Source organism: Panicum hallii, chromosome 2 (genome assembly GCF_002211085.1).
Source record: "Panicum hallii strain FIL2 chromosome 2, PHallii_v3.1, whole genome shotgun sequence".
Lineage (NCBI taxonomy): Eukaryota > Viridiplantae > Streptophyta > Magnoliopsida > Poales > Poaceae > Panicum > Panicum hallii.
This window is the reverse complement of record NC_038043.1, coordinates 47,437,340-47,574,231: the sequence shown is the minus strand read 5'-3', so window position 1 is coordinate 47,574,231 and position 136,892 is coordinate 47,437,340. Positions and strand designations below refer to the sequence as shown.

Below are 136,892 nucleotides of genomic sequence, written 5' to 3'. Positions count from 1 at the left end.
TGTGCTCAAATTAATCAGTACATACCAAACCCCAAACAAAATCAATTTTTCTAAAGCAGCATTGGCACAGAAGAATTCAGTAAAACTATAATATCTTGAAAGACAGGTCAACTGGGAAACACCAAACAAAATTGTTTGACTGGCGTCAGAAGAGAAGAGAGGTTGAAATGAAACAATGAAACAAAAGCAAGCCCCCAATATGTGTGTGGATGTTAGCTTGAAGGTTTTCTGAAGTTGAAATAGAGACCCATCCAGAACCGGTGAGTGGAGCGACATGACGCGCATGGATTTCCTTACTTTGAACAGCATAGACAGATATTGCTTCGTGGAAACTCTTGTCGAACTACTGCTGCTCCGCGAGCAATTTGCCACACTATACAACTTAACAGTAAGCAAATGAGTAAATAGACAGACACTACTACTTACATGGTGATGCAACCTGTCCCACTGAGATTTCTTCCGCGCACCGAGCAATGGAGAGTGGAGTGGAGCAGAGGGAGAATAGGCACGAAGGGGCAGGACACTGGATGATTGCAGAGCGCACCGTATGCCGGCGAGATGAGACAGGCGGCGACTCGGACGAGATGGATTTGGGGGCCTAGGGTTAATTTTCTCTCTCTTTTGGAAAAAAGTCCAAACCAAAAGGGGAGTCGCTTAGTTATATTTATGGCCCGTTCGGTTATCCCGTTCCGGGCCATTCCAGGCCAGAAACAGTTCCACACTAGTACAAATTATTGAAGGAGTAGGAACAGTTCCGGACCATTCTCATGCAACCGAACGGGATCTTATAGGGGAGCGTTAGGGCTAAACCGGGGCGACCCTAAATTTTATTCAGGGTACGGTGGAGGGTAAGATTCCATTGACCCGACGCCATCGTATACCTCTCAACTAAGTCTTCCTCATGCGAATTGAATATGCGATCCTGCCTGCCTCGCGAACGGCCGCCGCTCGATCGCCGCCGCCCCGCAAGATTAACGCCGCCGCGTCAATCGACTTGCAGCCCAGCAGCATGCATATGCCGGCAGGACGTCGCCGTCGGCCGTGTCCAGGCCGTTGAAGTATTGGTTCTGGCGACTGGTGGAAGAACTGGCAGGAAGCCTGGTGTGAGGCTGACCGGCAGCTAGGGGAAGCTCGATCGAGTTGCTGCAGCACGCCAGCACATGTGCACGACCGGCCCGGATCGCACGACAGGAACGCACACGGGCAGGCCCACCCACTGCTCCGAGAGAGAGCCTTGTTCCTTGAGCTGGCTGTGCTTGCCGGCGATGCAGCTACACAACAAGCCACCGGGTTGGTCTTTCTGGTATTCGGTTTAGGAAGCCTTAGTGCGATGATAATGGAAACGTTCATGTGACATTGGCACACCGCTACATGGTACTCCCTCTACATGGTACTCCCTCTGTATCAAAATATTTGTCGCCGTTAATTGTTTCTTAAAATTTTGACCATTCATCTTATTTAAAAACTAGCAAGGTATCCCATGCAAATAACTTGAGCTAGCTAGTTTTTTATTTTATATGTTACTTTTTTACTTAAAAATAGATACAATTTGAATGATGTCATTATAGTTATTTATCTAGATGGTCTAAATCAATAAATTATCTATATCTTTTCTCATCTGTCATGTTCTTTTGAGTATTTTTTTGAAACACTATGTACGTGAATTCAGGAGAAACTGTAATATCTTATATACAAATATAGTTTTTCTATTATTTTCTTGCGCCTCATGTCTATATAGAATATATTTTGCAAGAATATGGTTTTTTTAATATTTGACTGGCCATATGCCTTTTTCCATAAGAGTTTGATCAATAGGCATACAAAATTATTCTCGCATTTTAGAGAAGATCTACATGAGTAATTCAATGTACAAAGTAATAATAACTAATCTGTTTTTTTCTTTACTCTCCAATCTCCAATACCTAAAGCCACATGCATGCTATACTTGTTTGTGGCCAACCCACTAATTTCTCCATGATCATCATCACTCTTTTGATATCTGACTTGCTTTAACTTTTTTACTTTCTATTCTTTTGATCATCATAGTTCTTCCTAATAAGTTACTGTTATTAAATTGTGCTTCTATCCATGATCCCTCGAATGCTTTCCATCGTGGTTATTATTACGCTATCTCATAGTCTTTTAGTTTATAATACGCGAACAAAAGATAGACAGCCTCATAAACTAAGTGTCTATTTAGTATGACTTTGAATCTTTCTAAAACAATTTTAGCTTTGGTTCAATGGTGAAGAAATTTTTTATGGAGCAAAATATTTAGAAAAATACCTTCTTAGTGGTAATGGTAATTCCATATACATTTTAGTGCTTGGGGAGGGAGGAGAAGGTAATCAAACTACTTTTTTCTCCTCCACTGTAGTGTAAGTTCTTTTGAGGCTTTACGTGGGCCTCTTGTGTGAAGTCATTTTACTTTTACCCGTTGAAAAAATTCTAGCAAATAGACCCTAACAATTATCAATAGTTAACCATTCAGAAAAGATGTACCAGTGGTGATAGTAGCATGAAAATAAATGGCTAGCATGAAAAATTATGGAACGTGTGTCCTTTATTTAAGTAATTCATTTTTCATTATTCTTTTATAATTCAGATTTATTATTTGTTCTTTACATGGACCTTTCATTTTTCTATTTCTCTCCGAATTCATATATAATACTACAGATTTTATATTATTTCCTTTCGAGTTAAACTGCATATTAATTGTATTCAACAAACTCTTTGGATTAATTTAAACCATTAATATTGTCCCCACTTTTTATTAGCTCTTAATAAAATACAACGGTTTAGGTTCTTCTCTTTTTTTAGATTCACGTGATAATACCTCTCGACGAACGTGGTGGCCTTTTTTAGGGTTAATTGGATATATATCATTACAATTATTACACTTTGAAGATATACCATTACTATTCATGATATATTAAGCATACCATTACAATTTCAAATTTCACAATATATACCATTACTTATCTCTCCGATGCGTTTATGAGAAAAATCCAGACCAAAATGTTCCTATCTTCTTCTTTCTCACACTGCTCTCTCCTTTCTCCCCTTCCTCCCTCACCAACTGAGCCTCAGGAGCTTGCTCGTGCACGGCCTCGCCTAGCTCGTTCATCCTCGATTGACCTTCTTTCCACCACCACATGAGCCATGACACATCGCTCATTGCTCGCCATCCTAGAAGATGATTGGTCCATCGGGTGCCTGTAGTGTGCTGCAGCTTCGGGGCAGCAATAATGAAGGCGCGCATGCTGACAACCACCATGATGATGGCCGCTGGATCTTGCTGTATCATGGAGCTTCCAAATTGGTTTACCCACGGAATTGGACAGCAAGAACAAAACAAACTGCTCAGACTCCAATCGAACAAAAATTGGTATGCAAGGCACGTGCGGGAGCTAGGCGGCTGTCGCGGAGGATGAGCCCGTTTCCGAGCGGCTCCACGCGAAGGAGCAGATGACCTTTTGAATTTCAAATTTCCTTATTTTCTTATTTTTGAATTCCAAATTTAACTAATTACTTATCGTATTTGACAAGGACTCTTTGCTCTTAATACTTTATTTCGAAATTATATATTATTAATCATATTTGGTATGGATTCTTTGAATTAATATAGACCGTTAGATCTTCATAAAATCCAATGGTGTAATTTCTTCACTTTTTTAGATTAACGTGGTAATTTCTACCTCCTCTCGGCGAACGTGGTGGCTTCTTTTAACACTCCATAATAATAATAGATTTATTGCGAACATACAAAAAGTTAAGTCATACTTAAAATAATATCTATAATAGTAAAATATATCACAAACAAAGTAGATGGTATTTACATAATTTTTTAAATAAGACGAACAGTCAAAGTTATAAAAAAATCAATGACGACAAATATTTTGATACGGAGGTATTTATTTTGATACGGAGGGAGTAAGTAATAAGCAAGGCTCTTGTTCCATTTATTATTTTCTTTTAAATGTTACACATTATTCAACAACAGAGAGAATTTCACGAAGTGATAGCTAGGGAATTGAAGACGGCAGATGTAAAATCAGAAGATTGAAAATTTAAAATTTGGAACCGCCTCATTCAGACTTCTAATCCTAGCTTGCCAAGAAACTCAACGATGTTGTTATCTGAGCTGCCACCTTCACTCACAGCTCTTTTAGCCTTCTCCTTCCATCCAGCAGCATTTCGCCGGTACTCCGTGCTCTTCTCGCCGTCCATCACCTCCCTGACGCACCTCTCCACCTCCTCCTTCCTGACCACGCCCTCCTCGTCGGGTCGCACCCGCACGCCCACCCGCCACAAATCCTCGATGTACTTGGCGTTCATGGGCTGGTCCGACCACTGCGGCATCGCCACCATCGGCACGCCGGCGCTCAGCGCCTCCGTCGTCGAGTTCCACCCGCAGTGCGTCACGAAGCACCCCACGGCCGGATGCGCGAGCACCTCAAGCTGGGGGCTCCACGTCACGATGAGGCCCCGCTCCTTCGCCCTGCCGGCGAAGCTCTCGGGGATCTTCGCGGTCTCGGACGCCCTGACCACCCACAGGAATGGCTTGCCGCAGTTGTACAGGCCCTCCGCCACCTCGGTCATCTGGAGCGCGCCGGGCGCTGAAACGCTGCCGAAGGAGGTGTACACGACGGAGCGCGGGGGCCTGCCGTCCAGCCAGGCCTTCGTCGTCGCCGTCAGCGGGGTGTAGAGGTGGAAGCCGTAGGACGTGTCGTCCGGCAAGCGGTTGTCGAGGTAGGCCGACGGCACGGTCGGGCCCACCGTCTTGGCTCTCCACGTGGACGCCATGTAATCCGATTCCTTGCAAAGATGACGACGATCTTGATCATCCAGGATACTACTATTAGCGAGTGGCTGATAGGGAATGCTAGCTAGGGTGACATACCTGTGGCTGCAGCTCGTGGAAGGAGTTGACGAGGACGTGGTCGGCCGTGTCCAGGCCGTCGAACTGGTTCACCAGCAGGTCCAGGTACGCGGGGTGGTCTCTGGTGGGCTCGGCCAGAAACGACGGCAGATCGCCCGGCCTGAGCCCGGCCGGCAGCCCGTGCAGCTCATCTGCTACTGTCTCCTCGTCGGCGAGCGGCGGCCGGATCCGTCCAGCGAAAGCGTGCGCGTACGCCACGTCCACCGCGCACGGCTGCGTGAAGAACGCCGCGGTAGCCGCGCCGCGGCGCCGCGCCACGCGCGGCGCCCACGGCAGGACCGCGTCGTACACTAGCACGCGCACGGGGCGGCCCTGCTCCGCCTCGGACCGGAGGAGCGCGTCCAGGGTCTCGGACCCGGCCGACTCCAGCCGGGACAGGTACGCGTCGACGCCGCCGGCCTCGCTGAAGCCGCTGCGGTCGCAGCCGTCCGAGATGGCGGCGATGCGGACGGCGTCGCCGGTGGCAGGCTGGCTCTGGCTGAGCGCGAACCGGGTCGTGGCGAGCGTGCACCGGACGCCGCGGCGCGCGGCGAGGCGCTTGCCGAACTGGAGGATCGGGTTGATGTGGCCCTGGCTCGGGTACGGGAGCAGGAGGACGTGGACGCTCTGCTCGGATCCGTCGGCCATGGTTGGTCGCTCGCTCAGTGCTCAGCTGTGTGCGTGCAGTAGCGCTGCCACAGTCCTGTCAGCTAGACTTTGTTGAGCGATCGAGTGACTGTGAACTGAGTGGAGTGCGCAATCTTTTATATCAGGTTTTCATGTAAGAAATCGATCGGAGCACGTGATTTTCTGAACTAATGGGGCTTGCCCGTCACGTAAATACTGCTTAGGCTGAGTAAGTATTCAACTGTGATAGCGGCATTATGTTGTCAAAAGATGCAGCTCCCAAATGTAAGTTGGCAACACCAACGTCAGCGGCAGGACTGACAAGCAGTGTGGCTAGTTAGTTGGGCCTTGTTTAGATTGCAAATTTTTACAACCGGTGATACCGTAGCGCTTTCGTTTGTATTTGACAAGTTTTATCTAATCATGGACTAACTAGGCTAGAAAGATTCGTCTCGTGATGTACAATTAAACTGTGCAATTAGTTATTTTTTTACATACATTTACTGCTCCATGCATGTGTCACAAAATTGATGTGATGGAGAGAGAGCGTAAAAAGTTGGAATTTGGAGGGAAACTAAACAGGGCTTGGTTACTAAAGTTCAGGTACAGCATGGACATGATGAAGTAAGGTATGACGTCACACGCAATTTTGCAATGCGTAGCGGTCAAGGAAGCAGCTAGCAAGCAAGATATAAGACGGCTCTCACCAGCTTCCATCGGCCGACCCGTCGTCGTCGTCGTCAGCGATGACATCTGGAGAAGGGAGGAATGATGCGGTGATACTAGTATACACAGGAGTACTACCGTCCAATCATCCAGTGGCTAGCTTGCTGGTTGCCGCGGGTCACTTGGCCGAACGACCTCGGGGCGCCGCCGCCGCCGCCGCCGCCGCTACCTGTGTTTTTTTATTGGCTAGTTCGATGTTACGGAATAAGGCCCATTGATACTGGCCTACTAATGCCGGCCCACCCAGGGCCCAGCAGGTAGCCGAGGCCCGAAACTGTCAGTAAAATCCCCGCCGCTGCACACGAGCCCCAAGAGCATGTACAGCCTATTGCTATAGCCGTCTCTTGAGGGGTTTTAAGGAGGTAAATGAATAAAATTTTAAAAGACAGACTTTTCGTTAAGAGACGGTCTCTTACACATCTTTTTAAGAGTAAGAGACAACACCCAGTCTCTAGTGTGTACAACCCTATAAATGCTTATCTCTTTAGAAGTCTCTGCTCTTAATTATTTATTAAAAAATAGCTTGTAGAGATCTTAGGCTGTACTTAATATCTCTTATTGAAAACCGTACCAAGAGTCTCGAGGCTGTACGTGCCCTAGGCCCCAAAACAAACCCTCTCAGCTTCTGCTCGCTCGTCGCGGAGGCGCCACATGGTCCACGGCCACTCCGGCAACGCATCTCGCGGACGGGGGTGTTCCGTGTTCGGAGGCGCATCTCACCGCTTGCGATTCCCCTCAGGCCTAGCTCCAATCCATCCCCGAGATTCACCTGCTTCATCGGGGTCGATCGGAGACAAGCTGCGGCGCGATGCAAGTGTCTGTGTTTACGATTCGGTTGCTTGCTGTTCTAGTTGTAGTTGCTCACGGAGCAGCTCCTCTAAGCTAACATGCATGCATATATTAGGGCTTTTATTATTTCCTCATTGTTTCGTTAGGACTTCTGTTCTTTCTAGCATGCATGTACGCGGTCGTGTGGCCAGTCAAATTGTACTACACTAACAGCCCAGATTGACGTTAGTGAACAATCTTGGTTTCCAATTGATCTTGGGGCGTTATGATCAATCTTGCAAGGAGGGCTAAGTTGCTCTACTAAGCTTTTGCATTTACTCTCTGCTTCAGGACTGCAAAGGACCTTAAGAATTAAGAGGGGGCTGAGAGAGGCGTGGCTAGGCAACGAAGAACTACAAATACAAGGAGCAAACTCCAGCCTTCAGGTGGGAGTGATGGCCCAAAACCAAAACGCTCATTTCCGAAAGGCACGAGCCGCAGCATCAGAAAAATGTGGAAATACGAGTAATTGCTTTTGAACTTGCTTCTTCTTCCTTTTCTGTGCACATGTTGCTCTAATGGAACACTAACAGTTTTGGTGTACCATATCTTATTAACTAGTTCAAGCGAGTCTGGCAGCGTTAGCTGATTTTCATAAGAAACAAAGTGCTATTGAGAAGGAACAATTTGGTGGTGGATTTCCCGACCGGGAAGTTCCAAAAGTTTCCTTTAAAGAGAAATCATTGGGTGAAGAAGTTGCACATGGCCAAGTGTTGGGATAACCACACTAACACAACAGTTAGTGGCAGCGGAAATCAGTCCAAGATGTCAATCTATTCACACAGGGCAACATATGCATCACACGTATTGTGAAGAAAATCACAGCAGCATCACATCAACCAAGAGACACCAAATTTAATGTGGAAAACCCCAAATTAGGGGAAAAACCAGGGGACCAAGCCAGCCAAATCTTCTTTCACTATATGCTTGTGGGATTACAAGAAGTTTCTCTCTAAATAGCACTAGAGGCTCACATACATCAAGATTTCACTATCTTGGACAGTAACAACAAGATTTGGGGCTGCAAGCTCGAGTATAGAAGGACCTCACCAATGAGTGGTGGAACAACAGATTGGAGGCACCAAGGACGTGGATCTGAACCTTCACAACCTTGAGGACGAATCCCTCTTGCTTCCTTGCAAGATCGCTTCTCCAATCACCTTCTTCCCTCTCTTCTCTTCTCCCTTTGGAGGCTCTGTTCCGAAATCTCGTAGCTCCCCCCTCTCTCTGTTTCCAAAGGCTTCTACCTTCTCTTGTATGGCAGCACACTAGATGCTAAATGCACCCAAGGTTGGTCCACACCTTAGGCTATATTTCCCTTACATGTGGGGCTGCTTCATGAGCATTTACTCTCCTCATTTGCCCACATCATGAGGAGGATTTCCCAACATATCTCCCCCTCTAACTCATGATGGGGCCACCATCATGCCCGCTACCTCGCTGCACACTTGCAACTTCTCCTTAGGCAGCACTTTCATCATCATATCCGCACCGTTCAGGTCGGTATGGATCTTCTCAAGTTGTAGCAACTTGGAACTCATCACTTCTCGAATCCAATGGTACCACACCTCAATGTGCTTGTCTAAGAATGCAAACTTGAATTCTTGGCAAGATTAATAGCACTTTGGTTGTCACAAAACAGATTATACTTCTCTTATTTATGTCCCAACTCTTGCAAGAAATTTTTCATCCACGATACTTCTTTGCAGGCTTCAGCTGCTGCTGTATACTCGGCCTCTGTTGTTGATAGAGAAATGCACTTTTGCAGCCTTGATTGCCATGACACTGCTCCCCCTGCAAATGTCACCAGATATCCCGATGTGGACTTTCTTGAGTCTCTTTCTCCAGCATAATCTGCATTTGTATAGCCCTGCAATACAGGATCACCATTTCCAAAGCATAAGCACAACTTGGAAGTACCTCTGAGATATCTAAGAATCCATTTTACTGTTGCCCAATGTGCTTCTCCTGGATTACTCATGAACCGGCTAACTACTCCAACTGCAGTTATCAAAATTTCTATGGTACTGAGGGAATTCGCTCAACATTTTATTAAGATGATCTCTCAAGATAAAGCAGTTTAAGCAGATAAATGGGGAGACAAATTAAGGATTTATTGCATGGCACTATGTGTAACTGGCCATCAGACATCACAGCTATGATGATCTATTTCTCCATATGTTTATGTACTGCTGCCATAATCACTTGAATCGGATCTTGCTGAGGAACTCCACGATGTTACTGTCCGAGCTGCCACCTTCACTCATGGCTCTTTTCGCCTTCTCGCTCAACCCTGCAGCATTCTTCCTGTATTCCTCGCTCCATTCTCCTTCCATCACCTGTCTCACGCACCTCTCCACCACCTCCTTCCTCACAACGCCTTCCGCGTCAGGTTGCAGCTTCACTCCGACTTGCCAAACATGCTCAATGTACTTGGCGTTCGTTGGCTGCACCGACCATTGTGGCATTGCCACCATCGGCACACCAATGCCTAGTGCTTCCATCGTCGAGTTTCACCCGCAGTGCGTCACGAAGCATCCAACCGCAGGGTGCGCGAGGACCTCCAACTGCGGGCTCCATGTCACGAGGAGGCCCCTCCCCTTTGTTGGACTTAAGCTTGTCGTGTGCGTGTGTATGTGTTGTGTGCGTCAAGTCTGTCTGTGTATGGCGTGTGCCGCCGAGTCGGACATGAGCTGCCGAGAAGCTGCGGCCATGGCGGAGTCCGAGCGAGTCGTGGCGCGTTCCAGAGGTTTGGGTCGAGCTCGTGCACGCAGGAACACTGCGGTGGGCTCGGTCGGTGTCAGTTGAGGATGTGGCGTGCGTGTCGCTGGCCGTTGGGCGTGGCCCCGTCGTCCGGGCGATTGGGTCGCTCGCCACGACGTCGTGCGAGCTTCACGGATCATGGTGAGGAAGCCGGGCGTGGAGGTGAGCTCTTGAGCGGTGTGAGCCGTTCCATTTTAGTGTCAATCAAGCCGAGATGCAGTCGATTACGTCGCCGCGGCGTTCGTCGCCCAAATCCACTGTTTATCTTCTTCCTCGCGTCGCCGAAATGAGGGTGTGTGAGAAGTGAGTTATCCTAGGCAGTTCTAATATTTGGTATCAGGGCTAGGGAAGGATTAAGATCGGCGACTCCCCGAAGGGCGAAATTGGAGACAGCTCCAAGGCCATCGTCGTCGCGGAGCGCGCCATCACCAGCTCCGGCGCCGTGCAGCTACCGCTGCTGACCAAGGCCAATTACCGCTGCCGCCATCTTGCGCGCGGTGCCGTCGGAGATGAAGACCGGGCTTGCTGTGAAGAAGTCGGCGAAGGAGGCGTGGGATGCGGTGAAGAAGATGCGGGCCGGCGACGACCGCATGAAGTCCGCGAGTGTGCAGCGCCTCATGAAGCACTTCGAGAACGTGGCGTTCCGCGACGGGGAGAGCGTCGGCGACTTCGCCATGCGCATCAACGGGCTCACCGGCAGCCTGCGCGAGCTCGGTGAGGAGATGGCGGACAGCCGCGTCGTGAAGAAGGTGCTGCGTGTCGTCCCCAAGAAGCTGAAGCAGGTCGCGGTGGCGATCGAGATGCTCGCCGACATCAACACAATGACCGTCGAGGAGCTCGTCGGCCGGCTGCAGGTGGCGAAGGACGCGGACGCTGAAGATCAAGAGGTGGCCAGTGCGGGCGACGCCGGGAAACTGTACCTCACTGAGGAGCAGTGGGAGGCGCGACGCCGCCGTCGCGTCGGCGAGGAGCGGGCGCGCCATGGCAACAGAAAGAAGGGAGATGGCCGTGGCGGCGGCCATGGCGAGGACGACGACGACACAAGCACATGTTCGGGGTCCAGCAGGAGGTCGGAGCGCCGCAACCGAGGGAGGTGCTTCAACTGCAACGAGCGGGGTCACATCGCCAAGTTCTGCCCTCGGGCGTGCGGCAAGGCGATGATGGCGGACGCCGGCGAGGAGCCAACGTTGCTGTGAGCTGCAGGGCCTACCACGTCAAGCTTAGGTCCCTTTGGTTGAGCCGTGGATTCCTGAGAATCTGATTTCAGCTGCCAGCTGCGGGAAATCAGCTGTGAGCTGCCAGCTGTGGGAAAGCTGAAAGCTGTTTGGCGAAACAGCTGTCAACTGTGGATTCTAGATACAAATGTCTGTTATGCCCCTATTATGTCCCTGAGTTGAGTATTAATGTTTATATGTACTTAAGTAGCAATATGCAAAACTATTATTTATTCTAGAACAAGTTTTATTTTAAAACTAGCCAATAAGCTTGTAGAGGGACTCCATAAATTTTACGTTGTATTTTTATGATTTGAATTTTAAACGAATTTACAGGTTGCAGCTATATACAACTCTATACAGTTTTTAATTACAACTAGGTCCCTGACTTTATGCACCGAGAACCCTGAAAAGATTTTGATCTTTGCAATGTGGTCCTTGAGCACAGCTGCGCGCCGGAGGGGCTTCAAATTCCGGCGATGGGAGGCTCGGCCGGCGGCGAGGGGTGGTGGGGGAGCACTAGGTCCGCGAGGGGAACTCATTTTGAGGGTCAACCGGAGGCGGGGCAGCCGAGGGCGGCGCGGCCGCGGACGGCTGGGGGCGGCGCAGGGGCGGGGCGGCCGGGGACGGGGGCGGCGCAGGGGCGGGGCGGGCCGGCCGCGGACAAAGGCAGGGCTGCCGCGGACGGGGGCGGGGCGGCGCAGGGGCGGGGCGGGCCGGCCGCGGACGGGGGCGGCGCAGGGGCGGGGCGGGCCGGCCGCGGACAAAGGCGGGGCGGCCGCGGACGGGGGCGGGGCGGCGGCGGACGGGGGCGGGGCGGGGCGGCGGCGGACGGGGGCGGCGCGGCTGGGGGAGGCGCAGCCGGGGGCGAGGCGGGGGTGGGGCGGCCGCGGACGGGGCGGGGGCGCCGCGGACGGGGCGGGGGCGCCGCGGCCGGGGGCGGCGCGGCCGGCGGGGAAAAGAAAACGCGAACCGGTACGCACATAACCGATGGCATTGCGGGTAATTTCATCCGAAACGCAGTGAAATCGGGGTATGGGGCGATTCTCTCCGTGAACTGGCAAAAGCGGCTGCGTTACCAAAATCGCTGCGCGTCGCGAAGCTGTTTGGTTCAGATTTTCGCGTTCTGGACGCGAATCAGACACAGAACGCCCAACCAAATAAAACTTGTTCTAGAATAAATAATAGTTTTGCATATTGCTACTTAAGTACATATAAATATTAATACTCAACTCAGGAACATAATAGAGGCATAACAGACATTTGTACGTAGAATCCATAGTTGACAGCTGTTTCGCCAAACAGCTTTTATCTTTTCCACGGCTGGCAGCTTACAGCTGATTTTCCACGGTGGCAGCTGAAATCGGATTCTCACTAATCCACGGCTCAACCAAAGGACCTGTAGGAACGCTGCGGTGGGCTCGATCGGTGTCAGTTGAGGAGGTGGCGTGCGTGTCGCTGGCCGTTGGGCGTGGCCGCGTTGTCCAGGCGATTGGGTCGCTCGCCACGACGTCGTGCGAGCTTCACGGATCATGGCGAGGAAGCCGGGCGTAGAGGTGAGCTCCTGGGCGCCTTGGCTTATATATAGCCCCAAACTCCTTGTACGGTGTGAGCCGTTCCATTTTAGTGTCAATCAAGCCGAGATACAGGTGATTACGTTGCCGCGGCGTTCGTCGCCCAAATCCACTGTTTATCTTCTTCCTTGTGTCGCCGTCGTGAGGGTGTGTGAAAACGAGTGTTCCTGGGCGGTTCCAACACCCTTCACCTTGTCAACGAAACCTCCAGGTATCTTGGAAGTCTCCGAGGCCCTGACAACCCACAGGAAATCCTTGCCACTGTTGTCGTCGAGCCCCTCCGCCACCGCGGCCATTTGGCCTGCTCTGGGCGCGGCGAGGCTGCCGAAGGAGACGTACATGACGGAGCGCGGAGGCCTCGCGTCGAGCCAGGCCTTGCTTTCCTCCGCCATCGGAGTGTGGAGGTGGAACCCGTAGGACACGTCGTCCGTCAGGCGGTTGTCGAGGTACCCCGACGGCACGGTTGGCCCGACCGTCTTGGCACCCCATCGCGACGCCATGTACTCAGCTTCCTGTCAAATTTCCGCACCTCATGCATCGGAGCTGCAAATCAAATAATGGCACAGATGGAGGGAGGGATCACTGGCATGGACTCGCATGGCTACCTTGATCTCCAGCTCGTAGAACGAGTTGACGAGGACGTGGTTTGCCACCTCAAACCCCTGGCACTGCTGCAGCCAGTGGCGGATCTAGGGGCCGGGCCCGGGCCCGGCCCACCCTAAGATTGGCGAGACAGCGAGCTGCGCTGCTACAACTGCTACGGAGGCACAGCGGCCGGCGGCAAGCGGAGGCTGAGGCCACATCATGTGTATGGAGATGGTCGCACACTCGCACTGTCGCACATGCGCGAGCGAGCTGCGCTGCTGCAATTGCGAAGGACGTGCGGTCCGGCGGTGCACCATAATCCATATCCCTTCGGCGGCGTTCAGAAATTGCGCTCAAAGCAATCGAGCACCTTCACAGCTTCACCGCAATTTGCTTATTTGCAAGCACCCAGCAGCAAGCTAACGGTAATTTGGCAATTTGCGTTGCAATTTGGTAGCTTGCATATCGGTAGCAAATTTGCTAAAACTTATGTCATTCAGTCAAATATGATTGCTGCGAAATTTTAAATCATGTCATTGCAATGCATAGTTGCTGTGAAACATGAAGAAATATGAAGGCGCTTGATTTTTTTCTCTCATCGGACCACCTAACTTCGAATTCTAGATTCGCCACTGGCTGAAGCATCAGGTCAAGGTAGACGCGGCAGCCGCCGTCGGGCTCCGTGTCAGGAAGTCCGCCGGCCCGAGCCCCGCTGGCAGGCCGGGCAGCTCCGGCAGCGCCTTACCCGGCGCCACCGGCAGGTCCACGGAGCCGCGCGAGGTACGCCTCCGCGTCGCCGGCCTCGTCGAAGCCGCCCCTGTCGCAGCCGTCGGAGTAGGTGGCGACGTGGACTGCGCCGGTCTGCGGCTTGCTCCTGGCCGAGGACGAACCGGGTCACGGCGAGGGTGCAGCGCACGCCGCGGTGCGCGGCGAGGCGCTTGCCGAGCTGGAGGAGCGGGTTGATGTGGCCCAGGATCGGGTAGGAAAGGAGGAGCACGTGGACGCTGCTGTTGTCCGAGCCCTCCATGGCCCACTGGCTGTCGGTAGCTCGAGGGATCTTGCTAATTGCGCGCGGGTATCACGGCTGCCTTTGCCTCTATTTATAGCTGGCTGTCAGTAGTAGTGAGGCGGTTAGCTCTAGCCTACTAGTAGCTGAAAACATTTACGATATTGCTTCCCTTATGCAATTTTTGGATGTCTAGTCACTTGCTAACTATTGAAACCTCCATTTTCTTCCTCCAATTGTGGGCTCATTTGTCACAATGAGCCCCCTCCATCTTTACCTTTTTTAATGAAATGTTTGAGAGCCTTGCCACTGTTGCACAATCTCTGTTCCTGGATGGCACACAGTCTATGGATGCATGCCTTTTGCTTTGGGCACGCCGAGACACAAGGTGAAAGCTAAACTGCTAAAACGAATGTGTCACAAGCTCACAACGGGCACATGCTTAGTATGCAGCATTTTGGGTACGTGCTTGCATTCATCAAGCTAAATGTTAATGTCCTCGATTGGAGCTGTTAGTGGGAAATTATCAGTTGGTTTGCTGTATAGATCATTGAGAACCTAGATTCTACTTCTCATTGCAGTGACTTAATAACATGTCGTCGATGTCACAAAAAAAATGATTGAAGAGTGAATGGTTCATTGTGATTAATGATAAGATTGTGACAAGTGGGCTCTCCGTAAGCAACGATGGGCAACTGATTGTGGGTCAAATGAAATGATGGCATCCTTTTGTTATGGATAGATAGATGGTAGATCGACCTCAATTTTTATCATAGTTTTTATGATTTCCATTTGCTTGATTGTTGATGTGTTTGCTTGCTCTTTATACTTTGATGGTGATCGACGATGTTGCTTCATGTTTTATATTCTCACCATTGTAAGATCGACTGTTTCATCAAATCCAATTAATGTAAGCTTGCATAGGAGAGTGGTTCCTTGTAATTCTTGAAGATAAGCATTTGTAAGCTGAGCAAACTGAAAGGATAATGCCGCCTGATTTTGAATGATAGTTTATTTCGCAATATAGGAGACACTGTCTTTCTTTTTACAATTTCGTAGGAGTGGCTCATAATTTTAGTGGTTTTTATTATTTTTCTCTTGAGTGGCCAACAACATTTCAAGTATAATTCGCATAGTTTCCAACAGTTTTATCAAATCAACAAGATAACTCACAACAAACTCATTAATTACCTAATATTATTGTACTCCCTCCATTCTAAAAAGAAAATGTAACTTTAGCTTCCCGAGAAGTTAAACATTTTTAAGTTTGACAAAATCTATAAAAAAAATTACTAACATTTATAGATATAGAGGCACTGGCACGTGCTCTATAGTTTCTGCATTGAATTCGGCAACCGCTGGAGAAATTTTTGGTTGGTAGGATGTGTGGATCACTGCTGATAAGTCGTTGTAGGCTGTGCATGTCGGCTCATGAAGTCGTGATAGATAGATCAATGATTCATGATAGTTAAGATCATGCCCCGTCCGGATTGATTAATTAGAACAACGACACTGTAGTAAATAAGTTCCTACGAGGATAAATTAGAGAAATTTTACTGTACTTGAAAATTTTAAGAGCCGTTGAAGGGTTCAGATCCAATGTTAAAAAGTAGAAGTAACATGTTACGAAAAACTAAAACGTGGACCGGAACTTATTATTTTGTGGGCCAAGAATCACTCATGAAAATAATGTTTTGTACTTTTCCTTCCACGTGCACATGCCTATTTTTTTCCCGTACCTTGATTCCTTTGGTATGAAATGTTTCATGTGTGGGTATACTTTCATTTTTGCTGTTTGGTTAATTTCATTGTTTTATTTTTGAGAACGACACTAACATTTTCTATCGCAGTCCTAAAGAACTCCACTTCCGCGATTATTCGTTGCCTGACGGTGTGTCAAGTGTGGTCCCTTCAGGTGTGAATAATCTTGCAAGCCATCATTCTAAATGTTACCTATTGACCACTGTCTGCAGAATATTATGTGTTGTCATTCGGGGTACTCATATTAATCACCTTGTTGCATCAGGATTCATGAAAACGAGTTACGAGATAAGATCCTTAGGCTATCCAACGCCACCACCACTTGTGCTTGAATGTAAGTTCTTTGGTTTTTATATTTCTGATGTCCCTTGTGCTCTTCTTTATAAGTAACTTCTGATCTTGGTTTGAAACCAGTCAATGGTGAGTTGCTTAATCAATTTGAAGACCGTTTTGGTGAATTGCGTGCTTGGAAAGGGTACCCTTTTGGTGCTCCACCCAATGATTATTTCGAGGATGTCTGGGAGCAACTTCAAAAGAAAGTTGTGACAAATATACCCCGTAGGGTTGTATCACTTGCTTCTTTCACCAGTGATTATTCGAGGTCCTTTGCTTGCACAGGGTTGCTTATAAAGTGGCATGGAAACAGAGCCACACGCACTGTTGTCTTGACTTCTGCCAATTTAGTTAGAAGTCATGATAATGAAGATGAAATCGATGGAAACTTGAGGGTTGGTGCTCCTATCACTCTTGATCTTTTGAGTTATATGATATGATGGTTAGCTGAGTTATCTTAATCACTGCAGATTGAGGTGTTTCTCCCACCAAATCAACGTTGCGATGGGACACTGGAATTGTGTAATTTACACTATAATATTGCTATTATCAGTGTCAAGAAAAGGTTTCAATGCTATTCGACCAGAAGATATTTTTAATAATGGGATGCATATGTCATCTAAAAAGGTAGTAGCTATAGGGCGTGACATCTAAAAAGTGAAACGTAGTAATAAGGGCATACTTAATTGTGAAGAGCTTCTCTGTTCCACTTGTAAAATTAAGAAGGTAGTGTGCTGAATTTGTCTTAGGTGCCGTTTGGATCCTTCATTTTAAGGGATTAAAATCTACTTAATAAAATAGATTATTTATCTTAAAATGTGGCATTCTACAACTTTTCAAAGTATATATATAATCTTATCTTAAATTTATAGGGTGGGAGATGGAAATTAATTCTACAGATCCTCAAGCTATGTTTCTAATGTACAACTTATAGCACACTTTTCAACTCGCTTCCTCATAGTAGAAGTGCAGTACATAAGTATCTTTCCCATATGGCCAACAGTAATATACAAATATATTCTATACAACTATATTAGTTTAATTAATTTATATCTAAATTATAATTATTAGAATGGAATTCAATTCCAAGGATCCAAACAGAACCTTACTGTTTCTTTACATAGCAGTCTGTATTAAATAATGCATTAGAACCTGAGTAATCTCTTTAGTCACAATTCATCCATTTCAGTAACTAGAAGTTTGCCAGTAACATTTGCCTTTTTTTGTATTAGGCTGGGATTGGTGGCCCTCTTATTGATTTTGATGGGACTTTTTGTTGGCATGAACCTTTACGATGGAAGCGATGTAACTCCTTTCCTTCCAAGGCACGAGATTGTCAATGCTTTAAAAGGAGCGGATAATTCCAGATTACCACCGGAAAGGTACTTTTTTTCTTGTTATGCCTCAGTTATAACTGGGTAGGTATTGCAGCCTGTAAACTTATGATTAAAAAATATGCTGGATGACAGCGGAGTTAATCCTGTGCGACTTGATTTCACTAGAGGGGGGACGATCGAGAAAAACAGGTACTATTTGTTCTATTTTCTCGTTGCCACTTGTTTGTGACTTAAAACATTTTATTCAACAACCAAACTACGCTGGATAAAATAAAATGTTTGGATGACAGGTGGTCAGTGCCTAAAGCATATTGGTGTCATGGTGAACTTGACGTGGATGTGTACAATGGCCCCCTGCGTGCTGGAAGGACTCTCCAACAGACAGCGGCGCGCTATTAGCACGTCGAGCTATATTAGTATATTATGGTGCACTTAATGTGCATAGATATGATGTACCTTAGCTTATTGGGAGGACTATCAATCGGTGAAGCTATTAACAGACCTGGTTCTGCTCATCTTGCTAGTACCAAGATTTTATCCCACTCTGTTATTTTTAGCAGTAGATATCACTACATGGTAGTTAAGAACTAAGAACTTTCCTCGATCCTAAGGTGAAAAGCACTATGGCCGTACAACCTTGTAAGCCTTCTTATGAAGAGAGGTTCCAAATTGAGCACCGTTGAAAGTGAAGTTTGCCCGACAAACTTGCTAGGCCAACGCGGGCCTTGTTTAGATTCCAAATTTTTTGCAACAGTACTACTGTAGCACTTTCGTTTGTATTTGATAAATTTTATCTAATCATGGACTAATTAGGCTCAAAAGTTATTTTTACTGCTCGACAATTAAACTGTGCAATTAGTTATTTTTTTTACATACATTTACTGCTTCATGCATATATCCCAAAATTGATGTGATGGAGAGAGAATGTAAAAAGTTGGAATTTGGAGGTGATGTAAACGGGGCCGCGGTTGCACCTGGAACGAACGTGCTTGCATGCGAGACGACTTGTCGAAGCAACCTCTCCTGAACGCTCGACGGGCCTGTCTGGTTGGGGCGGAAGGCCGAATGCAACCGGCCTGCAACCGTAGTCTTGGCACCGCCGTGACCGTTGTTTTCGACTGCTTGTAAGCATTCACCTTTATTTTTCTTTGAGAAACAATGTGAATGCTGATCACCTTGTTTTTCAGATAAGCATTCACCATGTTTCGACCTGGCAAATTTCAGTGGAGTGGCGCCCAGCATGGTAAAAACCGCAGGTAAGCACAGCTTTCGGACGAAATTAATCTGAACTGTCTTTATCATTGACAGTACAGTCGCATGATGCCGGATGCCTGGCGCTAGACTTGGGACTCGAACCGAAACAATGGAACGGGTTTTTTTTAAAAGAAATGATTGAGGGGTAAAAACAATTGAATAGTAAATCTGAAAAGTATATGGAGCTAGCTAGTTCTACGGTTCTACCATATTTTAATATATAATCACTCCAAAAAAGATGCCCACGTCATAATATGCATGTCAGTGCTGACAGCAACCTCATGCATCCGACGAAGCTTAAGTCATTGATGACGTGTGATCCGAAGAAAACTGCCGAGCGAAGTGGCGACTTGCACACCCTGTGCACAGGTAATTGAGAAATTGACAAACAAGTAGTGCGTCCCTGTGATCCTGTCGTTTTCTCCAACCGCACCTGCAGATCCGAGAGCCCCCATTCTTCGCCGATCTCAACAGAAACACTTGGCACTTGCGTGCGTTCGTTTCCTGGGGTCTAAAGTTTAGAGGGATCACATCGAAAAGAAATACTTGGGCACTTAGGCTTTGCTTCCCATCTGATCATGTCGCGGAAGGTCCAGGACGCCTATATATGGAGAGGGACCTGCACTCACGTACTTCCCAACAACATCGCCATCGCACTTCAGGATTCCAAGCTAACACGCTCATTACTCTAGCCATGGCGCCGCCGGCGAGCTCGGACCAAACAAGCATCAACATCCTCCTCGTCCCGTTCCCGGTCCAGGGCCACATCAACCCGCTGCTCCAGTTCGGCAAGCGGCTCGCCAGCCACGGCGGCGTCCGGTGCACCCTCGCGGCGACCCGCTTCGTCGCCAACTCCACCAGGCCAACCCCGAGCTCGGTGCACGTCGCCGTCTTCTCCGACGGCTGCGACGGCGGCGGGCCCGACGAGGTGGGGGGGATGGGCGCCCCCTACTACGAGCGGCTCGAGTCGGCCGGGTCCGAGACGCTGGACGCGCTCCTCGCTTCGGAGTCGGAGCGGGGCCGGCCGGTGCACGTGGTGGTGTACGACGCGTTCCTGCCGTGGGCGCGGCGCGTGGCGAGGCGGCGCGGCGCGGCGCCCGCGGCGTTCCTCACGCAGACGTGCGCCGTGGACATCCTGTACGCGCACGCGTGGGCCGGCCGCGTGCCGCCGCCGCCGCTGCTGCGGCCGGAGGACGTGCGGGGCTGCCTGGACGGGCTGTCGTGCCGGCTCGAGATGGGCGACCTGCCGACGTTCATGACCGACGCGAGCTACCCCCCGGCGTTCAGGGAACTGCTGGTGAACCAGTTCCTGGGGCTGGACGACGCCGACCACGTGCTCGTCAACTCGTTCCGCGACCTGGAACCACAGGAAGCAGACTACATGGCGTCCGCGTGGAGAGCCAAGATGGTGGGCCCGACCGTCCCGTCGGCGTTCCTCGACAACCGCCTCCCGGACGACGTGTCCTACGGCATCCACCTCCACACCCCGATGACAGCGGAATGCAAGGCGTGGCTCGACGGCCAGCTGGCACAGTCCGTTCTGTACGTCTCCTTCGGTAGCATGGCCTCCCTGGGTCCTGACCAGATGAGCGAGGTAGCCGAGGGCCTCTACAGTAGCGGCAAGCCCTTCCTGTGGGTGGTTCGGGCCACCGAGACCGCCAAGCTGCCCGAGGGCTTCGCCGATAAGGCCAAGGCCAGGGGGCTCATAGTGCCATGGTGCCCGCAGCTGGACGTTCTGGCGCACCCGTCCGTCGGCTGCTTCATGACGCACTGCGGCTGGAACTCGACGGTGGAGGCGCTCAGCGCGGGCGTGCCCTTGGTGGCGATGCCGAACTGGTCGGACCAGACGACGAACGCCAAGTACATCCAGGACGTGTGGCGCGTCGGCGTGCGGGTGCGGCCGGATGCCAAGGGAATGGTGAGGAGCGAGGAGGTGGAGCGGCGCGTGCGCGAGGTGATGGAAGGGGAAATGCGCGAGGAGTTTAGGGTGAGAGCTCTGGAGTGGAGTGAAAAGGCGAAGAAGTCCATGAGCGAAGGCGGGACCTCGGATGTCAACATCTCGGATTTCCTATCAAGTTTTGGACACAACACTACTCATGCAACTCACTCAAGCAAACTGATTGGGTGATGAACCGAAGCGCATTCATCATATGTTACTAGTATCATTTCCCTTTCTCGTTGGGATAGCGCTCCTGTGTATTCTCTTCTACAAATAGATAGGGAGGTATTCCACTATTGAGTACTCCAAATAATGGGTTTTGTGGGTATAAGATTACGCCCAAGTTTTGTGGATGAACAGTATAAGTTGTTGTTTGAAAGGGCACGTGTAGTACATGCAGTTCGCTGACCCGTACTCAACCGCGCCACACAAGCTCTATCTAATACCTATCGAAGCGGACAACCGCTGACCCGTACTCAACCTAATACCCCTCCCCAACCTCTTTACATAATACCTACCAAAACGGACCCCCGCTAATCCGCACTCAACCGCGCCACGCAAGCTTTACCTAATACCTGCCGAAGCGGACAACCGCTTACCTGCACTCAACCTAGTACCCCTCTCCAACCTCTCTACCTAATACCCACCGAAACGGACACCCGTCGACCCGCACTCAACCGCGCCACACCTCCTGATCACCATCCTTCTTCGGCTACCGTGGGACCGTCACTGTTCACGTGCTGTCCCTGTGCACACATGCGGGGATATACAAACGGATAAGAACGTTCCGTCTTTGTTCCGTGCGCCGGTTCGCGACATGGGAGCGCCGCGGATCGTCGTCGTTACCGGTGACAAGGCAAGCGTGTCGGCTTTCTCTGGCTGGGAGAAGGTAATCACTGCGCCGTCGAGTATCGATCCTAGCTAGTGGGGCTAGGCGCTAGGCAGTTACTGGCCTGGCGTGCGCGCGTCGTGGTCGGCTTTTTGGCCACGCAGGCGGTGCGCCCGTCGCCGTCGACGCGACCGGCGCTCTTGTCTGTGACCTAGGGCCTGTTTGGATCTACCCCTAGTAAAAGGGTAAATGGCAAAATTTTTGCTCAAATCACATCAAATGTTTGGACGCTAATTAGAAGTATTAAATATAGTTTAATTAAAAAACTAATTACATAGATGAGGACTAAATGACCAGACGAATCTATTAAGCCTAATTAATCCATAATTAGCAAAATTACGGTAGCATTTGCCCTTTTGCACTTTGGGGTGTTTGGATCCAAAAGTGCAAAAAAAGTGCAAAAGAGCAAAAATTTTGCACTTTCTTTTTCTGTTTCCGTTGGATCCAAACAGGCCCCTATAGCCGCCAGAACGGTGAAAGAAACGCTGGGCCACAGAGCAAAGCCGGCCGATCGGGACGGCGCCGCCGCCCGCGTCGCAGGCTTTGCGTGTGGTGCAGAGCGGCACTGCACGGCACGGCGCCCAGCCCGGCTGACTAATCGCCGCCGCAGGCCATTGATTGCAACGGGCTCCTTGTCCAATACCGCTCAAGCATTACATTACCCGCGATACAGCATTTATCAGTGAGCTCCGGCAACGATAATCAGGTGGAAATCGGTGAAAAATCGCCAAAACCGATCGGTAAAGAGACCTAAATTCCAAAAAATGAAATTCAACAATTTATCGTCGATAATCGATGCAAACTGAACGATTTATCGCTTCGCCTACTGAAAATATATTTTGGCAGTGGAAAAAAAATAAAGGTTTGATAGCATTTAATTTTTTAGGTTATGTATTATATTATATTAGATAAATTACACATACATGCACAATTTTGCATATAGAATTGACTAAGAAATAAACATGTTTACATATTTTGCCCATAAAATTACATAAAGCACATAAATTTGCACATATATACAAACCACGAAGTGCATAATTCATATAAACAAACGAGTGCATAGTCCATACAAACTTCATAGTTCACAGAAATAAAAGAGTGCATAGTTCATACAAACCTCGTAGTGCATAGAAACAAGAGTACATAGTCTATACAAGCCACGTACAAACTTAGCAAGCACATAGTCCATACACGAAGGTATTCGGCATATCAATTTAATCATTCTTCGGTCTCTTCGATTATCGACGCCACGATCAGCTCCCTCGCTCCCAGCTGCAGCATCATCGATAATTGCCGCATATATATTGATTATCGGCCTTAATTGTACGAAAATCGGCCTTAATCGCACAAGTTAGTGGATGGTAACGGGTAGTTAGATAAAAATATTTTTTCCTAAGCAAACAATTGTTGCTTTCAACATGTGACAACATTCTGGAATCAAGAGAAGGTCTAGTTTTTTATAAAAATAAGTTCTCTACTTTTTATAAAATTTTTTAAATTTTTGAATTTTTCATTGAAATCTAGCGAAATTTCAGTCGGTTTACGTTCTCAGCTAGCATCGGTAACGACAAATTTCACCGATAATCGCGATTATCGAGCGGTTTTGTATTCCTACTACCGCCACGCCACCGGTCCGTTACCACGGCGCTGCTGGTGGCCAGAGCACCAGCGCGAACGGGGCGTGCGCGTGTGCCGATAGAATCGGTACGACGCTGGCGTGGCGTATCTCTCATGGGCAACGGAGGAGCAAGCGACGCGCGCTGCCGTGCACCGGGGTCCAAGGTAAGGTCGCGCCACGTCGCCCGTCGGATAGGCAGCGGCACGCCGCGGGCGGCACGATCCGTACTCCGTTGCTACCCGGTTGGCAGTTGAGAGAGAGAGAGAGAGAGAGAGAGATTTTTCAAACTGCCGAGCGCCGAATTGAATCTGGTTGAATGCAAAGGTTGCGTGTGCGTACGTACGAGCTATCACGAGCGCCTCTAGGGCTCCGCGCTCGCCTACCACTTTGCCGAAAATGGCAACCCTAACCACTCAACCTCACCGGCCACCGCTTTCGCTTTTCTCTCTAGCGCCCTCCCCTCACCCTCCTCCACGGCTCCTCTCCACTTTCCCCTTTCACTTCTGCTTCACTTCGGTTGTCTCCATCGCTGGAGTAGCTACCTAGCAGCTCTTGCCGTGGTAGGGAGAGGCAGTGGCCGCAAGGATATACCATACACCAGAAGATAGTTGAGCCGTAGCCAGCTAATTAAGGTGCCTGCGGACGAAGCTGCCGGCGCCATGGGGAGGGACGGTTAGTTGGAGCTGAAACCGGTCGAGAACAAGATCTACGGCCGGCAAGTGACGGCCTTTGGGCAAGCGCCGCAACAGCCTGCTCAAGAAGGCGTCCGAGCTCTCCGTGCTCCGGGACGCCGAGCGAGGTCGCGCTCGTCATCATCATCGTGATCTTCTCCAACGGGCAACCACCGCAAGCTCTACGAGCTCTGCATTGGCCAGAGAGGTATGCGGCTACACGCACGCGTGCACGCCGCAGCACATGCTTGTGTTCGAGCTGGTAGTCGCACTGGCAGGATCTTTGGTCCAGATCCTCCCGGATCCGGCCTGGAGGAAACGCGGGGTTTGATCTGGTCATGTTTGATGCGTTTCAGATGGTTTCTGCGTAAAAAAGTGGTGGCTTGTGGGGGGTCAGATCTGGTGAATTTCCTGTGGGGTTCGTTATGGTTTTGCAATTTTCTCGCTTTACAGTCTTTGCCATGTACGTTTTCGAACCTGAACGGAGCATTAGGTCACCAGTTTGCACCTTGTTCAAATGATCCCAACAAAGAATCGGAATGGACCAACTGATAGCATTATAATTATATAAGATCAAGTAAGGGGGTGTTTGGTCCCTTAGAGCTTATTTTAAGCTCCGTCACATCAGATATTTGATATCAATTAGGAGTATTAAACATAGATTAATGATAAAATAAATACCATAACCCCTAGGTTTATTCGCGAGATGAATATATTAAATCTAATTAGCCCATGATTAGCTCATGTGATGCTACAGTAAACATATGCTAATCATGGATTAATTAGTCTTAATAGATTCGTCTGGTGAATAAGCTCTTAGCTTATGCAGTTAGTTTTATAATTAACTTATATTTAGTTTTTCTAATTGGTATTGAAATATTCGATGTGATAGGATTTAACATAAATCCCATGGAACCAAACACCCCCCCTAAGTCATCGCAAAAATGAACGACTTCAAAATATACACTTCCCTTTGTTGGAATCAGTTCTTCTTTCCTTTCTTTTTTTCTGCTGGGTATCTGAATCAGTTTATGATGATGAGTACTCTTCTTTTCTAACCTTGTCAGATGATACTAGTAGCAGTACTCTTCCATTTGGAACGTTTGTATTGGTATTTAATAAATTAACTTCATGAATAACCATTGTGGTTTTGTAGATTTGAATCATATCTTTTTTTTTGTAGCGAACATCTAATAATATTATTGGAGCCACTCCCGAATCAATTTATTATTACCTGCATAGTATGTGTCAGTGTCGTTTAATTTCTTTCTCTGTTCACATGCACGTATGAGTTATATATATCCTTGAGCTAATGATGCAAAAGAGTTAAGTTTACGTTCAGTTGTTGTCAAAGATTAAAAGCCGTGGATCCTTTCTTGGTGTACTTGTTAGTGTACTTATTTTCTTGGTGATCTTTATATTGAGTAATCTTATTTTTCGCTTAATGCAGACCAGTGGCAGTGACTACCTGAAACTGAAAGCTAGCTAGGGTGGAAAATCTGCAGCAACTCCAAGGCAAGTTTAGTTCTAAACATGAATTATTACCGTGATTATAGTACTTCTCACAAAATTCAGGGATATGCACAATGGAGAATTCTGTGAGAAGCGCCATAATCTGATTGTTTTAGAATGCATATCCGTGAAGATAGACATCAATTTAGAAAAATTCTATATTAATTATTCCACAAGTCTTTTAGTAAGTTATAAAGAAGTGAAAAGAAGTTAGCTTAACTAATATACAACAATTGGTAGCATGTACAACTGCTTACTGAAATTTTATTTTCAGTTACACAATTTTTTGCTCGGTAAAGATAGCCGGTGGTTGGCATCAAAAAGAGGAAAGGAGAGGAACCGAAAGCTTGGAAGCTTATTTCTGAGGGGAAGCTGGTCACATGGAAAGAGCTGCCTCCTCCTCCTCCTCCTCCTCCTCCTCCTCCTTCTCTTCTTCTTCTTCTTCTTCTTCTTCTTCTTCATATGGTACGTACATCTTTGTTCACACGCCTCATGCAACGAGACTGTTTAGGTTAGTTTACATGCAACCCAGACACCCAACCCAACCCTATTGTTTAATTTTGACCCAACTGAGGTGGCTTAGATATATCGCTTATTATTGTTATGCTGAAGTGATATTTTGTTCCTTCGTAGGTGAATTTACAGTATTCGGCTTGACACAAAAGGAACACAAACAACTAGTCGAATCAACAATACCGTTCCGTGGAAGTGTAGTGAGGATCATCCGAGTGTCTAAGGATGTTATTGAAATTGGGACAGCCTTTCTCGTGCTTAGAGGTGAAAAGAGAAGCTTGTTTCTCACCTGTGACCACAAATTTATGAAAAATAAAATGGGTGAGGTGATCAGGTTCTATTATGGGGATAGGGATTACCCAGTTGAAAAGATCCATTACCGAGATGGTGCACGTGATCTTCTGTTGTTTTCAGTTAAGGGTAATGTGCAAGAATACCCATGTGTAGAGTTCTCTACTGATGAAATAAAGCAACATGACAAGGTCGCACTATTTGGATATAGCACCCCAATCCTACCTGACAAGAATGGAATATTGGTCCAGCTACTGGTCAAGGAGCCGGGATTTTACGCAGGAAGAATTAGGTAAAGTATATACTACAATGAAAAACAGAAGCAATTTAGTTGTCATTTTATACTTACTCTACGTATGGTTCTTTCATGAATACATGTCTGTTTCTTTTGTTTTGTCATGCACAGTGCCGACGCATATATAAGGGAGGACATCCAAGAGTACTATGAGAAGATTATGCTTTGGTATCGCCGGAGGTTGGGGGGGGGGGGGCGCTTCTTTGTTTAGAGATGGTAAAGTTATTGGACTCCATCTAGCAACTTATGGTAGGAATATGAAGAATGGTGTTTCTGCTAGGACAATGTTGCATGTGCTGAGAGAATGGCTTGGAGTTGGAGAAGTAAGTTAGCCTATTCATTTTTTTCTAATTGTAGATCTAAGTGCCAATGCTGCAATACATTCTTGAAAACACATTATTTGTGTTGCAAAATGCGAAAAGATACATGCCAAAATGTGACCATTTGTGCTCTCTAGGCAAATGTGTACATGCATGGTCAAATGTTTAGATACTTTTTGTATGTGAAATGTTAGAAGTGCCTTTTAAGGTGCATAGTTTTTTATTCCAATTATCTAATACGATATTTTTTTCTATTTTAGTTAAACTTTCCTGGTTTCAAGTTTACAGGATAACCAGTCTACCATTAAGGATTTGCTTCAAATGATCTATGATAAAATAGAGTCGTCCTATGTGCCTAACGGTATGTTAACCTTCCATCATACCAATGTTCCTCCTATATTTATTGTCGCTGCGCGCAATATCCGATCATGCAATTTTTTTCACAGTTGAGCCATCAAACAAGAAGCTAAGAAAGAAGTGAAAGCAAACAAGAAAAGGGCTCAAATCAAGACGAAGAGACTTGATTGAAGGAGGCTTACTTGTCGTTCCGTCACAATGATCGAGCTAGCGGGAAGAAGATTAGGGCATATCATGATGTTTAATTGTTAGAAGACATGATGCTCAATTTAAGTTATTGCCTTTGCTGTTGTCACACTAAAACCTTTATTTACTATCCTCTATGCTAAGTTGAAATGTTGAAGTTCTCATTTAGGGTCATGTGGTTGATTATTCCATGCAACTCTTGCGCGTGGTACCATGGAATTGGAAATGAGAAATTAAATTGGAATTCGCCTCAAGCGTGAAAATCAGCTCATATTAGAGATAGTTGTGGAATAGACAGACATGATAGGATGTCTTGTCCTCTCTCTTCTTCAATATGGGCCGGGGTAGATCAAGGAGCTCAAAAAATGGGCTGAATTTAGAGCCGCTACTTGGACTCATGGAGTTTACTTGAACTGATTCAACGTCAGGAAATGGGCAAAGAACGTTTACTTTCCCAAGAACATCGCCATAGAAATTCTATCTGCTAGCGACAGTATGGACTGCACAGAAAAAAAAAAGCATTGCCATGATATGAACTCCGTTTGGTAGTTTATTTTTAGATGCAATGTGTGTCACTCGGTTTGTATGTTTTGAGATGCAATTGTATAAACCATTTGCAGTTACAAGATTAGGCCAATATGTCAGGAGTTCATGTGATGCAAATTTGCTACAGGACTGTGAGCCGAGTGATGTTTTTTTCATTTTCACACTGTATACATGTGGTGAGTAGTGATATTATCTAAGAAAAATGAAATCCAGTATGCAGTGCGTCTCAGGCGCCGCGGTCTCTCGGCCGTCATTGTCTGCACTGCAGGAGCTTCTACAGCCTAATCTGGTGTGTACTGCTTGTAGCTTGTCGTACGCCGTGGCCATCGTCACGGCACAGAAGAGACGTTTGCTACCTCGAGAACTCATTCGTGATGCCATATTCACTATACCAAATATACAGATCTGCATCTGCTACGCATCGCAAACCATCACAGTTCGTGCGACACAATTATGTGCCTGCACTGCACATGTGCTGCTCATCTGATCACTTGGAGTTGGAGGAGTACTTGCCCACGAACTCGGCGATGTTCCTGTCGGAGCTGCCGCCCTCCCTGCTCGCCGCCCGGGCCTTCTCCATCCACGCGGCCGCGTTGCGCCTGTACTCGCCGCTCCTCTCGCCGGCCATCACCTCCTCGATGCCCCCGGCCACCTCGGCCCTCCGCACGAGACCGTCGGCGGCGGCCGGCCGCACCCGCACGCCGACGCGCCACGCGGCCTCCACGTACCTGGCGTTCATGGGCTGGTCCGTCCACTGCGGCACGGCCACCATCGGCACGCCGGCCACCAGAGCCTCGGCCGTCGAGTTCCACCCGCAGTGGGTCAGGAAGCACCCCACGGCGCGGTGCGCCAGCACCTCCAGCTGTGGGCACCACGACACCACCAGCCCGCCGCGGCCGCGGGCCTCCTCCTCGTAGCCGGCGGGCAGCTTGTGGGCCTCCGACGCGCGGACCACCCAGAGGAACGGCCGCCCGGTGTCGAGGAGGCCGCGCGCGACCTCCCGCATCTCCGACGGGTCGAGGTCCGACAGGCTGCCGAAGGAGGCGTACACCACGGAGCGCGGCGGGTGCGCGTCCAGCCAGGCGACGCACGGCGCGGAGGTCAGCTCAAAGAGGTGGAGGCCGTACTTGGTGTCGGACGGGAGGCGGCCGTCGCCGAGGTAGGACGCCGGCACCGTCGGCCCTATCGTCTTGGCGCGCCACGCCGACGCCATGTACTCCGCCTCCTGCGAGAGGCCACGCGCAGCTAGCGTCAGTGCAAAATGCATAGTAACGTCGCCATGGGCCATGGCTGGCCCAGCCTCCCCCAATATATTTTTCTATTTTTTTTCCCAAGTTGCAAACACAAGAACAATCCAACAGCTCGAGCTGTCTCAGTTGACATTGACACGTCTATGAATGATGTCCAAAAACTCGGAATTCACAAGGATCATGACAAATTGAGACTAACGAATTGAAAGTTGATTCATGTTGCTCTGACGATAAGATGCAGGTTAAGTTGAGAGGAAAAACAAAGATTCGATCGAAACTGTGTACTGAAAGTTCGAGATGACGACTAGCACCACTACCAGTCTACTCCTACCACTGAAAGATGCATCTGAGAACGACGGTGTGTTTGGAATCTGGAAGCATCTACGACGGCAGCATGTATGATGTACGGCTGCGACGGGGACGAAGAGATGCATGCAGCTCACCTCGGGCTCCAGCTCGTGGAACGAGTTGACGAGCACGTCGTCGGCTTCCTCCAGGCCCTGGAACTGGCGCATCACCAGCTCGAAGTAGGCCGGGTACGGGCCGGGCCCGACCCTGAGGAACCACGGCAGGCCCTCCGGCTCGAGCGCCGGCAGCCCGGGCAGGCGGACCATCCCCTTATCCGCCGGCACGCCCACCCGGCGGCGCCACACGTGCCCGTAGGTGACGTTGACGGCGCACGGCTGCGTGAAGAAGGCGGCGGCGGCGGCGCCGTGGCGCCGGGCCGCGGCCCGCGCCCAGGGCAGGAACGCGTCGTGGACCACCGCCCGGACGGGGCGGCCGCCGGCGGCCTCGTCCCGGAGGAGCTCCGCCAGCGTCGCGGAGCCCGCGGCCTCGAGCCGGGCGAGGTAGGCGGTGACGTCGCCGCACTCGCCGAAGCCGCCGCGGTCGAAGCCGTCCGAGACGGCGGCGAGGCGGACGCCGCCCAGCGCGGCGGCGTCGGGCGCGCAGGTGGCGAGGATGAAGCGGGTGACCGCCAGCGTGGGGCGCAAACCGTGGAGCGCCAGGCGCTTACCGAACTGGAGCATCGGGTGGACGTGGCCCTGGCTCGGGTACGGCAGGAGGAGCACGTGGCTGCCGCCACCGCTGGCTTTCCGCTCGCCGTCGCCACCGGTGTTGGAACCCATGTCCGTGCCTTTGCTAGCTAGTCGCGTCTGCGAGGTGGACTGCCTGTGCGCTGCCGTGTCTGAAGAATGAACTGCCCCCACGGTCTAGCTACTAGATATGCGCTCGGCGTAGCAGTTGACAAGGACGGTGGCCCGTCTTGTACATATTTTCTATCGGAGAGCTCGTGCCTTTTGCTTCAGAAACGAATGGTGGCCCGGAGCACATTAGCGACCAATCGCGAAGGAGAGCACGCCAAGCGAGTGCACGCAGCACCACTCGGCAGTCGGCACCTCAACATTTTCCGTAAAATTAACGGAAATTGGGTTGAACACGGAACACCGATTCGAGAACTGTGTAAGAGCGCGTTGGGATCCACCCAACTAAAATTTAGCTAGCTAAAGCTAAGCTAAATTTTAACTAGGATATTTGGATCCTCTGGCTAATAGACCTCGTTAAAATTTAACTAGATTTAACTGTGTTGGAACAGTTAAACTTTAGCTGATCTTTTAGATAGACCGTTTGGATCTCTAACACCTAAATTTAGCCAGCTAAATTTAATTGTAGATCTAAATAGACCCTAAAAATCAAATTTGTTTGGAAGCCGAGATGTGCGTCGTGCAGCACGGGCGGCGCTTCCTTTTGCGGCGTCCGTCTGTCCGCTCGCCCACAGGCCACAACAAACAACGTGCACGCATCGGCCACGGCACGCCGGTGACGACGCATGCGCACGGCCGGCGATTGGTTGGCGGCGGCCGGCGGGCGTGGCACCGGCCTGCCCTATCCGGTCGCGGCGGCCGGACTCCAAGCGACACGGACGGTCGGTCGGTCGGCGTCGGACGATTCCCCGGCGATGGGGCTGTTTGGAGCGCCGCCTAACCCGCCACACCCTGCCTAACTTGTGGCGCTCAAAACGGTCGCCACACCTGCGGCGGAAAAAGTATAGCGCGCCGTGACGGGTTAGGCGAGACTCCAAACAGCCCCTCAGTTTCATCCTCGCCGGTTGCTTTCCGGGCGAGCAGCCCGGTTGTCGCACGCATGCAGCCTGCTAGTGGGCCGAGTGCTCAGTGTGATTGGTGACAAATGATCAAATAATCGGGCCTGGTGCCGCTTTGATTGGAAGTGGACAATACAGAAATGGCACCACCTTGATGGGCTTCATTCCTCGACTACGACAAGCTTGTCGCATCTGTTGATTTGTTACCTTTTTCCTTCTCTCTAGACCCAACAAACCGGTGCGAGGTGCGACAAAGGCATTTACAGCGCCCAACACACGGCTCAAGCCTTTAGCCTTGCCTCATTTTGTAATATTCTCTTCTTTCTTTTTGGGAGGGTAAAATTCTCCTTTCTTCACGGGAGAATGTTTCTGTAGTGAGTGAGTGCCTCTCAATCAAAAAAAAAAAATGTTCGAGCGCTTCTTCCTTGCCAGCCCAACCAACTTCCCGGTTCGGCTGGCAACCCGGATGGGCCGTGTGTTAGGCCCTTTCAATCTCGTGGACCGATTGGGCCGATCTTCCTTGGCGCGGTAAACTGGCCCGCACCGGCATCGACCATTCCGTTCACTCGCCAAGCGATCTCTGCTTCTGACCGCGGTCAAGGCGACGCAGCGAGGAAGCCGTGGCCCACCTGCCCCTCTTCTACCCCGACCCACCCCTCCCACATGGCCGGAGGGAGCCCCGCATCCGCCAAGTACCACCCATGACGACGCGCCTGCCAGCGACGTCGCTGCTCTCCCGAACCCTCCGCCGCCGCGCCACCTCGCGAATCCCCCCGAGACCCTTCGCGCCCCTCGGCCTCGAACCGTCCGCGGGAGCCCCCCGCTCCCAGTCGGCGCCGTCCTACTCGACCGCCTCGGGAGATCCGGGCCAGGAGCCACCGCCGGGCATGGACTCCCCGATCAAGGTGGTCTCGCACCTGGGGAACGGCGGAGGGGGATCGGGAGAGGGGGGAGGGGCGGCGATCGACGCGGGGAAGTCGGCGCGGAGGCCGCTCAGCCTGTGGCCCGGGATGTACCACTCGCCCGTGACCAACGCGCTGTGGGAGGCGCGCTCCAGCATCTTCGAGCGGATGATGGACGCGGGGAACGGCGCTGCCGCCGCCGCAGACGCGGGGGAGCAGAGCGCGCCGACGGAGCTGCTCGTCAAGACGCCCGCGCAGAGCCGGACCAGCATCGTGTACAAGTTCGCCACCGACGACATCCTCCGGGAGCAGTACCGGGACCCCTGGAACGAGGTGCGCATCGGAAAGCTGCTCGAGGACCTCGACGCCCTCGCCGGCACCATCGCCGTCAAGGTAATGCGATGTCCATTTCGATTTTATTTTCATCTATTATAGGTGTGGAGATCGGTGAGAGAGTAATCTCCTGCCGCTGCAACTATCCTGAGATTTAGTTGTTTTCCAATTTTCCATGGTGTACTTAAAAATTAAAGTTTCATTGTCTTTACTTCACAACGTTAGATGAATCGGATCCTACTCCCTGGCTCCAAATCTTAAAAATGTATATGGATATGTGCAATTCGCCAATTCCACAATTTCCCTGTAATTGCTATAATTTCTTTCTGAGATTGGTTGCATCGACATGGAAATGGTAGAATTATCTGTCTTAACTATGAAATTGAAGCTCGTTACAATTTATGGACAGAACAAGGACTGGCACCATGTTATAACTTATAACCTCGGTGACCTGCAGCTACAATTTTTGGACTCTATGATGTCTTGGTACTGGAATCTTGGTTCGATGGATGTGATTCTGGTGAACCTTGCAAACTGTTTTGTTACTAGCTAATGGCTACCAAAATTGTGAAATATGACTCCTGTGCCAGCAAAATATTTTTATTAGGAAGTTGTGGTAGTGAATCAGTGTTGCCAGTATGGTACTTGAAGCAGCAGATGATGTTCTGTTCACACGTTCCATTTCCATAGCTAGCTCACTGATGCCGATTAGTCAAGTGGTTAAGTTCCCTACTGCTATTTGTTTCGGACTTCTAGTTGATTGAATATGCTACGTGCTGATAGCTATGGGTGGAAGATGTAGAATTTTTTATTCCTTTTACTTTTTTTTGTTCATGCTTTTTGTAGCCTTTTTGACAAAACTTGATTGATGTGCAGCATTGTTCTGATGAAGATAGCACAACAAGACCCCTTTTGGTTGTGACTGCTTCTGTTGATAAAATGGAGCTAAAAAAGCCTATTCGTGTGGATACTGATTTAAAGATAGCTGGAGCTGTTACTTATGTTGGCCGCTCATCAATTGATATACAGATTGAAGTGACTCAGGTTGATCAAGGTATTATTGATTGAAATAATGATTCAGTAGATAGTCGATCTAGATGTTTATTGATTGGGTTGAACAATGATGTTTGATTGATTTTTATTTTCTATTTTTCTTTAACTGAATTATCTCAAACGTGAATATCTTGCAACAGATGGTGATAATCAGTCTGATCCAATTGCATTGACTGCTAACTTCACATTTGTTGCACGCGATTCTAAGACTGGAAAATCTGCTCCAGTGAACCGCCTTTCACCTGAAACTGAAAGAGAGAAGCAACTATTTAGTGAGAGAGAAGCACGTGATAAGATGAGAAAAAGGAAGAGAGAAGTACAGAAGGGAGGACTTGAAGATGGGATACATAAGCTACGTGCTGAGGCTGAGAGGCTGAATGCATTACTTGCAGAGGGTCGTGTTTTCTCTGATCTGCCTGCCTTAGCTGATAGAGATAGCATCTTGCTGAAGGATACCCGCCTGGAGAACTCTCTCGTCTGCCAGCCTCAGCAACGAAATTTGCATGGAAGGATATTCGGAGGTTTCTTGATGCACCGAGCTTTTGAGCTTGCCTTCTCAACTGCATATGCCTTTGTTGGACAGAGACCTTGTTTTCTTGAAGTTGATCATGTTGACTTCTTAAAACCAGTAAGTGTTATTCTTTTTGGGTAGTTCTCAGTTATTCAAATCTTTCTGGTGTCAACTGGGCAATCAGTTCTGTAGTTAACGAAGTACTTTTCCCTTTTGTCATATTTGACTAGTAATAACCTCATACTACATTCTACGTTGTCCTGCAAGAAAAAAATGTTGATGCTTCGCGTTGTCATATATGTAATCTATTCCATTTGAAAATTGACAATACATTTCAATGAATGATAGGTTTAATCATTTTGTTGTTCTTACACAGGTGGACGTAGGAGATTTTCTTCGATTCAAATCATGTGTCTTGTATACCCAGCTTGACAATCCAGAGCAGCCCCTGGTCAATGTTGAAGTTGTTGCTCATGTAACAAGGCCTGAGCTGCGGAAAAGTGAGGTAATCCCAGAATTCCACTCAACTTGCATTGAGTGATGCCAGACTATTTGGCTTCATCAGCTATACCTCAAATCCTTTTCCTTGCTTGGTTGCTGACAATGTTGTCCAACTAACAGATCTCCAACACATTTCACTTCACTTTCACGGTCTGTAGCGACTTGTTGAAAAAAGGGTTGAAGATTCGCAATGTTGTTCCCTCGACCGAAGAAGAGGCGCGTCGCATACTAGAGCGCATGGAGGCAGAGGGTTTATGTAACTAGTCCTTCTGCAGAGCCACCTGTTTCAGAAGTTTGTTAGTTGTTACTTGATAAGTTGATATCTCACTTGCCGTACCAGCTATCGGGGGATTTGGTGACGATTTGAGCAGCAGCTATCAGCAGATAAGTAGCATGCCGGCAATATAATGGCGTAGCTGTAGTCTGTAGCTCCAGGGCACCATTTGTGATTTTTGTTCTTTTTATAAACATTTGTGATTTTTTTTAAAGAGACCATACGTAGTGTATAATAACATACTCCTCGAGACTCAAAATGTTCTTTTGAGAAAGCACAACCTTCATGTTATTTATTTATTATTTGCCCTCGAAACGATACTAATGGCCGTTCCCATGCGTTTCTTTTTCCAACTGCCTTTTTCATGATCGTTTTGTCAAACGTTCTTGTCGGTAGAGCACTTTGTGGTTATTAATTGATTTTATGCATCTTGTGTGGTCAAATCAGCAAAGTGTCTTCATTTCAGCATGCAGTAAAGCTTAGCTGCTCAGAAAGTATGAAGAGAAAATTAAACAATGTGAAAAGACGCGAGAAGGGTTGAGGACTAATCATGTCAGAAGTGGGACCCTCAAAAGCAGATAAAACTTGTCCAATGCTTTTCAGCCAGCTGTACCAAGAGCTAGCAACTAGACAGTACTATCTACTTTTATCGTGAGACCGAGCTTTATCGTCAGTTCGTCAAAAGCTCTCATCCAACAGTAAAATTACCAGCATGCGGAATCATGTACAGTGCCACTTTCACCTTTGGTAGGCCATTGGCAGGGACGATGTTCATCATGCAGGACTTATAGGCTTCACTCTACATTTATCTTCTCCAGGTAGTACAAAATATTTAGTATGGTCCTACGCCTGAGCCTGCACTGATGTTCTTCTACACAGCGAGATGCAGATTCTTGCTCAGGCTGCTGGTGCTATCAACGCTGCATCCCAACGGCTAGGGCGATGAGCTCGAGCTCTCATCTGAGCTCGTGGATTGCACCGTGTTAAACCTCGGAGGAACAGGCGCGTTCTCCACCCTCTGCGACGAACCACCAGTCACCGCCCGCTCCCGCTCGTTCATCTTCCCGACGTCCTTGCAGACGTGATCGAGCGCAGCGAGGAAGTCGCGCACGACCATAAAGATCCTCAGCGGGTGGCCTTCCTCCTTGGCCGAGTCGCCGTGGAAGAACTCGGTCGTCTCCCTGACGAGGGCGAGGGCGCGGCCCTCCTGAGCCTGCACCGTGGTGATTTCAGCCTCGGCCTTCCGCAGGAACTCGCCGATGGAGGCGCGGAACCGCCTGCAGCTGTCTTCGGAGCTGAGGCGCTGGCTTAGATGCAGGACCTCGCTGATCTTGCTGACCCCGGAGGAGAGCTTGGCGACGCAGCTGGCCAGCGCGTCAGAGTCCATTGCTGCTGCCTTCTTGACGCTGTTGAGCTCACCGCCGAGGCTGGCCACGATTTTCAGGCCTACCTTCTTGCATTGCAGATCATCTGCAAGGACACTCACCTGATCGGTTGGTTGGCCAGTGGCTAGAATGTTGGCTCCTTCAGACTTGATGATTTCTTCGACCACAAAGTGCAGCAGCGTCGTCTTGCCATCAGCGCCCTTTACATCAGCTAGCTTGAGGAGTGCATCAAGTTTGAAGGCGTGTGCGTTCCCACGGTTTGTGCCTGTGTTCATGCGGTTACCAGTCTTCAGGACCGCGTCTAAGATCTTGTGGAACAATCTGCTGCCCCTTAGCTCTTCACATGCTGCCTGAAATGGCAATGAATATTAGTAATTTGTTCATGCTGATTTATCTCAAAATGAAACAGGGTAACGGGCTGAGTTTTCATCAGGCATCTCTTGTCATATGCAAATCAGATTTTGATTTTGGCGAGAAATTCCTAAGTAGATAATTTTGTCATCAAGATGTTCATTTACCCATCAGGACAAACCATACTACCATGGCTACATGGACACATGGTGTATGACAGCAGATGATCAGAAAGAGAGCCTTACATAAATGAAGAGCGGTACTAAAATTCAATTCAGAACCATTGTTATGGGTTTGCACTACTATTTCATTCAAAGCTGTAAATGGAACTTTGCAGGAAAAGATAGGGCATTATCCGTATCAGTACCTCAAGAGTCTTGAAGGAGGTCTTGAGGTAGTCAACCTCTGAATCAAAGTTAGTGATGTAGAGCATTGCTTCCACTCTCTTGAAAGCGAATGGTATCGCGAGCACTGCCTTGAGGAAGCTCTCGGCAGAGCCAAGCTTACACAGAGCATCCTCCCTAAATTCTTTCAGCTTCATCTCCTCCTCTCTGGTAGGCGCCATCTTCAGCAGCATCTCCAAGAGCTCAGTTCCAAGGCTCTCTGCCTGCCCTGCTTCCAACAATGGCAGTACAAGAAAATGCTCATGAAGCTGAATGATCAGAAAGAGTTATATTGACGCTTAGTGAGAAGTTTATGAGAACTCTCTCATGTCAGTGTGCTCACCATCCAAGAGAGCCTTGCACACTTCTTCCTTTGTCGCATTCAGCGCCCTTAGCATTATCGCGATGTTCTGCGATTTCTTCGGGTCAAGGACCTTGTTCTCCTGGCTGCACAAACTGGAATCTGGCCCCTTGACTCCACTCTTGGACGATCTCCTTGTTGAATTTGAGACGAACAATGTCTCGATCATCTCTTCGTTCACTCTATTTTCATACAAGGAGTCAGACACATTAACAGGTTACAGAGGTGAGTTGCCATGGAAGCAACGGTGTGCAAGCAATGCTAGTATGCAAGGACAACAAGGCCTCACCGGAAAGAGCTCGCCTTTAGCTGGTCCCACACCGTCGGCCTGCCAGAGCTCGCGCGCACCTTGTCCCAGTGCAACGGCTTCAGCTTCGGCAGAGCCACCGCGTCCGAGTCAGCGTCTTTCTCAGACGGCGCGCGCCCCGGAGACTCCTCCGGGTGAACTGCGCCCGCCGAGGCCCTGATCACCGTGGTCACCGGGCGCTCGGAGAGCCGCCGGGGCAGCCAGCCGCTGCCGTTGCCGGCCCGCGGCAGTGGCGGGGGCGGCGCCGGAGGAGCAGCTGCCGCTTGGGCGCCGCCGTTACCTTTCACCGGCGGCATTGGCGGCGGTGGCGGGGGAGGAGGCGGCGGCGGTGGCGGTGGAGCACCCTCTGGCGCCCGCTTGCCCCCTGTTGCCGAGTCAAGAACGGCTTTTGAACTTGACGGCAAGTTCATCCGTGTCTGCTGGAACTGCCTCGGCAGAGGCGGCATCGGCCTGAGCTCCGGCGAGCTGGTGCTGGAGGCGGTGGCCGTGGAGCCCCGGCCATGCTGGTCGGCGCCATCGTAGAGCACGGGGTTGGCCGGTGGGAGCGAGGAGGGCTTTGTGTACACCGCAGGCTCCTCCTTGGGAGAGGGACGGCGCCGGCGGCGGGCGAGGATGTACACGAGCGCGGCCGCGAGCACCGCCGCGGCGACGGCGGCGACGGCGACGACGACGGTGAGGAGGCGGTGGGAGGAGAGGAAGGACCGGAGCGGCGCGGAGTGGGAGACGGGCAGCGCGGCCAGGGACGAGATGTTGGCCGGCGCCGTCGGGTGCGGCGACGACGACGACGACGACGCGTCGCCCGCGCCGGCGTCGGCCGGGGTGGAGGCGGAGCCGACCTCCGGCGTCAGCACCGGCGCCGGGGGCGCCGCGGCGCCCGGCAAGAACGGGAAGAACGGCGCGGGCGGCGGCGGCGGCAGCGCGGGCGTGCTCTCCAGAGGGAACAGCGGCTCGTGCAGCGCCCTCCTGCTCAGGTAGTGGCGGTGACGCTGGTCGGCCGCGGACGAGGCGGGGAGGAAGAGGAGGAGGAGGTGCACGAGCAGCACCCGCGCCAGCATTGCCGTTGGCGTGCCCGGGAACGGCAACCCCCTGCCTCGGTGAGCTCCCCACGCGCTCGGATAGAAGTGAGCTGAGCTCTTGCTAGCTGCTGCTAAGCACTACTACGAGTGCTCTACTAGCTTGTGAGGTCTGAGGTGGGAGAGGGAAGGAGAGGGGTGAGCGCGCAGCGCGCTTGTGAACGCTGGCTGAGGCGACTGAACCGGACTGCTGTGACTGTGACTGCAGCGAGGGAAAGGAGGAGAGGGGGGCGGCGGGGCGTGGCATGGGAAGTGGTGCATGCCTGCCATGGAGTGGTCAGTGGTGTGTACTGGTGTGGTGTGATGGGAATGTGTGCTTTGGATTCTTGCCTCCTTTTTTTGTGGGTTGTGTGACATGGAAGGTGAGAAAATGATGGGCTGCACACACTGCATTGGCTCGGCTCCGCGCTGCTAGCCTGCTAGCCGGTGCCGCGCTTTCGAGCGGACGGACCTCGCCTGCAGTACCGCCCTTTCGAGCTGGCTCCCATGGAGGCCAGGGTGCCCGGTGTAGGGTAGCCAGTATGATACCCTGTTTGTTTTGATCACTGGACAAGCTTTGATTATTTTCTCCTCGGAATTATGTCATTTTAGGTTTAGAACAAATACGGTGTGAGAGAATTTTGAAATCCGATTTTTATAGCATAGACATATTGTTACAAGGTGCACAAGTGCTATAAAAAAAAGCCATGTCACTTAACAGCTAAACGCCGACCAAAAGATTAACCAACCTAACCTAGGAGACAGCCCAACGCGGTTAATCCGGCGAGATTACACAGCAGGTGTACCGACACTTGTCTAATGTCCGCAGAGCCGAGGAGGAGAGAGCACGGCGCCGGCACGGCCGCACGTCTGCAAGCGCAGGTGTCCCTCACCCGTCAGCGTCACCCTCCTCAGATTCCTCGTGCTCGATGCGCGCTGCTTCTGCCCTCTGCGGCTGCACGCGCGCGTAGTCGCGTACACACGAGGACGGGGTCATTAAGAAATAACAGCCGGCCAGGCAGCCCCCCGTGCTGAACTTGGCGGTCATGTCACAGAAAATCCCAAATGGGGATGTGATGGGAGGACAAGCAGGAAGCGATGACTACTGCTGGCCTGGGAGCAGCAGCTGCACAGAGAGGAGAGAGAGAGTTTGACCAACGTTCGGCTGCAGCACGGTGTGATGATTTCGGTGGGGGGTGCGTGCTGCAGCCAGGAAACACGCGGACATGCCGGGCGTGGCGACGCTTTGACTACACGGCCCGTTGTGCGCTGGGGCCCGTTTCCAAGCGCTTGAGAGCTACTCCTAGGAGCTTCTTCGATCTCTCGTATTTCCTCTGAAAAAGAGAAAAACTAGCAGGAGCGATTTTCTCTGCTTCTGAAAAGTGCAGGCGCAGCACACATTTGGACGGCTTGGTGGGAGGGAGTTTTCCTCATGCTTAATAAGGCATTATTAATTTTAGTGTCATAAATTCATAATGAGACCGTTTGTGTGATATATATCCATCTTAATAAATGCACACTCGCATTTCTAGCCAATGATATTATAGTTCCAAAACTGTCCAGGTTAAGTTTGTTTCGGTTAATGGATGATAAGTTTGTGCTATTGTCCGCCCAGGCTCCTTAAAATTTCTGGATTCGCCGCTGCCTTTATGGCTGAAAGATTGAAGAGGTTCATGGAGCATCAGGTGCTGAGCATCTGTCTCAAAAATACCCGAGATAGGTGTTTTTAAAAAAAACAAAAGATAGCTGCTGAGCATCTGTCTCGAAAATACCCGAGATTGTCTGACTGGAACTGATGAAAGCTATCCACACTAACTCAGGCACCTTCCAGAGCTCGTCCTACTCACCTTACTACCACCTTCCAGTGGAACTTTCTTCAGTGTCCATGATCCCTGCAGCATTCCAGTGCCGTAACAAATGTAGGATCACGGTACTGGACAATTCTTGAGAATTAAGCAGCCTCAGCGACTGCCAAGTGCTAGGCGCATCTGCGTGCCGGCGCCTGAAGGGTGAGCGAATGGCGGTGCTCCTCCTGCTCTGGTTGGCGGCTCTGCTCGCCTCCTCGTCTGCCTCCGCGCCGGGCTTCGACTACTTCGTGCTGGCGCTGCAGTGGCCGGGCACCGTCTGCCGGAGCAGCGCCGCCGGTGGCCCCTGCTGCTCATCCAACGCTTGCTGCCGGTCAGTAGTTTGACTTCCTCTTCACGAGTCAGTAGCTCACCTCTGAAATCCTCATCACTGAAATGTTGGTTGTTCTCTGCAACTCGATCGATCGGCAGTTCTGATCGGATCGGATGGTTCACAATTCGTAACTCTCCTTTTCTTGTTTTGTTTTACCACTGCAATCTCATTCCACCGTGGCCCATGTGTTCATCCACGTGTTGCTTGCTGTGACAGATGGGCTCTGGCCAAGTTATGCCCATGGGAACGGACCAACTTGCTGCAACAACCCAGATTTCGACATGGCAAAGGTCTGCTTGTGCTAAACTGAAGCAACGCCTCGCAGAACACGGCATCCATAACGCTGTAGCACTGTTGTGTCTCTGCCAGATCTCAAACCTGACGATGGAGTTTCAGAAGTACTGGCCCTCACTATACTGCAGCACGCCATCTCTCTGCTCCGGTGGCCATGGATCTCTGTGGGCGCATGAGGTAACGGACTGACCGGAAACCGGTCCTGTACTCCAGTTCTTGTGGCGTTTCAGGCTTGCAGCTATGTTCGTAGGCTCATGAGATCTCATCATCATCCTGTGATGCATGTCATGGCCGCATGGGTGTGCACGGCCGCCTACTTTGTTTCGGCAGTGGGGTAATATGCATCCAGCTTCTCAAAGAATCCACTTCATTTCCTCGTGCCATTCCGTATGGATATCATTTTTTTTTTCATTTCAGAAAAACACGGGACATGCTCGTACCCTGTGATCCAGGACGAGTACAGCTACTTCTCTACAACCCTGCACTTGTACTCCAGCTACAATGTCACAGTAAGCAACGCATACCATTTCCATGGGCATTCATGGCACTCTGCTTTGACTGATACGCAGAGTTTTGTTCACATCTTGCTTGGCACCCTTAGCTGATGAATAACGATGATGGCGTTTGCTGACTCTGCATTGTGCCTCAGGCTATGCTGGCAAGCAAGTTTAGCATAGGCGCAGATGATGGCAGCAGGTATCTGGTGGCGGACCTGGTTGCCACCGTCAGAAGCTCCTTTGGAGCGTCCCCTCTGTTGCTGTGCGAGGGAGGATCGTTGCAGGAACTCAGGTTGTGCTTCGACAAGGATCTGAAGGTCATTCATTCTCTGGCAAATCATGAATCTTACCTTTTTTTTTTTGCAACAATTTTTCACTAGCTGATTTCTTTCAGCCTCTTGACTGCATAAATGGAGGAACTGGCAATGAGTATGATATAATAGAACATGGCAGGTCTTGTGCGAGGTACATCAGCCTGCCTTCTTATAAACCTCATGGTAAGTGTAAAGTGTTCTTTGTGAAAGTTGAGAATCATTTGTCTTCAACACATTGTCTTTCTGTAAAACCGTAATAATCTTGCAATTTCAGGTGGTGACACCAGTGGAGCCACGAGAAGATTTTCCGCAAACATAATGCTGGCCTTCTTTGATGCATTCTAGTGTGCCCGATACCACGCGCCTTGCAATAGCTGATTTTGGTGTACGGTTTTAGCATCATGTGTAAAAGCATGGGGTGATATATACAAAGTCTATGCTGCATCATTCAACTACCACATATCTAAGTGCAATTTTCAACCTGAAACTCTAAAATATCATTTATTTTACTCCAAGTCTCCAAACCAGTGAATTCGGATTGCATGGGGTAGCTTATTTCACTGGCACCCAATAGCTCCATGCTTCAATTTTTATGCTATCTAGGAGTTTGTTGCATGGTTGTAACTTTTGGATTTTGACTTTTAGGGGATTAGGCTGCGTTTGGTTGGGCGTTTGGGGCCTGCGTTTGCGTTTTCAACGCACAATCCGAACCAAACGACCGCAAACGCACCTCAGCGTTTCCAAACGCAGCAGCTTCCGATAACGTGTCTAGCCACAGCCGGTCGGGGGCACGTTCGCGGCGTTGGCAGTGGCAAGATTGAAGAAATTACCCGCCTGCCATCGTTTACACAGGTACCGGTTCATTCTTTTCCTTTCATTCTCCTCTCGCTTCTCCCCATCCCGCACCATCGCGCTAGGGTTCTCCACGGCGGCCGCGCCCCTGCTCCCCCGGCGGCCGCGCCCCCGAAACCCCGGCGCCGCCGCCCGCGCCCCCGGCGGTCGCGCCCCCGGCCGGCTCCCGCGCCCCCGCGCCCCCGGCCGGCTCCCGCGCCCCCGGCCCCCCGCCGCCCGCGCCCCCCGACGCCCGCGCCGCCCGCGCCCCCGGCGCCCGACCCCCGAGCGGCCGCGCCCCCGCCCCCCGGCGCCCGCGGCCCCGACCGCCGACCGGCCGCGCCCCCGCCCCCCGACCCCCGGCGGCCCCCGACCCCCGGCGCCCTCGCCCTCGCTTGTTGGGAAGGTAATTCCTTGCTTGCTGTGCTCGAGTGGATTCAGTTTCCCTGGTGTCGTCGCCTATCAAGCATTGCTACCAAATGCACTCTTTTGTACCATAAGCGTACTTGTTACTTTGTTAGTACAGATGCAGATTTTCTTCCATAAGCATACTTGTTACTTCGTGAGTGTTTCCTCTAGGAGACTACCCACGAATAAGGATTAAGTGCTACGAATTATCACTGATACTGTTGTAACTGTTTGAAGTTAAATACCTTATGACCTTACCTGAGCGGTAGATGTGGGCCTAACATTGGATTCCAAATGCTCTTATTCAAAATATTATTTCAATGAAAATGGAAGTAGATAACACAGAACAGAACATTCATATATTTCTCTTGCCCATTTGGACTGACCTGATATTTCTGTCATGGCTATGTTAAATTATCAATTGCAGAGCCTAGCAAAGAAGAACGTTGTTTCACATCCTGAAGCGCCACGGAAACAAAGAAAGATAAGTTTTGCAGATGAAACTGGAGGAATGCTCTGCCATGTTAAGGTTTTTAAGGATGGACAAACCAATCTTCTTTCTGAATGCCAGAGTGATTTATAAACGTACTAAGAGTCTGTTGGCACCAAGAAATTTGATCGAGAAAAGCAAGCTTGCTGACAATAGAATCAAACAAGCCGCTTAGTTGAACCAAAACAACTGGAGAAAGCTTCCATTCACTGTAGAACACAAATATAGGAGCTAGTGCATGTTGAATGCACAGTCTGTAATTTGCTGTAAAGTGATTGATGGCATTGTTGTGGCAACTCAGGCATTGTATTATCCTTGTATGTTTAGATCAAGAGTCCATGTAAATCGGCGGTTATCAGAATTGTTTGTTGAGAAGACTACAACTAATCTGTAAACAAGAATTGACCCATGTAATTTGTAGTTTACTTTAATATGATAGATGTTCATGTTTTTCTCTAAATTTAAAAAATATTCACTTCTGTTTTGTGGATGTGTTAAAATCAGAAATTAGGAGGGTAGTGTTTATTTAACGCCTTGCTGACTTGCATTAGATTGGATACTGCTGGCTCCTGGTCCGTATTCTGAAATCGTTGAAGTTCTTGGTAAATGAAAATGATTAGCCCCACAAGACTTGCATTAGATTGCTATGTAGCTCACAACTCTTTTGAAATTAACAATGCATTTATTTATATATGTAATATAATTTCGTGAAAAACATGTCGCCAATGCAAAGTTTACATCATTACGCTCATTTTACATATATACAGCATATCAGGGGCATTACGGACATTTTACAGCAATTCACAGTTTCACAGCAGATTGAACCAAACGGCGTTCAGCTTTTTCACAGCAGCTTTCTCACAGCAGCTTTTCCACAGCAGCTTTTTCACAGCTCACAGCCGAACCAAACGCACCCTTAACCGAACAAGCTTTAAAAGAGTGAACAAATGGATCTATAAAATAACCCGAGTTTTCTTCGAAGTTCAATAGTCATGCCTCCCATCATATCACTTGGCCGGTTATACCTACTGTACGAGCTTAATCAGGCGTCACTCACCAATCAGCATCCCCATGCATAATTAAGAGCTTTTTTCTGATCCTACCGGTGGCATCATGGAACAATGATTGATAACGTAACTCTGCAAGCCAAGATCGAACGTGCAAGTGGCCGCCAAAGTGATGTAAGCAAAAGCAACCTCCCACTTTGTTCATTGGTGCAAATAAACCATTGTCAACTAAAAGTTTCGGATCCTTGCTGTCCAAAATGGAATCCGATGATTGTACAACCTTGTAGGTATGGTCCTCTCTCGAAACCGGAGCAAGAATCCAAATTGAGCACATTAGAAGCGTAAATTGGGGCCAAACGTACCTAGGTCGACGTGTTTGCTGCTCCGGTAACATGCATGCTCCCATCGAAGTCTTCTCTCTGAAATGGAGAAAAAGTCCAAATCGATCACCATTGGAGGCTTACTAAGTCAGATCTGCAAGACAGCAACAGCTAGGTCGATGCGACTGGTCCGGAAACGTTTATATAGGCAACACAACCATGGACAGCTCGCCGGTAGAATGCAAGATGGAAGCGACGGCGCTGAGCTTGGCGAGGTCCGTGCTGCACGGCATCCTGAGCAGCGCCCGAGCGGCCGTCTTCGACGAGGTCGCGCGCCTCATCGGGGTCCCGAACGAGGTGGACTTCGTCCGCAGCGAGCTGGAGATGATGCAGGCCTTCCTCGGCGTGGTCTACGCCCACCCCGACGCCGCCGGGCGCACCGAGACCGTCAGGACGTGGGTGAAGCAGGTGCGCGACCTCGCATACGACGTCGAGGACTGCCTCCTCGACTTCGCGCTCTACGCGGCCAGGGCCTCCTCGTCGCGCGCCGGCTCGCTGCTCCCGGGCGCCATCGCCGAGCGCCACCGGATCGCGGAACGGATACGGGACCTCAAGGCCCGCGTCGAGCAGCTGAACCAGCGCAACCTGCGGTACCGCATCGTCGTGGACAGCCCCGCGGCCGGTGCGGCGGCGGAGCAGGCGGCGTCCTCGCTCCCCGAGCACGACGCGAACTCGGCCGAGCTCGCGTTCCAGGAGTCCGACATCATCGGCCGGCTGGATGAGAAGGCTAAGCTGACCGAGCTGATCTCCGGGGCGGAGCCAGGCGAAGCAGCAGGAAGACGCCGCCGTATGCCACTGAGGGGGCTGGTGCCAAGCTTCTGGTTTAACCACGTCGTGGAATTTTTCTGCGTGCCAACCATAGGCGGGCCAACAGGCGAGGCGGCGGTAATCCCCACTTCGCCCCGACGACCCGCCGGCACGCTGCGCGTGGTATCGGTGTGGGGGATGGGCGGCATGGGGAAGTCGTCGCTGGTGTGGGCGGTGCACAACGACCCGGTGCTCCTCGACGAGTTCGACTGCGGCGCGTGGGTCACCGTGCCGCACCCGCTGGACAACCCCGAGGTGTTCCGGCGGCGGCTGAGGAAGGAGCTCGGCGTGGCGCGCAACCAGGACCTCGGGCAGTACCTGCGGGAGAAGCGGTATCGGGTCATAGTGGACGACGTGCACACCAACGAGGAGTGGGATGCTATTTGCCAGGTTTTCCAGTTCAGGAACAGCAAGGGAAGCCGAATCATCGTGACGACGCGGCGGGAGGACGTCGCCCGGCACTGCACCAAGCATGTCTACGAGCTGAAGCCACTGGGGGATGCCGAGTCCATGGATCTTCTCTGCCAGAAGGTGCACCTTCTTTCCTTTTCAAAGACTGAATTTTACTCGGTGTGTCTATATTTTTCCTTTCGAAATTCAGGCGTAGACGGCCGCAAGCACACTTACCACTAAGAAATAGGTACACGAAAAACCGTACCAGAGCCACTCCAACATAGTCCCTAAATCACAGTCCCTTCAAATGCTAAATAGGTTTGACTTATCTTTTAGAGGTTTCCAGTCCTGCACCCTCTATTCGTAGAGAGCTCCCTATTATAAGTTAGAATTAAGGACTATTACTGGATTGAAGCAAATTTGGAGATCTCCCAAAAAAGTATTTTTCTACAATTACATAATACAACTCAGACACTCATAAATAGAGGTGTAAACGATACGAATAATATCCGTTCGTATTCGAGTTCAAATTCGTTTAGTGGGGTTAATATCCATCCGTATCCGAATCTAGATATTCAATATTTGACACTATATTCGGATCCGAAAATGAAATTAGATTTTCACGACATCAATATCTATTTATAACTTATCCGATATATTTGACACTGTCTGTACCTAATCCGAATCCGATATTATAGGACACTCACCCCTGTGAACGCGTCTCGCTATCGACGGGAACGTCGCCTACCATTAAAAATACAAAACCGTTAAATCCTATAATATTCGCTCCCACGGGGAGTCGAATCCAGACCTGAGGTGCTACTAAAGCTTGGTAACCACTAGGCTCCTGAGAGCATATCTGCCGGAGTACATCTTTTTTTCTTAACTCTCTAAATTTGAGTTAGGGTACTATTTAGAAAGAGTCTGCTGGAGTTGCTATTGAGAAAAACGGAGAAGCTTTTGCAAATGGCGAGAGTGCTCGGGAAATTTGGAGAGAAACGGATGGAAAAATTGGAGAAACTTTTTTACATAAAACATTGGGAAACTCTTGAAAAATATATTTGTGAAAAAGATTTGAGATTTGGAAGTTTTAGTAATGAAGAGGCGTTTTTTATTAAAATAACGGTGAAATGACAGCGGCACAGGCGCACAGCACCTTGCATCTATCGGAGCCAAAGCTCCCTGTCTGGCTAGTTTCCTTCCTCCCTTCTACGCCGAATCTCCATTTTTTTTTTCTCATGCACTCGACTGCGACGTCCGCGCTCGTGGCCGATCGAAGCCGACGAGCGGCGTTGGAAGGCAGAAGGGAGGGCGGGGCGCCAAATGGGAGCGGCGTTGGAAGGCGCGTGCCTTTGCATAGCACTCCCACCAACTTCCCCGATCTCCACTCCCATGCACGCGTAGTGTTCGACGAAAGGTGTCACTTTGAAATGTCAGACGCCACCACCATCCTATTACTCGATGAAGCAGTAATTTAAGTCCTTCGAGGCTTTCCTTTTTGGATAGCGTCTACCTACATGTATGGCATGCTTGTGCTGCTGGGCAAGGGCAAATGCAGATAGGTGGAAGATACTACAAATATTGGGACGTATTTGCATGATGGTTTGCCACATAGCGTGTGCCTTTAGCTTTATGTCCTGCAGTTTAATGAACAGATTACTAGAAACACGCCAGTATGTGCTCGCAACACAAGTGATTGATTTTTCAGCTACTCTTTTTATTCAGAAAGTATGCTGTATGACCTTTTCTTTTCTTAAGCACTAGTAGAAAGCTGCAGAAACATTCCCATTGAGCTTATGGCGTCAAATTATGGTTGGTTGCCAAGAATAGGACATAAAGTAGGTCGTAGTTCTTTTTTTTTTGCTGGGGCTTATAGTACTCAAGAATCAATTACCACTTCTTGCTCTTTTTGTCAGTACTCAGTAATATCGGTTCTATTTTCCCAGGATACTCATTTATTTGTTATATTTCCACCATTAGGTCTACAAAACAACCGAGTACACTTTACCAGAGGACATGGCAGAGCAAGCCAAACATATCTTGAGGAGATGTCGTGGGCTTCCACTTGCCATATCTACAATAGGTGGTCTCCTCGCCAACAGGCCTAAAACAAGCATAGAATGGAGGAATCTGCACGAACACCTTGGAGCAGAGCTGGAGTCTGACCTCCGCAACATCCCCAAGGTGATTGTCTCAAGTTATGATGGCTTGCCGTATGACCTGAAGTCCATCTTCTTGTACCTCAGTATCTTCCCTGAGAACCATGAGATCAGACGCACCCGCCTGCTCAGGCGGTGGATGGCAGAAGGCTACATAGCAAAGAAACGTGACATGCCAGTGGAGGATGTAGCAGCGCGTTCCTATACCAAGCTCATCAACAGAAGCATGATTCAACCTTCTAAGGTCAGCCCTGGAGAAACTGATCGCTGCCGGATTCACAGCATGGTGTTGCAGATCATCCTGTCCAGGTTCATTGAGGAGAACCAACTATTCCTCGTCGAGGAGCACTCCAATGAGGCTCGACAAAGTAAGATACGCCACCTGGTGGTATCCAGATGGAAGAGTAGGGATGAGAAGCTGCAGAACATAAACATGTCATATATCCGATCATTGACAATCTTCGGGGAGTACCCTTCATCTCTCATCTCTCCAAAAATGCGACTGTTGAGAGTGCTGGACCTGGAGGACACTGTCAATATGAAGAATGATGACCTCAAGCACATAGGGGAGCTACAGCACCTAAGGTATCTGAGCCTGAGAGGAACAGATATTTCTAAACTTCCTTCTTCCTTGCAGAACCTTCGTTACCTAGAGACATTAGATATCCAAGACACAAGGGTGAGACAACTCCCAAGCAGCATTGTCAAACTTGAGGACCTTCGATATCTTGTTGCTGGCGTCAACTTCACAAAAGATTTGCTGCAGAAGATGAGGGATTCAAGGGCAGAAAATCATGAAGCCCGTCTTTTTGGAGATATAGAAGCCTATCTAGGCTGCAACCGTGGTGAATGCTGTGAGGTTTCCAACGTGGACCATCTCTGTGTAAGAGTTCCTGAAGGAATTGAGAAATTAAAGAACTTGCATATGTTGGGGGCGGTCAATGTTGCCAGGGTAAATGGTGTGTCAGGAAGGTTCAAGAAGCTGATGAATTTGACAACTCTGCGACGATTGGGGGTCACGGGGCTCACCGAGGAAGAAGGCCAGGATCTGTGCAAGTCAATAGGAGGGCTTAGTCAATTGCAACGGCTTGAATTGCGCTGTGTCTCAATTAGATTTCCTGCCAGAATGGATGAACCAGAAATACCAAGACATCTAACTTCAATGAGGCTTTGTGGTAAACTCATTGGGATGCCTGAATGGATCAGTTCACTCAACAATCTAGCGACGGTGAAGCTTCTGGGGACACGACTGAATCAGGAGGACATCATGCGCCTTCAGAATTTGCGCAACCTAGCTTTCCTAGGCCTGTGGGAAGACTCCTACATAGAGGAGTCGTTGCGTTTCTCTGCTAGTACTTTCACAAAGCTAAAAGTCCTTGACATTGATGGGCTAGAGAACATTAGAACAATGACAATCCGGGAAGGAGCGATGCCTCAGCTTGAGCTACTTTGGCTGAACAAGTGTCATTCACTTCATGACAACAGTTTTGGCGTGTCTGGAGTGCAATACCTGCAGAGCCTAAAGGAGCTTCTTCTTAAGAATTGCGGCGAGAAACAGAATCTGATTGACATATTGCAAGAACAAGTCAACAGGCATACCAGACGTCCTAAATTCCTCATTGGCAAGTCGAGGGTTGTTTTATGAATGCGTACCTGCAATAACATGTATTTTCTGTTCATTAGCGTATTAACACATGAGACTGTATCCATACAGAATTGTCTTTCACTTACCGTCAGTTATTGAATGGAATTGTACTTCAGACAAATAATAACACCATAATATTAGTTGCAAATACTGAAGCGGTTCATGTAGTTGCCGTTCACATGGATTGATGGATACTCTGTCACTTAGCAAAAACAAAAGTGATTCCTAGTTTCCTACATAGGGTACATTGCAGCAGCATCTCATAAATGTAGCTATGGAAGTATGGGTTCCAGTCTTCACTTAACACCAGGCTTCCGACCCCTTTCTTCCCTCATCCTGGCCACAGCTTCATTCATAGCCTCGTCAATTTCCTCTTCCTGCTGACAATCATTTTAGCGTGCACACCACTAAGATCTGGACCCTCTTCGGTTCTGCTGGCGCCCCTGGTGGAGGATCTAGAATTCGAGAATCTACAACTCTACAAGTAGCACTGCGGCAGAAGCACGGCATTGCTCTATAACAGCAAATAAGATGAGTAGATGCCCTATATAATATAACAGGATTATGTTATAATGCATCTAAGACTGTTGGAGTTGTAACTAACAGAAAACGCACTCAGAAGAAATATTGCTTTCTTTCTTCTAAGGGCGTGTTTTTCGTATTCTTCAAGGGGCCATTAAAAGGGTACACGAACGGACCTGAATTTTCACCTCATTTTTCTTCAAAGTTCAGTAGTCATGCCTGCTAACCCATGGAGACGCCACATCATGTTTCTTGAAGCAGTAATTTCGCTGCAAGTGTGGAAACAACCTCTGCCTTTGCTGGTACCAAATGTTGTGATGTAGAAGCAGCAAATCCGAGAGGACTATCATCGTCTGTCCTCATCAGCCAGTCATCTCTTCGGCAGAAGAAGGACACGACGCTCGTCGCCGCCGACCGTCCTGCGTGCCCATGCCGGCGTCAACGCAGGGGGCTGCGCGCGTCGTCCGCCCGCGTCTGGAACGCCTCCACCACCATCTCCTCTGATACCCATCCGCGCGCGCGACACCCTGCACCGGACGGCCGCGGCCGTCGCTCCGGCGGCGGCCTCATCGAAGAGCGCATCCAGCCCATACTTCCAAGCTCCATTGCGGTCGCCGTCGCAGAGCTCGAGCATCCGGCGCCACGCAACTGCGTGCACGGGTGGCACCTGATTCATCGGGACGCCCGCTGGAGCGGCGTCCCCCTCGCCGGCCGCCATCTAGACTGCCCACAGAAATTCCAAATACGGGCACCATATCAATATTTTGCATTAAGACCCCTGATTTGGATCGCGATCCAAATTAGGGTGTTTTGCGTAAAATACCGGACTGATATTTTACACAAAGACCCTTAATTTTACATAAAGACCCCTGATTATTTACAAATAAGCCCATTCCCTCCTTCAGATGGGCAGCAGCTCCTTTCTTCCTCCCCTCTCTTCGGCGATCCGCCGCCGCCCTCTCCCCCTGGCTCCCTGCAAGTGCAAGGCCCGATCAATTCATCCCCTCCCCATCCTCAAGCCCTATCTTCAGCTCTTCACTCACCCGGCCCCGCGCCGAAGGGCTGAAGCTCGCACTGTCACGCATTCACCTCATCCGAGCCGAGGTGCGCGTACGCCGCGCCGCGCCGGCCCGCCCTGCTGGGATGGGACGAGGGCTCCTGATACGTCCTGTTGGTGACTTCCGGTAGCGGAGGGTCGTGCCTTGGCGAATTTGGTTCGCTACTATGTGTAGGCCAAACGGGCAACTACGTGCTGCTGCTGCTGCCTGCCTGCCGCGTGCGTCGCGCATGGAAACGACGAAACGCCGGCCGCGCAGCCGCTGGCAGCTCGCTCGCCCGAACGCAAGAGCCATCGCGCAGGCACCAAGATTGCAGAGCGGCGAATGCTAGGGAGGCGGCGCTCGCGTCATCGCCGGTCGCCGCGGCACGCCTACGCCTCCTCGCCTGAATCACTGCCCGCGGCCTCGAGCGGTCCATGCCAGTTCCATTTCGCGCCCCCCCCCCCCCCCACCCCTCTCCGCTACCGCTTTCGGTCTCCCCTTTTGCTCCACTCCATTGCAATGGTACGCAACTAATTTCCTCACAAATATTTTGGCCCCAATCAAATTTCAGTAATAAGGTAGTGTTTCGATTTATTGGTTACCATTTCTCCTTTATTCATAGGATTGCCAATTGAGGTTTTAATTTTGCAAATTGCAACAGAAGGGCAAAGAAGGAACTCAGGAAAAGATTTGAGGACCACGAAATTAGTCACAGATACATAAGCTAGTTTGCATTTATCTGAATTGTTGATTTTCTGAACCGAACCCCCAATTCTCAGTTGTGGGGGGCACCAAAGTCTTATCTCTGAGCTGACTATCCAAGAGATGGAGAGAGTCAGTTTTTCCTCTCTCTTTTTTTGAAAGTGAAGGAGACAGACAGCTTTGTTGACTTGTTGATGTTTCTTCTCTCAACTTTCGACGAAAATGGATGACCAATATGTCTTATAAAGATTTGATCGTGTATACTTTTTCATGAAAAGGTTGGGTAATATACTAATATGTATTGCAGAGATGACTACTTGATTTGATCATGTATACATCTTCAAAGAAAAAGATAAATGAAACATTTGTAGGTTAGTTTAGATACCTAATGGCAAAACTATCATTAGTCTCTTGTCAGTTCAGTTGAAGACTCAGAGAGCCAATGAGGAAAGCATTATCATTGAAATCTCTCATACTCGATCTTACTTGAATGTGTGGATTGTATATTGCTTTGTTTCTTCTAAGAGCGCGTTTTCTCAATCTTCGCAGAAGCAGAATCGCATTAAAAGAGTACTGAAACGGACCTAAGAAATTTCATCTCATTTTAATTCCAAGTTCAGTAGTCGTACCTACCAGCACCCGCGGTGGCCAGTTACACCTGCCGTACGTCGTGCGTTACAACACCATCTTGCAGCAATCATCAGTCTACATGTAGTTAAGAACTACTCCTAAGAACTTTCCTCGATCCTAAGATGGAGAGCTCCGAGTCATGAAGGCCGTACAACCTTGTTAGTCTTCTTTCTTTCTTTAAATGAAGGACAATTCCAAATTGAGCACCGTTGAAAGCGAAATTTGCCAGACAAACTTGCAATGTCAACGCGGTTACAACTGGAACGTGCATGCATGCGAGACAATTCGTCGAAGTTACATAGGCGAAGCATCCCCTACTGAACGCTTAATCCATTGAAGCAAACCATTGGCAACTTGAGAGGCAACTTGAGAGAGAGAGAGAGGTGGAAGAGAGATGGAGGCGACGGCCGTGAGCTTGGCGAGGTCCGTGCTGGACGGCGTCCTGAAAAGCGCCGGCACCGCCGTCGCCGACGAGGTGGCGCGCCTGGCCGGCGTGCCCAAGGAGGTGGAGTTCATCCGCAACGAGCTGGAGATGATGCGGTCCTTCCTCAAGGTGGCCTCGGCCCATCCCGAGGCCGCCGTGCGCAACGACACCGTGAGGACGTGGGTGAAGCAGGTGCGCGACCTCGCGTACGACGTTGAGGACTGCCTCCTCGACTTTGCGCTCTACGCGGACAGGGCCTCGTCGTCGCGGGCCGGCTACTGGCTCGCCCCGGGCGCCGTCGCCGCACGCCGCCGCATCGCGGCTCGGATCCGGGACCTCAAGGCCCGCGTCGAGGAGCTGAACCAGCGCAACCTGCGTTATCACGTCGTGGTGGGCAGCCCCGCTGCGCCCCGCGGCGGCGAGGAGCAGCCGCCCGTGCTCCCGGACCACGACGCGCAGTCGGCCGAGCTCGCGTTCCAGGCTTCGGCGGACGTCGTCGGCCGGGGCCGCGAGAAGGCGCAGCTGACAGAGCTCATCTCCGGCAGCAACGGCGCGGTGGTCGTGGTGTCGGTGTGGGGGATGGGCGGCATGGGGAAGTCGTCGCTGGTGCGCATGGTGCACAACGACCCGGTGCTCCTCGACGAGTTCGACTGCGGCGCGTGGATCACCGTGCCGCACCCGCTCGACGGCGCCGAGGTGTTCCGGCGGCGGCTGAGGAAGGAGCTCGGCCTGGCGCGCGACCAGAGCGTCCCGGAGTACCTCCAGGAGAAGCGGTACCTGGTCATCGTCGACGACCTCCATAGCCAGGAGGAATGGGAAAATATCTGCCAGGTCTTTCACCATCAGTTGGAAAACCGCAAGGGCAGCCGCATCATCGTGACGACGCGGAGGGAGGACGTCGCCCGGCACTGCGCGGGGCATGTGGCGGGGTGGGATGGGCATGTCTACGAGCTCAAGCCATTGCGGGATGGCGAGTCCATGGATCTCCTCTGCCAGAAGGTGCGTCGCCGCTCAACCTTCTCTTCCTCTTCTAGTCAACAGTCAAATTAGGCTTGTTACAGCAGAATGCCTGCCCAAGCCATTTGTGATACTAAATTACTAATAGATTAGGTAATTCTTGAGTTTCTCGCCAAGAATGAATTATGTGACAAGAATTTAATGATGCTAAACAACAAAAATAACTTATCAACCAACATGAAAATTTTAAACTTACCTTGTGTATTGAAGTTTGGCTACGAAGCAAGATGCAATGTCTTGGTAGCTTTGTGTAGTCGTCATAGAATGACAGTACATGTGCGTACAATGTGCGTACAAAGGGTTTGATCAAATGCGAATACATACCCTTTGACACACATAAGTATATTTCTTGTGAAAAACACATCCATGATTCTAGATACTCCATTCAATTAAAATTTCTTACAATTTCATCAATGATTTTATCAAAATTTTCAATCTTTGACTGTGGAACATCATATTTATGGATTTGAGTTGAAAAGTACTTTCATGACCTCGTAAATTTTTAAGTATCGTGATTATGTTTATCCCAATAAAAATTAGTAATCAACAGGATCAATGTCGAGCACAAGGAAATGTTTGACTGTGGACGAAATGTCCGTTTTGACCATGTTCTTCCATAGTTTCGTGCTGGCTGCATCGGCGCATCCCCTTCGCCTGCCCCTCTCCTCCCTCCGCAGTCCCACACCTCCACCATCCGCGCGTGCTGCGATGTCACATATATGGCCTGTGGCAGCAAGAGTGTGGGGGAGGAGAGTGAGAAGGGATGGAGAATGCGTAGAACACATATAGGCGGCTGCGTCGCCGTGATGTTCGCATGTATGTCCTGAGATGAGAGAGAAGACGGCGGCGGCGGCGGTGGCGCTGGTGGTCAAGTGAAGGCGATCCGAGAAGCCTTTGGAAGGGGCGGAAGGGAGGGCGCGAATCGTTGGAAGCAGTATGCTATCGCTTGCAAAAACCTCCTTGAGCAGTCGAGCTCCACTACCTTTCCCGTGACTGCACGTCTCAAACGCCCTCACCATGTTCGACGAAATGGGTAACTTGGAAATTCCAGATGTCACTAGCGTCCCACATGAAGCATTGAAGCACCAATTTCATATTTCCTTTGAAACTTTCTTTTGCTGATAGAATGTAGCTGCGCACACTTGTGCTGCCAGGTAAGGGCAACACAGATAAGTGGAACAGTATTAGAAAACTGAGATGAATTCGCATCATAGTTTGCCACATAGATTGTGCCTTTCGCAACTCTAGTTTAAATGTTTAATAAGTAAGGAATGATCAGGTCCTTACGACCTTACCAATCCCAGTTTTTAATCGGGGCATGCATCAGACCATCCATTTATCAGAGTCACCACCATGATGCTACGTTTCTCATTAACCATTCAATTTTTTTGAGGACAATCATTGACCTGTTCCATCATATGTAGGTCTACAAGACAACTGATTATGTTTGTCCGACGGACATGGAGGATCAAGCCAGGCGTATCTTGAGGAGATGTCATGGGCTTCCACTTGCCATATCTACAATCGGAGGTCTCCTAGCCAACAGGCCAAAAACAAGCATAGAATGGAGGAACCTGCATGAACACCTTGGAGCAGAGCTGGAATCTGACCTCCGCAATATCAGAAAAGTGATCGTTTCAAGTTATGATGGCTTGCCTTATCACTTGAAATCGATTTTCCTGTACCTCAGTATCTTCCCTGAGAACCATGAGATCAGACGCACTCGCTTACTTAGGCGGTGGATGGCAGAAGGCCACATAGCAAAGAACCGTGACATGCCCGTGGAGGACGTAGGAGAGCGTTTCTACAGTGAGCTCATTAACAGAAGCATGATCCAACCTTCCAAGGCCAACCCTGGAGTTAGAGCTGATCGCTGCCGGGTTCATAGCATTTTGCTGCAGATCATACTGTCCAAATCCATTGAGGAGAACCAACTACTCCTCATCGAGAAGCAATCCAATGGTGTTCCACAAAGTAAGATACGCCACCTGGTGGTATCCAGATGGAAGAGGAAAGATGAGAAGCTGCAAAACATAAATCCATCATACATTCGATCTTTGACAATCTTTGGGGAATGCCCTGCATCTCTCATCTCTCCAAAAATGCGGCTGTTGCGAGTGTTGGACCTGGAGGACACAAGCAATCTGAAAAATGATGACCTCGCACACATAGGGGAGTTACATCACCTAAGGTATCTCTGCCTTCGAGGAACAGACATTTCCAAACTTCCATATTCCTTGCAGAACCTTCGATATCTGGAGACATTAGACATCGAGGATACACATGTGAGAGAACTTCCTAGTGGCGTTGCCAAACTTGAGAAGCTGCATTATCTTCTTTCTGGCGTCAGCTTCACGAAAGATTTGCTGCAGAAGATGGGGGAGTCAGGCAAGGTCAGCTATAAAACAAGCCTTTCCGGGAACATAGGAGCCTGTCTATGCTGCAACAGAAGTGAGTGCTGCAAGGTTTTCAACGTGGACCAATTCAGTGTAAGAGTTCCTGAAGGTATCGAGAAGTTAAAGAACTTGCACATGTTGGGGTTGATCAATGTTGGCAGAGGCAATGGTGTGGCAGGGAGGCTCAAGAATTTGACGAACTTGACGAATTTGCGAAGGTTAGGGGTCACAGGGCTTTCCGAGAAAGAAGGGCAGGAGCTGTGTGAATCAATAGGTGAGCTCAAACGATTGCAACGCCTTGAAGTGCGCTCTGATTCACTTAAATTTCTTACCAGAATGGATCAAGAAGCACCAAATCCGCCCAGAATGCTAAGGCGTTTAGTTTCACTGAGGCTGTGTGGTGATCTCAGCAATATGCCTAAGTGGATCAGTTCACTTAATGATCTAGCTAAGGTGAAGCTGCTGGGGACACGACTGAAGCAGGGAGACATTGAACACCTTCAGAACTTGCGTAATCTGGCTTTGTTAGGTCTGTGGGAGAACTCCTACATGGACAAGTTGTTACATTTCTGCTCCGGTACATTCCCAAAACTCAAGTTCCTTGACATTGACGGGCTAAAGGAGATTGAAACAGTGACAATTGTGAAAGGTGCAATGCCTGAGCTTGAACAACTTTGGGTTAACAAGTGCCCATCACTTCATGACGACAGCTCTGGCTTGTCCGGAGTGCCACACCTTCTGAAGCTGAATGAACTTCTTCTGAAGAATTGTGGTGAGAAAGAGAAGCTGATTAACACATTGCAAGGACAAGTCAATAGGCACATCAGACGTCCCAAATTCCTCATTGGCAAGTCGATTGCACCAACCAGTCCGACGAAGGGTACAATCACAACAATAGAACAGTGAAGATGAAGGTTGGAGGTCCTTGGAGGATTGTTTTATGAAATAGGTGTATTAATTTGCATAATATGTCCAATGCAGGGTACGTAGCTTCCTTCTCCGGTACGGTTGAATTTGTCAAATGTAGCTGTATCCATACGATATTGTCAACCTTCCATCTAATCATTGAATAGGACTGTACTTGAGATGATATTTCAGTAGCAGCACCCCATACAAGATTCAATTATTGAACTGCATCCATACAGTTGAGCTTACATGAAAAAAAAAAGTATGAACGACAGCAGCGAAGCTGGAACTCACATAGTTACACTGCAGCAGCATTTTTTTTTCTTTTTTGATCAACTGTACACATAAACTGAAGAATTCCATTATTCGGTAAGTTAGAACTCTCCAATCAAAGTGCTACTTGTAATTCTCTTCACTTATCAACGGGCTTCCCTTTCTCCCTCAACTTGGCCACAGCTTCCTTCATGGCCTCCTTCCTCCTCTTGCTGGCAAGCACTTTAGCCTGCACGCCGCTAACGTTCGGGTCTTTCTTCTCCTCCGTCGGCGCCGGCGGCGAAGGCCGTCTCTTTGAAGCCGCAGAAGCAATGTCAGGTCCCAGCATTGCACCAGCACCAGCAGCAATCAAGCCGCATACGAGTGCCCTGTAACAGCAATACATCGAAGTTGTAAGAAGAGGGGAAAAAAACGAACACGTTCAGAAGAGAAAACGAACTGAATATACTTCTCTGACCTCCTGGTGTCGCATTTGGCTCCCAAAGAAAGATTGCTGCTGTTCTTCAGAGCAGGGGATTTTGGAGCAACCTTCAGGATGGAGGTTGTGCTTTGTGCTGTTGAAAGGGGAGGCATGGTATGCGCCATTACTGCTGCCTTGTCGCCGAACAGCATCTATGGAGTGTGCTGTGTGCTATGGCCATTAGCAGTAGCGTTGCAATTGCAACCAAGAGAGGAGATAGAAATGGCCCCCACACCATGTGCCATGTCAAGTTCCGATTGGCTGCAAAGCTTGAGACTGGATAAGGCGCTACGAACATATACCCTCAGGCAGCATATGCCAAGGAGCTGTCTCTTTCTTCGTTTTAGGGTTTTAGCTGAATCCCCAATATTTTGGTCGATTCGTACACGTGGGCAGTAATAACGAATGTTCCATTTTGGCTGTGGCACTCAGTTGCTCGATACTACTAGTACGTACTCCTTGAACGGTAAGTTCGAATAGAGACAGTTAAGATTGTAAAGAAATCATTCCTTCTGTACTTCTTTTTTTTTAAAAAAAAAACTCATTCCTTTCTAAAGAAAAAAAAAATACCCTCTACAAAGAAGACGTGGGCCGATCTTGTGGTTCAGACTCTGGACCCTTTTCTCTCAAACTAGGCCCATTAGGCCCAACTAAAACTGTAATCGCACGTGCCGACGTGCCCACCTCACAACTCCCTCGTCGTCCCTCCCGTGATCAAGTCCCGCCGCCGGTAATCTCCTCCCGCGGGTACGTGTATGAGATTGGGGTTTTGCCTCAAGCTTTCGATTTACATCATCGCTTCTACAGCTTTGCTATCCAAACAGATCGTGCACCGTTCCTCAAGACGGCCGAGGGCGCCGTAGATTTGGAAGGGTGCGGTACGGTGCAGCCGTGCAAGATCGGATATGGCCGCCGCCTGGAGAGACAGGAAGAAACGCATGAAGAAGCCAACCAAGATTCAGGAGAAGCGCCCTAACCCAGGTGTTGTTTTTCCTTTTGGTGAAAAAAACCATTGAGGTTCGGCGTTGTGGTGTTCGAGAAGCGAGCAGATGGGGAGAGGGCGATCGACGAGCTCAATGGACATGAGGCCGGCGGCTGTAAGCTTCGGGTGGACTGGGCTTATCCCTCTTGCGTGTAGCCGGAGATCAAACTTCGTGTACTGGGAAAGTTGAATAATAATCACCATGAAGATATAACTTGAGCACGAAATCCAGCTATTCAAAATCGCACGATAGCCGTATGACATGAGGCTGATAGGCATCCTGTTTCTAGAGGTACTCATATTATTATTCTTCTCACCGGTGTTTATTATAGAATCAAACTCTAAAGTAAATAATGATTTCTTGTCCGTCAATCGGAATTCTACTTCAAATTGGACAATCAATACCTTGCACCATCACAACACGGCCTGTACACGGAGTGGAAGAGCATAAAGTTGGTGGTGTTACGTAGGTGGTTGGCGATTTTGCTGAATCATATTTAGCATTACAATGCAATAATATATCCATTAGTTTTCAACCGTAGCAATGTACGGATATATTTGCTACTAGAATAAAGAACCGACATAAAATCGGAAAACATTCCCTTGGAAGAAAATTCAGCTCCTCCGTTCGAAACCTAAGAATAGACAAGCTATGCATTTTTCAGAAAAAAGTGCAAATAGCCCTAGAAGCAACTGCAAATACATACCGAAAAAAAAGGCCTAGTTATCAGCCACAAGATAGTTCCACGCATTAGTTTTCGTTGGTTTTCTTGCTTTCCTGAACTGATTTTAATCATACTGATTTGAATACTAGACATGCATATCTCCAAATCTGTAGCCATGTACCACCTAGACTGAGAAGAGAGAAACTTCACTTCAATTTGTTTTCGAGAATGAAATCAGCACCATGCTACAAATATTTATCCGAGTGTAATTCTACTATGTGACAAAAGATCTAGCTTGTCAATTGTCATCTTGCGCTTTACACAAGACGGGCAGACCGCAGACCCAGTCCACTCGAAGTTTATGGCCCGCAGGCCCAGAAGTTCGGCTAAAAGTTAGAATTTGGCCTGTTTCCGGGATCTTATTTTTTAAGGTTACTGTTTCCGGGACCTTTTGGAGATTTCCTGTTAGTTCCTTGCTCGTTGTATTTACGATATCACCAGGCGCCGCCACCCGCCGCCCACTTGTTTCTATTCTTTCTACTTACATGCAAAAACTATAGATACAGTGCTGGCTAATGCATGCGTTGCAACATTCACAGTCCGTTTGTTTGATAAGTAGAGCACTAAAGTTTGGCACACGAAAGGTTGATATGCGGAAAACTTAAATCGATTGGTGAAGACGGGCAATTGGGAAGGTCGGCAGATCCATGAAAAGCGAAACAACTGGTTCGATAGAAGAACGATGCACCTTTCTTCGCAGGTCGCTTCTTCGGCCTTGTTTTTGTAGAATTTGGACTGTCATGGCGGGGGCCATCCTAACCTATCCAGCCCTCCCCTGCTCTCGCGGCCGTAACAAAACAGGAGAGAGCGAACTGGGCGACAGGGTCAGCGGCGCTAGGCGAGATGAGCAGGGGGGTCGAGGAGAAATCAGAGGCAACCACGGATGGAATCCCTAAATCCCTAATGCTCAAGGAACAAATATCTAGGAAACTATTCGAGTTCTAATTCGCATCTGATTCTTCTTTTTTCGCGGAGGGCCGCCGATAAAGGACGAGAAGACCTTGGGCCGCCAGAACGCTTGGATACAATACAGTCCGGCCCACGGAACCTAGCACAGCAATACAGGCCGAGCCCAGTTTTTGAACTTGGCAGCTGGCAACTTCAACGGTTCAGACAAGCCGCCATCGCTAACGAGCTTGTGGGCTTGTGGAACTCCAGCTCGTTGCTTGCGTGATTGTGTTGCATAAAATGTGTGCGGAAGTGAAAATTTCAGAATCTGCAGGTGCTCACCCGAAGTTAAACCTAAGGAAGCTTCCACTTTTCGTTAAGACCAAGTACAATAACGTGCATAGTTGGACTGTACAAAGTGTCACAGTAAATTTGTGATTAGTTCGAAAAGCGAGGTTAAGCTAACAATTGGCTCTTAGCAGTCTGCAGTACGAATTCCAATAAACTTAATACTAAGGGTGTGTTCGTTTCCTGGGCCTAAAGTTTAAAGAGGTCACATCAAAGAGAATCTTATCATTTAGAAGTATTAAATAAAGTCTAATTACAAAACTAATTGCAGAACCCCAGGGCTAATTCGCGAGACGAATCTAATGAGGTATATTAGTCCATGATTAGCGGATGATTACTGTATCATCACTGTGGCAAATTATGGATTAATTAGGCTCATTAAATTTGTCTCGCGAATTAGCACCCAGCTGTGCAAAAAGTTTTATAAACAGATTTTATTTAATACTTCTAAATAGCAAGATTCTCTTTGATGTGATGGGTCTAAAGTTTAGAGGGTAGGAAACGAACAGACCCTAAGCGAATGAGAGAAGATAGATGAACCAAATATTAATAAAGTAGTTCATAAATATAGTTGATTATTAGATTACCTTAAGATAATACAATAATAAGTGTCCAGAATCTCATCACGCCAAAAACACAATGGACATCTTGTATCTATCTGACTACCTCTATCCCTCTTCGACTGATATTTCTTGCCTCGTTTGTGCACTTGTACTCATACCCCAGATACACTCCCCTATGCAAAAGTCTGGTGTTGTCAGATGAGGAGGTCTGCTCATAAAAATGCAGGGCTTAGAAGTTTCCGACATCTTCTTGATTATATGCATTTTGGACCAACTTCTTTGTTTTATGCATTCTGGTCCTTTAACAGACTCCGATAGTCCGATTTGTAAGCAATAAACAAGGGATAGCAAGGAAATGACTCTACTTACTGTTTCTTTTAACAAAAAAAATATAATAAGCAACAATCTCTAAAGAACAAACTCAGAAGTTGCTCCCATCTAACAGCGTTATGAGACACCAACATGTTCACAGGGCAAACACCAGTCGCTTTACATAAGGGACACTTAATATGACTCGCGCTAACTACTTCCTGCAAAATTTTCACTGGGAGAAGAAACAACGTCAAATGAGCTACTGATCAGCATGAAAAAGTTTGATCTTCGGTTACACACAAGAAGGGTAAACCCAGTCAACTCTCAGTTTGTGTCCCAGAGCCTCATAGCCATTGAGCTCGCCGATGGCCCTCTCCCCGTCCTCGCGTTTCTTGAACACCACATAGCCGAAGCTCATGCGGTTTTCAGTTCTGCAGCCGCACATGTCACCGGGGAATCTGGGAACGTCCCACATCAGCAGCGGCCCGAACGGGCCGAAGAGATCCTCGAGGTCCCACAACCTGAAGCCCGGCGGCAGGTTGCTCACGCGTATGAAATGCCGCAGGAACTTGCGAGGGTCCCTGGAGGTAATCCTGTGCTCTCCAGGAGGGCGTTCTCCTCTGCAGGTGTAACTGAAGTATCGCCCGAAGATGTCTCCGGGGACTTTGGGCAGGCCATGATGCTAAACCGACTCATGCCCTTCCATACCACCTCTGTTGTCAGCAAGAACACCAGCCGAACTCTGTGTTAGATTTCGTCCCAATCAAGGTGGCCAGCCATCTTAAAATAAAAGAAAACAAACTACCATGTGCGTACTCCAAATTACTAGGTGAAGGGAAACATCGTCAGAACAATCGAAAGGTTTTGCAACTCTGTGCATCGAGTAATTTTTCTGGGGTTTTTTCTCATCTTTCAAATTTTGTTCACTGGAATTGTTAGGTTTTGCATACTCAGCAGCTAGCTTTTTTATGGTTTTGTGTTTGCTTATCTATCAAATCTCTCTCCGCTGGAATTGACTTCTGCAGGGTTCACAGCACAAAAGGCGCACTGACAATTCCAGGGCTCACAAAATTAATTGATATGGTTTGGGTTTACTCCAAATACGCATACATAAACTAAACCAAAACTAAGAATAAACTAGGTTAAAAAAATTAAACATGCAGAAGCTAGCTTGCAAAAATTAAAGACATGCATGCTGTTGACAGCATGAATATGTTAGTTGCAATGTTCAGTACTGCACGTCCCTTTCATAAATACTGAAGCAGGGCGCGTGGAAGAGCTAGATAGAGTGCTGGACATTGATATGCAGAAAGCCAAAATCAAGTGCTGAAGATAGACGATGAAAAATCAAGCAAACTGTTTGTCAAGCTCGTACGCACCTTTTGCCGCAGGCCGCTTCTTCGAACCATTGTTTCTCGTTCTCCTCGCTTTCTTAGACTTCCACTTGCCCAAGAAGCCTCTTGCCTTCCGTCCCCCGACCAGGGCCATCGGCACAAGGGGAGGTTCGCAAGGAGGCCGGTGGTGAGAAGCGCACGAGGGAAGATCGGAGGTGAAGGGGCGGCGGCACCTAGGGATATTTCCCGGCGGCGGCGCTGGCGGGGACGTCGACGGGAACGGGAGAGACTCCTGTTTCACGAAGCGTTGCGAGATATATGGCCGGCCTGTCATGGGCTTTTTACTCTGGGCCTGGCCTGGCCCGAGCGACACACAAAACTTGCTGAAGTCACAGTAATTAAAAAAAAGTGCGGAAGTGAATTTATCAGGAATCTGCAGGTGCTCGCCCGAAGTTAAAACTGAAAATTCAAGGAAGGTTCTAAGAAAAACACAACGGCTTCGACTTTGACGGGCCCGGCACGGTCAATCCCCCAGCCACCCGGCGTCCGGCGTCGACGCGGGCCCATCCGACCAGCGTCACAGCCCGTCCTCCCCGCATCGCGTCACGATCCGCGCCGCCTCAAAGTCAAGCAGTACCAGCCGTCCGATCGCACTGGACCCTCCTGTACACGGGCCCACCTCCGGCGAGACCGACCAGACCGCTCCCACCTTCTCCGCCTCGTCGTCCCCCCTCCGATAACCACCACCTCCTCCCATTCCTTCCTCGCCCGCCCCCACCATGGCCCTCGCGCGCGGCACCCTTCCGCTCCCCAAACCCTAGGGCGCGGCACGCACCCCCTCCTCGCCGGCGCGGGCGCGGGCGGCATGGCGCCGCAGGCCGCGGGGTCGGCCCCGGCGGTGGCGGCGCTCGGGTTCCTCCTCCCGACCTGCTGGGAGATCGAGGTCACCTGCGCCGCCGCGATGATCCTCGTCGCGCTCTACGCCGCCTACGAGCTCCTCAGCCCGCGCCCCTCGCAGGCGGGGGGCGACGCCGCCGACGGGCTCCTCGTGGGGGAGCTCGACGCCGCCGACAAGGTAGCGGCTCCGCTTCTGTTTGGGTTTTCGGGGGATTTGGGCGACGTGGTGCTGGTGATCACGGGTACTGACGTTGTGCTCGTTTGATTGGCTGCGTGTGGATTGGATTGGGGGCAGTTCAAGGGAGGCTCGAGCGGCCCCTCTGCGTACGTGGTGAAGGTAATCGTGATCAGCACTCTCTCTCATTTTTTTTTTGAGCTGTGCTGCTGGCAGTTTCGTCTGGACGGATTCCTGACTTGGATTGGATGTGCCTGTTCAGCTCGAGCTGTTGGCCGCGAAGAATTTGATGGCGGCCAACTTAAATGGGACGTCTGACCCGTATGCATTGATCACATGTGGCGCAGAGAAGCGATTCAGGTGATCACATTGATCCAGTGATTCCAATAGTTTGGTGTATACCATTTCTTTTACGCTCTCGATTTTAGAACCTGTTTACAGGGTAGTTTGATCTGTTTCAAGTTCTCATCAACTGTATATAGCTTTAGACGGATTTCTCATTTCTAGCTTAATTCTCAAACTACAAAAATGTGGCAAGCTGCACTTCGTTTATCCTAAGCCACATTCTATCTTCCCTTTGAGAGAACATGAAGTGCAATCTGGACCTTTGCTCAAGAAAACCATGTTTTGGGCAAAAGTGTTAAACTGGCTGTGATGGTTTTCTTTGTTGGATTTAAGCTTGGAACAGTGGGGGAAATTCATTGCCTTTGTAGGGCCGTACACTAGTGCATCCGAATTAGCTAAGCTAGGTTCAAGGGGTAGCGTTATGTATGAAACATTCTTCCCTAATATTTGTATGAGGTTATGGGTGGTTTGAGACGGTTTCCGCAAAATGGCACATGTGGGGTTCATTAGAGATTGTAAAGTACAAAAGCAATCTGAATTTGAATCTTGGAGTACCAAGCATAGGCAGTAAAATAGAGGAAACAAGGGCTGACATCCCCCAGGATTAGAGGAAACAAGGGCTGACATCCCCCAGGATTGTGATAACTGCTAAAATTGGTGAGAGCTGTGGAGAATTAGATGATAATGGTAGGCTAATGTGTAAATAATTGACATGCATGCTATCCTGAAACGGTGCTGTGGGAAAAGCAATGGTGGAAGGTAGACCAGAAACACAATTTCAAATGACGATCGTTTGAATATAACATAAACTTAGTCTATTTGATAAACTCACAGATTTGTGTGATGTAGCTCATGTTCAAGTAGTTTAATTGTCTTTTTTCACACCTTACAGCTCCATGGTTCCTGGTTCAAGAAACCCAATGTGGGGAGAAGAATTCAACTTTTTTGTTGATAGCCTTCCTGTAAAGGTTATTCCGAGCTCCTTATCTCCTAATTAGTTTGGTCTCTTTTAAAAGATGTTGTGTTTGTTATTGGTACAGGAAAATGTGGCAAATTATCGAGTCATATTACTATTGTACCATTCTTATGTTAAAAGAATCTCTGGCTGCAATGTTCTACAGCAGTATTGTCACATATATCTTATGGGTTTTAACTTTCCATTTTGCTTCTCACCCTGACACAAATTGTTGCAATTCACAAGTTATATAGTCTAATCCGAAGATGATTTTCCATTGCCTTTATGCATTTGATACCCTTGCTAAATTGATCATTGGATGCAGGAAGATCTGTACATTTCATTTCCCTTGTTCTGATGTATTTGTTCTCTACAATTCCATAGATAAACGTCACAATATATGACTGGGACATTGTATGGAAAAGCACTATCCTTGGTTCTGTTACTGTTCCAGTTGAGTCTGAGGGGCCGAGTGGACCAGTTTGGTACACACTTGACAGCACATCAGGCCAGGTGAATGATTTCTGCAGATATGCTTGGTTTCTGATGTTAAATTTAATTTTCAGTTATCTTACTGTACTATTTTCTGTATTGTCAGGTGTGTCTTCATATTAAGGCAATCAAGGTTCATGAGAGTTCCTCCAGGTTAAAATCTCACTCTGTTTCTTTAACCATTAAAGCATTGGCTTTCCTGCGTCCTTATCTTATTAGCTGTTCACACAGAAATCATGCATTTTATTCTGTTCTTTGTTAAAATAGCAGGTTTTAACAGCTTTGGCATACGTTTTGGCCATTTTTCTTCATTATTTTGCTTTGGTTTTCTGAACAACATTAGTGAAAAATAGGGCATTGTGTTCAGTTCAACATGCTAAATATGCTTCCTGCACTGCTGTACCTTACGTGGCTCAAATTCATTTGTTTTTTCTAGTCTTAGGATAAAATAAATATATGAGGCGTCAATTTCTCTGATGATTCAAGCGCTTTTCCACTTTAGGGCTCTAAATAACTCAGCTGAGGCTGGTGCTCGTAGAAGGATATCCTTGGATAAGCAGGGTCCCACTGTAGTTCATCAAAAGCCAGGTCCTTTGCAGACAATTTTTGAACTACCTCCAGATGAGGTTGGTAACTGCTACAACTTTTTGCTCAAATTCATTTGTGGATCTAATACCAATGGTTCCAACTTGCAACAGTTGTTTCCTTGTCTTACTCCTTTCAGGTTGTTGACCACAGCTATTCATGTGCACTTGAAAGGTCATTCCTGTATCACGGTCGCATGTATGTCTCTTCATGGCACATTTGCTTTCATTCAAACGTCTTCTCTAAGCAGATTAAGGTTAGCTCGCATGGGAGTTCTCAATTTCCATCCTTTGATTAATTCTTTTTAGTATAGATTCTTTGTGTAGACCTCACTTTACTTCCGTTTCTTGTTTTTACAATAAATTATTCAAGTTTTTAATACTCCATTGATTTTAATAACATATTCCATCTAAACAGTCACTGTGGCGATCATGACAAATTCTGATAATGTTTGTAATTTCTAACTTTCTACTGAAGAGCAGACGTCGCTAGAACCTACCTTTTGTTTGTCAAATTAAATCTAAAACTTGTGTGCCAGCTGTCAGTCAACAGCAAATAGTAGCAGAGGAAATAGGGAAACACTAACTTGGCCAGTTTCGTTGATGTATGTTCAAGTGATATCCCTTTACACTTTTGTTATTCAATGTGATGCAGTTAAAGATTATGTGACCTTGTCCCTCTTGATTGAGCTGTGTGCCAATGGGTCACTGAAAATTGCACATAAATACTAAATGGTTATTTCTCTTCCAATGTTTCTGTCATTCATGAAGTAAATGGATTTTACTGTATGTGTTAACTATCTTTTTGAGAAACTAATGCTTGCAACTTAGAAATATCTTCTGCTGAATCCCAGCTTTCTGGCAAATACTCTCAAATTTTCCACACAAGCTGCCATACACAAGTTCTCTTTCTAATTTTGATTTACAAAGCTACTAAAGTACTAATCCTAATCGAAGACACTTTTTTTATGTTTACACTCTTAAGACATGTGGATTGGTGTTTTTCCCATTGGATAGTGCTTGCAACAAGGTCATTTCTCATGGCTAGTAACATGTCTGAAATTCTCTAGAAATTTGCACAAACAAATTCTGCTGAATTTCAGCTTTACTTTCCGTACAAGCTATCATGCACCAGTTCTTTTCCTGATTTTGATCAATGAAGCTACTAATCCTGGTTATTCTTAAGCCATGCGGATTGATGTTTTCCCATTGGATTGATTCTGTGACCTTAGGGAAGTTGTGCTTTTTTTTTCCTTCTTAATAAAATCAATTCATATCTAACCATTTGTTTGTGCATACATTTGTTTTATTTATCTGTGTGACTAAAAACATCTTTTTCCCATATATGAAGGTTGTTATTCCTTTGAGAGATATCGATGAGGTAATTCTTATTTTCTGTTCTGTTATGTGTACATAATTTCCATTCTACACACTTAAGGATCTGCTTCTTTTATTGCAAATACTGCAGATCAGAAGAAGTCAGCATGCCGTTATTAATCCAGCTATCACAATATTTCTTCGAATGGGTGCTGGAGGATTTGGTGTTCCTCCATTAGGATGTCCAGATGGTAATATCTTCTTAACACTTATGTAATTCTTAAATCAATGGAACCTTGCATGTCATCTTTTTGTGCGGACTCAAAACCCATTCACTCTCTTCATGGAAAACAGCAGGAGAGGACCCTAATAAAACAATAATACAATTGCAAAAGGTCAACAACACTATAAAAATAAATTTACTCTGCAGGACCAAATTAAACTCTCAAAACAGTCAAGGAAACATAATTTCTCTAATCTGGTTGAGAAGGAACGACAGGAATTTTATGTATGGCCTTCTTTTAGCAGACACGTATCAAAGCCCTTTCTCTTATTATAGAATACTGAGTAAGCTGACAAACCCATCTCATGGCACTATCAAATCATGCTTGATCACTAAAGCATAAAAGTCATACAGTTTATGTAGTCTGCCAAAAGGACTGCTAACGGTAATCCGATAAGACAGGGTTGTGGTTGTTACATAACAGTTCCTCTTATACAATTTTTTTTGTAGGAAGAGTCAGGTACAAATTTGCATCGTTTTGGAACAGAAATCATACATTTAGAGCATTACAGCGAGCTGTGAAGAACTTCAAAATGATGATAGAGGCTGAGAAACAGGTACTGAACTTGCATATGTGTGCAATACACTCTAGAGCTTTGCTTGTATGTTATAGGGTGTATTTGCATATCTGCAGCCTTACTGTCAGTGCACTAGTTTTGAAGGGATGTTTTTCTCATGTTGCTGTTCGGGATAGTTAGGAGTTTACACAAATTTGATATCCATAATCATTCTTCAGATTTGATAACCTTTTTTTACTTTTGGGTTCTAGGAACGTGCTCAGTCTGCCCTACGTGCACACAGTAGCTCAAGAAAAAACAGCAAGAAGGAGATCAATGTTCCAGAAGATTGCGCTGCATTAACAGGGCAATTACAACCTTTTGTCAAAGAAGAAGTTCTAGTCCCTGTATTCAATGTAATAATGGCTAACAGTATCTTAGCTTCATGATTATTTTTTGGATGATGTTGCATTATGATTGCTAACTAATCTGTATCTGTTTATGATTTCAGGGAACCTTTCCATGTACCGCGGAACAGTTTTTTAGTATTCTTTTAAGTGATGACTCGAGTTACATAACAGAATACCGAACAGATCGGAAAGATAAAGATATAAATGTAAGTATCCAGCATAATGCCAGCTTTTTGCACATTCAGTACATTCTGTGTGACCAACTTATTCCCAGTTCATTGATTGTTGCGCATAAGAGAAATTCAACAAAGTTGTTGGATAGAAATTGGTAGATGGTCATAATACTGAATGCCGTAGGGTAATGCAAATTGGTCCATCGTTACATCAAAAAAAAAATGCAAACTGGTCCATCCAAAGCAGCATATGTACTGTTTATCCTCCATGCACATTTTTATTGTGGGCAATGTTCAACTTGTTATGCTAATGTATGGTAAACATGCGGTAGAATTGAAGACTTGAATCTAATAGCTGGATAGCAGAGAACCAGTTATGTTGTTATCAGCAAGCTGAATGGTTTTTGTTTTCTTTTACTCAATACATTCTACCTTAAAATGTTGCCTTTTGCAGCTGGGGCAATGGCACATTGCAGATGAGTATGATGGTCAGGTGAGAGAACTTAATTGTAAATCAATATGCCATAGTCCAATGTGCCCTCCTTATTCAGCGATGACAGAGTGGCAGCATATGGTTCTTTCAGCTGACAAAATGGATCTGGTATGTTTCTAAACAACTGAAAGTTCCAATATGGCAGATAATATGTCACATTACTGTAACTCCATCAAGTAATTTCTTGCTGTTATTTATAGGTGTTTGAAACTGTACAGCAAGTACATGATGTTCCATTTGGTTCATTCTTTGAGGTATTAATAGAAAATATTGTATACAGTACTTCCTGCCCTCTTTTTCATTCTTGTAAATCTGAGAATATTTTACAGCGCAACAATAGCTGTCATGCTAGAATTTAGGTAACTGCTGTTCTACCTTTCAGGTACATTGTAGGTGGTCTGTGAAATCTATCAGTTCTGACTCGTGCAGCCTTAACATAAGTGCTGGTTCGTGATTTCTTCATATCCTTTTATGTGTTCTTTTATTTCTTTATACTGTGATGGCTATGCTCTTCTCTACTTAAGCTGCAGATTAATTTAGTGATTTTATTAATGCAATAGGCATGCTTCATTTTCAGGTGCACATTTCAAGAAATGGTGCATAATGCAATCTAAAATAAAGAGTGGTGCTGTGGATGAGGTATGCACTTAACAATTCTTTTTCCTTTTTTGATCTGTTGGTAGGATTTAAATCAAATTGGCTACAACCTCTATATGCTCGTGAATGTTGGTGGCCAAATTACATTTCCTTAACATTTAACAATCTAAGACTAATTCCTGGGTTCAAATACATTATAATTAGACATGATCACATACAGATTTGATTGTCTAAATAGATTGATCTATCTTATAAAAGCTCCAGTGCACTTGTTGTTCACTTGAAATTCATGAACAGCTTCGTTGGTGACTGGGATTGTCTACTAGGACAGCTTGAGCAAGCATGTTTATCCTGGAAATATACCAGGCTACGGAAAATCATACATCATGTCGCCCACATAATTCTTTCACATGGAATAAAAAAACCTCAATGAATTCTGCAGCCCTTGTTGAGCATAGCGTAGGTAATTGGCTGCCAAATTATGTACTACCTCCGTCCCAAAATACAATTCTTTTTGGCTTTTCTAGATACATATATTTTGCTATGCACCTAGATGTACACTATAGCTAAGATACATAGCAAAAACTATGCATCTAATAAAACCAAAACGAATTGTAATGGGACGGAGGGAGTAGCTTTTACTGGCTTAAGTTGCAGCACATGAGTATACGATATAATGTTGCTGCTGCTGAAGTATTGCAGATGAGAATGCAGAATATGAGTTTCCGGAATACTCTACTTTAGTTTCTGCATGCTATAACTTCCAGAAACTACATAACACTTAATTCTCGGAGTTGTTCATTTTGTTTTGAAATCTTGCAGTTGAAGAAGGAAGTCAAGGAAATGTTAGAGTTCGCACAAGCTTATATGCTCAAAGTTCGGTCTCCTAACCAAGAGAACAGTGATCTTACCCAACAAGACAACATGGTACCGGACGTAGCGCCTGGTAGCCAATAACCTATTTCAGCTTGTGTCTCCTGATGTAGGATCACTGAATCATAACCGCTATCGCGTGACACAATGAATTATGATGTTATACACAGAAGGGAAGGTGGACTTGTAACTGGTCCACATCTAACATGACAAGCTGCCTTTCAAAAGAATGTGTAGATCGTGTAAAGTTCTTTTCCTGTCATTTCTCCATGCATTCTGGCATTTTGGCTGATGTATATGGGTAAACGTGAAATATAGTGCTGGTTGTGGGCATGCCAGTTTGTGTTGTTGAAGATAAACAAAGAAAGAAACAATAGAGAAATATGTGCCCGAAAATCGTCAGGAGCTTGTGCAGTGTACATTTCTGTAGTTACAAAAGGCTTATGTTGTGCAATAAAAGTTCCATGTCCCGAAAATAACTTCAGCCATTTCATAAGAATTTGTTGTAAGAAGCATCCGATTTCAGATGACAATTTCTGTCTAGTTTGATCAATGTGCAAGTTTCTGAAGATATGTGAGTGCTGCATGTATTCCACTTTATATATGCCTTGGTGTCAAGCCGTCAACTAGCATGCACGTTTTTTTTAAAAAAAAGGTCCATCCATATTTCCCCCTTTTTTTTCTCTCCTCTCCTATATGTAAAATGCAGTCTAGCTTTGTGGTACGTCAAATATTTCTATCTTTAATCATCAATCTAAAGAAATACGTATAGTTTAACAACACGCAAATTATATATTGTGATAGATTTTATTATGTTGAACTATACAACTTTTCAAAAATTAATGGTTAAAAAATAGAAATGGCTTAGGATAAAACTAGAAGAACTATTGTGGAACGGAATGAAAATGATGCCGCTCGGCGCACTCGCGGCTTGGAAACGGACCGAAATGCTTACGCCAACACTCCCCACCTCGCGGGGCATTTTCGGAAACCTCAATACCCACGGCTAGGGTTTCTCTCTACCCGTATAAATAGACTCTCCCTCTCCGCGCGCCGCCGCCACGGCAACCCCCGACGCTCCGCCGCCGCGACCACCAGTCCTCGAGGAAAGATGGTGAGCTCGCTACCTTCGTTCCCATTTCTATTCAGCTAGGCGGTCCACTAGCTTTTCATCGCCTCGTGCGATGCGACAAGGATGCCTCCTTTCTGACGTAGGAGTGGCTCAAATCCTGCCTCGTCCGATTGATCAGTTACTTGTATGTGAGGGATTTGTTTCTGGGCATTGTATCGTTAGGTAATTGTGTGTTGGGGGAATGAATTTGGAATGTGGCCGAATTGTACAATGGTGGATTAAATTGGGCGAGTCTCGTGTCGACCTGTTTGTTTCGGTCGGCGAGAGATGCTAAACTATCTTGGGTGTAGTTGTGTGCCATTTCTATGCAAGCAATCATAGTTGCTCAGGAACTACGGAGGTTGTTGAGACTGAATATCTTTTCATGTTGGGTAGACGTAGTTTCAGTTTAAGGTAAGTTAGGATGCAGCTAACTTACGGCCAGCCGTAATATTAGACGTTCGTAAGGCCGCTCCCTCATTTTTACTCTCCGTCATCCAGCGGATGTGCATGCATAAGAGAGGGCAAGGAGAGAAGGAAAAAGGATGAATAACATAAGCGCCACATGCATGCATATACGAGGGGAGAAAAAGAATGGATAGCCGTATGCATGTACATAATTTCAAAATAAAAAGACCGTAGTTTCAAAATCGAGCATCGAAATCAAAATCCGATTACACAGTTGTGTTTGTTTCAATAAGAGCTTCAAAATAAGATCTCACACCACTATTTTTGAATGATATATTTTTTGTGAGAGAAAATACTTTTTAGTGTATTCTAATTTGTTTACGATGTTTGCAAAAATTGCTTATGACTTTATAGAATGTTGCTTCACACATCTGAGGTCAGTTAAATGGATATTGGTGTTCATGTTGTGAAAATAGATTGTTTGGTGTGATTAGTGGATGAAGGTAAACAACTTTGTTGGGTAGGTGAATGTTTATTGCATGATCAATAATAGTAAACTTTAGCAGATCAGTTGAGCATTTTAACTAATTTATTTTGGTATTTTTCCATTATACATAAAGCAATTTATGTGTCTTTGAAAAATATTGTCGAAACATGTGGGGTCTTGTTTTGAAGGTCTCTTCGAAAGAGATAAAATTGTGCAATCGGAATTTCAATTTGATGGATGGTTTAAGAACTACGACCTTTTTAAGATTCAAAATTTAGACTGCCCGTGCAATAGCTCGAGCGTACGGACAGCTGGAATAAAGTTAATACCTTTGGTAGATGGCTTGTCATGGTTGTATGATAACTGCTAGTTAGGACGCTGATACTGGAGCAAAGCAGTATACAATTATACATGGAGTTGGTTAACTAAAAACTCGAACCAAAATTTCTTAATCTTACTGGTGAGTAAACTTCAGTTTTGCTTGGCAAAGTAGAATTTCGAACGAACTGTTGTTCTGAACTTCGTGCCACATAGACGCAGTACTAGATAAACACATTGAATTCTCCAACACTTAGTGGACCAGATGTAATTTAATTATGTTTATGATTTGAATAAACTGTGATGAGCATGGAAAATCACCTGTAGCGAAAAACAAGAAGTTGTTAGTAGATTGAGTATTTGTGCAAACTTCTCTTAAGTATAAAGGTATCACAATTATTTCAGCTTGTTTCCATACTCTGTGTTCATTACAACTGTGAAATCATGTTTCTGCATTGAGATGCAGTCAGATTTGAATGTATTTTCAATCTTTCAGTATGCTAGTGCTGCATTTATTCTTTAGGACTGTACGCACTATATCAGATGTTAGCTTGTTCTCAGTTGCGCTTAGTTACTTACACTCTGCTGTCTAAATGGTTACTATTGTGTGCCATCCCCATCCTCTGATCATACTACTACTTGTTGCTGCAGCCGAAGCAGATCCATGAGATCAAGGACTTCCTCCTTACTGCTAGAAGGAAGGATGCTCGCTCTGTGAAAATCAAGAGGAGCAAAGATGTTGTGAAGTTCAAGGTGCGGTGCTCCAAGTACTTGTACACCCTCTGTGTCTTCGACGCGGAGAAGGCAAACAAGTTGAAGCAATCCCTCCCCCCAGGTTAGCACAGCATTATTCATGCAACCTCTCTTTGATTGACCATGTTGGGGTGTCTCCCGCAGATGATTGCTCTTACCTTCCACAAAATTGTCTCATCAGGTGGCTTTGTAAATTGACTGTCTTAATTGCATCTTTCCGTGGAGTCCCTTTTGTCCCAATGGTCATGATGTTTATTTCAGAGATTATTATCGATCGTTGTTAACATCAAACTATATCCTCATCTATTAATCTTGTCAATGAATCCTTTTCCTTGGTACATTTGAGTAGTTTAATCAGTGACGGGCGACTATAGATATGAGACCTAAGGGATATGATTATACACCTTGAACGCAAAGCTTGATTCCCATTCCGTGGTGAATTTGAGTGTTCCTTTTTTTTCATGTCTAGATGCGACAATTGTACTTCCAAAGGTTACAATCTGTCCTGTATCGGGATTTTATCAATAATACTTAACTTGCGGGTGTATTGGCTAATGGGATCTGGAATGTACCTTTGTTTTGGAGAACATGAAGGCAAAAATATTCTGCTATGCTATTAAGGTTGTTCTCTATGCAAGTAAATTCGGCAATTGATGCATCCGTTATTCTGCAGGTTTGAGTGTCCAAGAAGTCTGAAGACTCAAGCAAGAGAGAGAGATGGTGTAGCGGGAAGCTTTTCCTTGCCATCATCAGAAGTCTTCTGAATTATCTTGAGAAACTTTTGACCTGTGAACAATGTAGACTTCGCCATGGATTAATGTTATCGCCAGTTTTGTGTGCGGGGAGACCAATCCCGTCCCGGTCAGATGACCGTATTTCTACTGATTTCTCTCATCCGTGACACGTTTATCTGTTAAGGTATAACCGAGCTGATCCAAAATCGTGAATTCGCCCAAGCACCCCCCACCCCTCTTCCGCGTAGATTCCCTCTCGGTCTGGTGCGTCCTGTTGGATGTATTTTCCATGCGTCAGCTCTACATGGATATCTGAAGGAATCTGGTGGTTCCATGTCGCCGAAATTTCATCGTGCACAAGAAGATCGCTCGCGTTCGCATTACTGGCGCAGGGGATGCATTGCACTTGCACCGCCATAGAACAGCTGTTTTTTAAACAAAACTACAGGGGCTTCTTCGTGAACCATGCCAGCAAGGTGAACCCAGCTAGCAGATAACGCGACTCAGCCTGGATCGCCGGCTCCGGGCCCGTACCCGGCCGCGGCGGCATTGAAGCCTCGCGTGCGCAGCAGCCGGCCCGGAGGTGCGGTGCGCTGCTCCCGGTCGCGTGCGCCGACGCCGGCAGCCGACCAGCACAGCACTGAGCAGTGATCACTCCATGTGCTCGAAGCCGACGGCTCGACGCCACCGGACGGGTGGCCCAGGGGCGCTCGGCCATTCCGGCCAGGTTCAAACTTCGGAGTCCAATGCTGGGCCAGACGCAGCAGCACCAATTGCAAGCACGCATACGCATTGCTCAGTCGTCGGCTGTCCACGTTCAGACATGGTGGAGAGGAACGCCGAGAGATGCTTGCTTTGCTTCGAGAGTTGCTCCTTTCGGTAGCTGTTCAGTGAGCGTCACCGTACCGTGCGTTTTTTGCCCCACTGGTCACTGGCCGTTAGCAGTGCAGAGCCATAACTCCAGGCCATGACCTGTTGACAGGCGCCACCGTGGAGGTGGAGCTTGGACTGGTCCTCGTGCCTTCGTACCAGCGCCAGTGCTACTGCTACCACAGTAGCACGACGTGTCTATCTGGCCAGAAGCTTTGGACCACGCAGCAATCAGCAATGCTGATACTCTGGGACCCAATAGTTCCTGCCGAGATCAGGAACAGGTCGAGGAAAAAAAAAGTCCACGCCCCACATTGGAGAAACGGGAATTGGAATGCGACTGTTTTGACCGTAACACCCATCCGGTGTGCCAGCGTAAGGAATTCATAAGCAGAGTTCTTCAACCTTAACCTAGTACTCTACAGTCCTACAAACGGAATGTTTAAACACTAGAACACTTTTGTATCTTAATGCTGGTTCAAACGGTTCGTCCAGCTGAGCAGGGCATCTCATCTGGAGCAAGATGGAATCTGCCGCCTTGCCTAGAGTGCAAGCGAGTGCGGACAAACACCACGCTGTTGCAACTGGTGGCGATACGGTGGCGGCGGGCATGGGCGGAGCAGAAAGGCGACCGTTTTCTATCCAGAACCGCACGGCCTCCCACCGGGCCGTACGGGTTAGTTTACTCTGTTCGCGGCCGGTTCATCCAGAGCTATAGCTCCAACCACTGGTCCGGCACTGGCGCCTCGCGTAAACAAGACCGTCGTCTAGCCGTTGTTTTGCTTGGGCTCAGGCGCTCCCCTTCTCCCCTCGGCCTTGGTTCGTTCGTCTTCTGCTCTTGAGATTTGCCGGTAAGTGCTCGGTAACAGGGCCCGGATCGCGTCTTGTTCCTTGTACCGTCACGTCACGTGGATCCTGCTGATGCGTTGTTGTTGCGTCTCCTTGGCGCTTGGTCATCCTACGTCGCATGATTCTACGAGGAGCAAGCACACCGTTGCCGTTGCTGGCTGCTGCTGCAGGCCGGCGGTCCCATATTATCCGGTCATCTGGCGTGGCGCTTTCGCCGGAGCGCGCGCGCACGAGCGACTGAGCGAGCCCCACGCGCTCCACGGCCACGCGCTTGTGGAAGCAGCGGCAGCGCCCCCAGGGTCCACCAGCCGAAACGCAAAGGCCTGCACCGTCTCCGTCCGGCGCCGGGCCTCGCGATCTCCACGGCGAGCGTCGTGGCCGGCCCGCAGTCGCGCCGCTCTGCACCGACGCCGGGCGGGCGGCCAGGCCAAGGCAACCCCATTGATGATGATACAGGAAGTCGGCAGGGGACCGAGGAGACGTCCAGGTCCATGCGTTTGTAGGCGTTGCGCACGGACGGCCCAAAGGCGTATCCTCACCAACCGCACGACCGTGTAAGTGGGCCACGGTCCGGGGCAGCTCGGGCGCGTGCAGGAGTTGAGCTCTTCTCCCCCGGTATACGCCGAGCGCCCGACCCAGGGAGTTCGAGACAGGAGCACATGCCTACGACGACTTTGGTGCCAGAAACGTTGATCGTTCTGCAAATCGTATGGAACGGAAGTTCCGAGTGAAACCCGCTAGCACCCTCACGAAACACAAAGTCTCTTTGGCAAGCGTTCGTACCATGTCTCCGGGGTGCCTCTGAACGCTCTTCTTTCCCCCCCTCCTCCGGCATGGTAGCGGGAACGGGAAGAGAGCAAGTGGCGATGGACCACCAAGCAGGTACGAGTACCGCGCGCCGCCACTTGGCTGCCCGGGAGCAGCCTAACGAACTCACTCGGTCACTCCCCCGGAGAGGCCGGAGCACATGGCGCCACCGTTGCGGCACGAGCTAGCAGCAGCGGTTGGTAAAGAAGAATGGCAGGCCGGGCCGGCTCCAGCGCACGATGGCGGCAGGTGGACACGCAGAATAGTAGTAGTAGAATACTGTCGCGTGTCGACTACCAGTAGCCGTACCGACCGATCACTACGTATAATCCACCGGCTGGCGCGGCATTACGCGGGGGGGGGGGGGGGGGGTGGTTACGGGGTGCCAATCACTCGCCGGCTCCGCTCCCCTCGCCATCATTTTCGTTATCGCCGCCGCTAATCATTCCAACCATGCTGTGCTGCCAGGACCTTCACGCCCGTAACGCAACGAGGGGGGGGGGGGATTTGGATTCGGCGGAGCGAGCGCGAGTTTGGCGTGAAACTCGCACCACATTTGTGCAAAGTTCACAAGGCAGGCTCGATCTCTTTCTCGAGCGGATAACAAAGGTGTTGGGTGAATAAAGAATGGAGGCTCTCGCCGTCTCCCCCCAGCTTGTCTGTCCCTGGCTCCCGCCCGAGGAAAGCAACGGCTCACCGCAACAGTTACCACCACCCACCCACCCCACCACACCACGACGGGTGACTGCCCTGCTGTTCCGCGCCGCAGCGAAGTGGACGACGCGCCCGCTGGCTGCCCGCCTTGCGTGTGTCAGCTCGCTACGGTTACTACTGCTAGCTGGCCCCCCACTCCCTCCTCGCCGCTCTCTCTCTCTGCAATCTCTCCACTCCATCCCAGCCAAGAAGAGAGAGAGAGAGAGAGAGAGAGAGATTCGTCTCGCTCTGGTTCTCTCGAGCGAGCGAGCAGGCGCGGCCAACGCCGCGGTCCAGGGCCGGAGCCAGCCAAAGGCAACGAGAGGAGGGGGAGTGGCGCCTGGCGGAGACCGGAGGTCCGGAGCGGGAGGAGAATCCTTGACTTGTTGTTCTCTCGGATGTGACGCGGGGGCAGCCGCGCCCCTTCCCTCCCTCCTCTGACCCGGCCTGCGGCGTCGCGCCCTGCCCGCGCTCCAACTCCTGCAAGGCTACAAGTGCTGCTGCGCTTTCCGGTTCGTGGTTCGTCAGCGAGGGCGGAGCTGCGCACCGAGGGTGCCGCGAGTGGTGCTGGCGGAAGGACTCCGCCCCGGCGTATCGGGTTCCTCCGGCCTCTCCTCTTCCGTGCGCCCACAGCAAGCCGGACGAAGAGAGCGGAGGAGTGACCGCTAGGCGCCCGGAGTTCCGCCGAGAGGTTCGCTTCCTCCGATTCCTCCTGCTGCTAGTCAGTGCTTTCCGTCTCATCCCCCCGTGTTCAGAGATTTCTCCCTCCCCTTTCCTGTTAGAGCGCTTGCCGCGATAGGGACCGAATTCGCTTTGCTTTTGCCTTTGCCTTTGCACTTGCCATGGCTTGCCGCTTCCTCCGACCAGGAGAAACATTTGTTCAGGACACCCATGGGGGATTGGTCACTTGGTTGGCGGCTGAACTGAGGCGGACGGTTGATTGCGAAGTGTCTGCTCCTTGTTACCCCCCTGCTAATCGCTTTGCTTCGAATTTGGCGGTTGTTTAAGGTTGCCGGAATTGATAGGGCAACCAGCAGTGGTAGTACTTTGCGCAAGATTTGGTTGGTGATGTTCTTCCACTTTCTCACTGCTCTCTTTTTTTTTCAAGATTTTCTTGTCCTGAGAAAAGCTGGTTTGCAAACGACAGGACCACCGCCGCCCACATTGAATTTGATGCCATGATTGTTAAGTAGTATCTCTTGGTGTTTGTTGAGTATGTTTCGGTTCGGACCCAATTCAATTCCTTACAAGCAAAGACACATATTCCCCAGACGTACTCCCTCCATAACTTGCATTCCTAGCAGCGTCATTTTTTGCATTTTCACCTATGCGCGCGTTTCAGGACGATTCTGGGAACTTCGGCTATTTCCATTGGATTGGTTTGCTCAATTTTCTTCCTAGCATGCTTTCTGAAACTAATGTTTGCCGCCGTGCATTTCTTGCTCGATTTTCTTCTTCGTACCCTTTTTGAAATTATTGGTTGCCGCTGTGCATTCTTAAGATTCCATCCCGTACTTGCATTGCCTTGTGATTCTTGGTATGAGTAAATGCAATCCTCAGTGCCTTGTGAGCCAGGTTTCTGCACACTACACCCACGAAAAAGTTGCAACCTTTAGTGCATTCAGGGGTGTTGGGTTTCACTTTTGTTAGGAATAGCCAGACTGCCTGCCAGATTTAGTTCCAATTTTTCATGCCTTTATTTTGATAATTCCTTTGTGGGATTGAGCAGAGTAATGCGCTTAAGGAGTTACAGCAATGGCTTCATTGGTACCTGGTGTCCTTGTGAAGCTCCTGCAGCATATGAACACCGATGTTAAAGTCGCCGGCGAGCATCGGTCCTCGCTCCTTCAGGTTGTCAGCATTGTTCCTGCACTCGCCGGGAGTGATCTTTTTACCAACCAAGGGTTCTACCTCAAGGTGTCAGATTCATCCCATGCGACCTATGTTTCCCTTCCAGAGGAGCAGCATGATCTTATCTTGAGCGACAAGATTCAGCTGGGCCAGTTCATCCATGTGGACCGCCTAGAGGCAGCCACTCCAGTTCCCATCCTTAGAGGAGTCCGGCCAGTTCCTGGTCGCCATGCTTGTGTTGGCACACCCGAGGATCTTGTGGTAACCAGCTCCTCGAGTTTTCATGGCAGCAAGAAGACGCAACCAACAAATGGATTGAAGGATGCCAGCAGCTTGTCTCTAGAAAAGGAAACGAGCAAATTGGAGAAAATAAATGCTTCACGCAAGCCTACTGGGGCGGAAAATAAGAAGCCGATGCTCACCAAATCAAACTCTTCACTGTCAAAACAAGCTTTGAATGGGATTGGTGGTAGTAAGAAGGAATCAGTTAAATCAAAGGTGAAACCAACTATTACTAGGTCAACACCTTCATCTCCAACCAGTGTCTATTCTCTGCCTGCATCCTTCGACAGATTCTCTGATGATCTGAAACAGAGAAACAAAGTAAAAGGAGCTGAAAAAGCATCATCTTCTAGGCTTTCCTTGTTAGAAAAGGCTGCTTCTGTTTTGAAGGTTACTACTGCTGGGAGGAAGTCCTCTGCCAGTAATCCGATCAGTAGCTCTGTGTTGAGTATTAGATCAGGGCCAAAGGCCTTAAGAAGAAGCTGGGAAGGAAACGTGGATATTAAAGGAAAAGGCAATTCAGAATCAAGGACACTGAAACCTGACAGGAAGTCTGATAACAAGATCCCTGTGGTATGTAATATATTGACTCTCCGTCGGTTATATAGATAACCGCACCCTATGCATTTAACTTATGTTATTAGTGATCAGTGATATCCACTACATCTCTTGAGGCTGGTTCAACTTTTGGAATTTCCAGTGTCAATAAATAATGGAACCTGTATCTCATCATATCTGTTTATTAGTGTCTCGTCTATGACATCGTGCGTAGTAAGGAAATGTGACGTCATTCTTCTTCTTTTCCCCATTTGCATGAACCACTTATTTTCCTCAAAAAGTTAAAGAAGATAATATGTATGTTTTTAATATGCAGACTCCTAGACAAAAATCACCAGTGGATGAGAAGGTGTCACACAAAGATGACAGTTTGATTCAGAAAGCTGGTAGGAAGAGCACCGCAAGTGCTCCTTCAGACGATGCCGACAAAACAGCTAAGAAGCATACTCCTACTGTAAAGAGAACTTCTGGGGTTTTGGGCAACTCAAATGTTACAAATTTAGTCAAGATTCCTCCCAACAGCAAAAAGCTAACAGATGCAAGCACTTCGTGGACATCACTCCCTCCATCTCTTGCCAAACTAGGAAAGGTATGGCAAAAGTTCATTGACACAATTGGTTTGGTTTTAAACTTTTGCTTGCACAATAGTTTGAAAGATCAAGCATTGGTGGACATTTTAATTTTAAGTTGGCCTACCATGTCGTATGTGACAGGAGCTTCTGAGGTACAGGGAATCAGCACAGATGGCTGCTGTTGAAGCCATGCAAGAAGCTTCAGCTGCGGAGAGCTTGCTCAGATGTTTGAGGTACTTTTTTCTTCTGGACACAAGCCCTGCAATCATGTCAAGTTTTGTATGTTTTCTAGGTACATTTTTTTATTGGTAGGCTGCGACATACCGTTTGATATATTCCCCATGACTCTGCTATTCAATCCGTTCCTTTATCCCTTTCTTGTACCTAATGCTTGCGTTCTTTTAGAAATGCAATTTTATTCTGTACTTAATTTGGGCACAACATTCGTAGCTTATTATAGAGGCATGTTTTGACATTTAGATGGAATTACATGGTTGATGATCTGTCTATTAAAATATAATAGTAGAGAATCTTGTGATTTGATTGGGAAATCTGGCATATTTTGCTAGCTTCTATCCAATTATGCAAAGATATGGCACCTAGTGGTGTCAGCGTACTCTGCCTTCAGTTAATTCAAACTAGAAAATTTGTCGGTATGAATCAACCTTCTACTGAATTTCCAAGCTGGACTTGCACTTCTGTGCTCTCCAGCTACATCTTTGTAGTTCAAATGCTGCATCTTCTGCTATTCCAGTATTCTGGAAATCCTTTCATAGGAATGAGTCAACTAAGCATCAAGGGCAAAGTCTTACGAAAGCCTTCAAGGGTTTCACATGCATCTGGCCGTAGACAGCCTTGATTGCCTGTTCCCGTGCTGACGAACATGCTAGATACAGGACAGGTGATCCGGCGCCAGGACAGGTGGTATCAGCTGTGCCTTTAGCAAAGCCTGCTGTTCATGGTCACATGGTTGGTTTCTGCTTGCGCCTCACTGGGGCAAGATCATGAATAGCCCGCTGGTCTCATGGTCCAAATGTCTGAGTTCAAGCTGTCCAGCATGTTGCAATAATGCTATCAACCAGCTCGGTTGCTCCCTTTTGGAGCTTGAGACCCATGCTGATGTGGTCCCTGCTTTCCCATCTTCCTTTTCTGATCAGAGGGTAGGTGTTAGCTGTGAATGTTTTTACAGATGGATGATTAACTGAACTCACATAAGTTAATCTAGACTTTGGCATTCTGAGTTACTAGTGTCTGCCAATCTGGGCTTGCTAGTAAGTACAAGTTGCAGAAGGTACAACATCAGAGAACGAAAAAGTATTATGGTATACAGGTTTGCATACAGTCGTGGCCTTGGCGCGTGCTGCGTGTTAGTTTTTGCTTGTTGGCTTCAACGTGGTCCAGGACATGGATCGACATGTTTGCGAACTGTCTCCGGGAACCATGCTATTGCACTGTATAATGGTGCTTACAGATTTTGCACTGGACAAACAGGAAGTTTCTCCTGCTGTACTTGGAGGAACTCCATGCTGCTGTCTTCTACTAAAAGCACCTGTTTATTTACATTGCTAGCTCCACACGTTAATCATGTGCTCGCTAGTGTTGAATTCTCTGTACAATGTCTAGATTTCAACTTGATGCTGAACTCGTGTTACAGAAATATGTCGGGAAGTTTACACCAAGAGCTGTAGCACTGTGCCATTTTTAGCTGTATTTTTTTTCATGTAGTTTTGGTTCTATAGTTACTGACCTTGTCTGCCTTGTGTCTGCTGGAGCAGTTCGTACGCCGAGGTGAGCTCCACGGCGGAGGAACAGAACCCTCAGCCGTCCGTGGAGCAGTTTCTCACCCTCCACGCCGCGCTTTCGCGGGCAACAATGATCACCGACACCCTCACCAAGCCTACCACTTCTGCTGCCTCGCCGGACCTCTCGGCGGCCAGTGACGCCGGAACGGTGGCCTCGGCCACCGACGAGGAGGCCGCGGCAGTCGCGGCCGAGCGGCGGAGGCGAGCAACATCATGGGTGAGCGCCGCTCTGGCCACTGACCTGTCCGCCTTCGGTCTGTACAACCTCAAACCGGCCCCCGCCACGGTCTCGTCGCCGCTGGCCGTGGTGGTCGTCGACGAGTCATCGAAGCCGGCTGCGGCCGCGGCCACGCCTACGAAGTCGTCGCCGTCGCCTAAGTCGCGGATGTCCCCAGCGAAGGGGAAGGCAAGGACGGGCCCTGGCGCTACGGCGGCCTCAGCTGCGCTGACGACGACGCCCGCGCCGCCGGAGTGGGAGAGGGGAGGAGGCGCGGAGGAGAGGGGCGAGCTGGCGCGGCGGCTCGGGGAGGAGTCGAGGGGCTGGTTCCTCGGCTTCGTGGAGCGGTTCCTCGACGCGGACGTGGCGGCGGCCGCGCCATGGGACCGCGAGCGCGCGGCCAGGATGCTCCCGCAGCTGAAGCGCGTCAACGACTGGCTCGGCGAGATCGGGAAGCGCAGCGAGGCTCCTACCCCGCCGCAGCCGGACGCGGACGGTGAGGCGACAGCCGCAAGCAGCGCCCCCGTCGCCGCGAACGGCGGCTGCGGCGTGCCCGAGGAGACGATCGAGCGGCTAAGGAAGAAGATCTACGAGTATCTCCTCACCAACGTCGACTCCGCCGCCGCAATGCTCGGCGGCGGCGGCGGGCCGACCGCGCCGGCGAACGGGAAGAAGGGCTGACGCGTGGACGGGAGGCCCTAATTGGGCCGTTAGTAGTGTGAAATTTGATTGGGCCAGAAGAATGGGCTTGGCTAGCTAATGTAGGCTTCCTTTTGTTTTTTTACTGGGCTTTTTACAGAGAGAAAAGAAAAAGGTGATGAAAAATTGACTTGTATTTATCACTGATGTCGACTGGGTGACTCTGAATTAATTATATTGCTCGATTGGATGGGTTTCTTCTGATCTTTCGAGGCTGGAAAGTGATTCCTTGCCTGAAGAATATGGGTTGTTCGTGATTCGCCCTCCACCCAATCCACCTTTTCGGAGAAGTAATACTAAACCTCTTTGACCTTCGGAGTAACCGAGGGAAATCTCTTCGTTCTGTCACGTGCTGATCTGTATGACGGTAGTCACCGTGGCAGGGCATTTGTAATTTTTTTCATTACCAAAGAAAAACACCAACAAATCTGTGTGCAAGCCTGTACGGTACGGGGCCATACGGGAGCACGGAGCATCCTGAAGACAAAAAGACCGAGTCCACCAGAGCTTTGCGCATAGAAAATTCGAAGCGAATCGCCACAAATTCCCCGTCTAAAAAGTGGTGGCACGCGCCGGCCGTGCACCGCGCCCTTGGAGAACACGCGGCTCCGTCCAACTGTCCCAGCCGAGGAACGATCACGGGCGCCTGACGTCGGCCCCACGCCACGCACCGCTTCGCGCCCCGTCGGCCGCCGTCGATGAGCCCACGGACCGTCCGGATCGAAGCGGGCCCGGCGCGGGCGAGCCAGCGCCATCACAGCCGGCCAAACCCTCTGCCTCCTTTCCCACTCGTCCCCTCCTCCCCTCGCGGTGCCGTCCTGCCCACCCCTCCCCTCTCCCCTGTCTCTCTCCTCGCTCCCCACGCCACGCATCGCCTCGTCTCCTCGGAAGCCGGCAGCGCCCCGCGAGCACGGGAAGGGAGGGAGGAAGCGGAGGGAGCGGGGATGAGGATGCTGTCGAAGGCGTGCTCGATCGTGGCCTCCTCCCTCCCGCGCTGCTCCTCCTCCTCCGCCGCCCCCACGGTCGCCCCTCTCTCTCTATCCCTCTTCCTTTGTCGCGGTGGCCCTCGGCGGGGGTTTGGATCTGGGGTCGGGATTTCCGAGGGCGCGCGTTGCCGCGGACTGCAACTGCCTCGGTTCCAGCCAACGGAACTCGTCTGTTTCGCACGCCGGCCCCTGGCTTCCCGCGTAATCGCGGAATGCGCCCAGTCGTTTATCGTTTCTGTAGTTGTTCCCTTTGAGGCTTTGCTCTAGCTAATTTTTGTGTGAATTTGCGCGGTATGGAGGTGGGATTAGTGTTTAGACGCCGTAACTTCGCTGCGTCTGTAGTTCTCTGCGAGTTCTTAGCTGTGAGAAATTTTGGTCTGCTTCTGTTGTTTTGCAGATGAGGGGCCAGCCGTCCTTGCTGCCGAGCGTGCGGAAGCAATGGCTCGGGAAGCCGCTGCTGTACGGGATCGGCTCCCTGTTGGTCATGCCCCTGAGGACGTTGCACGGAGTAGGGCGTGTGTTTGGCGCAGGGAGGTTCCTCTGCAACATGACCAGCGTCTCATCATCCCTGCAAATCGAGCTTGTAAGTGCTCCTAGCTAACCAATGAGTTGTTATTTCAGACTTAATGTTGCTGATGTTTGTATAACACCTGTCAATGTAAGTGCCTTGTTGCTGTAATGATATAGGAGTGATCTGTAGGACAGAATTCAGCAGTCAAAAAAGTAATTTCAAGGAGGGACTTTAAAAACTAGTTGTGATGTGTTCCTTAGAATTGGATGGAATTACTTTGTAAAAATAAACACAAGGTCATAAGACCAATTTTATTAGGAAAGAGCTCTTATTCTCTCTTATTATTTTTCCATTCCATCATTTATTCCTTTACTCATGCTTGGCTTTTCATCTTTCCTCTACCTAACTACGATGATATGGACTAGGCACCTTAGACTGTATCTTTATGACCGACATTGTCAAATATCAAGCACAAATTGATGGGCCACATAATGTGCATATCATTTGTTCATAGCTTCTTCCACACAGATTGGCTACCCTTCATAAGATGGAAGCATAAAGAAATTGCAGGCATTGTTAAAAATAGGAAAAACTGTAAAAGAACCAGAAACAATTCATTTTCCAAAAGGCTTTTGATCATCAGTTTTTAGCACAAACTTGTTGCTCTTTACATATTGCTCTTCCTACTACGTGCTGCCTGTAGATTTCTTGTCATTCAATCATATTACTGAGCATCCCTAAGTATTCATCACCAACTATTGTTGTCTCTGTGCAGGTACCATGCCTTCGAGATAACTATGCATATATCCTGCATGATGTTGATACTGGAACAGTTGGAGTGGTCGACCCTTCTGAGGCTATGCCTATTATAAACGCATTGGAAAAGAGAAATCAGAACTTGACCTACATACTGAACACCCATCATCACTATGACCATACTGGTGGAAACTTGGAACTGAAGGCAAAGTATGGTGCAAAGGTATAGATTTGGGCTCTTTCCGTTCTTCTTTTCTTTTCTTCCATTGTTTAGCAACTCTGAGACAGTGCATGACACAATCAAAATGTATTGTTAAGAGCTGAACTGAATTCTATAGGTCTATACTCAAGGATGAGCTTACAATGAACATTTTATATTGCCATCCATTATACTTATCAGCAATGTATCTGTCATATTCTAGCTGATTATTCAAGAAAAAAAATTCAAGCTGATTGATAATTTTCAAGGTAGTTGAAATTTAAAATCCAGCAGATAATAATAGTTGTTCCTCAAGTAGTCAAATACATAATGTGAAGTGTTGATAGACATGTCATCTGCTTTCATCTTCTAACAATTTTACAATCATAATCATTTTCCTTAGGTTATTGGTTCTGAAAAGGACAGGGATAGAATTCCTGGCATTGACATCACTCTTAAGGAGGGTGACACATGGATGTTTGCTGGTCATCAAGTTCTTGTACTGGAAACTCCTGGGCATACATCAGGTCTTTCATTAGAATTTTCTTCTAACTCATTCATGTTCGCGCTTATGTTCAATTAGAATGTTTTAAGTGCAACTCCTGCAACGTACCCAAAGGCTTCTCATCACGTCAACAACAACAACAAAGTCTTTTAGTCTAAACCCTAAAGCTTAAGGGGGAGACTCATATAGGCCACCAGCAAAAAATGAAAAAAAAGGAAACATGAGAAGCTTCTTATTACATGGGAGATATATTTTACACTAACATTAGGAGAACAATGTGGTTCTGTTCGTGGAAGCTGAGGGATCCCCCCCCCCCCCCCTCCCCCCTCCTTTCTGCATTACGAGTGCACTGAAAGTTTCTCATTACATTGCACACTTTACTTACCACATCCGTGTAACTGTTTCTCCCTTTTTTCCCTAGCACTTATTTTAAAATATACATATTGTGCTAAACATTGCTGCTATGTTAAAATATGTAAGTTGTGGCAGACAGGCAGTGCCTGTTCCAAGACATGTTCGTAGCAATTGAGGCTCGTTTGTATTTCTTAGGAAAAGCAAACAGCGTGCCCTGAAAGTTTCTCATTACATTGCCCACTTACTTACCACATCTTATGTTTATTTATTTATTTTTTTTGCAAAAGAAGTTACTAATGCAATTTCTTTCACTTTGTTGACTTTTCATGTATTTCTATCAGGTCATGTGTGCTATTATTTTGCTGGTTCTGGAGCCATATTTACAGGTGACACTTTGTTCAGTCTATCATGTGGAAAGCTTTTTGAAGGGACTCCACAGCAGGTTTGTTTTTACTGGCCTGCAAATGCTTCCATATTCATGTTTATTGTAATAAGATTCTTAAAATTCGGTTATGTGTGGTTCATGTTTTCTACTGGACTTTGTAAGAAGCTAGATCTTTTCTAATTGCGATCAATATGCATATTGTTGGAGCTTCTTATTTTTTCAGTATGATTTAAAATATGCCTAAACTGCTATTGGAACCTATAAACAACGAGCAAGTAAAATACATTATATGAACCTGAAAGGTTAAGAAGGGTTTATGAACTTGAATCACCGAGTCCTTCGCACTTTATGTTCAGTATTCTACTTATGTTTATTTGAACATCAAATGGGGACGGTTGTAATCAAATCTAACTTCTGGCATGTTGGACTTCAATCATTTAATATGAATTTATAAGGTTGTGAACTCTTGCTAGTTTTGTTGATCATGAATGGTTCATGCATTTTCCTTTTGCATAGATTTATGTGACCATTTTCATGCATTTTCCTTTTGCATAGATTTATGTGACCATTTTATCTTATTTTCAGATGTATTCCTCGCTTCAGAAAATTATAGCTCTGCCTGATGAGACGAAAGTATACTGTGGACATGAATATACTTTGGTCAGTAATTTTTCATTTCAGGTCAAGAAATTTTCTGTATTGACAACCCATTATTTAATGCTTAATGTTCCTCTCTGCAGAGTAATTCAAAATTTGCCCTGAGTGTAGAACCAGGAAATAAAGAATTACAGGAATACGCTGCAAATGTAGCTGAGTTGCGCAATAAGAATATACCTACGGTAATATGGCTTATTCCGAGTCTTCATTTGATAAGCTAATGCTTCTTAAACATGATGTTATACATTTATTGCTTCGGTTACTTTAGAAGTACTTGATTCCATCTTTCTTGTGTACATTTCTGAATGCAAGATGCTTACAATTTTCCACTGGTGGGATTACTGAACATACTTAAGTGGACCGTATTTCCACCTCTTCCCTGACTTTAATCCAAATTCCATGTTTACCAGGTGCCAACAACAATTGGGATAGAAAAGCAGTGCAATCCTTTCCTGCGGACCGCCAATCCAGAAATTAAGAGAACTCTGTCCATTCCAGATCATTTCGAGGAAGACCGTGTGCTTGAAGTTGTGCGTCGAGCAAAAGATAACTTCTGACTAACAAAAGGAAATTCTCGTGACATGACCATCTTGTTAAAGTTCGGACAAAGAAACCCCCGAGACACAAGAAATGTAGGAAAGAAAGGTATATAAGTTTGGGCTAGATTTTGAAATGGTTCGGCAAAATTGTGTCGAGTGTATGTAGCTTTGGCAGTGCTTTTCTATAGCAGCCAGTGATTTTTTTGTCTACTACAAATGAACATGTTCTGCTATCATCTACTCTGTAAAAAAATGTGAGTTAGCTGTTCGATAGTTAATCTCAGTTCTTGCAGTTCAATACGTTATTTACTTTGCTGTATTTGTTGTCTTGAACTCTTGATGGTCTGTTTGACAATGGTGAATACTCGTTGAATGTACTGATGCTGTGGCATTGCATGAATCCAATGTGTTTTTGAAGCCACATGAATCCGGGACCAACATTTCATTGCTTGGTAATGTACTTCTAGGCTGCTTTATACGAAAGGTACATGCAATGTGTCCTTTGCTTGATGGCATGAATGGCAAGCTTGGATTTTACGTCACATTTTGATAAAAAGTGGTGATCAATCATCAACCATTGTCGATGTGATGCGTCGCCAAAAGAGGAAGCGTAACACGAAGTGTCATGATCCTGGCAAAGTGGCAATCTGAACGGCTTTTAGGTGTTTCCGTCACGCTGAACTCTTGGCCCGTAGTATGAAAGCTTTTCGCCGACGACCAAATTGTCTAATTGACAGTTCATCACCGAACCAGGCAAAAGTTGCACCAGCTTAGCTCTTGTTTTCGCTGAAAGCATGAGGCAGATTACTCTTTGGTTGTCGAAAGAAAGCTTGCTTCCATAGAGCCGTTCGGTGAAGCACAAGTCCAGACTCCAGACGGGTTCGAGCCTGACGTACTCCAGTCTCCAGGCATGCTCCAGTTTTTTCACAGTGGCAAATAAAATTAATTTCAGGAAAAAACAAAATCAGCTGAAAAAGGTTATGAACGAAAACCCCTTGTGCCCCTCCCCATTTCGCCTTGCCCCCCACCTCCGTCCCACTCCCACCCCACCCGCGATGGCGACCGCCGAGGCCGGCCAGACCCCGCGCAAGCCCGCCTGCGCCGTTACCTTCGGCCGCTCCACCCTCCTCGGCTGCCAACTCGCCGCTGCGCTCGCCGCCTCGGGCCGCTGGTCGGCCGTCGCCGTCCTCGACCCCTCCCCTTCCCCTCCCCCACCGCCGGCCTCCCCCCTCGTCCGCCACCACGCCGTCGACCTCTCCGACCCCGCGCGTCTCGCCTCCGCGCTAGCCGGCGCCGCGGCCGTCTTCCATGTGGACGCGACGACGGCAGCCGCCCCCGGGAGCGACGGGTCCTTCCTCTCCCTCCACCGCCTCGCCGCCGAGGGCACGAGGCGGCTCCTCGCGGCCTGCCGCGCGGCCGGCGTCGGCAGGGTGGTGTACACCGGCTCGGCCGACGAGGTGGCCGCCGGCGCCCGGGATGTGGTCAATGCCGACGAGGACTCATTGTCCTACCCTGACAAGGTGTGCTGACTCGCGACATTGCATTTCCTCGGCGTGATCCGATCGGTTTTGGGATCCTTGGTTTTGGAGGAGGTGTCGTGGAGTGATGGGTGCTTGGTTTTTTGCGTGTGCCCGCAGTTTGGGAACGCGGTGAGCGAGCTGAGGGCGCAGGTGGAGATAATGGTGCTGGGTGCGGACGGGTTGGATGGGATGCGGACGTGCGTGCTGCGCCCAAGCAATCTGTTCGGGCCTGGCGATTCGAGCCTGGTGAGGTTTGTTGCTGGATATGCAAGGTCTCCCTTGGGCAAGGTATTCCAAACTGAAAACTACTGGTTTATGTTCTACCTGTCTCCATAATTCAGATTTTGGCACCTCTATTTCGTTGTGGAAGAACTACATATAATTGAAATCGATTAAGATTCTGTTTTGCGTGTTAGCATGGTTAGTGAACTGAGTGGAGCTAAACTACATGGATGCAGTACGTGTTATTTATAGCATGGAGTTTTATGTGCCATAAATGGTAATTTGTTGAATATAAATAGAGCTTTGCTGTAGAAACCTATAAGTTTTCCATTCCAATATGTGATCAAGAATTATGTTACAATTCGTATTGCATTTCTGTGGTTACAAGAGTATGCTAGAAAGCATGTACAGAGTTGGTACTGGTTGGTGGTAATTTTTCTAGAATTCCTCTGTTTTGTTGATCAGTAGTGATTCCAGATCATGAATTCTTAGTTGCCATTTGAATTAATGGATCTGCTAGACTTAACATTACTCTCCCAGTTGGTTCTTGCTAACATCTCTTAGTAAATGGGTCACATAAGCAGATGACATCGGTAGCTGTAATCTTTTGCAGTTGTACTGGACCTAGAGCAGCCTTGGTTTCTGTTTGGGATATGCAATATGGATTTCTATTTATTTTTGCTTTTCAATTATTAGGATCCTTTTAGCTGATGCAGTTGCTTCCACTGCATCTTCTGGAGAGAAAATTGCATATTTGCCGCTTCCACAACTCCAATCTGGGATTTGCTATTATAAAAACATGATCTGCAAACTTTCCCCAAGCCTCATTGATCTATGAAATACTGGCTTTCTTATGCAGTTCCTTTCAGTTTGTAATAGGTGGTGGCGGTAACATGTCTGACTTTACCTATGTGGAAAATGTGGCCCATGCCAATATTTGTGCTGAGCAAGCCTTGTGTTCAAATGCAGCTTCTGTTGCTGGGAAGGTACATTTTTACAGATAAAGGGATATGTTTCCGCAATATTAGTTTTACAGCTAATTCTATGCGCCGAACTTTTACAGCCTTTTTTTGTTACCAATGATGAACCTATGGAAACATGGGAGTTTATGAACTGCATAATGGAAGCTATGGGTTGTCAGAGGTATTTCTCCCTCCCTCTTGGTCCCTCTTTACTCTTTGAAGTCAAGTCGTGAAGTTAACATGTGCTATGGTTTCTCATCCATTTAGGCCCAGGATTAATCTTCCTGCCAAGATGTTATTGTTTGCGGCCTTGTTCTCCAATATGATTCATCACAGGCTTGGTTTTCAAATGTTCTCAACTCCTCTTCTGCATCCAGATACAATATACTTCTTGTCACGCACAAGAATTTTTAACACTTCAAAAGCTAGAAAATTACTTGGGTACTACCCAATTGTATCGTTGGAGGTGAGCTTGTTTTCTTACCATGCTGTATTGCAATTACATACGTTCCCTTTGATCATTTGTGGTACTCCCCATCTGTATTGCTTGATATATTTCTCATAACAGGCACATGAGGCCTCTACAAAGACATTTTGTTTCCTACAATGCAGATGTTGATAACTAATACATTCTAATGTTTAACATGTATCAGGATGGAATTATGAGAACTGTGGGGTCATTTTCAGAATTATCAGATAATTTGGGTTTCTCAAGGAAGCAACGCTCCTGTGGATCATCGAAGGCAGATAAGCTGCTAGGAAGTGGAACAGGTGACACAATCCCTCTTTAGAAAAAAAAATCTCATATTTTTCTGCTTTCCACCAAATTGAATGAACAAGACCCTTGGATACCATTTTTTTATGCAGTTGTATAGAACTCTTTTCATTGTTCGTTACATAGCGATCACTCCATTGTGATTTATATATATCTTCTTTCCCTGTTGACATGTAACTTTTCTACTGCAGCTGCTGATATTCTTCTTTGGAGGGATGAAAAGAGAACCTTTTCATTTGTGACAGTATTGTTCCTGCTTTTCTACTGGTTCCTGCTTTCAGACAGAACTTTTATCTCATCGGCTGCCAAATTTCTTCTAGTGACGTCCCTTGCTCTTTTCACCCATGGTGTGCTACCTTCACAAGTGTACGTATTTTGGTTGTTCAGCTATCTTTTGAGTAGACTAATCTGATGTGGGTGTTCCCTACTTCACTCAGAAGAATTATGCAGTGTATTATGGTTGAGTACTGAAGTTGAACTCCTATTGCAGCTTTGGTGTTACAGTTGAGAAGTTTACCTCTGATCATTTTGAATTGTCACACTCAGCGTTGAGGAATTCGCTTATGTGCCTGGCTTCTGCATGGAATGGGAGCATTCATAAACTGAGGGTTCTAGCAGAAGGCGAAGACTGGAGTACCCTTTTAAAGGTTGGTGTTCAGCTTTATTGAGAATTGTCTCCTGGAAGCTTTATTTCATTAGAATACCCAATTTGATGTGTCATTTTACATTAGGTACTACCTATTAAGTTTGGGCTCCTTGAGCCCACATTTGGTGTTTGAATTTGATTTACTTTGGTGTTTGCTATCAGTGGTCTACATCAAGCATATTCATAAACTGTCTTTTATTTTTTTGACAGTTATGGGATTAGGTTGAGTTATTTTAAAAAAAATTAATATATGCAAACTTTTACATTCCAGATGTTTCTGCAGTTTTTTTTTTTGTCTAAAAGTGATGTATGTGCAGTCATGTTAAGTGATCTAAGGGCTTGGTTAGATGGATATATTTTTGGCTTCTGTTGAGCCAGAAGTGATATATCTGGGGTAAACTGCCTTCATGTATCTAAAATACACTGTTTCTTTCATCATGTTTGGTTAATGTTTGTAAGCTTTGTAAGCTACTCAGTCTAGTTATTGTTAGAAGCAATCATTTATTCCATCTCAGTCAGTTAAGAACTCACCCTTTTTGAATAATCCTTCTTGACTAGTGGTGTTTAGAAGGATCCACAAAATAGCGACAGGTTTCCTCGACCAAAGGATAGGCTTTATTGAAGAAATTCACTATAAATCAATAATGAATCCATAAATGCCAGGGAAAATGTAGCTATTGGTGTAAGAATGGTATTGCGACCAAAAAAAAATGTGTTATAAATGATTGACCAATAGTTTCTTCTGTGTTGCAGGTATTTGCATTTTTGTACAGTATCAAGCTGTTGTTGAACATTCAATTCAGAGTGCTGATGGGTCTTGGTAAGGGATTATCTTTTGCCACTACTAAGTTGTGCTCAACTTACATTTACTGCAGTAGGACAAATTTATCATCTGACTATTCTCCTGTATGCAGTATTGGCATCCTTGTTCATCGTCTTCATAGTCTACGAACAATGTGAGGAAGAAATTGACAGCTTGGTGTCAAATGCTTCTGTCAAAATCAAGTGGCTAATGGACAGAGTAGTCGATCGTTTGCCGGCTTCTTTGAAGGCATATATATCCTAGAGGAGGCATCCATGACCATGACCTAGTTATGCTTTGTTGCTAGAACACATTTCACATACTCTTTGAAGGTGTTGTTGCCATTGTGTTTGTCTGTAAAAATGCCTTAGTTCTTTTGTGCTAACATGTCCTGTACAATTTACCCGAATTTGCTTACTGCTGTGTTAGAATTTGTGATTTTACATGCAGCAATATGATATGCAAAGTTTATGGGTGGTGCAAACGTCGTTCCATTTGTTATGAGATTTCACAATGTTGACTAGCTGCTGTGTTTTTCAAAAAAAGACTAGCTGCTGTGTTTTATGCTCACGCATGGTGTACTCGTACCACACGATCCACATTCATGTATTCCGTACTGAACAAGTTTGGGCTTTCAGGTGGGGCGGGATCGTGTTGCAAAGATTGGGCGTGTGTAGATAGTGCAACCAAGTCTTGGTCTAGCTTCCTCTCACGTCGCCTGTATCGTTCACCTTCCTTCCTCTCCCAATAGCGTTGCCACGTTGAGCCTTGCTCCACAACGTGCCACAGAGATGATATGTTTCGATGGCAATCAAAAAGTAATGGTTGAGAAAAAACTGCTACTCCTATTTCCGATCCGTTGCCATAGTAAAGCAAAATAGGAACCGTGTGTACCACACACAAATTTGAATATTATAGAATGATATAATCTATCATCAGTCTCTATCAACACGCACTAAAGTGGTGTAAAAAACCAACAATCACACAACTCACGGTTGTATGAACCGTACAACGTGTATGCTGATTAAGGTTGCCACCATTTTCAGCGTGCTAGAAAGGTATCAAACAGATGTGCATCGCATCCAAATTAACAGATAGCCGACAGATATATGCATGCAGCCATAAGTTGCAACAATGAGAGCATAGAGGATTCGAAATATTATCGTCCAACAACGACTCATCAAAAGTATCAATCCATGATCCAACCATGCGAGGCAAGCCCTCTTTATTTGGAGAGAAAATTATTTCCAAATTTTATACTTCAAAATACAACGGCGTCGTGCATCACCCGTTTCTTCTCTTTCTCCATCCATTAAACAACAAAGGGCATACATAGATTTCCTTATAAGCGATGGTCCACCACAAATGCTAGTCTTAGGGATAGATTCTGCAAACATGAGTCGCTCTAAATAAATTCCGCATGGACGAGTCATATACGATATGTGCATATAAATAACCAGTCACGCAAGGTAGATCAAGTAGATAATGCGTCACGCCGATAGACAGCATGCAGATATGCAATTAATGAGATAAGTAGAGTCATGCGAGATAGATACATGTAGATATAAATCCTACGAGATAGATATATGCTAATGTATCTCTAAAGGATAGATATATGTGGATATATATACGATCCTCGAGATAGATAACACATATACAGAAATGTAAATACAACAGACAGACGCAATATCCATATGGCTATACACAGGACACACAAGTGCACGAGATATTTTCCATTCAAAAAAGTGCACGAGACATTTACAAATACCTAGTCACCTGTAGAGCACACATGCACCTGTACCCAGACCCAGGTGTGGCGCGGGAAACCTGGTCCGACTGGAACACAGACGCGACCCGATCCATAAGTACGACCCAATCACCCGACCCGCCGTCCATAGCCCTGAGGCCGCTCTCGCTCGCCTGCCTGAAAACTGAACCCAAAATTCCCCATCCGCTCCTAGGGTTCACGCGATCTCCGCCTCCCCGCCGCGCCTGCGATGTCGTCGGAGCCGCCGCCCGCGGAGTCCCCGGAGGCGCCCGCCTCCGCATCCCCTCCGAAGGACGCCGTCGCCAGCGGGGGCGCGGCTGCCGCTGGGGTCCCGGAGACGAACACGCTCTGGGTGGGCAACCTGCCCTCCCATGTGAGCGAGGGCGACTTGATGGCGCTGTTCGCCCCGCACGGCGCGCTCGATTGCGCCCTCGCCCGAGCCGGCTCCCGCAGCTACGCGTTCGTCCTCTTCCGCACCCCCGCCGAGGCTCGCGCAGCCGTCGAGGCCACCCGGGGCGAAAAGGTCAAGGGCGCCGCCATGCGCACCGAGTTCGCGCGGCCGGTAATTTCTCTCGTGCTTTGCCCCACGCTGGGATCTGCTCCCTCCCACCCTAGTTTTCCCCTCGTTGCTTTGCTGCGATTTGTGTTTCCGCGACGTGATTTCTGGGCTAGCTAGGAAAGGTCTGCCTAATTAATGTGTGATGGTAGAGATTGATCTGTAACCTGGAGCTGCTGGTATACAGCAGGCAGTGTTGGTCGAGGATACTGGCCGTATGTTATGTTAATCTATTTGCAGTCAGGCTGATTATAATTTCTTATGCAGTATTCGTTCTCTGTATGATGATTTAAGCACGAATGCAGGATGATGCATAGTCAGCATGACAGCATCTAACTTGCTTTGAAGATTTAGTGCATAGCCTGTATGACATGGTTAATGTTAGGTTAGACTCAGGATTTTCGTTGCTATTTCGTGATAATACAGGACTGGATGAGGGTCATATGTTTCCATTGTTTTGCTGGAACTGGTAAGGATACCAGGCCTTATGGATTTTGTTTGTTGATTTGGTTTTTACAGGCCAGAGCTGTTAGGAATCTGTGGGTTGGTGGCATTAGCCTGTCGGTTTCAAAGGAGGAGCTAGAGGAGGAGTTCCAAAAGTTTGGAAAAGTTGAAGGTGTTGCATTCTCCCATGACCAGACTTCTGCGTACGTCGATTTCGAGAAACTCGAAGATGCAATTTCTGCTCACAGGTCTTTGAATGGAAGAACTTTAGGTGGCAAAGAATTGTGTGTCGATTTCCAGAGGTCCAAGGGAAGAGCGGTGTGTATCCATTATTTACTGGATGTGTGTTTCCTCTATTGAAAGTTTATGGCAGGATTTTCTCATGACAACCTGTTTTTACTGATTTGTATAGGAATGGTCAGAAGCGAGCAGCTTCAATGGTAGAGTATCAGGGCCGTCAGGTGACAAGAGAGGCACTGCCCCTCTAAAGGTATGCTCTGTTTAGATTTATATAGTTGCTCTCATCTCTTTTGTGCTGGTTGTTTTTCTCCCTTATCTGCTGTTGCTCATTATCATGGTCTGTTTGTCTTCCAGGGCTCTGCTGGAACACGGGCGCGAGAAGCACAACCTACCAATATTCTCTGGGTTGGTTTTCCTGGTTCATATAAAGTTATTGATGAGGAGGCGCTCAAGCAAGCTATGACAGCATTTGGTGTGGTTACAAAGATAAAAATTTTCCAGTCAAGGCAGTATGCTTTTGTTGAGTTTGCAAGCGTTGTGGAAGCTTATAATGCTAAGACGAATCTAGATGGCCATCTTTTCGATGATCCCAGGATTCAGATTCTTTTCTCGAACAGTGAGCTTGCACCAAATAAATTAGATAACCCAACATCGGTTTCTGGATTTCCTAGATCAGAAATGTATTCGAGTGATGGTCATCATGGTCTTGGCAGTGGTACTTTGCAAGGGTATGATCAACCAAGAGGAGGAAGATCAAGACATTTTGATTATGGTGGTTTACCTACTCCAGGTGGAATCCTTCCACCACCTGAACCATTTGATCCAAGAGAAGCAAAAAGAATGAGGCTTGATGCCGGTGTTGACTCTTATGATGTAAGGGCAGGCAGCACAAGTCTTTATTCTGCTGGGTTCCGCAATCGTGACAGCTCTGTGCATGCCGAGGGGAGTTCAAGTCCTGCTATTCGAGTCCGTGGCACGGTGCATCGAACATCATACCTTGAGCATTTTTGGCGTGGCAGTATCGCCAAAGGTGGATCTCCTGTTTGCCGTGCTCGTTGTTTGCCTATAACAAAGGGCAGTGATATACCTCTGTAAGTCCAAGCATCACTGTACAAATGCTATTGTTTTATCGAGTTGGTTGTGCATGTTGTTGATCTTAGTTTGCTATTTTTTAATTTTGCAGACCGGACGTTATTAATTGTTCAGCTAGGACGGGATTGGATATGCTGGCGAAGCACTATGCGGATGCTACTGGATTTGATGTTGTCTTTTTCTTACCAGATAGTGAAGATGACTTTGTTTCTTATACTGAGTTCTTGCGCTACCTGGGCTCGAAAAGCCGAGCAGGGGTTGTAAAGGTTGATGCAGGGACTACTTTATTTTTGGTACCGCCATCAGATTTCTTGACAAATGTGTTGCAAGTTGACGGACCAGAGCGCCTTTATGGTGTAGTATTGCATATTCCACAAATGTCTGCTGCTGCTGCTCTCAGGCCACAAATGACTGGGCCAGAACTACAACCTTACTATGATGAAAGGGAAACTCTGCCTACTTCACAAAGAAAGTACAGTATCATTTCTCCCAGTGACAATGGCCATCCTGATGCTGATTATCGTGGATCTTTACGTGAGGAGTCAATGCATCATTTGGGGCACATATCTGGAAGGCCTCGGATGGATGAAGGCCAATCAGTTCAGCCAGCTCTTGCAGGTTTTTTGACAAATCAAACAGCTGCAACACATGTTCAACCTTCAGTCAAGCCTGATATTATGGCTACCCTTGCAAAGCTTATGCCAAGTGTGCAGTCATCACCTCTGGTAAGTGGTCAGATGCCTATGAACTCCACAGACAGACTATCACAGATGCATGATCCATCTATGCTTTCTAAAGTATGGAATCCTGAAAATCAATCTTCAGCTTCAAATTTATCCTTTGGGCAGATTGCTAATCTTCAGCAGCCAGGGCAGCAGTTTAGCAGGCAAGCTTCAGCTGCTCATTTGACAAACTATGGGAGCATGATGGGTGCTCCGGAGCACTCAACACAGCATACTGCTTACAACCCTGAAGTTGCTTTGAACCTACCACCACCACCACCACCACCAATTCCTGCACCAACACACAGTTCTTCTACATTACCATCTCAAGGTGGACACAGTTTGCCCACACAGACAAACCAGCAGCTTTATCAGCCAGAGCAGTATTATGTGCCACAAAGCAACTATGGTCCATTAGCTACGGGTAGCCATTCTAACCTTCAAGCCAGCAATGCTAACAACCCTGCCCCTCCCCTTCCACAAGTAAACCCTGGTCCTCCAGCAAATAATCAGATGGGAAATTTGCCCCAGCTCCAGCCCTCTTCTCATGGACAACAACATTTTGCTCCTGGTACTGCACAAGCTCCAGATGAGGCAGATAAAAGTAAGAAGTACCAGGCGACCCTCCAGTTGGCTCAAAACCTACTGCTTCAGATACAGCGTCAATCTGGAAATCAGTCATGAGACCTAATTATTGCTTCAGGTAAGTCCACCACTCCATCTGATATTTTTGGTTGTTATATATCCTGTCTGCTAATGTGCAAGGTTCAGCTAATCAGTGTTTACTTAATCTTAATCCCAACAAGTGCCATGCATTTGTTAAGTTAAAAATACGAAATTATGCAAAATGGTTATTTTTAGACAATATAGCAGAACTATTACCAGAAAATGACCATTGCTTGGCATCGAAAGATGATGTTAAGTTGGCTTATTAGGCACAAGGCACATCAAACACACTGAAACGTGACACAAGGGTTTATATCACTTCTGATTAGCAACGTTTAGTTGCAATTACAGACAGTTAAATCTTGTTAAGTTAAACAATTTTTGCACACTTGCTTTTAATAGTATTTGCTTGCACACTTATTTTTTTTTGAGGATGCTTGCATAAATGTTGATATCTTCATAATCTTTTTTGTGAGTGTTTTAGCATTACAGTAAACCCAGTATGACAGAGGCATGCTAAAACACTGCATAGCTTACTTGAGGCAATATTAGATCTTTAGAATTGGTAAATGTATGGACATCTTTAATGTAATGGCTTTGTGATATCTATACTTGAGAAGCTTGGGGGTACATTGAAACAAAACAACACGAAAAGCATTCTTCAACAGCTTGGCACGCCGTTTTTTGGTTCTCATGCTTCGGTGGAAATACACATTTCTCATGCCACGATGAGAAACCATAAACCATACAACCGCACTTACATCGCCCTCTGCTAGCCCTGCTGTCGTTTGCGGGACTCTGTATAGCACACATTTACCATGTAGGATCGACCATCTGACCTGGGCTAACCCTGAGACAATCAATATACTGAACAGCGTGCCTGATCGTACAACAATGTGCTTTCCAGATCACCTGCTTAGGCCTTGTAGAATATTTCATCCACTTTCCGAGCCTATCTTTTATTCTGTTAAGGCATCGAGTTTCTTGATTCACTGAAACTGCAAAGTGAACAACCAGTGACTGCGACCTTGATCTCGACTGAACTTTCTTGTTGCTTCGAAACATAGCGTTGTGTGGTATGATCCATTTACCTAAGTTGAAAAGCTACCCATAGGTATCATCAATCCATTTAACTGCGTTCTTTGATTCTCTAATCGTGTGCATCATACCAACGTTTTTGGTTGGCTAGTGAAGGTGAAAAAAAGGCAACTGCAGCCCCAACCTACAGCTTAGGACTAAGGGCGCCTTGTTAGTGCAACCGTCATCGTTAGCGACTATTGCGGTGTCACGTTTTAAGTTTTAACCTTCTGAGAACCAGTTCCGTTCCTGTTCAAGCTACTGTATAAACAAGCTGATTTAGCACCCAGGTGGATCTGGGTGCTGCACCCAACGAAAGTTCAAAATTCTATGGTAACTAGCGGCCATATGCAACAAAATCAACGGTGTCCGTTTTCTTATTCTACTCAAGTAGTCAGGTTCAGGATTAACTGGCCATGTCATGTCTAAGCTCTTCCATATTGCGCCCTGGCTCGTTATTCGCTCGTTCCGGGGATATCCGTCTGTGCGCCGTCCGGTCCAGGTGCGTTCGTTCTACTACTGCGTTCCTCATCGGTAGAACTATCTGCGGCGCGTGTCATATTGTTGCGAGGATCTGACCCACGAAATCATAAAAAATCGTTTGTGCGCAGAGCTTGCCGGTTAAACAATTCGGTTCGTGTGGCGCACGCTCTTTCGACCCCCTTGCTGCTCCCTCGCCCCTCGGTCTCGCTGGGCACAGTCTCTTTTGTTCTGCACTCCACTTCCGCTAATCGTACGGCCGAACGCCCGAACCTCTCCGTTTGCTGGGTAATTCCCGAATAACGAAGACACGACTTTCTTTTCTCGGACGTTTGGGGAGTAAATCGGTAAAACAATGCCAGCGAAGCTGTTGTCGATGATTCGCTTTCGTCTTTTTTTTTTTTTGGAACGAATTGCTTTCGTCCTCTTTTATCGCTGAAGCTTGGATCCCAGTCGTGCTCCCGCTACTGTCTCTTGCGGTCGAATGTCAAGCTGGGCTGAATCATACGGCTCTAGACCGTGCTGTGGCAACTGCAGCTGCAGCGCTTGCTTGACCCAACTGTTTAGGCTTTAGCTCTAACCTCTGTCCATGCAAATGAATGTTGCATACGCTTATGCTTCAGCCGGTTTTCTTAAGCTTGCGACTTAAAAATGGCTTACAAGTTGCACGCACTTGTGGCATTTTTTATGATGCGTATCCTGCAATCGAGTACATTCGTGATTAACAAATATACTATACCCTGAATAATCGTTTCTCTTTATCCATCAGCAACTCAGATTCTTCAGCATTATATGTCTGACAGCAACGTACGTTTGTGTGTAGGTACCCTCAAAAGTCAAATCTCAGTTCGGATTGTCTCAGACAAACAGGGGAAAAAAAAAAGGAAAGAAAGTCAGAAAGATAATCCCAACTCGTTATGCTTCATCTCCTCTCCTGCAGCGCGCACAAGGGAAGCGGCCCATGGTGTCAGTGGCTACTCGTCACCCTCCCGATATGGATGTACTAGTTGATACCCACCTACCGGACAGCGACAGAATAAGCGTAGTTATCCCCAGTTCCGCTTTTCTTTTGAAGACGGGCTTTACCAGAAACGTTCTCTCTTTCTCCTTTTTATTTTCATGTACTGTTTTGATATGGAGATTTCAGCCTGGGCTTTCTAGCCCTATGTTTGCATGGCCTTTTGTGTGGCCTGGTGGTATTTTGTATACTTCTTTCGAAACCATATATTATGTCGTGTCATGCTACACTACTGTGCTGTGTATTTTTTTTTTTTGCTGTTTCTTGATCACGACGGAAGAAAGACTTGTTCATAGTTGAACCATCCAAGGCACACTCGCATCGCTCCGAGGGTTGAGTTGAGAACTTGGATCTCAAACTGTCACAAGGTCAGAAGGTCTGCATGGACAGAGGGGCGGGACAGTGCACCCTTTTTCCTTTTCCCCTTTCTCCTCAACTCAACTATGGGTCTCTTTGGATCTACCCCAAATGGCAAAAGGGTAAATGGTAAAATTTTTGCTCCTGTCACATCAGATGTTTGGACGCTAATTAGAAGTATTAAATGTAGTTTAATTAAAAAACTAATTACATAGATGAGGACTAAATGACGAGATGAATCTATTAAGCCTAATTAATCCATAATTAGCAAAATTACGGTAGCATTTGCTCTTTTGCACTTTGGAGTGTTTGGATCCAAAAGTGCAAAAAAAATGCAAAAGAGTAAAGGTTTTACACTTTCTCTTTCTCTTTCCCATTCATCCGAACAGGCCCTATGAGTGTCTCTTGTTCCGTTATAGGAAGTTTTTCCTCCTCGGATTACATGCAACAGGAAGATTGCTGGCAGCAGAGAATCATTTTAATGCATCCCAAGTGGAAAAATTGCTGAAATTGGCACGCATGTTGTATGACTGACTGCCACAAAACTGATGTTGCCATATATAAAAGTATGAAAGAGAGACAGCCAGCCATACTAGCCTTCGAGTTGCTAATCTTGAACTGTATGCAAAATGAAGAATAAATTGATGAACTTTTATGAGGGAAGATTTTGAAGATCAGGGCCTGATAGCAGCTACATTTACTTGGTTTCCTTTTATCTTTTTTCCCCTAAAGTTAAAGAAGAAATTAAATTGACCTGAACAAATTCTTGTTTTCTTGTTCAGCCCATGCTGTGGTCTCCCATATTCTGTTTGTTTACACAATTACACTATTTCCTTGAACCTCTTGATAACTAACATTGTTTCCTCCACTGCTGATTGAAACGAACCATTCTGTGTGTTGTGTTTTTCAAGTCGTTCTATACTTGAATATCAACCACCTATCCTTGACAGTATCCATTGACGCCCCTTCAAAAAAACATTATCCATCGACAATCGTATTATTACCGCCATGAAGACAACTACGACGTACGACCCGATAAGGGCACCTAAAATGGACCTGTTGCTCGTTATTATCACGCTCGTTATTTTTATTACCACAAGCTCTCCATTGGACTTAACATTAAAGGTCTTCCATGTGTGTCCACCACATTTGTTGCTTGAGCCATATTAGACTATTATTATCATTATGATTGCAATTGCGATCAAACTTAAATAAGAAATAACCATCGGATCAATATGCAAGCAAACTATACATGAGTGCCGAAAGGAGTAGCGAGCCATACTTCTACGGGAGAAGAAAGACCCGTGGGAGGATAAGGCACCAAGGGGCAAAATTGTCATTTACTATAGCTGTCCAATTAAATCAACTAAAATAGTGCTAACGGTGTCTTTGAGCAAATGCACCCAGTTTAACCGTGTTCTTGAGCATAGATGTAAATTTTTAGTGGTCTCCAGCAAAGTTGCCTAAGATCTACGCGCTGGGTTCCCAGAACACGAAGCCGAGCATAAGCGAGAGGAAACGATGGGAGGATTCGGGAGGGAAGGGCTCTGGTCTCGTTTGCCTGAGATTTGAGCTTTGCTTACCTCTAGCTAGTTGATCTGCTCGACTGCTCCCCTGACTGTCAGTTTATCCCTTCGGCTTCAGTATTTTTCGCGTGAGGTAGATGGGCATGGAATGCAACAAGCAAAGAACTAAACTCTACACATGAAAGGAGAGTTTATATCCTGTTTTCTTCTAAGAAAAAGGATAAAATGGGAAAGATTTGGGTCATTTGTCTCGTGTGAATGAGGATACTCCCGTTTTTTTCTTTTTGCTCAAAGAAAAGAGAATATGCCAATACAATTGTAAAAACCGGAGGCAACAGCTTAAAATTTGAGTATTGAGAGCCATTGGATTAATATCTACGAATATAGGCGCCAAAATATATTTTTTTACTTTCCTAGGGTTAGTGCTAATTTTGTGCAATTGGGCTTGTTATCGCACAGTTATACTCATTTTTTCTAAGTAAATCATATTGTGTGTTGATTCTACTATGATTTGTGTCATTATTTGTGTAGGATGGATTCTAATTCGTCCTACAGGCTTGCTGTTCGTGTAAGTGCTTATGTTAAAATTACTGATGACAGCAGTCGCGAGTATTGTGAGGCTCTTAACATTGCTAAGATCTTAGAAAGGGATATGTCAAATTGGAATGATTTGCTAACTGAACTTGCTACAGACATTAACTTAGGCTCTTACCACAGGTTGCGTGTCACCTATTGGGACAAAATGAGTCGTAACTATGATGAAATTACATCTGATCAGAAATTGTTGCATGCAATTGACATGTATTGGGAGATAAGAAGGCTCTCATTGCAAGTGTGTGTTATCAAAAAGAATGATTCTGAATTCATGCATGATGTTGGGCGGCAACAGAGCATGCCTTATATTTTGCAGGGAGGCACTGATGCTCCAGCCAAACAAATTAATGCTCAGACTCCTCTTAAAACTGCATCACCCATTTCCGAGCCACACATCTCCAAGCCACAAAATCAGAATAGTACTTCAATGGCCTGGATGGATGATGATATAGAGTACGTTGGTTTGGATGATGAGGATCCCTTCAAAAATTTGCTTTCTGATTCTGAATGTGATGGTGATGTGGAGTGTGTTGGCTTGGAGGATGATTTAGTTGTGGATGATGCATGGGGTTGTGAGATAATTATCCATGCGACTGACTTAGAGAACCCAACAATAGCAGTTGGCATTAATTCTGGGGATGGTGATACTTTTAAGAAGGCTATTAGACAATATGCAATAAAAGGTGAATATAAAATTGCAGCTGCCTATTCTGAGTCGACAAGATATCGAGGCTATTACAAAGCTGAACGGTGCAAGTGGAAGATACATGCTTCCCGGGTGCAGGGTGGAAGTACATGGAACGTACCGAGGAACTAATTTTGTACTATTTTTTAATATTAAGTACTGATTTTGTACTGTTCAAGGTTGTGTTCATTTATACTGATATTTGATGCAGATAAAGAAGATACCATTTGAACACACTTGTCACAGCACTGGAAAAGTGGAGAAGAATAGCATGGCAACCAACCATTGAATCAGGGATAGGGTTCTTAATTGGCTTGCAAAGGATCTATAATTGGAGCTGCAACATTGAAGAAAAGACTAGAAGAAGAGTATCACTTGCAGCTATCATATTATGTAGTATGGGATGGTAGAAATATGGCTTTGGAACAACTCAAAGGCAAGTGGGATGATAGTTTTGAGCATGCTTTTAGTTTCAAGGCTGAGATGAAGACAACCAATCCAGGCAGTTTGGTGGACATCGAATATGAGCAAGTTGGGAAGAAGATGAGATTTACAAGAATGTTTGTTAGCCTGAAATCTTGTGTTGATGGTTTTCTGAATGGGTGCAGGCCTTTTCTTGGTGTAGATTCTACTCATTTGACTGGAAAATGAAAAGGTCAACTTGCATCTGTAACAACTATTGATGGGCACAATTGGATGTTTTCTGGGTGTTATGGTGTGTTTGGATCAAAGACAACTGAAAATTGGTCTTGATTTTTTAGTAGCCTTAATCAAGCTATTTGATCACCTCTAGGCCTAGTGATCTCAATAGATGCAGGCAAAAGAATTAATTCAGCTAATACTTAAGTCTTCAAAAATAGGGTGGAACATAGAGAGTGCATGAGGCATTTAGTTGCAAATTTCCAAAAGCGATTTCAAGGTGAGTTCTTCGAGAAGCATTTATGGCCAGCATGTAGAGCTTTCCAAATATATAGGTTTGAAGAGCACTATGATCTGATGTATGAAGCCTGTCCTGAAACTATGAAATGGATACATGAAAATCACAAGCACTTTTGGACAATACATTTGTTCTCTGAAGCAAGCAAATGTGACTATGTAACAAATAATATAGCTGAAACATTCAACAGCTGGATTAGGCATGAAAAATCCCTGCCCGTAATTGATCTTATGGATAGGATAAGACAGCTGCTGATGCAGAAAATGTTCTTGACAAGAAAAATTGCTCGGAAGCTTCAAGATAAGATGCTACCTAACATTATGAAGGATCTCAACTCAAGGAGTAAGGAGCTGAAATATATGTGGAGGTATTCACACAAGGATGGTGGTCAACGTGATGAGATGTTAGGTGAAGTTGAAGGTGTTACAAGGGATCTAGTTCATTGAAGGCATATTATTGATCTTCAAGAGAGGAAGTATACGTGCAGACGTTGGCAAATTACTGGTCTGCCATATACACATGCCTTGTGTATTATTACCTCAATTCGAGGTTGTAATATTGAAGGCTATGTTCATGAGTAATACTCTATCGCCAAGTTCAACAAAGCCTATGAGAAGTGTGCGAAGCCAATAATAAATTATAAACAATGGTTTAAAGTTGATCCTCGGTTTAAGTTGTGGCCTCCAATTCTAAAAAGGGCACCAGGAAGGCTAAGGGAGAGATGTACAAATCAGCCGCAAAAGGAGGATCTGGAAGAAGAATCACATGATACACAAGATGCAGACAGCTTGGATATATGGCAAAAACATGCAGTGAATATGTATATGATTATGATGCCACACCACCTGCTCCTCCAAAGCCAAAGAAAAAGTGAGGCAAGAAAAGTGTCTCCATAGTACCATCTAGTATCGTTGCCCCGCCGCAAGAACAACTATCATGTGCTGATCTATTGTGAGCTTCTTTAAATCAATCTTTGTAAATTTTTACAAGCCTTACATGTATCTTACATATCTAAACAACTCACAGTGCTACACCAACTAGAGTCATCACTTGTACTTCTACACCAAGCTCTGTTACAAGGAGGTAGACCTGTAATTTGAATTTAAAAATACTCATCTTTCTTCTCAAATCTGTAATTTCACATCTTTCTACTGGTTGCAGCATATCAAGGAGGTTGTTGGAACTAGAGCCATCCACACCAACCAGAGCTATGGTTCTTGTTTCTACACCGAGCCCTATGACAAGGGGGTATAACTCTTCTACCCTTTATGTATTTTTATTTTTTATGTCTGCTGTGTTGATATGCTTTTATATCCACTTGCAGCCGTAAAAGGATGCTGAACTTGAAGGCATCATAGAGCCTGTTGCTTCTCCAACCACATCTCCGGTTGCTATTGAGAAACAACATCTCCGGTTGCTATTGAGAAACAACATCTCCGGTTGCTATTGAGAAGGGAAATGCAAAGAAGTTGAAGGTTGTTAGGTCTAGAAAAAATTAGAGTATGCTGAAAACATATAAAGGCATCATTTTGGAGCATTATAGCTCAAAATATGTTATTTTCCAGTGCTGTACTTGTTAGGGAAACGTGGCTGAAATATGTGGTGTACTTGATGCCATATGTGGCTGAAACAATGTCATTTTATATTGCTGAATTTAATAGTTAAATATGGATCAACCATGTATTTTTTTCTATTGTTGGATATGCTCCCGTTGCTGTTAAATGATCTATTTGAAGCGTAGAGGTATTCTTGTCCAGATTTATATCTCTTGTAAGATGAAAATATTATTATATGAGCTATAGTGTTTTTCAGCAAATAGGTATATATTTATAATGGCTTCTAGCAAAAGCAAAGACATACTTTTTAGTGGTTTTCAGCAAAATCCACCTTCTAATGTTGTCCCAGGGCAAATTTTGTCTAGATCTTATTCTTGGACGAGAATCTCTCCTCGAGCTCTCCAGTTTTTGTTCTCGCGCCGCATAGCAATTCAAGCCCCAAAATTCTTTTGCGGCGTAATCTTTGACCCCCCGAATTTTGGGTTGTAGCCAAGAAGATGAACAAGGACAAGGCTCCGATGCCGGGGGACGGCGGCTCCGGCGACGGCTTGCCGCCGCAGGCCACGCGCCGTGCCGGGGCGCCGCCCTCGTCGTCGACCCCGCCGCCGGAGTTCGACATCAGCCGCATGCCGGACTTCCCTACGCGGAACGCCGGCCACCGGCGCGCGCACTCCGAGATCCTGAGCCTGCCCGACGACCTCGACCTCAGCGCTCCCGGAGGCGGCGATGGACCTTCGCTGTCGGACGAGAACGACGAGGAGCTCTTCTCCATGTTCCTTGACGTGGACAAGCTGAACGCGTCGTGCGGGGCGTCGTCGGAGGCCGAGGCTGAGTCGTCGTCCGCGGCAGGTGGCGGGGGTGAGGGGGCTGAGCTGGGGCACGCGCCTAGGCCAAGGCATCAGCACAGCCAGTCCATGGACGGGTCCATGTCGATCAAGGCGGAGCAGCTGGCGGCGGCGCAGGGAATGGAGGGGATGTCGTCTGCAGAAGCGAAGAAAGCAGTGTCTGCGGCGAAGCTGGCTGAGCTTGCTCTTGTTGACCCAAAGAGGGCAAAAAGGTATTGTATGCTTGTTCTTGTAAAATTTCATCTATTATGCAAGCTTTTTACATGCTACTTAGTTTGGTTGGCCAGGTTTATTTTTGAAACATGATTGGCTATGTTTATGTGGAATTGGTTGCATTATTTGTTGGTCATTTGCTATCACATGATTCTTGGCTAAAGGAAGGTTTAGTGCATGGCGTAGTATGAACGAATGGCATGGTTTAGTTGCTCTAGGTTTGCTTCATGGAGTAGGTTCCGTGAGAGGCAAACTAGATCGGTAGGTGAGGCTGAGGGGAAATTGCACAGGGAACTTTAGCTAAGGATCTGATTCTTAGATGCAAAGACTGTATTGGGTTTTGCTTTGCACAAATAGTATTGAGAGTGAAAATGTCTGAATCTCAGAGCTTAATGTTTGTTCTATATTAGTCTTTTTACATGCAAATCAGTTTAGTTGGTCAGGTTTACCTTGGATGACTGTATTATCTGTTTGACCATTTCACTTCAAACAGCTGCGTCTAGAAATTCTTCTCTGACAGATTTTTAGCGAAGGGAAATTTACTAAGTGATGGTTCTATGGAATTATGAATGAATGTAAATGGTATAAGTATTCAAGGTGTTGGTTCACAGAATAGGTCACATTAGAAGAAAGTTTAAATATCACATGCACACGGCCCAATACTCAAAACGTGCAAGTGGCATCTGCTCCCACAGTCTCAGAGTCCTTCCATTGCCTTATTTCAGTATGCATCATTCTTCAGGATAAGTGAATTTTATGTGGTGAATAAGCATGCTTATGGTGATTTTTTGTTGGTATCTATTGTTTGACAGGATTTGGGCTAATAGACAATCTGCTGCAAGATCGAAGGAAAGGAAGATGCGCTATATTGCTGAACTCGAGCGCAAGGTTCAAACTCTGCAAACAGAAGCCACAACATTGTCAGCTCAGTTGGCATTGCTGCAGGTAGGCACTATTTTTCTGGAGTTCCCTTATGGATTTTTCTGTTTTATAGTTAGACCAATCTGCATGGTATATATGTCGTAAAAGCTATTGGGTTCTCCCTGAGATCATCAAGGTTTTGGAACTGATAGAAAATTAATGAGTATTTAGAAAGCGTGGTTACAAAAACACCAAATTGGTCACTGCTCACGTGTTCGGACCGGCAGTTTGGTAGTTGAGCTGCAGTTCTAATTATGTTAGATGCCCTGATATATTTCCATAGAATGCAGTCTGGCTCCCTGCTCCCTGCTCCCGTGTGCGCAGGAGCCCAGGACTCACATTGTGCTCTCTTCAACGCTTGTTTTAAGGATATTTTGACGGCAATCGACATGAATGACTTCTAATCCATACTATGTATTGCCTTGTCACATGCATGATAAGCATAGTTTGGGCACCATGCATGGTGAAGTTTAGCTTTTTCTCCATGTCATAACCACAATTAGTGTTTCCTGGGTGCAACTTGGGATTTTGGAGAGGTTGGGGCTCTATCCACTGAACGTTTTTCGCCTGATTTTTAATAAAACAAAATTATTACGGGCCAGTTTGTTTTCCTTCCTTATTTACATGCCATACAAGCTGCCAGTTTCATTTTGGTTGTGAACCAGCTCTCAGGTCTGTTTTGAACAGTTGTGTTCAAGTGGAACTATCTGTTCAGTGCCTTTTGGTCTGTCCGATATATTTGTCCTTGCATTGCAGAAAACAATATCATATACAGTATAGCCACACGCCCACAAGTTATGATATATAACTTGGAAGGTTCATTTACAAGTTGCAATATCTCATATCCCTGTGGTGTGAAACTGTTGATCAAATGCAGCCGTAGTGCTATGCCATGCTAGTTTTGGAATGGCTTGACAGTATCATCTAGGATGTTACTTGTTTCTGCAAGTGACTACTAATTGTTTCTCGCTTCGCATACTTGTTAGGTCTTTATACCATACACATAGTTACCCAATTAATAGGAGTTGCTGTTTGGTGTTCCCTAGGTGGATATAATGTTCAGATGAAAATACTGAGGATATCTTATATATTTTCTTATGTGACAAAGTGATCTGACTACATCTTCCTCATGTCATCCTGAATGATTGACCACAGCTATGCTACGTCTACAAAATTATGCCAGCATACAAAAGTTTTGACATGTTAAAGCTTTAGTTCCCACTTTTAGTAACTTCTTTTTTTTTTGTATGGAGCATTATTCCTTTCTGGAGCTACCAATTAATGTTTCACTACGCTTACTAGATACCTGTGTTTCACTATGCTCATGTGATTATTCTGCTTATTTACCTTGCTTTTGCTTCAGATAAATAACTATTATTCTTCTCATTGTGTTGCTATATCAGAGAGATACCACTGGGCTAACAACTGAGAATAGTGAGTTGAAGATACGGCTGCAGACTATGGAACAGCAAGTCCACTTACAAGATGGTAATATTCATTTGACCCCCATGATTGATGGATTTTGCCCTGTCCAACATTTTTTTTTATTAGATCTACTGACCTTTTCCTTTGGATAATGCTGTGCCTGCGTGCATGCGAAATATAGGAGCATTATTCACTAGTGTTTGCTTTTCTTGGTGCAGCCTTGAATGACACTCTGAAAGCGGAGGTCCAGCGGCTGAAGGTGGCAACAGGACAGGTGGCCAATGGTGGTGGAAATATGATGATGAACTTTGGCGCCATGCCACGCCCGTTTGGGGGCAACCAGCAGATGTTCCAGAACAGCCAAGGGATGCAATCCATGCTGGCCACTCAGCAGCTGCAGCAGCTTCAGCTCCACTCCCAGCCTCAGCAGCAGTCACTGCGCCCTCAGCACCAGCAGCAGCCACTACACCCGCTGCAGGTACAACAGCTGCAGCAGGCGGCGAGAGACCTCAAGATGAAAGGGCATCTGGGCTCCCAGGGCCAGTGGGGAGACGGGAAATCTGGGAGCAGCGGCAGTTGAGCAGCTGGTTCTGAAAGCTTGGTGTAAGTGGTGGTTAGAAGTGAAGATGGCTGTTTCGGGGATGATGTTGTGCAACTGTAGTGATCGTTAACTCACTCATCTATCTATAGGCTCAGTTCAGCATCAGTTTATCGTTAACTTGGTTATCTGTAAGCACACTGCAACTACAGACAGTCGGATGGTCACAGATGTTAGTTCATCTGCTGGATTTTGTTTCTATCTCTCTCCAGTTAAAGGGTTAAAAAATGGTTCGAAATGAAAGGTTTCAGACGAAATCTCCCGTTTCGTCATGTACTGAGGTAGCATGGTACCAGATGTATTGCATTTTGGTGGTGTTATTTTAGGATGTCTTCACTTTGGCACAGCTTGCTAGATGTCCACCCACACCGTTTGTTAGCAGCAAAAGTGAAGGACATGCCAAGCTGCATAAGATGGTATACCTAGAATTCGACATGCCGAGCACAACGCCTTCTGCTACATATCCAAGCACAGCTAGCTATTGCCGCTACATATACAAGCATTCATTCTGAATCGAATTCTTCTGACACATACTATTCTAAAAACCTGTATATTTCAGTGTCAAACACACTTTTTTTTTAGAAAGACAGGCCAAAGCCCTGCCCCATTCCATTAGAACAGAGCAAAACGTTTTTAGCAGTTACAACATTTCAGACAAAAGGAAAGCACCCAGCGCTAGAGGTGGCTAGTTCCACAGCTAACCACACCAACCAAGCGGGGCCAAAGCAGTTTAAGGTCAGGTACAACAGTAGAGGCTCACGAAGGAACAAAAGACAGATTATTCTTAGTTCACGGCACACCAGCTTCTCATGCTCCCTTCTTCGTAGTTGCTGTCTTGAGCCGCTTCATGAGAAAACTATTGCCAACGGCGCCTTGTTGACTTCCTCCAGAAAGCTGCACCATTGGTCGACACCAGTCTCCAGGATCACTATTAACATTGGCTTCCAGGATGAAACGCATTTGTTCATCCTCCTCAGGATCAGCTTGATGTCCGACCAGCACTGATGACGAAAAGTCATATTATTTTGTGTTAGCCAGATCAACCAACATACTCCAGCAGAGATGATGTTGAAAGTACCAATTTTTTTCCCACAAATCCACTTGCTAGCCATATCTAAAAGAGAACAAATATGCAAACCACAGTATCTGTGAACATAGTTCCAAATCTCTCGAGCAACCACACACTCAAAAAAGAGGCGAGTGATGGATTCATGTTCAGGTCAGTATTGACAGCTCAAAGGCTTATTTATCCCTCTCCTACTAAGGTTGTCAGTAGTCATCAACTTGTTATGAGCAAGCAACCATAGAAAAAGTTGGATTTTAGGGGGGACTTGTATTTTCCACACAGCAGGAATAAAGACTGACTGAACACCTCATATAAGGATTGTGTGGTGTACACCCCTTTACTATCATATTGCCAAATCAAAGCATCCTCCTCCTCACTGAGGACCAGGTCAGAAACAACATCCACTAACTCATGCCATCTTTGCATCATATAAGCAGAGAAAGTTCTTCTGAAAGTAAGCTTCAGCTCAACTCCATCCCACACATTTGCTACAGAGATACCAGTTTGATTACTAATACAAAAGAGATCCCAAAACTGGGTTGCTAGAGGGGCAGATATCTTCCCAAAACCTAACTTTAGTCCCATTACCATTCCACCTATAACCAAACTTGACAGCCCTGAGCAGCCCAGATAACACTTTTCCAAAAGGTAGAAGGGATATAATGTGGTAGGCTAAAAATATTAATGGCATTTCTAACATATTTTTGTTTGACAATCTCATGCCACATTTCCCCTCATCCTTAACAAGTTAACATACCTCTTAATCCAGGAACCTAAAAGAACTAAATTGAGATCTCTAACGTTGGGAACTCCCAGCCCACCATATTCTTTTTTCATAGAGACTAAGTTCCAGTTGGCCAGGTGAATTTTACTATGCCCCTCATAATCATTCTAAAGACAATTTGCCATGTGAGAGTTAATAAGATTCAAGACCCACTTTGGAAAACGAAAGGAGGACATCAGATAGATGGGAACACTAGCAAGACAAGCTTTGATCAAAATAATTCTCCCTGCATAAGAGAGCAGCTTGCCTCTCTACCCTACAATTCTTTTCACAATCTTGTCGACCAAAGGCTGTAGGTCCTCTCTCTTAAGTTTTTCATAATGGAGGGGAATTCCTAGATACTTAATTGGAAAAGTCCCTACAGGACACCCAAAAACACTAGCAATCTCCCCCACTTCCTGGTCTTCTACGTTCATGGGGATTAGCTCACTCTTGTTGTAATTGACTCTCATGCCTGACATTAACTCAAAGGAGGACAAGATTGTTTTCATATTTCTTAACTTATCCAGGTCCCTATCTAAGAACAAGATGGTGTCATCAGCGTACTGCAAGCTAATAACACCTTGAGGGAAAAACTCAACCCCCAAACTGTTTATATATTCTAAATCAGCAGCTTTTTTGAGAATTTTAGTAAGAACATCCACCACAAGATTGAAGAGGATAGGAGACAATAGATCCCCCTGCCTAAGCACCTTTCTTGTTTCGAAATAATTCCCCTCAACACTATTCACCGTGACTCCCACAGAGCCGTTGTGCAAAATGCTCCTGATCCACATTATCCATTTACCTCCAAAACCTCTCTTTTCAAGGACTTCTAGGAGAAACTCCCAATTAACCTTGTTGTATGCTTTCTCGTAATCCAATGTCAAAACTACCCCAGCACCCCCACTATTGTGCACACTATATATAACTTCATGTGCAGTAACCACACTCTCCAAAATAAATCTCCCTTTAATGAAAGCAGATTGGTTACTACTGACCAGTATGTTAGCCACAAGATTGATTCTGTTGGTGAGAACTTTAGTAAAAATCTTATAGCTACAGTTGAGGAGACATATGGGTCTAAATTTGTTCATAGTGCCAGCACCTGACATAGTATCAGAGTAATGGCTGCAAAATTTATTCTAAAGATATCAAGAGATTCTTTATGGAAATCTTTGAACATATTTAACAAATCACCTTTCACTAGCTCCCAAAAGTGCTGGTAAAACATGAAAGACAGACCATCTGGACCTTGGGCCCCATCATAATATGACTCAAAAAATAGCCTTTTTAACTTCCTCTTCACTAAAGGGCGCTTCCAAAATGGCAGTCTCCTCTAGGGAAACCTTATCCTCTTCCTCAAAGAAGTCATCATTAATTCTAATATCAGGTCTGTCCTCAAACTTGAACAGATTTTTATAATAGTTAGTAGCAATTTTCCGAATATCTTCAGTATTATGGACTACCCTTTCAGGGCCCTCCATAGACTGAATCAGGGTTTTCCTCCCCCTTTGGTTTGCTACTGCATGGAAGTAGTTAGTATTTCTACCCCCTCCTTTATGTTCCTATCCCTAGATCTCTGCCGGGCCTTAGTTTCCTCCATGGCCCACAACCTATTCAGATCTATCATAATGGTATCTTTTCTATCTTGCTGGATTTGGGTAAAAGATAGCTCTTCAGATAGCTTATCCAAACATCAAACTCTCTCATCAAAGCATTTTTCATCTTTCTATTAGCAGCTTCAGCATTGCAGCTCCACCTTCTAATTTTTTTCTAAGAGATCTAACTTTGGTTTGCCAAGTTTTCATAGAGGAACCCTCAGCCATACCAGAATCCCAGCATCTAGCAACAACCTCTTTAAACTCAGCATGCTAAAGCCACCATTTTTTAAATCTGAATCTAGGTTTCACCACAATCGGACCACCCCCAGATTCCCACGGAATAGGGGTGTGATCACTTGGATTTCTTAGCAAAGTTGTACATGTAGCCAAAGGAAAACTCTGGTCAAACTCAGTAGAGCAAAACATTCTATCTATCAAGGATATAATCAGGTTCCCTGATTGTTTGTCCAAGTGAATCTCCTCCCCATAAGTTGGAGCTCAGTTAGGTTGCACTCATCTACCCAGTTATTAAACTTATCACACCAAGCTAGGTCAACAATGCCATTACTTTTATCACTTTATTTTCTAATAAGATTAAAGTCACCTCCAGTCAAGGAAGGACCATCACAATCAGTGCAAATAGCAAACAACTCCTCAATAAAATTATTTTTCTTGTCATCATTTGCCGGCCCATAAACAGTGTTGATCCTACAGCAGAAACCATTGGCCAAACATTTAACTACACAACTAATAGAGAAGGTTCTTTTCTGCCACTCTAAAACCTCAAAAACATCTTGGTTCGCTCCAGGAGGATGCCACCAGCAGTCCCCTCAGCAGGTAGATAGTTCCACTCAAAATTTTTACTACCAGCCAAACCATTAAGATAACTATAGGTGAAGATAGCTTTTTTTTGTTTCTTGGATCCCAAGGAAATCCAAGTGGTATTGGTCAATGATTTCAGTAATTCTTTGTCTCCTACCCTCTTCACCAGACCCTCTGATATTCCAGAAGGCCCCTCTCATATTTTCACTCCTTTTTCAGGGTGCTTGCCCTACCCTGTCTATTCATGCTTTTTCCTACCCTTTTCTGGCGGGAATGAACCTCCTGCAGAGGTGTTTTGCCCTCAGAGCATTTGGCCAAACTTTTTCCACTCCTCTCCCTACTAGTGGATGTTCCCTCCAGGTCACCCTCTAGACTATTTACCCTCTCCTCACTACCAAAGAGAGAACTATCAATCTCACCAACATGAATATTCAAGCTATCACAAAAGGATTTAATATTAGCACAAGCAGATTTTTTTACAGTTTTACCTTTTGTTTTGTAGTTGTCCTCCAGGTTTCAGTGTCAAACAGTCGTTCTGAGAATAGCAAACCATGCATATTTTGTAGCAGGTATACTAGCAGGGGTGCAAATTTTGTAGCAGGTCCTCCAAAATGATATCGAGTGACATTTACACCCTCATCAGCCCTCGTATGGGCAGTCATGTCGTGATAAATTACATTGACATCAATGCACACGTCTCGGTCCACAGCCACAAGCCCAATTGCCAAGCCCAAACAAAAACCTTAGCTCTAATCAAGGTAAGCCGTGTGCACAATTGCCACACTACACTGCAATCCAACCTATGTTCTCATATAAAATCGCTTTAAACTATCGTGCTGCTTTAGTGTGAGAAATAATAAGCTGATGACCGTCATTTGCTCTTAATATGTTCAGCCCCCTACATCTTTTTTTTTTTCTGGATCCGCCCTCGGATAGGTGGCGAGGCCAGCGAACAATGACGCCCGTCCGGAGGCATCCAGCAGATATTCCACAACCACCAGGACCAAGCGGTGAAAAATCCATGCTGGCAGCTGGCGACGCACCAGCTCCAGCTCCCCTCCCAGCTGCTGCTCTGTGCAGACGTGTGACGTGTCTACAACTCTACCTACCCAGGTTGCCCAGAGTCCGGACCACATCGCTGCCGATGCCGACCAAACTGGACCAACCGGGGGCGGAAAGGGGCGGCGCAGCAATATCCTGGCGCGGGTTGGTGCGGCCGGGTGCACCCATCGCCACCAAACAAGCCCTTGTTTACCGTTTCTGGTTCAACCACTAGTCCTATCACACCAGCCCCCGAACCGCCATATAACCGCGCGCTCGCTCGAGTACCCGCACCGCACCTGCTAGCTCACCGGGCGGCGCGCGCGCGACCTCGCGATGCCGGAAGCGGCCGCGGCGGCGCGGGCGGGGTACGTGCCGCTGGGCGCGGCGGAGCGGCAGCGGCGGGCGCTGTTCCTGCAGAGCTACCGGTTCTCGGTGGACGACGACGACGACCGGCCGCAAGGGACGGCGCTGCGCGGGCGCCTGCTGCGGATGCTGCGCGAGGCGGGCGGGGCCGTGGCGCAGGCGGCCGGGCGCGCGCGGGGCGCGGCGCGGTGGTGGGCGGGCGCCGGGCTGGCCAGGGCGTGGCGCGGGTGGAGGCCGCGCGCCGCCGACCATCCCCTGCTCGGCTGCTTCGGCGCCGGGCACCACCACCGCAAGTACTACCTGCACGGCTACGCGTGATGGGCGCGTGTACAGAGTAAACTTTGTGAGCACATGATGGACGAGCTACACCTACAACGCTTGAGCATATGACCATCAAGCAATGATCATCTTAATCACCTAAAACCATGTACCGCGAAAGGTTCGAACCTCGGGCTTCAGCGTATCTAGCAGAAAGAGCAAACCATCAGCGTCTGTAGCACCTGCCCCGGAAATGTAACCCTACAAATGTACAACGTTAGTTACCGCATTTGGATTAATTAGAAAGTTGTTACTGTTATATATATCATGCACCAAAACAGGGCCAATCAATCAGTTTGCTGACAAACCGTCCTTCCTCATCCTTATGTTTGGCGGCGATGATCTCCGAGAATATCCGTAAGATGATCTTAGAAAATATCCCCCAAACGATCGTTGCAGCGGCTAAGTACATGAGTGTTGTATGAGTGTAGTACATTATGTAGATCTAGATACTAAAATTCAACTTAGTTTGCCCATATGATTCAAATCAAATAATTATTTCTAATATAATAATATCAAAACTAACAACATATGTTGCAATGAAATTTAAAAAAAATTAACATCAAATGAAGACAAACCAAACAAATATGATATATGATTGTTCACTAAATTGACGAACAAGTTAATAATACATTGTCGAGCTAAGCTGCTTATGAACATATGACATGCCATTTTCATATTCCCCAGTAGTTATCTAGATAATAGTGAAGTATAACAAGACAAATATGGAAAAATTTGTAATGTCATGTGATTACACCCCAAACAGCGTTATTTTTCAAATAATTTTTCACATGCGTTTGCTAAGCTTAAGATTTTTGTTTGACGTTCTTGTGCCTTCCTTAGTTTTTTTAAGATTGTAGACACATCTTTTTATTGATCAAGTAGCGGTTAATGGTCCAAGTTATATCTAGCCTCTAGTTCTTTTTATCTTTTTATGTATTTGTGAAAAATACAATTTTTGTTGGTTGAGTTAAACATAGATCTTTTTCCAACTAAGAAAGCACATCCGTTAATCATCTCATACATCCATCAGTACATACCCTTATATATATATATGTGTGTGTGTGTGTGTGTGTGTGTGTGTGTGTGTGTGTGTGTATGTATGTATATGTGTGTGTGTGTAATACAACCATCACTACCTATCATTTTACATGTAATACATCAATCACTACATATCCTTTTACATGTAATATGTCATGTGGATATGTATTTAAATGCATTACCATAATCACATTTACCCTTTCTAGAGTATTTCCACAAATAGTTAGAACTATCTCTAAACTCTTAGGATTATAAAATATTATTCTAGGAGATCCAAAAGTTTAGTTTCATGCAAAACATTTTCATATTGAAGAAGTTATGAATTTCACTGTAAAAGTATTTGATTTTTTTTTGAAATTTGAATGAGGCTAAATTTCTTTAAATTTCTCCAAATCTGATATCTACTAGTGTTTTTTGGGGTTGGTTTCGTATAAGTATACGTGATCATGGGCCTCCCGACCTGACGAACCTGACCCAATCAGCCTGAAAAAACTCGACCCAACCAATACATGGTATAGGCTAAGACCAAAATTTACGACATGCCAAAAAAAATCGCGTCGAGCGTAGGCTGATTTTTTACCCGAAACCCTATCCAACCCGACCCTACCACGTGTCGGGTCGGGATCGCGCTAAAAAAACGCTAGGTTTTTTTAACCCGAACTGAACCGATAAATGATATGGATGTACAAATTCACGCTTAGGCACGACGTCCGATCGAAATGGGTGAACATTGTCCATACGACATGGCTTTCACTGGATTAGAGCTTACAACATATAGCGCGCTGCCGGCCGGTCCTGGGCCGTCCCGGATCCCTGGCAATTCCTGGAACTTTTTTATGTACTTCCGCCGTCCTTGCTCCGCCAGCCGGTCATGCTAAAAACGATTCGGTTCCAAGCTAGATCCGATATGGTACAATCAGATTTGAGCCGATGAGAAGAAAGGAATCATGAACATCCAAAACCGAACCACCGGACGGAATGGTATGTGACGAGGCGATCACACGCCCTTTCTCTCCTCGTCTTTCCAGGGGATCGAATCAGGAAAGCGACCAGCTGGACGCACGCCGAAATACAAAGCCGAGAGCTGTTGATGAAGATCCGTTTCAACCCCCAGAAGGCCAGAACAGGAAACATGTCACCCTTCGTACGTGCTAACCCACCGACTATTGCCTGAATTCATCACAAAACCCTACGATTTGGGCACGGTTTCGCTAGCAAACCAAAGACGGATACGCCTAACTCCGTGGTGACCCGGCTGACTCGGCGACCATTTGGAATTTTGGTTTTGGAAAGGACGGCGAGTGCGTGCGAACGTATCTCCTCCCGAGTCCAAGCGCCCCACTGCAACCTCCCTTCTTCGGTTCTTGACTCCACCAGCGCACCAAACCCGCCTGTCGTCTCTCTTTCATTCCCTCCGGTCCCCCGGTCAACACACACACACACACCAGCCAGCATGTCACAGCGAAGCTGCGTACTCCACGCGGGATTAATATTCCTCCCGTACGTGTAGCGGTGTAGGCTGTAGCCAGTCTCGTCTCGGTCTCGGCAGATCCACGCGCTCACGCGGCCGGCCGCCGGCTTTGCGCTTTCCACCGGGGCACCTCCGATCCCGCACCAACCAACCGTCCACGCTCTCTGGTAGTAGTGTGCATCACATCAGCAAACGCGTCACCATCCAACCGACCCCCCTCCCGCCACCGGCCGGCCGGCCTCCCTCTATAAGTAGCCGCGCGCGCCACGCACACCGACCGGACACCGCCAAACCCGCGCGAGCTCGCGTACATTCCAGCCAAGCTACACACGCACGGTCACGCACCCACCTGCTTGCTGTTCGATCGGCTCTTGAGGACGAGGACGAGGACGAGGCGCGCTCGATCGCGGCAGCTTGGCAGCTGGGATCGACCGGCACCGGCTGATATGGCTTCGTCGAGGCGGCTGCTCGCGGTGTTCGCCGTGCTGGCGGTCGTCTTCCTCGCGGGCGCGGGCGTCGCCGGCGCCGCGAGGCCGGCGCCGGCGGGTGGCGGCGGGGAGGAGGCGGCGGCGTACCTGGTGGTGGACCCGGCGGCGGTGGTGGAGAAGGCGAGGGAGACGGTGGAGATGCTCATGGCGAGGCTGCCGGCGGGGCCCAGCCCCAGGGGCCCCGGTCACTAGGGATCTTCGGATCGGATCAAGGATGTATATGCAGAGGCCATACATACATAGGTTGATGATTTGGTTATACTGAACCGTATATACTCTGCCGAGGCATGGTACTTGCATTGGTGTCTTGGTTACAAGATTCTTTGATACACTTCTTTTCTTTTTAATTCTTGGTTACTAGCATAGCATTGGGTGCAGAAAACTTCCATTATTTCTATATTATCCCACGTCTATTGTTCCAATGAGATTATATAAATTATTAAATTTAAAGGCGGAATCCTTCCAAGTGCTGCGTGCCTATTTTTCTCTACTCGGTTCCTCAAACAAGATCTACTACCTGCTGATCTGACCAACAGAAGATGTCTCTTTCTTCATGGGCTTGTCATTGGTGTGGTAGTTTTGTCAAACTTTGATGACGTGCAAAACTCTCAGTCGCTCGTGAAATCGTACCATGCTCAATGACCGAAAGCTGACCACGAGTTTGATCAGAAAGGGACATTTATAAAAGATGTTTGTAGATGGTCAGCGAAATCGGCCAAGCACCAACACCTTACACCTCACACGGGTACGATCTATTAGAGTGCATCGTCAAGCATGTCCGCATGTGCTCCTTGTTAGGATCTCCATGCGGATGCTGAGCGCGTTGGTTACGCTTTTCTGTCATTTTTCTTCCGGGCGTCAAATCCATGTGTCCAGTTGAGCGACTTAAAAATGACAGCCAGCACATACCACCTCGCCAAAAATGTGCATGAGCTTATTAAAGCTAGGCTCTTGTGGTCAGCAAACAGCTGAATGCAGAATTCAACACGCACCAACCAGTGACGAAATGTGCCTGTGCCCTTTGCTGCTATGCAAGCATCCTTCCCACACTAACAGACGTTTACACCTAGTGGTAACCGTGCTACTAGATACCCAGACACTAGCAGAACACATACTACACAGTGCACGGCTGAATAGCTGTGCTCGCTCGTGCAGCTTACATGTCCAAATAAGCCAGCCATATACAAGATCAGAAAGCCGTGCCTTCCTACCGCGTGAACGTGCCAATCAGTGCAAATGCAGGCTACTGTCCACCATCGCCTTCCCCGGACCTGCTTCATGCTAATCCGAAAATTAACCTCATCTTAAGCTGACATGGAGGGAAGAAAAATGGGCTTAATCAGCTGCAAAGCACCGTCAATCACGTCGAAATTAAACACATCGTCTGGTACTGCGGCTACTGGAGTCCAGCCGGAGATGAGCACCACACAGCATCGAGCCATGTCCTTGCAGCGCACACGTGTGATGCGGGTACAGGCACAGCAGGAACGGTTCAACCAAACGCACGTACGGGCGCTTCTATATATAAATAGCAGGCTAGTCGTCGTCATCGCTCAAGAGCAGTTGCTGTCGCCGCCGGCCGGCCCGTGTAGTCCATCTATCGCCGCGCGCCGATGGGCTCGCCGAGGAGATGGGCGCCTCGTTCCGTGGTGGCTCTGGTTCTTGCCGCCGCCGCGGGTATGATGAGCTGCCATGCTCCTGGCGAGGCTCCTGGCGAGGCTGCCGGCCGGGTCCAGCCCCCGCGGCGCGGGGCACTGATGACAGGCGCTTAGCGATTTGCGCTGCATTGATCGACCGTACATTCGGATGCTTGTACATATATAAGCGGGGATGGTTTAGCAAGCTTCAGCTGTATTGATTCATTTGTTTATGTTTATGAACTGTGATTTCGATACACACACGCCTCGATCTACCTCTACCAGAAAATAGTAAGTGGTGGTCTGGTGGAAGCGGCCTGGTGATCATGGATGGATTCATGGGAGGTTCAGGTTCAGGTTCAGGTGTCTTCTTGCGGAGTTTCAGTTGCAGAGGTCTTCTGTAGTAGGCTATAGTAGCACATCATTTTGAGGGTTTTCGCATCATTTTATTATTCTTGCACGGCGAAATACATTGAAGCAAGAACCTAGAGACCTGCTGCATCGGAGCAAGATTCTTTTCCTGGTTTTCCACGCTCTTGGTAGCTTTGCCGAACTTTCAGATCCTTCGATGCAGTCAGGCCCCTCCAGGCTCCAGCAGTGGCAACAACCACATAACCTGGCTTCCACATTGGAGTTTCGACGCCGGTAGTCAACCATTTGGCTGCGGACGCGTCCGAACTGCCACTGGTAGTGTCATCTGACGGCATTGTAACCCGTAATCACGTGCAAAATAACGAAAGTTTGGATCCTACGGTTAAGTGTAATCACCCTTCGCACGAATTTTCCCCCGTGCCTTCCGTTCCCAGGATAAAGGAACTATCATGAAAAATCTGTAATTGTCTAGTAAGGCTATCGACTAGAATTGTTTCAGGTGTACTGACCTCTTTAGATATCTGTCATGCCATGCCCACACTCATATATGGATCTTCAGTCAGTGCTCTAGACGTTCAGCATGATGTGGACAAGAAGTAAACAAGCTAGCTAGTATACGAGGACGTCGTAGCTGCCGGACATATGAGGTTATTACATTTGGGATTCGAATCCCGGGCCATTAATCTTTCTCAGTTGGTTGGTTTCTCTAGCTAGAACACTATTTTGCACTCCTCTGGGCAACATTTGTGAGGAACTAAATACTGAACTTTACTGCCAGACAACAGCAGACAATGAGCAGCTGCCAGCTGGTCTCTGATGACTCTGAATGATCATGAGAAAGTACCGTTTGTGTTGTTAGTGTGAAGAAATACAGAAACGTTAAGAAAGGTTCACCTCCCCCCCCCCCCCCCCCCACCATCACCACCACCCAGGAACTACAGCAAAAACTAACAAGCAAAATGCATGCTGCAAGAACCACAACCTGGCTTCCATATGGGCATTTCATCAGCAGCCATTGTCCACTTTGATGTAGACGCGTACAAACTGCAAATGGTGGTGTTACTTGACGTTAGTAATCTGTAATCACGAGCAATAGCGAAAGTTTTGAGCATATAGATGTATGGTCAATGTGTATCACCCTTCTCATGAATGTTTCCCCGTGCCTTCTATTCCCAGGAAACAAGAACTCTTCACGCCGTTCTTGAGAAACTATTGACCGAAATAATTGTTTCTTCAGACCGCTTTACACATCTGTCAAGCCATACCCATACTCATATATATATGGTCAGTGCTCTAGCTAGACGTTCAGTAGGTGGTGCTGTGACAAGTAAAACAGCCCTAGCTAGTATTGGAGTTAGTGATGAATTGGAATATATGTACTAGTTGATGCATGAAGTTATTACGCAAAATATGGGACGACTAGTAATATGGGACAAAGGGCGTATTTAAAGTCTCTTGCTTGCTCCCTCCTTTTGAAATTACAAGGCTCATTTTTGTTTTCTTTAGGATGAGCCTTCAACCAATAATTACTCTACCAATAATTTTTTTGACACAAGATTGTATACTCATATTGGAAAACAATCATTTATTATAATTTTTTATAAATAAAATATAATGGAATAATTTTGGGTTCACCAAACGAAATACGCCTTGCAAAAAATCTAAGTGAATAAAAACAATAAATAAATCACATCGCGGACAAGTGGACGGCTAGACGGGAATACATTCGTCTCGGATGCCTCCCGTTCCAAAGAACAAATAAAAACTGAAATGTTTTTGGTGCTGGTCTGAATCAGACTCCCAATGATTCTGCTCGTGCTTTCTGTCTATAACGCGGAAGAAATGGATGCCGATGCCGTGCTTCACTCAAGGAGCGAGCGCACATGGCGAGGACACGAGCGGTTACGCGGGGGGTTCCATTGTCTCAGGCTGATTCCCGGCCGCGCGCACCGAATGGCTACGGTGTTCCTACGCGCTTGTGCCTGATTCCACCACCGAGAGCGCGTCGGCTTGCTGACCAAAACACAGCAAAGAGACCGTGGTCTACGCGAGCTGAGAGTATACGTCCACAATTGCTATGTGTTGTATGCCCTGACTTTGTTTCTTTGAGGGGAAGACCCCATCACTGTATTCTGAGCTCATGGTTTTTGAAATTGTTTTCTTGACATCAACATCTATCTCAAAGCTCCTCGTGCCTTCCATTCCTACGATCAACACGTTTTCAGAAGTTGTGCCTTTCTTCTTCCCCCTCATCTCACCCTTCCTGGCTTCGTCCTCACTCTCTAGCTTCCGCAAGGTTGCTGAGGCAATTAGAATTTAACCATTCGACCACGATGGGAAGAGCCAAAATGAGGACATGCGTCATATATAGACGAGGCAACCAGGTTTAATATGCACTTTGGATTCGGTTGGTGAGGTCAAAATTAATGCAATGTTTCATGGCTGGCGCGATGGGTCGTTGGCCTGTGCTTGCCGTCATCGTCGCCACAGCCACGAGCATGAACTGTGTCGTTGGCATGACACCATGCCACGGGTCGTCCTGCCGCTCGACGCCGGTGGTGAAGGCCAGGGAGACGGCGGCCATGCTTGTGGCAACTGGCAAGGCTAGCTGCCGGCCAGGTCTAGCACTCTAGCTCGCTCCCATGGCACAGGGCATCTATTTTTCTAACATAGGACATCACTGCCGCTATTATACAAAATTTGAACTTGAAATTGAACTTTTACGTGAAAAACAAAAAAAAGGCAAATATGATTAGAGGGACCTATTAAAATATTTTTGTGGAGAGTAAATTAAACCCAAAGTTCATAGTTCAGAGGATATAATTCATCTCTTATATAGTAGTTTTAAGAAAAAGAAATAAAATCTGATACTTTGATCTCGAAGCATCTGAACAAGAGCAAAATATTTCCTAGTAGAGAACAATACTTCGCACACTTGTGGGTAACATTTGTGAGGCTCACCTCCCGCCTCAGTAACTCCGGAAAAAAAATTCCATGCGGCAGGAACCACAACTTGGCTTCCACAACTTGTTTTGTGGCCAACCCCATCAGTCCATGACCGCACTTTGATGCTGATGGGTACAAACCGCGATTGCGTTCCTCGACCAAACTTTCAAGCATATGGTTAAGTGTATGGGTGCTGGGTGGAGCTGGGCCAATTTGATGCCTACGGGGCCACTCACTGGTCTTCTTACCTACAGTCAGCGTTCGCCTACACGGCCGTATAAAACGAGTAAACGGCGTGTAAACGCTACTCGCCAGCTGGACACATAGTTTAGGCCAAAAACAGTAATTATACGGGCAAACCGTTTAAACGTCAAACTCGATCGTACACGGTCTGCACGGTTGACACGGCACGGTCGCAAAATGGTTTTGCGCGGTGAGTTGAACGATTACAGCGATGTTTAGGCGATGGCGAAGCTCAAAATCGATGGGCGGGGGATGAAATTTTGGGCTGCCTGGTTGCCGCCCTTGCCTGCCACCCAGTATAAGAAACCAATGGCCCCCTCGATTAGGGTTTGCTTGCCCAAATTCACCACCAGCCGCCGCACCTTCCATTCTCCATCGTCATTCTCAGATCCGCCCATATACTCCCTAATCCAGCCTCAAATCGGCATCTCGATGCTCTCTAGCTGGACCACGCCGGCCGCCTATGCAGTGCTGGCCACGCACCAGGGCCTGCAGCGGCGGGCACAACACATGGGAGCCGGCCACCCCGTCAATCCCCACTATCTCCGGCCACCGGATCGAGCTCCAACCTCCAACAGGCAGCAAGCAAGGACACAAGGACACAGGCACATAGCAAATTAGCAGCATCCAGCTCGATTATCAAGTTTATACTTTTGGTAACTGTACAATGAAACCATGCACTAAGACTGGCCTAAGGGTAAGTACATTGCTACACGTCAGCGGTCTTATAGGTTATCTCATGCAGATCAACGTAGGATTTTTTATAATGTGGAGGAGAAAGAAGGAGGAGAGAGAACGAGGTGGTTGCTTCGAGAAACAACCGCCTCATAGGCTAAAATTAAGAACTATGAGACTGCTTACTCACCATTGTACGTGTTGTTTTCGTCGTCAAACTAGTCACAATATTCCCTTCTTCATTCCACGAATTAAGGCATATGGTACTACTACGAGACAAAAAATGACAATCTATTGTAGAAGTTGTCTGTTCAATTATCTCAAGATGACGTGTTATTGTATAAGATGGTATATTAGACGGTTTTAATGTACTTGCCCTAATAAGCGTATTATGTTATCACTGGGCTGAAGTAGTTGAGACGAAATGAATGCCACGTACGCTTCAGTCAGGACTGCAAGTGCACGCGACGAGGACGTATTCTAAGAGCAGTTACGGTTGTAAATCACTGGCCTGTCCATCAGCGAAGGACAATGATGCAAAGCAGACAAGCCAAAATCCAGCCGCCGCTTTGCCTTGCCCGAAATGCTGCCCAAGCTTGCTGTTGACTATAGCCTACCAGCCCAGGTTTTCCACGTAGCCAAAATTTGGACTCCAACCAAACACAGGGCTGGCACCGTGCTGAGTACCTAGAACTAGGAGAGCGCAGTGCAGCTCCGGTGATCGTAGGCGAGTCCTCCCGGCGCCTTCCATTCCAAATCGCGACGGCGATGGCTCTTTGCCTCTCTCTATAGTCTCGCTCTATCGTGCAACTTGATCCTCTGTGCATGATATATGGAGGTAGCATGCTAGCTAGGCATACAAGTAAAGCTGTTGCATGTGTGGAATATCGCGTGGTGGAGGAACAGATAACAGGGAGTGGTGCCTGTATGTGTAGCCACGGCATGTACGTGTTAGATCAGATGCTAGCTAGGGTACGTGCCTACGTGGGGTACATCATGCAGGGATGGGATCAGGAATTGGAAGTGGGTATTCAAAATTTAAGTAGCGTAACAAAAAATTGATAGTGCAAAGTACATATTAGTAGCATATAATTAAGTATCGATAACACAAATTGTTTATAATTTAAAATTATTTAGCATATAAATAATAGATGTACTAAATGATCAACATATTAAAAAGAATATCTGAAATAAATAGAGGATAAAATTTTAAAATAATAAATGGCATTAATAAGGATGCCACGATACAAGTATTGTTGAGAATTGTCCATTAATTTCGTAAATTGCAATGACAGTTTTTAGAGAAAAAATGGACAATTTTTCGCTACCCTTGCCCCTGCTTCAACGCATGTGCTTGGGCCTGCTGCCGCCTGCCTGATGCGACGCTGCTTGGTCGCTGGCTCGCCGACCGCCGCCTGCCTACGCCTGGCCTCCGCCCGCAGGCTGCAGCCTGCCAGCCAACCGTTGCCCGCGCCCCCCGTACCTCCGCGGCTCCCCTGCGCCCAGGCCTGCCTGCGCACCGACGCCCCTGCTGCCTGCGCCCTCCGCAGCTCCCCTCGCACTGCTGCTGCGCCTCGTGCCCTCGCCGCCGGCCGCCGGCCGCCGTGCACCCATGCTGCGCGCCGCTGCCTAGAAGCCTAGGGTTGCGGGTTGCGGCTGCCGCCTAGGATGGCCGGATGGGGCGAGTGGGGTGGGCCGGCGTCGGGGCGGGGTGGGGTGGGGAATTTTTTTAAAAAAAATTAAAAAAGAGTGCTGATTGGTAAAATTTCAGAAAATGGGTACCTCCTGCCCGAGGAGGCGGGAGGTCCCAAAACTATTTCCAGACTCCTCCCGAGGGTCTCTTCGCGAATAAAAAAAACTTTTCTTATTCGCGAAGAGGCTCCTGACGCGTCACGCGGGGCGGGTGGCGGGCGGGAGGTAGTGCCGAGGGGCATCCCGCCCGTTAGGCGGGCGGGAGGTTCCCCCCCTCCCCGCTACATAAGCTCCCCACTTGCTTCTAAATTCCCATTTTATTCAGCAAAAATTAGGAAAAAAAGAAAGGGAGGAGAGGAAGGGAGAAGAGGAAGCGGCGAAGCCCTGTTGACACGTCGGTTTGGAGATATATTCTCATTCTAGTCGTATAATTACTTGAAAATAACTATAATCTAGGAAATATTTCTTAGGGTAGTTATGTTTTGAATAGTTTTTAGTATTTTCAATTATTTTTAGTATAATTTATATTCTGAATAGTTTAGAATCTGAAAAATATAATCCGGGAATTGCTGAAACTTAGGGTCGTTGTGTATTAATATGTAGTATAACTAGTTTATTAATGATTGATAGATATGTCTTCCAAGAAGGGTATTTTCAGTATATATTATGGAGAAAGAAATATGATTTATGGGTCGAATGGGGTAGATTTAAGTGAATTTAACTGTGCGGTCAGAGGAATTACCAGACCGCACGAGAGGACATTTGAATCCTTATGCAACTGGTTAATGAGCGGATTAATAATTAATCAGAAGACACACACTGTGAGTGTTTAGTGCGTCATAAATCGTACCACTCACACTTTGATCTGGGAGCTGATGCCACTTGCAAGCAACGAGGACTGATTAACTTATCTGCAAAATGCAAGTCATTGGCAATGGCCACTGGTACTCCTTGTCAGTGTGCACCAGAACCCTTTGATAAACATTGAAGCTGCTCCGGGGGATGAAAATATTGATGAAGAAGTTGAGGAGCCAAACATTGAGGCAGGTGGCACCGCAGCACCTCAATGTGTGGCTGATGAGAGAAAGAACATACCCCTTATTGTTGAACAGCTGCAAGATGAAGAACGTGAATTGGATGAAACAATTAATACCGATTCGTCTGATGATGACGAGGATGTGCCTGAAGAATGGGTAAGCAGCGACTTCAGTCATCTTATCGTAGATGAGGGATCCAGCGTGCCTTGGGTTTGCAGGGAGAACGAAATTGTCCAGGGTGCGAGGTACCACTCAAATGATGAGGTGAATGAAGCTGTTAAGTGTTGATCTCTCTCTTATGTGAGAGTTCAAAACAGTCAAGTGCAAGTCTCGTAAGTACGATGTGGTATGTGTAAAGGAGGGTTGTTCATGGCGGGTGCATGCCTATAAGGGCAAATGGAAAGATTATTGGGAATGCTCAATTGTCACTCAGCACACTTGTCATTTATTGGGCGTGCAGAAGTCCCATCGCAACCTTACATCGCAATACATTGCAAATGAGACGTATGGGATGATAGTAGAGAACCTGTCATTTGAACCAAAGTCTATTATCAGGCATATTCAGGAGAAGTACAAGTATACCATCTCGTACAGCAAGACGTGGAGTGCAAAACAGAAGGTGTTGGAGATGAGGTTTAAGACGTTCGAGGCTGCATATGATAATATTTCTTGATTGTTGGTCGTCATTTGTCAAAGAAATCCTGGAAGCTATTATGACCTAAAAAGTCTAGACAGAGGATAAGGTCCGCCCTTCATATTGCAGCGGGCCTTTTTCAGCTTGGGTCTATGCATTAACGCATTCCAACACTGCCGGCCTATCCTGTGCATCGATGGAACCTTTCTTACAGGAAAATATAGATTGCAAATACTGACAGTTATTACAGTGGATGGAAACAATCAATTGCTTCCTGTTCCTTTTGCTTTTATTGAGAGTGAGAACACAGACAGTTGATACTGGTTTCTGGAACGGGTTAAGCTTGCAGTCGTTCGGGATAGGAAAGATGTCTGCCTGATTCATGATCGTCGCGTCGGCATACTAAGGGCAATACTAGATTTGCAGGAGGGGTGTGTGAAGACCGGAGAGCAGCCCAAGTGGCGTGATGTTCGTAGTAGGTGGTGCATGAGATACATCGGTGCAAATTTTTTCAGACAATTCAAGAACAAGCACCTTATGGATATGTTCAAGAGGCTATACAAGAAAACAAATCAACGAAAATTTAATAAGCAGTGACAGAAATTTGGTGAATTGACCGGGAAGAAAAGAAGCGAGGACGCAGCAAAAACCAGAACTGCACAGGACGAAGCAGAGGCTTTGTATCCTTTGCCAACAGATACTGCACGTACTCGCAGAAGATCTGGGTCAGCGGTCAAAACCTTTTCTGAATGGATTGAGAATGAACCGAAAGAGAAGTGGGCGTTACTTTACGATACCGATGGTGGAAGGTACGGCATAATGACCACCAACTTCGCCGAGGTTTACAATTGGGTGATGCGAGGTGTTCGTGGGCTTCCACTGGTTGCAATTGTGGAATTCATCGTCCACGGGTGTACCGATTACTTTAAGGATCGGTTCACTAAAAATCAGGCATACATACAAGATCCTGACAGATATTTTAGGAGAATGATGACAGATTATATGACCAAGAAGGCAGCTAGCGCCCAGCTACACCACGTACGGCAATGTGGTACACAGGAGCTCAAGTTTGAGGTAGCTCCCAAAGACAGAGCACGACGTGGTATGAGACGTCAAACTTCTATAAAGGAGTGCATCCTCAAGTTTGATGGAACTTGTTGTTACTCATGCACGAGGCCAAAGTTGCTACACATACCTTGTTCTCATATAATAGCTGCTTGTGCGGATATTGGATATCATATCGATATATATATTTCCCATTACTTTATAAAGGAGACAATTGCCAGCACCTGGCAGCATGAGATCTATAGGTTCCGTATGGTTGGATCATTCACTGAGGCAGCGAATCCTGTGATATATATTCCAGACCCGAGAACAGCTCGGGTTAAGAGAGGGCGCCGTCAGACACGGCGTATTCGCAATGACATAGATGAGTCAGAGCTCCGTACGAGGATACAGCGCTGCAGTGCAACCAGAGTGGACACACGTATAAATGTTGTCCGAACAATGATGTTGGGCCTAGTTCTGCTGAAGCTGGCCCTACAGGTGATGCTACAGATGGAAGACCTCCGGTTGCATCAAGGAGTGGGAGACGTCGCTGATCGAGTGCTACTACGACATCAGGCATCGTTTGATTTTTAATGGCTACAGGTGATGCTACAGATGGAATATCTCCGGTTGTTATCATACTATTTTATTTTTAATGGCTTGATGTATTGTACTCTCGTAATATTTGGATTCTACGTTGCAAAATGTTATCACTTAACCATCTTTATACGAGTTTTAGATACCGTAATCTTCTTCATAGAATTGAACTAAATTTTTTTTTATGTATACAAAAGAGTATGACGAATAAATCTTGTATTTGAAAAAAGTATAAATTTTAAATAGTTTGTAAAACATAAATTCCAATAAAAAATAATAAAAAGTATGAATTTTAAATAGTTTGTAAAACATAAATTCCAACAATAAATTCCAACAAAAAATAATAAAAAATAAGCAGGTGGGCACCGCCCCCTGTTGGACGGACGGGATGCCTCAGGAGCCTCTTCGCGAATAAGAAAAGTTTCTTATTCGCGAAGAAGCCCTCGAGAGGGGCCCGGAAATAGTTTTGGGACCTCCCGCCCGTCCAACGGGCGGGAGGTCCCCGGCCCCACGCCTTCCACCCGTTGATCGGGCGGGAGGTACCCATTTTCCGAAATTTTACCAATCGGCACCCCTTTATCGAATTTAATTTATTTTTTAACCTTTTTCAAAAAAAATTCGTGGGGTGGGGGGGGGATGATCTGGGGAGGCAGAGGGCGGCGAGTTGGGCTGGGACGCAGGAAGGAGGGCAACTTGGGCCGTTAGTGGGGATAGGGCCAGAGGGGGACTGGGGGAGGTGGGTTGCTACGTTTTTTCAGCCTGTTATACTGATATTAGTTTATTTTTTGCTTTTTGTCCATATACTTGAGAAATACCAACATATATAAAGTTTTTATAAAAATAATGGACATTCAATTGAATACCTTTGATACACAGTGGACTCGCCCCTGGGTGCATGCATAGTTTTCAAGAAGCAAAAGTTGTGGCGGGTGAAACTTAATTATGAGTTTATGAGAATAAATAAAATATTTTAAACCCAGGAAGATGCCCGCACACTCGCGACGCCTCAATTCACAAATCATGCGATTTTTCACGCGAAATATTCACGTGTGCGGTGGATGGAATTCGAATCCGAGACCCTTGTCTCGCGCATACCTTCCTTACCATCTCATCTACACAGCAGTTGTGGTTGAAAAAGAGATAGTTTCCTTTTTAAACTAACCCGTGAAGAATCTTTTAGTACGGGGTGGAAACACCAACCAATACTAAAACCTGCACATTAATACCAAATGTGAGGGGAAGCATCAGTACTAGGTAAATACCAGGACTGATGTATAGCTTTTAGAATTGGTTGGTGTTACCAACCGGTATTAAAGGCCCCCAAAACCTTTGATCCACCTCCAAATATACCGGTAGCATTATATCCGGTAATAATGCTACTATTAGTACCAGATCCAATTGCTTCCAGTATATTTGGGGTGGACCAATAACTTGTGCAAATTCATGCTACAAATATAAGTGGTACTAAAAAGCGATGGCATGCGCATACTCTAAAGATGGGTTCACCTTTTGCTCATCTGATCCACTTGTCCAATTCTATATTTTTAGAACTAAATTAGCAAATAAATCCAATCTTAGATGTTGTGCTCACCTCTCTCAAATCTCAGTTAAGAGATCTGAACATCTAAACCGTACAAATCTAATCTTACTCCACCGAATCTAAAATTCATATTAACAATGTGCTAGCATCCATTAAAGTTGCAAAAGCCCTACCAATAATAACATAGAACGAGAACAGTTCTAGAATTTAGTGCATCCCAGGAATTCGTTCTGCGTTCTTAACGGTGTACAGCTTGACAGCTTAGCCGTGCGTCACATGTCGATCCGTAGGGGATCGAGTAGCCGAGCAGCAGAAAAGGTGTTTCATGTCGATCAGCTGGCTCCTTCAGGCTTCATGTGCTGCGAGCCTGCGATGGGCAGGCTTTAGAAATTGGGCCATCGGCCCATCGCCCGAGCGGCCCAATACGATGCTGTTCTTCTTCCTCCAACCATCAAGGACGCCATTGGAGAAGGATTTATGCTCCATCAGTAGGTGGGGCAGCTGCCCCACCGTGTTGTATGGGGAGCTACGCCTTGATACGCGAAATGCATGGAAGATAACTACCGAAATTGAATTATACATATACCTAAGAAAACATGATCCCAGGCGGATATTTGATATGTTTCCCCTCGCCGAGGCCCGTCGCAAGGGAAGCGAAAGTCTAAATTTGCTTTATCAGGTATCAAACGAGAACTGCGAGCAAATAAAACGCCTTTCAAAACCTACAGTGTATGTGGACCGTGGAAAGCCACTGCTTCCTTCCCTATTTTATCGATGTGCGCACGGTGATGAAAAGTTCGCGTCATCATCCACACCATTGCTCGCCAGCAACAGTTTGACACTTTGTCCACGCACGGGTGCTTTTCAATTATTGCAGAGCAAGAGGACCCCGTGCTTCTGCAAATAGTACTAGCTACCCGCCAAGTTATCGCGCTAAAGTAGTATTCGCCGGCTCATTGGCACCCTGTGTCCTCTCGATCGTTGAGGAGTTGCCCGGATCTGATCGTTCATGCTCTCACGCTTGAACTCGTCCTCGCTGCTGCGACGGCGCCAGCTAAATGGGTTCCTACAGTTATCGGAGAAATTCTCCTGATGCCTTCCATTCCTACAAGATGCATGCAGTGTTAGTATTACTCGTGCCCTGCTTGATCTTTTGCATCCCCTCTCATGTCCCCCATCGCTCACTCTTGACCGCGGAAGACTAAGAGCAGTAGGTTTCTGGAGGTTGGAGCTAAGCATGTGTAACCATGGTGATACAGGAGTAAGGATGTAGGTGGTAATTAATTACGATGGTATGCCACTCTATTTCATCCCTCCTCCCAAATTATTTACACAGAATGCTATTCTAAATTATTTTATCAATTTTTTAGATCAATCCAATAACTAAAATATATATAACTTTATCCTTATATACGAGCGACAAAGAGGCTATGTAGTGGACGAAGATATATAGTCGAACAACAAGCAGAACGAAGAGTTGCTTTAGATCCGGGTGCAAGCAGGCAAGGACGAAATGAAAGAAGAAGGGTTGCTTTAGGTCCGGGTCGCCGATGGACACACTCAAAGAGACCTCGAGCGCAGACTTGGCTGTTGTGCTCGAGAGTCCTTCCTTCGCTGCAGGTTCTCCACTTCTCCTTCGTTGATCAGCACCACACTCGAAAAGAGACATGGATCAACTGCAAAATGTGGTGTTAGATGGCTTCATTCCTCCCGATGCTACAAGTTATTTTGTAATCATGAGTGAAGTAGTAGATTTCAATGGACGTGGTTAAGTGTATTACTAATATCATGGAAAATTTCCCGGTGCCTCGCATCCCGGTGAGGTCACAAATTTTTGGTGGCTTCTTTGCAGAGTTATGTATGGTTGTCAAGAACCACGATCGGCAGGTATCACAGTCCTCTTTACATTTCCTCCCAAATTATGCTAGTATATATAGACAGAGAGGGGCAGAGGTCTGAGGCGCTAAGAGGGGAAGTTGGTGCGCCCAGTATGAAGTCGATCAATGCGAGAAACCCTACTTACTATAGCAGTTGATGTAGAAATGAAGCCGAGCATGTGCGTGCCGGAGCAGTCACAATGCGTTTCGAATCCATGCCAGGGCCATTACAAAGTGACGTTGGCAATAAAGTTCATGTTTACGGCCTTGCTAAAAAAGTGATTGCACCCAAGGATCAATAGTCTTAATACGGTAGTCTAGAACCACAGGATCGACGAGAGCTGTTTTGCACCCATGGTCGTATCTCTACATTTTATCCCTAATTGTACTCGTACATAGGGATACTCCCTCCATTTCTATTTACATGTCGTACAAAATTTTTCCTAAGTCAAACTTAGCTAATTTTTAACCAAGTCTATAGAAAAATATAGCAACAACTATACTACCTAACATATGCACTATCAAAATATATTTTATGGTGGATTCAATGAAACAAATTTGGTGTTGTAAATGCTATTATTTTTTCTATAAATTTGGTTAAAGTTGGCCAAATTTAGTATAGAACAAACCTAATACGATATGTAAATAAAAATAGAGAGTACATAGCACTGATCTGAGGCCCCAGAGGGGAAAATTGATTGAGGTATATATTGGTGTATCCAAATGAAGAAATAAATGTGTAATTCATGGACCGCAAACCTATCTATGTGCATACTGATAAGTGTTGGTCGAGCTCTGGATCTCTATTCCTTGGCTCGTTGTACTGAACTCCCTCTTAATGAAATAAGTACCGAGGCACGGTTAAAAAAAAAAAAGAAACCAAAGGCGCTGTGGCAACTGGCACCGTCGATCACAAGGAAAAACATGACGTGGCGAGATAAATCCCAAATATAATCCATGTACTAGTGGTTAGGAGGCACTGGTCGCGGCTGGAAAGGATTCAGGGAACAAAAACAAAGCCGGCCGGCGCCAGAAGGAAGACGTGAACTCAGCCGCGTTGATGACGATCCTACGCCATGTTGCGACATTCTCTTTGATGTCCTTCCCTAGTTGCGTCAGTGGTCACGACCTTGTTCCCCTAAACACCCGAGCTGAGCCGCTCCGCTCCGTCTTCTAGCAGACCAGAAGAGCAGCTAGCTGAACAAGCGAGTTGAAACAC

General features: G+C 46.9%; 17 protein-coding genes and 2 pseudogenes across 22 annotated transcripts; 14 read left to right on the top strand and 5 right to left on the bottom strand.

The window, feature by feature from the left end:
• Positions 1-3,934: 3,934 nt before the first annotated feature.
• Positions 3,935-5,646, bottom strand: LOC112882006 (UDP-glucosyltransferase UGT13248-like). Its single transcript, XM_025946953.1, has 2 exons — positions 4,904-5,646; positions 3,935-4,818 (listed from the first exon to the last, which is right to left on the bottom strand). Exons 1-2 carry the CDS (start codon positions 5,567-5,569, stop codon positions 4,093-4,095), a joined length of 1,392 nt encoding a protein of 463 aa, XP_025802738.1. The 5' UTR covers positions 5,570-5,646; the 3' UTR covers positions 3,935-4,092.
• A 3,657-nt stretch (positions 5,647-9,303) lies between these two features.
• On the bottom strand, positions 9,304-14,290 carry LOC112881168 (annotated as a pseudogene).
• Positions 14,291-14,682: 392 nt separating this feature from the next.
• Positions 14,683-18,866, top strand: LOC112881167 (annotated as a pseudogene).
• A 625-nt stretch (positions 18,867-19,491) lies between these two features.
• LOC112881735 (UDP-glycosyltransferase 79-like) lies at positions 19,492-21,199 on the top strand. The gene has a single exon (XM_025946570.1). It carries the CDS (start codon positions 19,537-19,539, stop codon positions 21,055-21,057), a length of 1,521 nt encoding a protein of 506 aa, XP_025802355.1. The 5' UTR covers positions 19,492-19,536; the 3' UTR covers positions 21,058-21,199.
• Positions 21,200-28,174: 6,975 nt separating this feature from the next.
• On the bottom strand, positions 28,175-30,564 carry LOC112883398 (UDP-glucosyltransferase UGT13248-like). The gene is made up of 2 exons (XM_025948693.1): positions 29,760-30,564; positions 28,175-29,291 (listed from the first exon to the last, which is right to left on the bottom strand). The coding sequence occupies exons 1-2, from the start codon at positions 30,441-30,443 to the stop codon at positions 28,554-28,556; spliced, it is 1,422 nt and encodes a 473-aa protein (XP_025804478.1). The 5' UTR covers positions 30,444-30,564; the 3' UTR covers positions 28,175-28,553.
• Positions 30,565-32,064: 1,500 nt separating this feature from the next.
• On the top strand, positions 32,065-35,290 carry LOC112883605 (acyl-coenzyme A thioesterase 9, mitochondrial). Its single transcript, XM_025948932.1, has 5 exons — positions 32,065-32,712; positions 33,529-33,706; positions 33,846-34,333; positions 34,593-34,721; positions 34,838-35,290. The coding sequence occupies exons 1-5, from the start codon at positions 32,119-32,121 to the stop codon at positions 34,979-34,981; spliced, it is 1,533 nt and encodes a 510-aa protein (XP_025804717.1). The 5' UTR covers positions 32,065-32,118; the 3' UTR covers positions 34,982-35,290.
• Positions 35,291-35,537: 247 nt separating this feature from the next.
• Positions 35,538-39,210, bottom strand: LOC112881869 (formin-like protein 15). Its single transcript, XM_025946768.1, has 4 exons — positions 37,761-39,210; positions 37,454-37,653; positions 37,095-37,339; positions 35,538-36,726 (listed from the first exon to the last, which is right to left on the bottom strand). Exons 1-4 carry the CDS (start codon positions 38,831-38,833, stop codon positions 35,926-35,928), a joined length of 2,319 nt encoding a protein of 772 aa, XP_025802553.1. The 5' UTR covers positions 38,834-39,210; the 3' UTR covers positions 35,538-35,925.
• Positions 39,211-40,662: 1,452 nt separating this feature from the next.
• On the top strand, positions 40,663-42,743 carry LOC112883591 (ribonuclease 2-like). 3 transcript variants are annotated; one of them, XM_025948916.1, is made up of 9 exons: positions 40,663-41,008; positions 41,107-41,135; positions 41,225-41,298; positions 41,378-41,479; positions 41,633-41,636; positions 41,720-41,811; positions 41,952-42,116; positions 42,253-42,296; positions 42,388-42,743. In XM_025948916.1, the coding sequence occupies exons 1-8, from the start codon at positions 40,848-40,850 to the stop codon at positions 42,286-42,288; spliced, it is 663 nt and encodes a 220-aa protein (XP_025804701.1). In that variant the 5' UTR covers positions 40,663-40,847; the 3' UTR covers positions 42,289-42,296; positions 42,388-42,743. The 3 variants fall into 3 exon arrangements, 2 of the variants coding, with proteins under 2 accessions (XP_025804701.1, XP_025804700.1); XR_003226887.1 differs by having other exon boundaries at positions 40,665-41,008; positions 41,952-42,091; positions 42,194-42,296; positions 42,388-42,741; XM_025948915.1 differs by having other exon boundaries at positions 40,666-41,008; positions 42,194-42,296; positions 42,388-42,735.
• Positions 42,744-44,621: 1,878 nt separating this feature from the next.
• Positions 44,622-50,381, top strand: LOC112883590 (disease resistance protein RPM1-like). Of its 2 annotated transcripts, none has more exons than XM_025948914.1 (4): positions 44,622-45,023; positions 45,137-45,236; positions 45,335-46,567; positions 48,410-50,381. In XM_025948914.1, the coding sequence occupies exons 3-4, from the start codon at positions 45,389-45,391 to the stop codon at positions 50,231-50,233; spliced, it is 3,003 nt and encodes a 1,000-aa protein (XP_025804699.1). In that variant the 5' UTR covers positions 44,622-45,023; positions 45,137-45,236; positions 45,335-45,388; the 3' UTR covers positions 50,234-50,381. The 2 variants fall into 2 exon arrangements, with proteins under 2 accessions (XP_025804699.1, XP_025804698.1); XM_025948913.1 differs by having other exon boundaries at positions 45,330-46,567.
• Positions 50,382-53,449: 3,068 nt separating this feature from the next.
• On the top strand, positions 53,450-57,898 carry LOC112882804 (disease resistance protein RPM1-like). The gene is made up of 2 exons (XM_025947955.1): positions 53,450-54,550; positions 55,993-57,898. The coding sequence occupies exons 1-2, from the start codon at positions 53,522-53,524 to the stop codon at positions 57,868-57,870; spliced, it is 2,907 nt and encodes a 968-aa protein (XP_025803740.1). The 5' UTR covers positions 53,450-53,521; the 3' UTR covers positions 57,871-57,898.
• A 158-nt stretch (positions 57,899-58,056) lies between these two features.
• On the bottom strand, positions 58,057-58,839 carry LOC112882805. Its single transcript, XM_025947956.1, has 2 exons — positions 58,601-58,839; positions 58,057-58,511 (listed from the first exon to the last, which is right to left on the bottom strand). Exons 1-2 carry the CDS (start codon positions 58,753-58,755, stop codon positions 58,283-58,285), a joined length of 384 nt encoding a protein of 127 aa, XP_025803741.1. The 5' UTR covers positions 58,756-58,839; the 3' UTR covers positions 58,057-58,282.
• Positions 58,840-64,439: 5,600 nt separating this feature from the next.
• LOC112881747 (BAG-associated GRAM protein 1) lies at positions 64,440-72,339 on the top strand. Its single transcript, XM_025946592.1, has 18 exons — positions 64,440-64,830; positions 64,948-64,989; positions 65,090-65,187; positions 66,065-66,140; positions 66,512-66,640; positions 66,726-66,772; positions 67,122-67,245; positions 67,344-67,460; positions 68,555-68,584; positions 68,672-68,771; positions 69,254-69,360; positions 69,573-69,716; positions 69,812-69,916; positions 70,338-70,484; positions 70,577-70,630; positions 70,759-70,822; positions 70,954-71,015; positions 71,796-72,339. The coding sequence occupies exons 1-18, from the start codon at positions 64,621-64,623 to the stop codon at positions 71,928-71,930; spliced, it is 1,791 nt and encodes a 596-aa protein (XP_025802377.1). The 5' UTR covers positions 64,440-64,620; the 3' UTR covers positions 71,931-72,339.
• Positions 72,340-72,826: 487 nt separating this feature from the next.
• LOC112879750 (60S ribosomal protein L38) lies at positions 72,827-75,808 on the top strand. Its single transcript, XM_025944132.1, has 3 exons — positions 72,827-72,960; positions 74,822-75,005; positions 75,597-75,808. The coding sequence occupies exons 1-3, from the start codon at positions 72,958-72,960 to the stop codon at positions 75,617-75,619; spliced, it is 210 nt and encodes a 69-aa protein (XP_025799917.1). The 5' UTR covers positions 72,827-72,957; the 3' UTR covers positions 75,620-75,808.
• A 3,190-nt stretch (positions 75,809-78,998) lies between these two features.
• LOC112881443 lies at positions 78,999-85,061 on the top strand. The gene is made up of 5 exons (XM_025946125.1): positions 78,999-79,567; positions 80,606-81,582; positions 81,884-82,156; positions 82,281-82,372; positions 83,915-85,061. Exons 2-5 carry the CDS (start codon positions 80,632-80,634, stop codon positions 84,837-84,839), a joined length of 2,241 nt encoding a protein of 746 aa, XP_025801910.1. The 5' UTR covers positions 78,999-79,567; positions 80,606-80,631; the 3' UTR covers positions 84,840-85,061.
• A 585-nt stretch (positions 85,062-85,646) lies between these two features.
• On the top strand, positions 85,647-90,128 carry LOC112882883 (probable hydroxyacylglutathione hydrolase 2, chloroplastic). Its single transcript, XM_025948074.1, has 8 exons — positions 85,647-85,879; positions 86,241-86,426; positions 87,130-87,333; positions 87,713-87,836; positions 88,510-88,610; positions 89,139-89,213; positions 89,294-89,392; positions 89,621-90,128. Exons 1-8 carry the CDS (start codon positions 85,802-85,804, stop codon positions 89,765-89,767), a joined length of 1,014 nt encoding a protein of 337 aa, XP_025803859.1. The 5' UTR covers positions 85,647-85,801; the 3' UTR covers positions 89,768-90,128.
• A 627-nt stretch (positions 90,129-90,755) lies between these two features.
• On the top strand, positions 90,756-95,160 carry LOC112881953 (3beta-hydroxysteroid-dehydrogenase/decarboxylase-like). Its single transcript, XM_025946888.1, has 10 exons — positions 90,756-91,269; positions 91,387-91,557; positions 92,361-92,477; positions 92,555-92,634; positions 92,721-92,919; positions 93,107-93,224; positions 93,420-93,594; positions 93,719-93,875; positions 94,628-94,694; positions 94,789-95,160. Exons 1-10 carry the CDS (start codon positions 90,805-90,807, stop codon positions 94,938-94,940), a joined length of 1,701 nt encoding a protein of 566 aa, XP_025802673.1. The 5' UTR covers positions 90,756-90,804; the 3' UTR covers positions 94,941-95,160.
• Positions 95,161-96,571: 1,411 nt separating this feature from the next.
• LOC112880164 (flowering time control protein FPA) lies at positions 96,572-102,971 on the top strand. 3 transcript variants are annotated; one of them, XM_025944665.1, is made up of 7 exons: positions 96,574-97,006; positions 97,520-97,762; positions 97,857-97,934; positions 98,039-98,775; positions 98,868-99,501; positions 99,625-100,201; positions 102,545-102,971. In XM_025944665.1, the coding sequence occupies exons 1-6, from the start codon at positions 96,674-96,676 to the stop codon at positions 100,180-100,182; spliced, it is 2,583 nt and encodes an 860-aa protein (XP_025800450.1). In that variant the 5' UTR covers positions 96,574-96,673; the 3' UTR covers positions 100,183-100,201; positions 102,545-102,971. The 3 variants fall into 3 exon arrangements, with proteins under 3 accessions (XP_025800449.1, XP_025800448.1, XP_025800450.1); XM_025944663.1 differs by having other exon boundaries at positions 96,573-97,006; positions 98,868-100,201; XM_025944664.1 differs by lacking the exon at positions 102,545-102,971 and having other exon boundaries at positions 96,572-97,006; positions 98,868-100,831.
• Positions 102,972-108,694: 5,723 nt separating this feature from the next.
• Positions 108,695-112,668, top strand: LOC112883378 (transcription factor RF2a-like). The gene is made up of 4 exons (XM_025948672.1): positions 108,695-109,451; positions 110,265-110,397; positions 111,777-111,861; positions 112,017-112,668. Exons 1-4 carry the CDS (start codon positions 108,892-108,894, stop codon positions 112,376-112,378), a joined length of 1,140 nt encoding a protein of 379 aa, XP_025804457.1. The 5' UTR covers positions 108,695-108,891; the 3' UTR covers positions 112,379-112,668.
• Positions 112,669-121,179: 8,511 nt separating this feature from the next.
• Positions 121,180-121,842, top strand: LOC112882942. Its single transcript, XM_025948142.1, has one exon. It carries the CDS (start codon positions 121,335-121,337, stop codon positions 121,566-121,568), a length of 234 nt encoding a protein of 77 aa, XP_025803927.1. The 5' UTR covers positions 121,180-121,334; the 3' UTR covers positions 121,569-121,842.
• The last annotated feature ends 15,050 nt before the right edge of the window (positions 121,843-136,892 follow it).

Coding starts and splice junctions, on each gene's coding strand:
- LOC112882006 (XM_025946953.1), bottom strand. CDS start 5,569: ATGGCCGACGGATCCGAGCAGAGCGTCCACGTCCTCCTGCTCCCGTAC. Junction 4,819..4,903: donor TCCACGAGCTGCAGCCACAG/GTATGTCACCCT, acceptor CATCTTTGCAAG/GAATCGGATTACATGGCGTC.
- LOC112881735 (XM_025946570.1), top strand. CDS start 19,537: ATGGAGAGGGACCTGCACTCACGTACTTCCCAACAACATCGCCATCGC.
- LOC112883398 (XM_025948693.1), bottom strand. CDS start 30,443: ATGGGTTCCAACACCGGTGGCGACGGCGAGCGGAAAGCCAGCGGTGGC. Junction 29,292..29,759: donor TCCACGAGCTGGAGCCCGAG/GTGAGCTGCATG, acceptor GGCCTCTCGCAG/GAGGCGGAGTACATGGCGTC.
- LOC112883605 (XM_025948932.1), top strand. CDS start 32,119: ATGACGACGCGCCTGCCAGCGACGTCGCTGCTCTCCCGAACCCTCCGC. Junction 34,334..34,592: donor ATGTTGACTTCTTAAAACCA/GTAAGTGTTATT, acceptor GTTCTTACACAG/GTGGACGTAGGAGATTTTCT. Junction 34,722..34,837: donor CTGAGCTGCGGAAAAGTGAG/GTAATCCCAGAA, acceptor TCCAACTAACAG/ATCTCCAACACATTTCACTT.
- LOC112881869 (XM_025946768.1), bottom strand. CDS start 38,833: ATGCTGGCGCGGGTGCTGCTCGTGCACCTCCTCCTCCTCTTCCTCCCC. Junction 37,340..37,453: donor GTGCAAGGCTCTCTTGGATG/GTGAGCACACTG, acceptor TGTTGGAAGCAG/GGCAGGCAGAGAGCCTTGGA. Junction 36,727..37,094: donor CCTCCTTCAAGACTCTTGAG/GTACTGATACGG, acceptor TTGCCATTTCAG/GCAGCATGTGAAGAGCTAAG.
- LOC112883591 (XM_025948915.1), top strand. CDS start 40,848: ATGGCGGTGCTCCTCCTGCTCTGGTTGGCGGCTCTGCTCGCCTCCTCG. Junction 41,009..41,106: donor TCATCCAACGCTTGCTGCCG/GTCAGTAGTTTG, acceptor ATCGATCGGCAG/TTCTGATCGGATCGGATGGT. Junction 42,117..42,193: donor GCTTCGACAAGGATCTGAAG/GTCATTCATTCT, acceptor GATTTCTTTCAG/CCTCTTGACTGCATAAATGG.
- LOC112883590 (XM_025948913.1), top strand. CDS start 44,964: ATGATTGATAACGTAACTCTGCAAGCCAAGATCGAACGTGCAAGTGGC. Junction 45,024..45,136: donor CAAGTGGCCGCCAAAGTGAT/GTAAGCAAAAGC, acceptor ACAACCTTGTAG/GTATGGTCCTCTCTCGAAAC. Junction 46,568..48,409: donor TGGATCTTCTCTGCCAGAAG/GTGCACCTTCTT, acceptor TTCCACCATTAG/GTCTACAAAACAACCGAGTA.
- LOC112882804 (XM_025947955.1), top strand. CDS start 53,522: ATGGAGGCGACGGCCGTGAGCTTGGCGAGGTCCGTGCTGGACGGCGTC. Junction 54,551..55,992: donor TGGATCTCCTCTGCCAGAAG/GTGCGTCGCCGC, acceptor CATCATATGTAG/GTCTACAAGACAACTGATTA.
- LOC112882805 (XM_025947956.1), bottom strand. CDS start 58,755: ATGCTGTTCGGCGACAAGGCAGCAGTAATGGCGCATACCATGCCTCCC. Junction 58,512..58,600: donor GCCAAATGCGACACCAGGAG/GTCAGAGAAGTA, acceptor TTGCTGTTACAG/GGCACTCGTATGCGGCTTGA.
- LOC112881747 (XM_025946592.1), top strand. CDS start 64,621: ATGGCGCCGCAGGCCGCGGGGTCGGCCCCGGCGGTGGCGGCGCTCGGG. Junction 70,823..70,953: donor CAGCCTTAACATAAGTGCTG/GTTCGTGATTTC, acceptor CTTCATTTTCAG/GTGCACATTTCAAGAAATGG. Junction 71,016..71,795: donor AGAGTGGTGCTGTGGATGAG/GTATGCACTTAA, acceptor GAAATCTTGCAG/TTGAAGAAGGAAGTCAAGGA.
- LOC112879750 (XM_025944132.1), top strand. Junction 75,006..75,596: donor GAAGCAATCCCTCCCCCCAG/GTTAGCACAGCA, acceptor GTTATTCTGCAG/GTTTGAGTGTCCAAGAAGTC.
- LOC112881443 (XM_025946125.1), top strand. CDS start 80,632: ATGGCTTCATTGGTACCTGGTGTCCTTGTGAAGCTCCTGCAGCATATG. Junction 82,157..82,280: donor CTCTTGCCAAACTAGGAAAG/GTATGGCAAAAG, acceptor CGTATGTGACAG/GAGCTTCTGAGGTACAGGGA. Junction 82,373..83,914: donor AGCTTGCTCAGATGTTTGAG/GTACTTTTTTCT, acceptor CTGCTGGAGCAG/TTCGTACGCCGAGGTGAGCT.
- LOC112882883 (XM_025948074.1), top strand. CDS start 85,802: ATGAGGATGCTGTCGAAGGCGTGCTCGATCGTGGCCTCCTCCCTCCCG. Junction 85,880..86,240: donor CCTCCTCCGCCGCCCCCACG/GTCGCCCCTCTC, acceptor GTTGTTTTGCAG/ATGAGGGGCCAGCCGTCCTT. Junction 89,393..89,620: donor GCAATAAGAATATACCTACG/GTAATATGGCTT, acceptor CATGTTTACCAG/GTGCCAACAACAATTGGGAT.
- LOC112881953 (XM_025946888.1), top strand. CDS start 90,805: ATGGCGACCGCCGAGGCCGGCCAGACCCCGCGCAAGCCCGCCTGCGCC. Junction 91,558..92,360: donor CAAGGTCTCCCTTGGGCAAG/GTATTCCAAACT, acceptor AGTTCCTTTCAG/TTTGTAATAGGTGGTGGCGG. Junction 93,595..93,718: donor GGTGTGCTACCTTCACAAGT/GTACGTATTTTG, acceptor CTCCTATTGCAG/CTTTGGTGTTACAGTTGAGA.
- LOC112880164 (XM_025944663.1), top strand. CDS start 96,674: ATGTCGTCGGAGCCGCCGCCCGCGGAGTCCCCGGAGGCGCCCGCCTCC. Junction 97,007..97,519: donor GCACCGAGTTCGCGCGGCCG/GTAATTTCTCTC, acceptor TGGTTTTTACAG/GCCAGAGCTGTTAGGAATCT. Junction 98,776..98,867: donor AAGGGCAGTGATATACCTCT/GTAAGTCCAAGC, acceptor TTAATTTTGCAG/ACCGGACGTTATTAATTGTT.
- LOC112883378 (XM_025948672.1), top strand. CDS start 108,892: ATGAACAAGGACAAGGCTCCGATGCCGGGGGACGGCGGCTCCGGCGAC. Junction 109,452..110,264: donor GACCCAAAGAGGGCAAAAAG/GTATTGTATGCT, acceptor ATTGTTTGACAG/GATTTGGGCTAATAGACAAT. Junction 110,398..111,776: donor CTCAGTTGGCATTGCTGCAG/GTAGGCACTATT, acceptor TTGCTATATCAG/AGAGATACCACTGGGCTAAC.
- LOC112882942 (XM_025948142.1), top strand. CDS start 121,335: ATGGCTTCGTCGAGGCGGCTGCTCGCGGTGTTCGCCGTGCTGGCGGTC.